The 144,179-nt window shown below is 44.8% G+C and overlaps 1 protein-coding gene across 2 annotated transcripts; it reads right to left on the bottom strand.

Annotated features, from left to right (window-relative positions):
• Positions 1–40,947: 40,947 nt before the first annotated feature.
• On the bottom strand, positions 40,948–121,441 carry PRDM2 (PR/SET domain 2; the record flags this gene model as incomplete). 2 transcript variants are annotated; one of them, XM_079697945.1, is made up of 6 exons in its annotated part: positions 121,361–121,441; positions 109,349–109,501; positions 103,245–103,371; positions 78,268–78,378; positions 69,315–73,689; positions 40,948–41,068 (listed from the first exon to the last, which is right to left on the bottom strand). In XM_079697945.1, the coding sequence occupies exons 1-6, from the start codon at positions 121,367–121,369 to the stop codon at positions 40,948–40,950; spliced, it is 4,896 nt and encodes a 1,631-aa protein (XP_079554071.1). In that variant the 5' UTR covers positions 121,370–121,441. The 2 variants fall into 2 exon arrangements, with proteins under 2 accessions (XP_079554071.1, XP_079554072.1); XM_079697946.1 differs by lacking the exon at positions 40,948–41,068 and having other exon boundaries at positions 69,311–73,689.
• Between the last annotated feature and the right edge of the window lie 22,738 nt (positions 121,442–144,179).

Raw genomic sequence — 144,179 nt, 5'->3', positions numbered from 1 at the left:
AGATGCCCCTGTTCCTTCTTCAATGAGTTAACTCCTTCTGGCCCCAGCTCTCAGTTCCAACATCACAGCCTCATGAAAGACATGTCTGATCCCCCCGAATCGGTCTGGTGTCTCTGTTACACAGAACCTGGTTCTTCTGTGAGGACTCAGATCTTGATCTGAGATTGGATGAACTTTGCTTTCTCCAGGGCCAACGCTAGGGTGAAGCAAATGAGGTACTCACCTCAGTGCAAAAGTTAACGTGGCACCAAAAATTCAACAGTCAAGACAAAAATGAAAAAATTTTTTAAAATCAAAGTAATGCAAAAAAAGCCACCGTGAACACAATACCAAAATCTTAAATAAAGGCAAGATCACAAGGCAAAGCTTGTTAAAGTACAGATTGCTGGATCCCATTCCCTGAGTTTCTGATTCAGGAGGTCTGAGGGAGCTGAGAATCTGCACTTCTAACAGGTTACCAGGTGATGTTGTTGCTACTGATCCAGGGAACACACTTTGAGAACCACTGATTTAGAGTCTATTCACCCTCCTTCCCACCTCCACCCTACATCAAGATACAGAAAAACAATTCCTTCTGTGCCATGAGCAGAACTGGGCAGAAAGGCAGCCACTGCATTCCAATAAAGATGTTAAAAAAAGAAAATTATCAGTAAACTTAATAAAACATGTTTTTAATTATAAAAAAAATAGACCAATATTTGACCATCTAACCCTCCTGTGGTTGGCTGAATGATGCCCCCTACAAGGACTCCACGTCCTAATTCCCAAAACCTAGAAGCACATTACCTTATATGACATAAAGGATTTTGCAGATGTGATTAAGTTAAGGATCTTGAGGGGGGAAGACTATCATGCATTATCCACGTGGGTCCCCATATAACCACAAGGGTCTTGATAGAAGAAGGCAATATGATGACAGAAGCAGAGGTTGGAGTGATGCACTTTGAACGTGGAGCAAGGGGCCACAAGCCATGGAATACTGGGGGGGCCACTAGAAGCTGAAAAATGCAAGGCAATAGATACTCCCCTAGAGCCTCCAGAAGCAATGCAGCCCTGCCGACACCTTGACTTTAGCCCAGTAAAACTATCTGGACTCTTGCCCTCCATAACTGTAAGAGAATAAATCTGTGTTGCTCTAAGTCACTAAGTTTGTGGTAATTTGTTACAGCAGCCACAGGAAACTAATACACTCCCATCATGTTATAAACAAAACACCTGGGGACACAGTGAAATACACCACTCTGAACTGGGCCACAAGGACAAGGGGGGTTTGACAACCATGGGGAGAGAGACTGGTATCCCCAGCAGATGTCAGTACTATTTTGTTTCTTTTGTTTTTTTCAAACACCCTGAGCTCTTTCTTACCTCAGGACCACTGTGTATGCTGCTGCTCTGAGCTAGAACATTCGTGTGGGGCTCTAGTTCATGGGCCTACACATCAACATCTCCAACAGCCAGAAAACGGAACAGTACAGCTCTTCCTAGGACCTGCTAATGAGAAGGGAAGCCCACGACGCCAGAGGTTAGAGCAGGACGGCTCTACTGAGATCGCTGCCAGCCATTCGGGTAAACTGCAGGTCATAATCACCAACTCAAGAGCCTTGAACAACAAGGGGACTTATCATCACATTACTAGTCACAACATAGATGTTATGTCCCCCTCCAAAAGTTCGTATGTTGAAGTCCTAACCCCTAGAACCTTAGAATGTTACCTTATTTGGAAATAGGTTCTTCAAAGAGGTAATTAACTTTAAGATGAGCTCATTAGGAGAGCCCTAATCCAATATGACTTGTGTCCTTATTAAAAAGGGAAATTGGGGGAATTCCCTGGTGGTCCAGTGGTTAGGACTCGGTGCTTTCATTGCCAAGGGCCCAGGTTCAGTCTCTGGTCAGGGAACTAAGACCCCACAAGCCACACGGCGTGGTCATTAAAAAAAAAAAAAAGGAAATTTGGATACAGATAAGCACATAGAACGCCATGTGAAAATGAAGGCAGAGTTTGACTTATAGAAGCATCATCTCAACGAGTGTGAAGGATCTCCAGCAAACCACCAGCTAGCTGGAGAGAGGCATAGAAGAGGTTCTCCCTCACAGCCCTCAGAAAGAGTCAACCCTGCTGACGCCTTAATCTTGGGTTTCTAGCCTCCAGAACTGTGAGATAATAAAATTCTGTAGTTTAAACCACCTATTTTGTGGTACTTTGCTATGGTAGCCCTAGCAGATCAATACAATAGGCTAACTCCAGGGATGGTTAACTCTGCAGTTCAACAACATCATCTGGAACCCAGGTCTCTTCCTCCATTCTGTTCCCTCAGTGAGTCAGCTTTGCCTCATGATCACAAAATGGCTGCTGCAGACATGCATGAGAAGGTCCAGGAGAAGAGGGGCTGTTTCTGTTCATGTATATCATTAAGAGAAAAGAAACCCTTTCTAGAAGCTCCCTAGGGAACTTTCCCTCACATTTCAATGGGCAGATAACATCTCATGGCTAAGATCACCAGCAACAGGAATGGTTTCCTCCACTCAAGATTTCTCCATGGAGCTGGGTAGAAGGTCATCCTTCCCTAAAGAAAGTGGGTAAAGGTTGGACACAGGGTCGACTTATCCATTGAGCAGAGTCAACACAGAGCCTAGAGCCAGCAGTACTTTTAGGGGCCCACAAAAAATATTTTACTTCTCATAATAAGCAAGATACATAATTCAACTGTCATTTATATGAATATGATTTTAATTTTTTTTTATTTTATTTTAATTTTTATGTATTTTTTGGCTGTGTTGGGTCTTTGTTGCTGCACGCAGGCTTTCTCTAGTTGTGGCGAGCGGGGGCTACTCTTTGTTGCTGTGCACGGGCTTCTCATTGCCGTGGCTTCTCTTGTTGTGGAGCACGGGCTCTAGGCAAGCGGGCTTCAGTAGTTGTGGCTCACGGGCTCTAGAACGCAGGCTCAGTAGTTGTGGTGCACAGGCTTAGTTGCTCCGCGGCATGTGGGATCTTCCCAGACCAGGGCTCAAACCCATGTCCCCTGCATTGGCAGGTGGATTCTTAACCACTGCACCACCAGGGAAGTCTTGAACGTCATTTGTTTAATATTTGTTATAGAGGGAAGGTCCCTCAAAGGCAAAAGTGCCTAGGACTCAAAAAAGTCACAATGCAGCCCTAGGTGGACACCTCTGCCAGCAAAGGAGGTGGGTGAAATGTGTTTGGGTGGGTAACTACTTGGGTTTGCTACAACTCAACACACAGACGAGAAGACTCATGACCACCAGTAATAGAAGTGCATTCTGGCATGAATATTTCAAGCAGAAGTGGGGTGAGGGGTGAGATTAGCTGGGAAGAGTCCTCTCTCATCACCCAATAATTTTTTTTTCTTTCTTTTTTCTTTTTTTTTTTTTTTTTTTTGCGGTACGCGGGCCTCTCACTGTTCTGGCCTCTCCCGTTGCGGAGCACAGGCTCCGGACACGCAGGCTCAGCGGCCATGGCTCACGGGTCCAGCCGCTCCGCGGCATGTGGGATCTTCCCGGACCGGGGCACGAACCCGTGTCCCCTGCATCGGCAGGCGGACTCTCAACCACTGCGCCACCAGGGAAGCCCTCATCACCCAATAACTGATACCCCTGCAGAGGGAACAACCACCTCCCCACCTTGTTGGTTTGCAACTTTCTCATTGTGATGGACTGAAATGTGCCGCCCCCACTATACATTGAACCCCTAACCCCCTCATGTGACTATATCTGAAGATAGGGCCTTTAAGGAGGTATTAAGGTTAAACAAGGTCATAAGGGGGGGGCCTGCTTCGACAGGACTGGTGTCCTTAGGAGAAGAGGAAGAGACACCAGGAGTGCATGTGCAGAGGACAGGCCACAAGAGGACACAGCGAGAAAGCAGCCATCTGCAAGCCGGGAGGAAAGGTCTCACCAGGAACCAACCCCGCTACCGTCCTGATCTTGGACTTCTGGCCTCCAAAACTGAGAAAATGAATTTCATCTTTTACGCTACCCAGTCTACAGTGCTCTGTTAGGGCAGCCCAGGCACTGACACGCTCATCTAGTTCAACCCTCTCATTTTAGAGGGGCAACCGTGTCTGAGAGAGCCAGGAACTTGTTGGGCTCTAGCAGAGCTCAGCCTAGAATCCTAGCCAAGCTGGGGTCTATCTGCCTCCTACACGCAGCCAAGGGACACAGTCGCCGTAGGTCGTGGGCGCCATTTAACTCATCACCGGCAGGTGTCACCTGGGCTCCTGCCCATGCTGGAGTCTGTGCTGCAGCAGGCCTTGTCTTTATCTCTGCATTTGCTTCCTCAATTAGGACTGTAAGGGAGTGGCCAGCGTTCCCCACTCCTCCCCACACCTCCCACGGTCATTAGCATGCAAGAAACAGCCTCGTAATGATGGGGGAAGGAGGGAACAAACTCATCAGCTTAATCAGAGAAATACAGTTTGCAGGCCAAGTGCTAATTCATCAAAGCACAGCCAACAGAGACATTGGCTCGGCTTTCATTAGCCCAGTGAACACAATACAGGAGCAATTGAGCAGAAGAGGCAAAGAACGATAATTCTTTCCAAGGAGCCCCTGGGTGACTGTGGCTTTTTCACATGAATAAAGAGGAGCTGATTAATCAAAGATGGTGAATAAAGGCTGCTCGCTCTCTGCCGAGACACGGCAAGAGCGAAACTGGATAGTGCCTCTGCCCCTTTCCGAGTTGGGGCTCCCTCTCCCTTCAGTATGGTATGTGACAAGAGCAGGCTTTTAACGAGGCAGCTGCTCGGCCACCTCAGCTTCATTCCTTTTCCTAAATAATTGATGCGTGTGGATCGCAGCTGCTATAAATGTCAGGCCACAATTTGCGGCGAACGCCAGAGCAAATCAGTTCAGGCAGCACATGACCAGAGGCCTCCCCGGCTGCAGGCAGAGAAGAAGAATAAAAACGCTCAAGGCTGCGGCGGCATTTTTCTTCCTATCAGCTCTCAGTGCAGGAGCCTCAAGATTTTTTTTTTTTTTTTAAGTCCTGCAGACTCCCTGGGAAGGATGGAATTATGGCCTGAGATTTTCTGTGAGGTACTGTTGACCTTGGGAAGCTGAAGGACTCCAAGAGGATGGGGAGAGCGTGGACCCTGATCTTTAAAAGCTCAAGTCCTTGGGGAAAATGACCCATCACTCCTAGGGACCAACAGGGAAGAGGCATTATTTGGTAGAGGAGGTAACGGCCCCTGCCTCTGGGCCTTTGCACCTGCAATTCCCTTAGCTTGTGATGGTTTTCTTCCTCTTGCCCTGTTGTTAACTTTACTTGTTTTTCTGGTTTCAGCTTAACTGCTTCTTCCTTCAGGAAGTCTTCCTGGGTTGGGCATTTTCCACTGTGCTCCATGGCACATAGGGACCCTGGTTTCCACTCGCCCAACAGCACTTACAATTTATTCCAATAGCAGAAACTCAGTGCCCTTTAGGAGGTCTCCTCCACCACTGCACACATCCTCTGTGGGCTGTCAATCCAGAGTCCTGTCCAATTCCAGCCAAAGTAGTGGACAGAAGACCAAAGACAAGTCAAATTCTCATGCCAAGACAACCTGATATTGATCAAGGTAAGGAAAATGGTGAGAACCAATCTGTCCCAAAGGCATCGACTCTGGAAAAGACTGTCTCTAGTTCCTGCTTTTTAGATCCCTGGAGCTGCCGCCCATTCCTGTCCTTTCCAAGCCTGGCTGTTCAGCTTCTTTTTCCAGCCTGTGAACCATCCCATAGCTGCCCAGTGCACTGTCTTTGGCTGAGGGTGGCCAGAGTTGGCTTCTGTTGCTTACAACCAAAAGCCCTGAGGTCCTCTAACATCCCATCCATCCCTCTGTAGCGACTACCTGAGAACAACAGCTGTCACTCGTCCTCATACCCTCAGAGACTAACACAGGATCTGGTACCTGGCAACTGCTCACCAGTTTGCATGGAAACTCCTTGTGCTAATCACTGAGTAATGCTGCTCTGATCGGCTGTGCCAAGAGCTGTCAATCTGACATGCAACACGCACTGATGAATCTGCTTAGGGATGCACGCGCTGGGAGACAAACGTGACAGAGCAGAAATACATCCGGATTCAAGGCACATGGATGTGAATTTGGATGCCAACTCCAGAATTTGTTAGGTATGACTCAAGGGCACAGAGTTCACCTCTTTGTCTTTGCATCCACAGCACTGTACCTGGCACCTGGGCAGGTGTTCAGGAAATAAGAAGTAGTGATGCGAGTATGTCACTACTAAGTCAGTCTCACCTTCAGCATCATTAGAGGAAGATAATGTCATATCCCCCTCTAGACTCTTGAGGCTTCAACACTAGGTTAAACATGTAACATGGTCAGTGGTCAGTGTGTATCAATTCCCTCTCCACTCAGAGTGTGTGTCCAACCTTCAGAGTGTGTGTCCAACCTTCTATGTTTTCCCTAAGGTGTAACCATGCTGTGCAAGGAGAACCGTAGTTTAACCCTGCTGTCCCCACTCCCTCCAGCCAAGTTATCTTGTCTAGAGTCTGTAGGGGAGAAGAAACTTCTTCCCTCCACCCTCCAAGGTTCTCCAGATGGGGCCCTGCAAATTAGACTGACAAGAGACAGATTAACAAGAGGAAAACAAATAAAAATTTATTGACATACACAGCACAGGTACACATGGGAGAAAGCCAGTGATGAGGAACTCAAAGGGGTGGTTAGAACTTGGGGCTTCTATAGCATCTTAACAGTGGACAATACACTTGTCAAGAAGTGACAAGATAAAGGAAACAGGATTTGAGGTGGCAAACTGTGGGGACATAAATATATAGGAGAAAAAATGGAGGATAACGGTTGTTTTAGTAAGGTTTCCTAGGTAGATTCCTCTGGCGCCATCTCTGGACCAAAAAGAGTCAAGAGTTGTCCCAAGTGATTAAGAATTGTACAAAGGAGAGGGCAGAGGATTTTTCTTATGTCTACTTCTTCTCAACTGCTCATTTGAAGGCTGGATGAGTGGCTCATCTTAAGGTTGGATACTCTGAACCCTTCGCATCATACACAGAAGCTATGACCTGGGGTTCCAGGCTCCAATGACAGCTGTCCAGAACATGGACAGTCCTGAATGGGTCGCCAGGACCCATGGGAGAGCAAGTACAGTGTGACTGCAAAGAACATTCCAGAACAAGGCAGATATGCCTTGTAAATATATGCATATATTTAATTCAAATGATCTGGATTTGTATCTAGCTGCCCTTTTGATCTGCTCTCTGAAAACTGTCATCTCCTCCCACCTCCCAGAAGAGCTTAGGAAGTCGTGTTTATCTGGGAGAGTAAACACTACTCTTCATCTAGATCAAGCGTCAGCAACGTTTTGTTTTTGTTTTTTTTGCAAAGTCCCAGATAGTAAATATTTTAGACTCTGCATGCCACACAGCCTCTGTCACAGCTACTCATCTCTGACATTGTAGAGTGAAAGCTACAATGGTTGTGACTATGCTCCAATAAAACTTTTCTTTTATAGGCACTGGAATTTAAATTTCATATAACTGTCAGTTGTCACAAAGTATTCTTCCTCTGATTTTTTTTCAACAATTTAAAAACGTAAAAACTATTCCTAGTTCAGGAGCTGTGGGCTGTATTTGCCCTGCAAGCCAGCATTTGCTGTCCTCATCTAAATGGAGGCTTAATTGCTCATCTTTGGCATAGGATGGCCATCATTAGCTGCTCACACCCCTTCCCATCTATAGCACCCTCAGGAGCCTGCACCACAGGAAGGAACTTGCAGGGAAAGCAGAGAGGAAGGCTATCCAGAATAAGGGGAACAGTGGCCGTGGTGAAAAGCTGTGGAATTAGACCCAGGACAGAAGTCAATTACTCCTGCTTGCTAATTTGTCAAGCCCTGGGCAATTCAGTTACATTGTCTAAGCCTTAGCTTTCTCTTACATTAAATGGATATATCGCACCTCATGAGATGGTGAGTGTTATGTGAAATAACCTAGTCAAAGCATTTAACACAGCCTGGCACCCAGCAAGAGCTTCATGGAGGCTGGTCCCCCACAGGGAAGGAACGGGACATTCCCATTTTTTCCAAAGCCAATTAGCCTGAAGAACGTCCACACATGTACAGAATGTATGCACAGAACATACGTACAGACCGAACAAGTTTGCTGAGCCCTGATAAAGGAGAATTGTGTTTGATCTCCTGGGTAAGAATGACTTCCTAAGCTATTCTAGAAGGTGGGAGGAAACAGGCCAGCTTTCAGAGGGCAGATCAACAGGGCAGCTAGACTGTACTTGGTGTGTGTGTGTGTGGGGGAAGCCTGTTCACCTTCTACTTCAGCAGCAGAAACTCAGCCACGTTTTCCCCTGATGCCCCTTTTCTGTTCACTCTGCTAACAAGTAAGGCTTAGCTCTGCCTCTAAATTACAAACAATCCCCTTCAAGTTGCCCTTGTTGAGGGTCTTGATCTGCAACCTGCAACCCAGCCCTCTCTGCCACACAGAGCAGCGGGCCTCCAGCCTTTAGGAATAAATTCACCTGAGAGCCGGGAACAATATGGTTGGTTCATCCAGATTATCCTTAAAATGACTATCAGCTTTCAAGAACTCCAGCAGCTACCTACGATGGGCAAGATCCCACTTATAGATACGTTGTGGGAAGTTTCAGAATCACCCATGAAAAGAAAGAGAGTAGAAGGCAATGGAGGCCCCAATCCCCCCTCTTCCAGGAAGGACCAGCTGCCCCTGCAGTTGCTGGTGGTACTTCAGGCCCTGCAGGGGCTGCAGAGAGGCCCAAGGTCACATCCTTCCAGGGATGACCACCTCCCATGACTGGTGACAGGCATATGAGAGCCTGGCCATTCTGGCCCAGTGTGGGTCGCTCTGATGGCCCATTTCAGCTCCCCCGTGCAGGGAAGGAAAATGATTCTTTTTACCATCTACCCATCTTAGTTCATTGGCTGGGGCCCTGACAATTAGACTGACAGCATTCAGATTAACAAGAGAGAAACAAACAGAAGTTTAACCATGTATTGATATTTTGCCTCTATCAATACATGGGAGCACTTATACATACAACATCTTAAAGGAACAGTACCTGTTTAGGGAAATGAGAAGACGAGGGAAAGGACTTTGAGTGTCTACGGCAGCAAACTGTGAAGTTTTAAGGCTTGCTGTGTAGATTCCTCTGGGGACGTCTCCAGGCTGATAGAAGCTTAGAGTTGTCCCCCGGTGACTAACTTTTGTCCTTCCCAGCGGAGAGGGCAAGCAGGGACAGCTTTACAAAGTTACATCCTGTCTTAGCAAATAGGGGAGGGCAGAGGGCTTTTCTTATGCCTGCTTCTTCTGGATTGTCTTCAGCTCACAAGAATCAGTATGCTCAAGTGGCACATTCTGCTGCCCTTTGCAAGCAACCCGTGGGGTCAGCAGAGCCTGTGGGGCATGACCTCTCCCTCTGCCCAGGCCTCCATGCCACAGAGGCGGACCCCAGAGCACACCCTAACAAACTCCCGGAGTGAGTACTCTGGCTCTGAGTCTGCTTCCCAGAGAACCCAGGCGGCGACAGCAGAGCAGTCAGCTCCAGGGTCAAACTCCTTGGCCAGACCCAAGGGCCAGGCCACTCGTGTGAAACTCTTTCCAAGCCTTAACCTCTTACCTGGAAAATAGTCTGTGCCTTTTAATGGGGTATGCATAAAATAGACATGCAAGGTACTTAGTACACCTTCTGGATTCACCCCTGAAAGATGAGAAGTCTCATAGACATGCTAGGAGCCAAGCAGGACAAAACCTAAAACAGCTAAGGGGATCAGAATATGGCACCCCAAATACGTTGCTTTTGTGCAAGGATTGTTTTGAGGTGAAGACAACTGAGAAACATCAGACTGAAAATACAGTTCCCTAGCCTCCCCCTATTTGCCTAAGCAGGGCTTAAATTTCCCTTTGTAAAGGAGTTCCCCTCCCGCTTCTCGTACCAGGAAGGGCTGAACCACTTCTTTTTTTTTTTTTAATTTTTTTTTTTTTTTTTAGGTAAGAAGTAGATTTACTTAGAGAGATACACATTCCATAGACAGAATGCAGTCATCTCAAAAGGCACTTTTAACAATCTTTTTTTTGTTTTGTTTTGTTTTGTTTTTGTTTTTGTTTTTGCGGTACGCAGGCCTCTCACTGTTGTGGCCTCTCCCATTGCGGAGCACAGGCTCCGGACGCGCAGGCTCAGCGGCCATGGCTCACGGGCCCAGCTGCTCCACGGCATGTGGGATCTTCCCGGACCGGGGCACGAACCTGTGTCCCCTGCATCGGCAGGCGGACTCTCAACCACTGCGCCACCAGGGAAGCCCCACAATCTTTTTTTTTTTTTTTTTTTGGCCACACGGCATCCAGGATCTTGGTTCCCTGACCAGGGATCAAACCCGTGCCCCCTGCAGTGGAAGCACGAAGCTCGGAATCTTAATCACTGGATGGCCAGGGAAGTCCCTCAAAAGGCACCTTTTGAGACAGAACCACTCCTAATCACCAGAGAGGACTCTAGACTCTTATCAGCCCAGAGATGGCACCAGAGGAATATGCATAACAATTAGTAAAATAACACTTACCTTCCATTAGTTTCCCGCATCTATTTACCTTCCAACAATTTACTACCCTTTTCCTTTGTCTCGTCACTTTTCCGTTGAATGTATCGTTTTTTGTTAAAATGATATATAAGCCTCCAGTTCTCAACATCTCTTTGGGGTTTTCACTGCCATATGCATGTGAAATAAACCTTTATCTCCTGTTAATCTGTCTTTTATCACCTTAATCTGCAGGGCCCCAGGTACAGAACCTAAGAGGGTAGAGGAAACTGTTTTTTCCTCTCCAACAACAGCATGGAAAAATAGGCCACATGGGCCCATAGCAACAAGGCACATGTCGGCTTGCTCATTCTTTTCTACAGTTTGAGGTCTGCTTCTGATCGGTCACAGGACAGTGTATATAAAAAGGAAGAAACCTGTCATGACACACAAAGGAGGCTAGATTACACATTTATTTTCCCCAGTGCCTTGCACAAGGCCAGGCACATAGTGGACACTCAAAATCCAATGGATGAATAATAAACTGAGGGGAGGGGAGGGAGGGGAGGGGAGGGCCAAGATCAATGCATGCCAATACTTGAGGCTTCACTCTTTGCCGGCCATTTTTCACAATACATGGGTTACAGCTGGGAACAAGATGAACTAGGCCCTCACGGAGCTCATAGTCTAATAGGGTATATATGGATTAAACAGGCAATCACGGAAGTGTTAGGGGAACCACCGACCAAAACCGCCTGGCCTGGCCAGGCACGATAGTAACCACTCGCGTGACTTATCTTACAGCAGCAGGTCCTGGTAACGAACGTGGAACTAATAAGCTACCACCAACCAGAAGACTTCAGGAAAGGTCAAAGGAGAGAGGAGACACCAGTCCATATGTCCTATCAACCTCTCAGAATCCTCCTCCCTGGAGTCCATTTTTTTTTTTTTTTTTTTTTTTTTGCGGTACGCGGGCCTCTCACTGTTGTGGCCTCTCCCGTTGAGGAGCACAGGCTCCGGACGCACAGGCTCAGCGGCCATGGCTCACGGGCCCAGCCGCTCCGCGGCATGTGGGATCTTCCCGGACCGGGGCACGAACCCGTGTCCCCTGCATCGGCAGGCGGACTCTCAACCACTGCGCCACCAGGGAAGCCCTGGAATCCATCTTGGCTAAGTGATGCACACGCCACCAGGAAGGACCCTGAGTCAGAGTGACTGGCCAGAGACAACCCAGAAACTAACCGCATTACCATAAAACCCGAGACTGCGAGCCACGTGGCAGAGCAGTTCCCCTGGGGCCCCTGACCCTGCTGCTCTCCACCCGGGTGCCCCTTCCCCGTAAAGTCTCTTGCTTTGTCAGCACGTGTGTCTCCTCAGACAATTCATTTCTGAGTGCTAGACAGGAGCCCACTCTCGGACCCTGGAAGGGGACCCCTTCCTGCAACAAAAGCATAATAGCAAGGGACAAGTGCCATACAGAAAAATAAAGGGTATGTTGAGATCAGTACAGGGGGACCCGATTTAGACTAAGGGGTCAGAGAAATGCTTAAGTCAAGAAAGCAACATATAAGCAAACACCTAACTGATGGGTAGATTAGCCAGTAACGGCGTTGGGGTGGAGAGGGCAGTGAGGGGGAAGAACGGCAGGGCATGTGCTAAGGAAAGGGCACGGCAAGCATGTTCTAGGAGAGGAAAGCCCATCACTGTGGCTGGAGCACGAGATGATGCTGGGATGGAGGCATCGGCCAGGCCACATAGAGGCTCATGGTCCACGTGCTTTGGGGTTTCCTCTTACGCACAATGGGCAGGCATGGGAAGGGCATAGGCCAGGAAGTGTTCTGACTTAAGTTTCAAAGAGATGCCCTGTCTGCAGAAGAGACACTGGGCCACAGCAGGGCAAAAGGGGAAGCAGCAAGAGCCGTTTGTAGTCATTCAGAGGACGGTAGCTTAGACCACGGCAACTGGGAAGGAGAGAGAAAGGCAGGCATGGGTAGGATGCCTTCTACATAGAGATGACATATGACTCACTACCACACACCGGGCACTGTGCAAAGCAGCTGTTACTAAATGCCTGTCATTTCTGTGCCTCCTTTTTCAAGACATCTTCACTTATACGCTTAGCTTGGAATTACAAGGATGAGGTGTTTCCTTCTTTTTAAAGTAGTAGTTTAAACATGACAGATTAAACATGCACTTATATCAGTTCCTTCCCAAACTCTAATAGAATTATAAAGTAATTTATTTATTTATTTTTTATTTTTTTTAAGGAATTTTGCCTTTTTTTTTAAATTTTATTTATTTATTTATGGCTGTGTTGGCTCTTCGTTTCTGTGCAAGGGCTTTCTCTAGTTGCGGCAAGCGGGGGCCACTCCTCATCGTGGTGCGCGGGCCTCTGACTATCACGGCCCCTCCCGTTGCGGAGCACAGGCTCCAGACGAGCAGGCTCAGTAACTGTGGCTCACAGGGCTAGCTGCTCCGCGGCAATGTGGGATCTTCCCAGACCAGGGCTCGAACCCGTGTCCCCTGCATTGGCAGACAGATTCTCAACCACTGCGCCACCAGGGAAGCCCTAAAGTAATTTATTTTTAATGTAGAAACCCACAGGGGCAGAGGAGGGACATGATAGAAGATGAAAATGTCAAGATACTTTACAAGCAGGAAGAGGGATGTCCAATGGTAACTAACTGCCTTGAGGCAGGGCAGGCTGACAATGGAGCGCCTGCAGTGCAGGTAGCAGACGGGAGTGGAAGGCTACAGTCCATGCCACGGAAATCCAGAGAGCCTCAGGTACTGGAGGTACAAGGCGTCTCTGAAGGTAGGGCTGGAAAACAGGAAGGTGGGTTGAAAGTCAGTAGACTTAGATCGCCCCCAATTCCTTCCTGTTATGTGGCAGAAAGTGGCAAGTACATTCCAGGGAGCAGCTGAACCAGAAAGTCCCTGGATTCCTGAGAGCCAATCACAGCTAAAGGCAAGAACAAGCGCTGTAATGAAAACAGGGAGATTAAGAGAAAATCTGAACATGACATTTCTCTACTCAGCTCTCAATGCTGGAGCCAGTCTTTGATCACCCTGACACACCCTCTTCCTGGGATTCTCCTTCGGAAACTAATCATCACAAAGGAAAAACCTATAGACGAAAACACTGAAGAGTCCTGGCTGAACCCCCTCCAAAACCCATGTGAAAGACCAACCGGTAGACAGGCGTCGCCCATGCACGCAGAGCTTCCAGCCAGCTATAAAGCATCACCCAAGACAGCTCAGAACCAGCTGATGCCTGAGGGAAGCATCTAGTCCCCAACCATAGTGGGTTATGGAGCGAAAGGCCTGGGTTCTAATCCCAGCCCTGCCCCTTGCCAGCTGTGAAACTTAGACAAATGACTTTAGGTCACTTCACAATAGCTACCTTCTGGGTGAAGGATGAAATAAGAAAACACTTGTACAACTATTTAGAACAATGCCTAATGTGAAAGAACTACATAATGTCTAAATAAACTCCAGACAGCAGTTCTGCAGAAACAGTGCATTATGCATGACTGCAAAAAAAATGTGAATTAGAAATAACTTTGGACCCATGAAATGATGGGGTACTTAGGCAAAGGAATAGAAAAACTGTATAGGGCTTCCCTGGTGGCGCAGTGGTTGAGAGTCCGCCTGCCGATGCAGGGGACACGGGTTCGTGCCCCGGTCCGGGAAGATCCCACATGCCGCGGAGCGGCTGGGCCCGTGAGCCATGGCCGCTGAGCCTGCGCGTCGGGAGCCTGTGCTCCGCAGCGGGAGAGGCCACAACAGTGAGAGGCCCGCGTACCACAAAAAATAAAGAAAAAGTGTATAGCTCTTAAAAATTTAAAATGACTAAAGGAAAAAAAAAACAAATAGAAGGTACTTCCCTGGTGGTTCAGTGGTAAATAATCCGCCTTCCAATGCAGGGGATGCAGGTTCGATCCCTGGTCGGGAAACTAAGATCCCACGTTCTGAGGGGCAACCAAGCCCCCATGCCACAACTACTGAGCTCGTACGCTTCGATGGAGAGAGCCCAAGTGCCGCAAACTACAGAGCCCATGCGCCCTGGAGCTTGAGAGCCACAACTAGAGAAGAGAAAACCCTCACGCCACAACTAGAGAGAAGCCCACATGCCGCACTGAAAGATCCCGTGAGCCGCAACTAAGACCCAACACAGCCAAAAAAAATAGAAGAGCAGCAGTACTAACAAAGTCTCACAAATTATAAAACAAAAGAATCAAGATCAAAATTTTTATAAAAAGAAAACCAGACGTTCAATGCAGGTGCTAAACATCAAAACAACAGAAGTTCTTGAAAGAGAAAAGAAATATATTTTTTAATTAATTAATTTATTTTTTTATACAGAAAGTTCTTATTAGTTATCTATTTTATACATATTAGTGAATATATGTCAGTCCCAATCTCCCAATTCATCACAGCACCACCCTCACCCCACTTTCCCCCCTTGGTGTCCATAGGTTTGTTCTCTACATCTGTGTCTCTATTTCCGCCCTGCAAACTGGTTCATCTGTACCATTTTTCTAGGTTCCACATATATGCGTTAATATACAATATTTGTTTTTCTCTTTCTGACTTACTTCACTCTGTATAACAGTCTCTAGATCCATCCACGTCTCTACAAATGACCCAATTTCGTTCCTTTTAAGGGCTGAGTAATATTCCACTGTATATATGTGCCACATCTTCTTTATCCATTCGTCTGTCGATGGGCATTTAGGTTGCTTCCATGTCCTGGCTATTGTAAATAGTGCTGCAATGAACATTGGGGTGCATGTGTCTTTTTGAGTTATGGCTTTCTCTGGGTATATGCCCAGTAGTGGGATTGCGGGGTCATATGGTACTTCTTTTTTTAGTTTTTTAAGGAACCACCATACTGTTCTCCATAGTGGCTGTATCAATTTACATTCCTACCAACAGTGCAAGAGGGTTCCCTTTTCTCCACATCCTCTCCAGCATTTGTTGTTTGTAGATTTTCTGATGAAACCCATTCTAACTGGTGTGAGGTGATACCTCATTGTAGTTTTGATTTGCATTTCTCTAATAATTAGTGATGTTGAGCAGCTTTTCTTGTGCTTCTTGGCCATCTGTACGTCTTCTTTGGAGAAAAGTCTATTTAGGTCTTCTGCCCATTTTTGGATTGGGTTGTTTGTTTTTTTAACATTGAGTTGCATGAGCCGTTTATATATTTTGGAGATTAATCCTTTGTCCATTGATTCCTTTGCAAGTATTTTCTCCCATTCTGAGGCTTGTCTTTTCGGCTTGTTTATGGTTTCCTTGGCTGTGCAAAAGCTTTTAAGTTTCATTAGGTCCCATTTGTTTATTTTGGTATTTATTTCCATTACTCTAGGAAGTGGATCAAAAAATATCTTGCTGTGATTTATGTCAAAGAGTGTTCTTCCTATGTTTACCTCTAAGAATTTTAGAGTGTCTGGTCTTACATTTAGGTCTCTAATCCATTTTGAGTTTATTTTTGTGTATGGCGTTAGGGAGTGTTCTAATTTCATTCTTTTACATGTAGCTGTCCAGTTTTCCCAGCACCACTTATTGAAGAGACTGTCTTTTCTCCATTGTATATCCTTGCCTCCTTTGTCATAGATTAGTTGACCATAGGTGTGTGGGTTTACCTCTGGGCTTTCTATCCTGTTCCATTGATCTATCTTTCTGTTTTTGTGCCAGTACCATACTGTCTTGATTACTGTAGCTTTGTAGTATAGTCTGAAGTCAGGGAGTCTGATTTCTCCCGCTCTGTTTTTTTCCCTCGAGACTGCTTTGCCTATTCGGGGTCTTTTGTATCTCCATACAAATTTTAAGATTTTTTGTTCTAGTTCTGTAAAAAATGCCATTGGTAGTTTGATAGGGATTGCACTGAATCTGTAGATTGCTTTGGGTAGTATAGTCATTTTCACAATATTGATTCTTCCAATCCAAGAACATGGTATATCTCTCCATCTGTTGGTATCAGCTTTAATTTCTTTCATCAATGTCTTACAGTTTTCTGAATACAGGTATTTTGTCTCCCTAGGTAGGTTTATTCCTAGATATTTTATTCTTTTTGTTGCAGTGGTAAATGGGAGTGTTTTCTTAATTTCTCTTTCACATTTTCATCATCAGTGTATAGGAATGCAAGAGATTTCTGTGCATTAGTTTTGTATCCTGCAACTTTACCAAATTCATTGATTAGCTCTAGTAGTTTTCTGGTGGCATCTTTAGGATTCTCTATATATAGTATCTTGTCATCTGCAAACAGTGACAGTTTTACTTCTTTTCCAATTTGTATTCCTGGTATTTCTTTTTCTTCTCTGATTGCCATGACTAGGACTTCCAAAACTATGTTGTTTGTTTGTTTATTTTGCGGTATGCGGGCCTCTCACTGCCGTGGCCTCTCCCGTCACGGAGCACAGGCTCTGGATGTGCAGGCTCAGCGGCAATGGCTCATGGGACAAGCCACTCCATGGCACGTGGGATCCTCCTGGACCAGGGCATGAACCCGCACCCCCTGCATCGGCAGGTGGACTCCCAAACACTGCACCACCAGGGAAGCCCCAACTATGTTGAATAACAGTAGTGAGAGTGGACATCCTTGTCTTGTTTCTGATCTTACAGGAAATACTTTCAGTTTTTCACCATTGAGAATGATGTTTGCTGTGGGTTTTTCATATATGGCCTTTAATATGTTGAGGTAGGTTCCCTCTATGCCCACTTTCTGGAGAGTTTTTATCATAAATGGGTGTTGAATTTTGTCAAAAGTTTTTCTGCATCCTTTGAGATGATCATATGGTTTTTATTCTTCAACTTGTTAATATAGTGTATCACATTGATTGATTTGCATATATTGAAGAATCCTTGCATCCCTGGGATGAATCCTTGCATCCCTGGGATAAATCCCACTGGATCATGGTGTGTGATCCTTTTAATGTGTTGTTGGATTCTGTTCGCTAGTATTTTGTTAAGAATTTTTGCATCTATATTCATCAGTGATATTGGTCTGTAATTTTCTTTTTTTGTAGTATCTTTGTCTGGTTTTGGTATCAGGGTGATGGTGGTCTCATAGAAGGAGTTTGGGAGTGTTCCTTCCTCTGCAAATTTTTGGAAGAGTTTGAGAAGGATGGATGTTAGCTCTTCTCTAAATGTTTGATAGAATTCACCTGTGAAGCCATCTGGTCCTGGACTTTTGTTTGTTGGAAGATTTTTAATCACAGTTTCAATTTCATTACTTGTGATTGGTCTGTTCATATTTTCTATATCTTCCTGGTTCAGTCTTGGAAGATTATACCTCTCTAAGAATTTGTCCATTTCTTCCAGGTTGTCCATTTTATTGGCACAGAGTTGCTTGTAGTAGCCTCTTAGGATGCTTTGTATTTCGGCAGTGTCTGTTGTAACTTCTCCCTCTTCATTTCTGATTTTATTGATTTGAGTCCTCTCCCTCTTTTTCTTGATGAGTCTGGCTAATGGTTTATCAATTTTGTTTGTTTATCTTCTCAAAGAACCAGCTTTTAGTTTTATTGATCTTTGCTATTGTTTTTTTTTTGTTTGTTTGTTTCTATTTCATTTATTTCTGCTCTGATCTTTATGATTTCTTTCCTTCTGCTAACTTTGGGTTTTGTTTGTTCTTCTTTCTCTAGTTCCTTTAGGTGTAAGGTTACATTGTTTACTTGAGATTTTTCTTGTTTTTTGAGGTAGGCTTGTATAGCTATAAACTTCCCTCTTAGAACTGCTTTTGCTGCATCCCATAGGTTTGGAGTGTCGTGTTTTCATTGTCATTTGTCTCTAGGTATTTTTGATTTCCTCTTTAATTTCTTCAGTGAACTCTTGGTTATTTAGTAACGTATTGTTTAGCCTCCATGTATTTGTGTTTTTTATGTTTTTTTTCCCTGTAATTGATTTCTAATCTCATAGCATTGTGGTCAGAAAAGGTCCTTGATATGATTTCAATTTTCTTAAATTTACTGAGGCTTTATTTGTGACCCAAGATGTGATCTATCCTGGAGAATGATCCGTGTGCACTTGAGAAGAAAGTGTAATCTGCTGATTTTGGATGCAATGTCCTATAAATATCAATTAAATCTATCTGGTCTATTGTGTCATTTAAAGCTTGTATTTCCTTATTTATTTTCTGTTTGGATGATCTGTCCATTGGTGTAAGTGAGTGTTAAAGTCCCCCACTATTATTTTGTTACTGTCGATTTCCTCTTTTAGAGCTGTTAGCAGTTGCCTTATGTATTGAGGTGCTCCTATGTTGGGTGCATACATATTTATAATTGTGATACCTTCTTGGATTGATCCCTTGATTGTTATGTAGTGTTCTTCCTTGTCTCTTGTAACATTCTTTATTTTAAAGTCTATTTTATCTGATATGAGTATTGCTACTCCAGCTTTCTTTTGATTTCCATTTGCATGGAATATCTTTCCATCCCCTCACTTTCAGTCTGTATGTGTCCCTAGGTCTGAAGTGGGTCTCTTGTAGACAGCATATATATGGGTCTTCTTTTTGTATCCATTCAGTGAGCCTGTGTCCTTTGGTTGGAGCATTTAATTCATTCACGTTTAAGGTAATTATCGATATGTATGTTCCTATGACCATTTTAAGAATTGTTTTCGGTTTGTTTTTGTAGGTCCTCTTCTTCTCTTGTGTTTCCCACTTAGAGAAGTTCCTTTAGCATTTGTTGTAGAGCTGGTTTGGTGGTGCTGAATTCTCTTAGCTTTTGCTTGTCTGTAAAGCTTTTGGTTTCTCCATCGAATCTGAATGAGATCCTTGCTGGGTAGAGTAATCTTGGTTAAGTATATCATGCCACTCCCTTCTTATCATGCCATAAGTATATCATGCCACTCCCTTCTTATCATGCCATAAGTATATCAGGCCACTCCCTTCTGGCTTGTAGCGTTTCTGCTGAGAAATCAGCTGTTAATCTTACGGGAAATCCCTTGTATGTTATTTGTCATTTTTCCCTTGCTGCTTTCAATAATTGTTCTTTGTCTTTAATTTTTGCCAATTTGATTACTATGTGTCTCAGCATGTTTCTCCTTGGATTTATCCTGTATGGGACTCTCTACGCTTCCTGGACTTGGGTGGCTATTTCTTTTCTCATGTTAGGGAAGTTTTCAACTATAATGTCTTCAAATATTTTCTCGGGTCATTTCTCTCTTCCTTCTCCTTCTGGGACCCCTATAATGTGAATGTTGTTGCGTTTAATGTTGCCCCAGAGGTCTCTTAGGCTGTCTTCGTTTCTTTTCATTCTTTTTTCTTTATTCTGTTCCATGGCAGTGAATTCCACCATTCTGTCTTCCAGGTCACTTATCCGTACTTCTGCCTCAGTTATTCTGCTATTGATTCCTTCTAGTGTAGTTTTCATCTCAGTTATTGTATTGTTCATCTCTGTTTATTTGTTCTTTAATTCTTCTAGGTCTTTGTTAAACATTTCTTGCATCTCCTCGATCTTTGCCTCCATTCTTTTTCCGAGGTCCTGGATCATCTTCACTATCATTATTCTGAATTCTTTTTCTGGAAGGTTGCCTACCTCTACTTCATTTAGTTGTTTTTCTGGGGTTTTACCTTGTTCCTTCATCTGGTACAAAGCCCTCTGCCTTTTCATCTTATCTATCTTTCTGTGAATGTGGTTTTTGTTCCACAGGCTGTAGGATTCTAGTTCTTCTTGCTTCTGCTGTCTGCCCTCTGGTGGATGAGGCTATCTAAGAAGCTTGTGCAAGTCTCCTGATTGGAGGGACTGGTGGTGCTGCTGGTGACAGCTGACTGCTGCTCTGGTGGGCAGAGCTCAGCAAAACTTTAATCCACTTGTTTGCTGATGGGTGGGGCTGGGTTCCCTCCCTGTTGGTTGTTTGGCCTGAGGCGACCCAACACGTGCCTACCTGGGCTCTTTGGTGGGGCTAATGGCGGACTCTGGGAGGGCTCAAGCCAAGGAGTACTTCCCAGAACTTCTGCTGCCAGTGTCCTTGTTCCCACGGTGAGCCACAGCCACCCCCACCTCTGCAGGAGACCCTCCAACACCAGCAGGTAGATCTGATTCAGTCTCCTGTGGGGTCACTGCTCCTTCCCCTGGGTCCCAATGTGCACACTACTTTGTGTGTGCCCTCCAAGTGTGGAGTTTGTTTTCCCCAGTCCTGTCGAGGTCCTACAATCAAATCCTGCTAGCCTTCAAAGTCTGATTCTCTAGGAATTTTTCCTCCTGTTGCTGGACCCCCAGGTTGGGAAGCCTGACGTGGGGCTCAGAACCTTCACTCCAGTGGGTGGACTTCTGTGGTATAAGTGTTCTCCAGTCTGTGAGTCACCCACCCAGCAATTATGGGATTTGATTTTATTGTGATTGCGCCCCACCTAGCATCTCATTGTGGCTTCTCTTTGTCTTTGGATTTGGGGTATCTTTTTTGGTGAGTTCCAGTGTCTTCCTGTCGATGATTGTTCAGCAGGTAGTTGTGATTCTGGTGTTCTCGCAAGAGGGAGTGAGAGCATGTCCTTCTACTCTGCCATCTTGAACCAATCCCAAGAAATATTTATTTTTATAATTTAAAAAATAATAGGAAAGTTTCAAGCTCCCAACAGAGTCCCCACCAAGTATAACAGAGAAAAAAAGGGAGCCAGGCCTATTAGCACTGTGAAGTTTCTGAATATTAGGAATAAAGATCTGATAACCTTCTGAAAATAAAAAACAGATATAAAAATCAGAATAGCATCAAGCAACATGATACATGATCAAGCATCAGGTACATGAAAAGGTGCTCAAATCACTAATCATCAGGGAAATGAAAATCGAAACCACAAGGAGATATCACCTCACTCCTGTTAGAATGACTATTACCAAAAAGACAAGAGACAACAAATGCTGGCAAAGATGTGGAGAAAGGGGAACCCTTGTGCATTATTGGGAATATAAATTGGTGCAGACGCTATGGAAAATAGTATGGAGGTTCCTCTATAAATTAAAAACAGAACTACCATATGATCCAGCAATTCCACTTCTGGGCATATATCCAAAGGAAATAAAGTTACTATCTTGAAAAGATATCTGCACTCCCAAGTTCATTGCAGCATTATTCACATTAGCCAAAACATGGAAACAACCTAGGTATCCACTGGAGGATGAATAAAGAAAATGTGGTATATGTACACAATTAAATGTATTAGATACACAAATGCAATATATTTAGCCATAAAAAAGAAGGAAACTCTGTCATTTGTGACAACATGGACGGACCCTGAAGACATTATGCTAAGTGAAACAAGTCAGACAAAGACAGACAAATACTGTATGATGTCACTTATATGTAGAATCTGAAAAGCCAAACTCATAGATACAGAGAACAGATTGATGGTGCCAAAGGTGGGGGGGTGATGGGTGAGCAAAATGGGTGAAGATGGTCAAAAGGTACAAACCTCCAGTTATAAGATAAATAAGTTCTGAGGATGTAATGTACAGCATGGTGACTACAGCTGATAATATTGTATCATATTTGAAAGCTGCTGAGAAAGTAAATCCTAAAAATTCTCATCACAAGAAAAACATTTTTATCATTATATGAGGTGATAATATTAACTGATTGTGGTAATCATTTTGCAATATATATATTTGCCATATATATGTACACACACACATACATATATGTGTGTGTGTATATATATAAAATCATATACATAGGGAATTCCCTGATGGTCCAGTGGTTAGGACTCAGTGCTTTCACTGCTGGGGCCTGGGTTCAATCCCTGATTGAGGAACTAAGATCCTGCAAGCTATGCAGCACAGCCAGAAATAAATAAATAAATAAATAAATATAACACACATATAATCATCATGTTGTACACCTAAAACTAATACAATGTTGCATGTCAATAAAACTGGAAAAAAATAAACCTCAACACATGTAAAAGAACTGAAATCATATGGAGTGTATTCTCTGACCAAATGGATTCAAACTAGAAATCAGTAACAGGAGATAACAGGAGAATTGCAAGGACCTGGAAACTAAGCAACATATTTCTAAATAACTCATGGGTCAAGGAGGAAGTCTCAAGAGAAATCAAAAATACATTGAACTGAATGAAAATGAAAATACCACACAGCAAAATTTCTGGGGCACAGCTATCACTGAGAGGGAAATGTATAGCACTAAATGCAAACATTAGAAAAGAGGAAAAGTCTCAAATCAGTAATCTAAGGTCCCAGCTGAAGAAACTAGGAAAAGAAAAGCAAAATAAGCCAAGAGCAAAAGCAGAGGGAAGGAGATACCACAGACCAGAAATCCATGAAACTGAAAAGAGAAAAATGATACAGAAAACCGATGCAATGAAGAGCTGGTTCTTTGAAAAGATTGATAAACTTCCAGCAAGACAGACAAAGAAAAAATAAAAACAATGTCAGGAATGAGATGGGGGATCAAAACGATAACAAGGGACCAGGAACAACTGTAAACCATAAGCTTGACAACTTTAAGAAATCATTTCATCTAAAAACACAAATGATAACAAATCACCCAATATGAAATAGATAATTTGAATAACCCTGTAACTATTAAGGAAATTGAATTCATAATGCAAAAACTCCTGAATAAATAAATCTCCAGGTCCAGATGGTTTCACTTGAGAATTATACCAAGTATTTAAAGAAGAATGAATACCAACATTATACAAGGAGTAAAAAGTATACAGATAAGAAGAAATAAAATGGTCTGTATCTGCAGATGACATGACTGTCTATAAAGGAAATCCCAAGGAATCTACCAAAAACTCTTAGAACTAATAGTGAGTTTATCAATCACAAGATACAAGATCTACACACAAATCAATTATATTTCTTATACTTGCAAGGAACACATGAACATTAAAGTTAAAATACACAATACCATATACAATCATTCCAAACAAATATTTAGGTAAAATCTAACAATTCATGTACACTGCTTTTATGCTGAAAATTACAAACACAGATGCAATCATTCAAAGAATATCTAAATAAATGGAGAGACATACGTTCATGATTGGAAGATTTGACACAGTAAAAATGTCAATCCTCCCCAGACTGATATACAGGTTTAACACAATTCCTATTAAAGTTCCAGCAAGATTTTTTGGTAGATATAGACAAGATCATTCTCAAATTCAAAAATTATATGAAAAGGCAAAGAAACTATAACAGATAAACAATTTGGGGGAAAAAAATAAAGCTGGAGGAATTAGTCTACCTGATTTCAGGACTTACTGTATAGTTACAGTTAATCAAAACTGTAACTTTGCCATAGGAAGGCAGGAAAAAACACATAGATCAATGGAACAGGATGGAGAATCCAGGAATAGGTGCACTCTCACAAATATACCCAACTGATTCTTGGTAAGATGCAAAAGTCATTCAATGGAGGAAATCATAGCCTTTTTAACAAAGGTTCTGAGGTAAGTGGATATTCAAAGGAGGGGGAGGGGAAGACCCTTGGCCTAAGTCTCACACATTATATAAAAATTAATTCAAAATGGATCACCAGTTTAAGTGTAAAACATGAAACTATGAAACTTTTAGTAAAGAAAATATAATAATGTTTTAATATAGTCCATAATAATGTAACATCTTTGGTGACAGACGGTAACTAGGCTTATGGTGGTGACCAATTTGTAACGTACAGAAATATTGAATCACCATGTCGTGTGCCAGAAAATAACATAGAGGTGTAGGTCAACTATACTTCAAAAACAAACAAACAGGGCTTCCCTGGTGGCGCAGTGGTTGAGAGTCCGCCTGCCGATGCAGGGGACACGGGTTCGTGCCCCGGTCCAGGAGGATCCCACATGCCGCGGAGCAGCTGGGCCCGTGAGCCACGGCCGCTGAGCCTGCACATCCGGAGCCTGTGCTCTGCAACGGGAGAGGCCACAACAGTGAGAGGCCCGTGTAACGCAAAAAAAAAAAAAAAAAACCTCATAGAAAAAGAGATCAGATTTGTGGTTACCAGCGGCAGGGGGTGAGGAGAGGAGGAATTGGGTGAAGGTGGTCCAAAGGTACAGAGTTTCAGTTATTAGATAAAAAGTAGTAGGGATGTCATGTACAACATGATTAATATAATGAACATGGCTGTATGTTATGTATGAAAGTTGTTAAGAGAGTAAATCCAAAGAGTTCTCATCACAAGAAAAATTTTTTCCTCTCTCTTTAATTTTGCATCTATATGAGATGACAGATGTTTGCTAAACTTGTGATGATCCCTTCATAATGTATGTAAGTCAAATCATTATGCTGTACACCTTAAACTTATACAGTGTTGTATTTTAATTTATCTCAATAAAACTGGAAGAAAAAATAAAAATTAAGAAAAAGAAAACATAGGAGAAATTCTTGGGGAACTAGGGCAAAGAGTTGTTAGATCTGACACGAAAGGCATGATTCATCAAAGGATAAATTGGTAAACTGGACTTCATCAAAATTAGAAACTTTTGCTTTGTGAAAACCCCTCTTAAAGGGACAAAAAGGGGCTTCCCTGGTGGTGCAGTGGTTAAGAATCCGCCTGCCAATGTAGGGGACACGGGTTCGAGCCCTGGTCCAGGAAGATCCCACATGTTGCGGAGCAACTAAGCCTGTGCGCCACAACTACTGAGGCTGTGCCCTAGAGCCCATGAGCCACAACTACTGAAGCCCGCGCGCCTAGAGCCTGTGCTCCGCAACAAGAGAAGCCACCGCAATGAGAAGCCTGCGCACTGCAACCAAGAGTAGCCCCGGCTCTCCCCAACTAGAGAAAAGCCCGCACGTAGCAACGAAGATCCAATGCAGCCAAAAATAAATAAATTAAATAAATAAATAAAAGGACAAAAAGACAAGCTTCAGACTAGAAGAAAATATCTGCAAATACAAATTCCAATTCTAGAATTGAATTCAAATTCTAGGACTACAGTCTAGAGTATATAAAGAACCCTCAAAACTCAATAGCAAAAACCAAACAATCCAATTAGAACCCGGGCAAAAGACACGAGCAGACATTTCACCAAAGAGGCTATACAGATGATAAATAAGCACATGAAAAGATCTGCTTCAAAAGCCATCAGGGAAATACAGATTAAAATCACAATGTCTAAAATAAATAGTGACAACACCAAATACTGTCAAGGATGCAGGGAAAGTGGATCACCCATACACTGGACAATGTAAGATAGTCCAGCCACTTTGGAAAAGTTTGGCAATTTCTTCAAAACAAAAGTAAGCCTACAACTCTACAGTCGCACTCCTAAGAATTTATCCCAGAGAACTGAAAACCACAGTCACATAAGTATCTGTACACAAGAGTTTCTAACAGCATTATTCATCATAGCCCAAAACTAGAAACAACGCAGATGCCTTTCAGTGTATGAATGGTTCAACAAACAGTGATATATCCATACCATGGAACCCTACTCAGCAACAAAAAGGAGCAAAGTATTGAAACACCCAACAACCTGGATGAATCTCCAGAGAATTAGGCTGAGTGAAAAAAGCCAAGCCCAAGTGGGTACATACTGTATGACTCCATTTATAGAACATTCTTGAAATGACAAAGATAGAGATGGAGAACAGACTAGTGGTCATCAGGAGTTAAAGAGGAGGCACAGGGAGGGAGGGAGGTTGCAGTAGACAGAAAAGGGCCACGAGAGGGCTCTCTGTAGTGATAGAAATGCTCTGTATCTTGACGGTATCAGCGTCAGTCTTCGGGCTGTGTAACTATTATATACCATAATTACCCTTGGCGGAAATTGGACAAGGGATACCCGGGATCTTTGTATTATTTTCCTACAACTACACATGAATCTACAATTAACCTCAAAATAAAAAAGTTTAACTAAAAGAAGTTTAACTAAAAGTTTAACTCCAAAATACAAGGAAGTCATCATTATGAAAGTCAGCAGTTACTTTTGGAGGGAAAGGGGGCAGCTGGGGTTGGGACTGGGTGACTGGCAAAGCTCCATTCCTGTCCTGGATGGTAGTTAGGAGGCAATCTATATAATTCACCAAGCTATACATAGGTTTTGTGTGATTTTTATTTTTGTTTTTGCATCTGTGTTTTGTTTTACGGTAAGTTTAAAAAAATAATAAAAGATAACAGCTGCTCTGTCTGCCTCGTAACTGATCCAGGAGTTAGCAAATTTGGAAGCAGTCGCTAGCCAATCCACAATCGACATGCAACGGGAACAAGAAATAAGCACTTATCAGCCACTAAGGGTTTGTTTGTTACCACAGCATAAACAGCCTTGACTGATGCATCTTGTGGGAGAGTGCACAAGTAAAAGCTGCCTGGACTCCAGGACTTAGAAATGGGTTACAGTAAACCTGGCAAGGAACAAGCGATGCACCCTTGGGGAGAGCTGGAAGGGGCTGTTTGATGAGGTTAATAGAGCAAAGCCTCAGATCAGTGTCCTGCATAGGCCCTGAGGCCCACACCTACTCTAGACTCAACTGTCTCTTCCGTGGACTACAATCATGTCTACTGTACAGAGGAAACTGAGACACAGAGAGGTTTAATAAGTTTTCAAGGTCACACAGCAGGTTGGTGGCACAGCCGGTTAGCTAACATTTGTTTACATAAAAATCTGAAGGATTAGGTACTAAAAAAGTCCATTGGTGACTGGGGATTTCTTGGGATTTTTCTCAAGTTATTATCATGTACATTTTCTAGTTAAAAAATTAAAAATTCAGGACTTCCCTGGCAGTCCAGTGGTTAAGACTCTGCACCTCCACTGTAGGGGGCATGGGTTTGACCCCTGGTTGGGGAACTAAGATCCTGCGTGCTGCTTGGTGCGGCCAAAAAAATAAAATAAAAATAAAAATTCACTGTTTAAGGAAACACACAAGCATTGACGCCATGCCTCAGTGCCGAGGTAGCACTCGCAGATTAAGCATTCACTAGCAGCTGGGCACAACCCAGGCCTAAGGAGTCCCAGAGGCATGGATGGCCCACAGTACAGGCTGCCCTTTCCTGGGCCCCAGCATGAGCATTTGCGAGCTGCACGCCCCTGCCTTCCCTCTCTCTGCACCCTAGCCCTGCCAGCAGCACCTGAGAGCAGCACTTAGGTAAGATGGAGCTGATGTGGACCACGCAACAGCTGGTTTGGAAGGGCTCACCCAGCCTTGTCTGTGGACGGGCGGGGGGCCCACAGCTGTAGGAGCCCTTCCTTGCCCAAGAATGAGGGCGTTTGGCAACATCCTGCCAGCCGAGGCCCAAACGGCCCCACTCGCTTGCCCCTCTGTCAAGGATTCTTTTGCATCAGATGGCAAGAAAGGTAAGGTGGCTTTAAAACACAAAAACAAAAAGAACCGTACACATCAAGCAAAGGTCACAGCCACAACCCCACGATGTAGGCAGGCGTCAAGAGCCACTTAAACACTCTACAGTCCTCAGGGCCCCACTTGACATTTGGTGACCTTCGCATCCAAGGCTCGAGCTGTAATTAAGAGCGGGGGCTGGGCTGAGGGCCACGGCTGGCTGACGAGTGTGCAGTGACCAGCTGGAACCCCTGGCAAGATGTCCCAGAAGAGAAGGGCATCGCGGAGGGCCTTAGCCCGATGAAGAGGCTTGCCAGTTTTAGCAAATGTAAATAGAGGACGCTCAGTTCTACATGTTCATTTCAAATCAACAACAAAAAAATTTTTAGTATAAGTATGCCCCTTACTATAGTTGGGACCCAGTTATACTTTAAAAAGTCACTCCTTATTTATCTGAAATTCGAACTTAACCGGGCACGCTGGATCTTATCTGGCAACCCTACCTCTGAAGCAGTGACATTGAAAAGAAAACACCCCCTCATTTCCCCCTCTGGCCACAGAAGCAGGCCATGGTTGAGAATCGGGCAGAATGTTCCACCCAGCTTGGAGGCTGCAAACCAGCATTTTCACACACCTGCATTAGATTCCCAGCTCATCAAGGGCTCTTCTTGATGAGGACACCTTACCCCAGGGATACCTCTCAACGGATCCCACAAGTGAATCCCAAAGCCCCTTCTGGGTGTTGGACACCGTGGCCAACAAGAAGATAGACAGATAGGGTTCCTCTGCTCCCGTGGGGCTGACATTCTAGGGAAGCTGAGAAACTAGACCATCTCAGGTAGTAGAAAACAGTCAACAAAACCAGGTGACTGAGTAGTCGGGAAAGGAAGCTAAGGAGACAACATTTAGGCTGAGAGCCAAGTGGCTATTGGAGGGAAAATCATTGCAGGCAGAAGGATTTGTACATGCAAAGGCCCTGTGGCAGAAGAGAGCAGAAAGACAATTGCTATGGCTAGAATAGAGAGGGCAGGGAGGGAGACAGTGGTCTGCAGGGGGAGCCTGGGGCCAGAGGGGTTTCTGAACCAGAAAAGGGAGTTGGTACACAAAAAAATCCTTGGAGGGTTTTTAGAGTGACATGATGGGATTCAGAGATGTACACACAGGATCACAGGCTGCCAGGACGGGGCTAGGAGGAGACAGGTAAGGCGTTTAGGGTACGAAATTTAAGGAGACCCTCATTCTTAGATTTGTGCAAGTGCTGACCCTCAGTGCCCACCAGCACCCTTCCCCCAGACCCTGCAGGGACCCAAGGAGGCACATGACCGGGAGTGACCGTCCCCTGCTTCACTCTACAGCAAACCTGCCCATTATCTGACCAGCAGCTGGAGTAGGGGGCAGATGAGGAAGAGAAGAGACAAACTTACTTTGCGCTCCATCCATCTGGGACAGGCTGCAGGGTCCGTTTCCCACCTGGCTGGGCGCGTCCTGCCCCACCCCCACCAGCGGGGGTTAAATCGGGGCAGACAGGGGCCAGGGCGCCTGCTGGGGCACCGGTCACCGGGAGCTGGGGGTCAGCGTCTCAGCTGCGCCGTGGGGAGGCAAAGCTGCTGGGGTAGTCTGAAGCTCCTAGACCCCCGGCCTAATGGACCTCCGCCCCCCAGGACCCAGCGGGTGAGAGGGAGCTGGACATCCCACCCAGACCACTGCTTCTCTGGCTTCACCTCACACAAAGTAGGGTGCCAAGCTTCCCTGTTGGAGCAGGGAGCCCAAGAACCTGCCTTCCACACCCTCGACCGAGCAGCTCTGGAGCCTCGGGGCTCCTTTTGACCTTCGTCAGCGGTAAAGAGGAGCACCTGGCTCCCCCCAGCCGGGGCCTTGGAGCCGCGGCGCGAGGAGGGCCCCCTCTGCTGGCGGCTGTCAGCATCGCAGCCTCGGGGGCGCTCGGGATCCCCCTCGCCGGCTCCCACCTCTCCGGCGCGCGCAGATCTTGGGTTTGGTGGGCAGTGACACCGCAGCCTGGTTCCTGGTTCCTGGCCTGCTCGGTCCGCGGCGGGCTGACTCCAGGCCCCGCCAGAGTCTCCACCGCCGTCCCCGCGGGGCTCGGTCTAACCCTCCCTGGGAATTCGAGACAGTTCTCATTCCTCGTGCGGCTGCCACAGGCGGCCGCGGGATTCCGTTTCCTGATCCCCGTCCCCAGCACCGCTCTGCTCTTGTTTCTCACCGGACACAGGTGGCCTGCCAGTTCCAACAGGATCTTCGAAGCTCCTGGAAGGAGTCCATTTCTGGAGCGGGCCTCCCCTCTCCCAGCAGTGACCAAGGGCCAGGCGCAGCCTGATGCTCAAAGAAATCACCAGAGATGCTGCTTAATGCGAACTCGAGACCCCAGGGCCGCCCCCTGACTCGGGGGTCTGGCTGAGGCTGGGGATGCTTATTTTCAGTCCCTGCCGTGACCTTCGTTCTCAGCATCTGCGGCATTAAACCTGGTGGGACATGCAGAACTTGTTGCCAGTGCAGGAGGTCCAGACCACCCCCTCCAGACCCCCCCTCCTCCGGGGATTCTGATTCAGCGGATGGATGTGAGGGTGGAGGCAGGGTCTCTTGTTTAACCATCAGCCAGGTGATCGCGGAGATGAGTATGTTAATTTACCTTAAGGAGACACAGTGGTAGCTGATTTATACCCATTAGGACACAGGAAGGCGAGTACAGTGATCGTACCCTCTTACAACAAACGAGGAACCAAGCTGAGTTCAGTGACCAGCCCAAGGCCACATGGCCGGTACAGAACAGAGCTGAGATTTAACCCAGGCCTGGGGACCTCTGAGCCTGTGCTTCTAAACCCATACTTCCTATGACCACGCATTGGGGGTGGAGCGAAAGTCCAACAGCTCATTGCTGTGTTCTCGGGGCTGGGGACTGACCTCTCTAGTGCCTTTGCACCTGCAGGTGGCTCAAAGTGCTGGGAGAACAGTAGGGCAGCGGTGGAAGGAGCACCGAAGGGCTGGGGTGGGAGACTGGGAAAGAGTGAACATTGAACCTGAAAGGCCTGCGTCCAGTTCCTGACCCACATCTGCCAGCTGTGTGACCCTGGACAAATAGCTTAACGTGTCTGAGCCTCCGTTTCTTCATCTGTGAACTGGCTAGCGAGGTACCATGTGGTTGGGCTGCTGTGACAGGAGAGGGATAGTGCAGGGCATGTGTGGCATGTGGCATGTGGCAGTGCTCAGTAAACGGTGCCTGTGGGTGACAGCCCTGCGCTTGGATTCGGAGGCTGGCTCAGGTCCCAGCTGACATTGAACAGGTGTGACCTGGGTAAGTTGCCTGCTCTCAGAGCTCCACCTGGTAGAAGAGACAGTAGACCTGCCCAGTCTACCTCAAGGCTTATTAGAAGAACGAGATGGAATTATGTGTGTGAGGGTATCTGATGGAGCTGAAAAGTAGTCCATTAATGGACACTGTTATTTTAATTCCAGGCTACTTGCAATAACTAAGAAACCTTCATGAATCTTTCTAAAGCCCAGTGTGGAGATCAGGTGAGGAGAACTGTCAGGGTCTGCAACAGGCCTCCTCCTCCAGGAAGTCCTCCCTAATGCCCCAGGTTGGTGAGGGATCCCACCTCTAGGCCGTCAAATCACCCAAGGCTGAACTCTGTACCAGCCCCTTTCATTTCCCGAAACAGCCTCCTTTCTTCTCTACTTTCCCGCCCCTCCCCCACTACCACTCCCTCCATAGCCAGGCCTGTGGGAAATTCATCTCTGCAGGCCCAGACCAGGGGTCAGCCAAGGTGGAAGAGCCTGATGTTTGGATTTCACCTCACTGGGAGGCTCCACAATGTTTGCTTTCTAGGTAAGTTTCCTCCAGAGAGTGGAAAGTCCTGTGTGAGGGTTACTTTGTGTCAACTTGAGCAACCATGGCAAGCCTGGATTAAACACTGTTTCTGGGTGTCTGTGAGGGTGTTTCCGGGTGAGATTAGCATTAAGTAGGTCACCCTCCGCAGTGTAAGTGGGTTTACGCAATCCATTGAGGGCCTGAACAGGACAAAAAGCAGAGGAAGGAGGACTTCACCCTTTTGTCCTGACCCTGCTTGAACTGGGATATCTCATCCCCTGCCCTTGGACTGGGATTCACACCATCAGCTTCCCCTGGTTCTCGGGCTTTTGGACTCAGAATAAATAACACCACCAGCTTTCCTGGGTCTCCCGATTGCAGATGGCAGATCATGGGACTTCTCAGCCTCCCTAACCTTGTGAGCCAATTCCTATAATTAATTAATATATCTATATCTATATATCTCCTGTTTCTCTAGAGAATTCTAATATGACATCTTATCACGTTTTTAGAGAAAGTGTTTAAGTGAAAAGGCAAAACTTTGTGCTCTTCCTCCTATCCCTCTGAAATATTTGGATATGGGCAAAGACCACTTGGGGACCTCCTACCGTCTACCCACCCCAAACCCAAGAAAATGCTTCTCTCTCACCTTCCATCATAATTCACCTGCCCTCATCCTATCCTCTCAAGGGCCTTTATCTAACTCTGCTAGGATGTGTGATCAGAAGGACGATTAGCTCTTCAAAAGAATTCATTTGTACTCACACCCACGAAGAGGGCAAAAATTAAATAGACAATGCCAAGTGCTGGGGAGAATGTGGAGAAATTGGAATCCTCGGATACTGCTGGTGGGAATGTAAAATAGTGCAGCCACTTTGGAAAATTTTGGCAGCTCCTCAAAATGTTAAATATAGATTTACCATGTGACCCACCAATGCCCTCCCAGCAATATACTAAAAAAAAAAAAAAGTATATCCACACAAAAACTTTGACAGGAACGTTCATGGCAGCATTCTTTTTAATATCCAAAAAGTGGAAAAAACCCAAAAATCCATCAACTGAAGAATGAATAAAATGTGGCATATCCAAAACAATGGGATATTTGGCCGTAAAAAAGAATGAAGTCCCGATACATGCCACAACTTGGATGAACCTTGAAAACATTATGCAAAGTGAAAGAAGCTAGTCACAAAAGACCACATTTTGTATGGTTCTATTTATATGAAATATCCAGAATAGGTCAGTCTGCAGGGAGAGAAAGCAGATTTGTGGTTGCCAAGGGCTAAGGGTTTGGGCAGAAATAAGAAGTGGCTGCTAATGGGTTTGGGGTTTCTTTTGGGGCTGATTGAAAATGTTCTAAACTTGACTGCTGCGGTGATGGTTGCACAACTCTGTGAATATACTAAAGACCAATGATTTGTACACCTAAATGGGTAAATTGTACGGTATGTGAATTCCATCTCCAATGAAGCTGTTTAAAGCAAGGAATATGTTTGCAATCACAGGAGGCCTTTCTAGTCTCAGCCAAATGGCTTAACTCACGGGCTGGCGGGTGAGGGAGGGGATGTGAAGGCAGGGTAAGCTTGCTCACCAGGTGGGGTATTTCCACAGGGGGCTTCCTGGGAACCTTAGGTTTCCCTCATCGCTGGAATGGAGCCTTCAAGGACCCCCAGCCCTCAGACACAGAAGTCACCAAAACACAAGACACGAAACACAGGAACCAAAATGATCACTCCCACGCCTGTTCCTCGCAATCGCGCTTCACACTTTTATTGTTAATTTTCTTTACATGTCCTCTTCTGCAATCCAAACCCACGCTCGGAGACCTTCACTGACCAGGAAACACAGCTTTTTTTAAAAAAAAAAAACCACCCCCCCATTTTCATGATTAGAACATTCATGACAGTTTTCCTGACAGTCTGAGTGCTGGAGGCTGACCAGCACGTTCACACGTGCAAAACCTGAGTGTTCCCCAGGCCTCACAACGTTTTCCAGAATTCGCCAGTGGCTGAAGGTGACTTTCCAAGCTTGGGGTTCGTGGACCTCCCTCGCTGCTGAAAGGAAAAACACCCTCAAGAACTGAGAGGCTGGGGTACGGTTCACGAGTGTCAACATTGAGGGGACAAAAAATCGTCCTGTTAGGATAAGGAACAGCCACAGATTTTCATGCTTGTGAGGGTTAATTTTAGGAGTGGGCCAAAGGATTCCAGTTTGTGAGAATTTAAAACAAACCACGGTTTGTAGCTGGGTGGGAAATAGGAAAACTGTGACGTAGGGCAACCATCAGCGTTTTTCTGCCCACGTGAGGCTCTCGTGAGACCTTCCTCCTGGACCGTTATCAAATCACACACTGCAGCCAGTCGACCGATTCATTAAATAACACAAGTTATAAAACTTTAAAAATGGGGCATTTACAGTCAGGGACATAAATACATGCTTTTTAAAAGTGTCTACGTACATATTTACAGAGTTGCAAGATCAACCATAGTAGCCCTGAAAAAAAGTCCTTTTTTTTTTTTTTTTTGCATGACCACTCGTGAGTACTCTGAAGAGTTCCCTCCTTCCGCTTTGGGTTTGACGTATCACCATCCAAACTGGGGCTGAGAAGACAGCGCCAAAGTGGTCTCAGACATCCTTGTCTGAGAGTCTGCCCCAAAGGCACAAAACCCAAGACCCTCACTGAACTGGGTCCAAACTCCTAGCTCAGCTCACCCGTTTCCCCGAGACATGGACTGTTCCATCAGAGATGGAGCCAGCTGCATCGTTCCCTGGCAGGCGATGGATGGCCTCCGGAAATCTCTTTTCTTCCCCCCTAGGCTTTTTAATCCTCCAGCTTATTTTTCATTTCCCAATTTCTGTTTGTTTGTTTCCCTTTTCAGCCAATTTGAGAAGCTCAGACCCTAAAGGCGTTGATGGTCCCACCAAGGGAGGCAAAGAAGCACACACGGCAGAGCTCCCCACACCTCCCTCACAGCATCCTGTCTCCTGCCTCTCCCACGGGAGGAGCCGATCTATAAACGGAGGTGAGGACTTTCTCCTGGACGCACAGGGCCTGACTGATGAGAATGACAAATCTGGAAACGACTCAAGAGCCAGTGGCTCAGATTGCTCAGGCAAAGAAGGAAGTCTTCCAAGTGCAAGGGCCAAGGGGGATGATCAGCAAGGCTCCGAAGTGTCTACACACTACGGATTCCCAGAGACGCTGGGGGCCAGGGAGGGCAGGGGCGGGGCTGCCTGGAAGGGGAACTTGGCCTCTTCCTGAAGGCCTTCCCCGGACGGGGCTGGAGCTGACCCCTGGGCCAGACCCAAGTCCCCGCTGTGGCAAAAGACAACTGGAGAAGCAAAAAGCAGGATCAAGGAGCTCTTGGAAAATTGCATAGTAGGAGGGGACCCAACCCAACAGGAAGGCTGAGCTGCAGAACACGGGCCGGGGGCTGCGCCCAGGTGTCATCCACGGCGTGCAATCAGCTGCCTTCCTGCCTCCCTGGGGATCGGGACCCTCATTTGAAGACCACAGGCGCACGCACACACGCACGCACACACACACACACGCACGCACTCTCTCTCTCTTGCAGGCTCATGGATCTGGAATAGGTCGGTACTCCCTGGAGGCCAGAAGGCCAGTCCCTTTGGCTTCACTGATTCCAGGTCACTTCAGGTGCTGAGGAGAAAAAGAAAAGAAAAATAATAATGACGGCTACATATTCAGGGCCTACCCTGGGCTCTTCAACATGATCTCTCTACGTAATTTTTCTAGTTAAGCTATTTTTGGAAGCATACCACACGTATGGAAGAGTACGGCTTGAGGAACTGTTAGTGAACACACCTGTGTAACCAACACCCAGATGGAGAAACAATTCAACCAATTGTCAGCCCCACCCAGGCCCCCTTCTAGGATACCCACCAACCCTCACCGCGCCCCCCCCTGCCAGGATAGCCATTCTGCCAACCTCTATCACCATAGATTGATTTTACCCATTTTCTGACTTAAATAAATGGAGTCAATCAATACATATCCTTTTGTGTCTGGCTTCTCCTGCATAATGCGTTTGTGAGATGCACCCATTTCGAGCACGTGGTTGTAGTTCTTTCCGTTTCTCTGTTATAGGATTCTAGTGCAGGGTCAGGCCACTCTCATCTGCCTAGTCCCCTGCCTGTGCACAATTGGGTAGTTTCTAGTTTGGGGCCATCATGAGTAATGCCGCTAGAATGTTCTTATGTATGTCTAGAAGACGCATACAGTGCCCACGTGTATGTATTTATGCCGAGTGGAAACTCTAGGCAGTAGGGTGTGCATATATAACATATGAACATGTGGTGCACACGTGTGTGCATTTCTGCTGAGTGTATCCCTAGCACTGTAACTGTTGGGCCCTGGGGAATGCATAGGTGCAGCTTCAGTAGATACTGCCAGACAGTTTTCCAAAGTAATTACACTACCAATTCATTTCATGCTAATACTCAAAATGACCCTTGTGGCAGGTGGTACAGATCCCCATTTCAAATGGAAGAGACAGAGACCCAGAGAGGAGAAGGAACTTGTACAAGGTCAGGCTGATGACCAGCAGTAGAAGTGGGACTTGAACCCAGGTCAAGCCCCCTCCAGAGCCTTGTGTGCTCTCTGTTATGAGGGAGCGGCTTAGCTCACATGCTTCCTCCAAGGAAACCCTAGTCACAGTAGCTGGCACACAGCCAGGCACATGAGTGACTGTTTAATGACATTTGCTGCCCTGGGTTGAATATGAGCTTGGAATTGCGCTGGGCCAAGTTCAGGGGCTCAGTTCTCTCACCCAGTGGACCTGGTCTTCATTACTATTACTACTACCACTAACATCTGCTATGACTATTCCTATTACTACTACTATCTACTATTATTATTACTACAACTACTACTAATAGAATAATTCAGTGAGAAGAAGAAGAATAGCAGAGCTGATCTATGGAAGAGTTATTCAATACTACATACCAGGTACTTTCCTAAGTGCTTCTCATGTACGGTAAGTCCCCTACATACAAACGAGTTCTGTTCCAAGAGTGAGTTCATAAGTCCAATTTGTTCCTAATCCGACAAAGTTAGCCTAGGTACCCAATTAACACAATCGGCTATATAGTACTGGACTGTAATGGGTTGATAATACTTTTCACACAAATAATACATAAAAAACAAACACACACAAAAAATAAAACATTTTTAATCTCACAGTACAGTACCTTGAAAAGCACAGTAGTACAGTACAACAGCTGGCATTACAGGGGCTGGCATCGAGTGAACAGGCAAGAGTTACTGACTGGAGGAGGGAGAGGAGGTGGGAGATGGTAGAGCTGAAGGATCATCAGCAACAGGGGAACTACTGCACTCTATACAGTCTGCACAGTCAAGTTCACAAAAGCACAGCCACTTGTAGAGGATGCACGCACGTGACAACGTACGCCAGACACGTGAACTAACTTACGTGATTGGACATGCGAACGCACGTTCCCATCTTTAAAAGTTCGAAATCTGAAGGTTCACATGTAGGGGACTTACTGTACTGACCTACGCAATCTTGACATTATTCCCGTGAGAGAGGTACAGTCACCCCTCACTATCCACAGGGGGATTGGTTTCAGGACCCCCATGGATACCAAAATCCGCAGATGCTCAAGTCCTTTATATAATGTGGTATAGTATGGCATTATTATTAACCCACTTTATAGACGGACGAATTGAAACACAGAGAAGTGAAGTACCTGCCAGGATTACTGGAGCCGGGATTCAACTCTAGAAAGTGTGCTCTTAACCACTACACTATGTCAGTTCCAACCCTCAAGACCTCTTTTTCTTTTTTCTTTTCTTTTTTTTTTTTTTTGCAGTACGTGGGCCTCTCACTGTTGTGGCATCTCCCATTGCGGAGCACAGGCTCCGGACGCGCAGGCTCAGCGGCCATGGCTCACGGGCCCAGCCGCTCTGCGGCATGTGGGATCTTCCCAGACCGGGGCACGAACCCATGTCCTCTGCATCGGCAGGCGGACTCTCAACCACTGCACCACCAGGGAAGCCCCCCCAAGACCTCTTGATGGGGCTGGAAAGAGCTGCTTGCAGCGGAGCAGGGTGCCTTTGAGAGAGGGAGCCTCGTGCCCAGTGGAGGCCTGCATGTGCCCCGCCCATCTGAGCAGGAACAGCAGCAGGAGAAGAACATAGAGACAGGGGCCAGTGTGGAGCGCTCTGCATTCCCCTGGTTTGGTGTGGCTAGTATATGTGAGTCCCCTGTGGGTCATGGGGTGAGATCCAAAAAAGAAGCCATCTTGCCAGCCCCCCACCCGAGAGGCAGCCCTCCAGGAAGGAGACCCCAGCAGCAGGCACTGTGGCTGGACCACTGGGACTGGAGCTGAGGGGAGGTTGGCAGAGGCTGAGCCAGAGGGGCGCTCTCCTATCTCAGAGACCCTCCACACACCCCACTCCTGGGACCCTGTGGGAGGGCCAGCACCGGGAAGTCTGCCCCAAGGCCGGCCAGTCTTAGCCAAAGGAGCAGTGACAGCCAAGAGGAGGATCATGGCAGCGGCCAGACAAGTGAGAGGTGTCAGTCCCTGCCCTGGACCTCCCCTCCTAGACCCTAGGGCAGAAGTCCAGCTGGCCCCTTAGGATGGGAAAGAGACAGAGGCAAAATGGGATGTGCGATGGGAGTTTCAGGCTGGACTAGGCAACGTGGCACTTTGTTATACCTAAAAGTGAACAGAGAGCTCTGGGCTTTGCCTGAGACGTCATGAGAGCACAGAAAAAGGAGGCAGTGGAAGGCAGGTGCTGGAGAAAAGCCAAGCTCCTCTGTGTTGGTCCCTCCCTTGGGTCAGACTGTCCAGTAAGCTGGCCACAAAGCCTCTACCCCGGCAAGGGCAGCAGGATGAACGGCAGTCCTGGGTGCTTTGAGGATGTCATCCTTTCCTCAGAACAAACCCCAGAGCATGTACAGTGGGCACAGACCACTTAAAATCTATCATCCATCTGGGCGTCAAAAAGCTGACCCCAGGGCTGTCACTTGCCCCTCTGTGTCTCAGTTTCCTTCTCTGTAAAGTGAGGGTATCCGCCTACACATCCCTTCCGGTGCTAAAATCCTTTGCCGTGGCATCTCAAAACATCATTTTGGAACTGTGTTAAACAGTGCTGTGGACTGAATTGTGTTCCCCACCACAATTGTACTCTAACCCCCAAAATGATAGTGTTTGGAGATGGGGCCTTTGGGAACTCATTGGGCTTAAATGAGGTCATGCAGGTGGGGCCCTCATGATGGGATTAGTGCCCTTATAGAAAAGACACCAGAGCCTCCTCCCTTTGCCATGTGAGGACACAGCTAGAAGGCAGCATCTGCAAGCCAGAAAGAGAGCTCTCACCAGAACCCCACAATGCTGGCACCCCGATCTTGGCCTTCCAGCCTCCAGAACCATAAGAAGTAAATGTCTGTTGCTTAAACCCCCCACTCTGTGGTATTTTACTATGACAGCCCAAGCAGACTAAGACAAATAGTATAAGGTGTTTAAAAAAAAAAAGAAAAAAGTCATTTTTTGAAATAATAAGTAGCACATACTTATTATACATACAAATTTAAAAATTAGGGAAAAAGTTAAATAAGATTTTTAAGGAGCAATTTTCAGTCACTTTGAAAGTAAACTGTTGAGTTCTGAACATTCACTGTTGGTGAGTGAACAGAAACTGTGAGCTGCAGATACAAATGAAATTGGGCCTCTATTCATCTGAGCACCCAGCTTGGGAAGCTGCACACATTTGAAAACTAAGGGAAAAGAATTCATTTAGGGTTGAGCGTGGGCCCCAGGGGAGGGCCTGAATCTGCAAGGCATGCTTACGGCTAAGACTGTAGTGGCCGACAGAAACACCCCGGTCTGGGCAGGAATCAGTCCAGCTGCACCCGCCTCTCCCTCAGGCTGCAAAGAACACCTGCTCTGAGTTGGAAGCCACACCCTGCCAGCCCATCAGCATGAAAGTCCACGCAGCTGCCAAAAGGATGATCCCAGGACACACACGGGACCCAGAGTGGGGAACTGCACATCCTGGTTCTGCCTGCCACTCTCCAGAAGACTCTAGCCAAGCCTCCTCTCCGGGGCCCAATTCTTCCAGCTGTAAAGTGGGAGGGGGGATGGTCTCCTGAGCCATCCAGTCCTGAGCACTGCAGCATCCATGGCAACATTGCTCCACTGCACTCCGGACTTGGGCTTACCTCCCCTCTCAGGAGCTGGTGCCCAGGAGGTGGGCTCAGTGCCAGCTGCACAGCACAAACTCTCTAGGGAAAGTGGGTTTTATTTCCAACTTCCCTCCTGAACGAACCCCCAGAGAAATAAGGCCAATCCCAGAAACTCCACCTGCTGTGGAAGAGAGGAGTGAACGAGCCATCAAGGAGAGGAGAGGCGGGAGGGAGGAAGGCACAGCACAAAAGACCCCAGAGCTTCGGAATTCAGCCCATCTTGCCTTAAACAGCTGCGTTCTCATTCCAAGTGACCTTGGCCGTGTTAAGCGGGCATCCATCCCCGAATTTGAGTGTGTTCCAGAGCCACGGGGCCACCTGCTAATGCAGATTCTCAGGCCCTGCTCACCAGCATGCTCGTTTAGTGAATTGGAGTGGGATCCTGGGGTCTGTATTTTTAACCGGTGCCCCAATCATGCTTGAGATGCTGGTCTCGGGGACACAATGAAAAAAGACATGCCATGTAACCAGCAGGGAAACCCAAGCCTGCTCAAGGTCACTGGCAAAGCCCGGCCCCCCAAGAGGAAAAGTCTAGCATCCATGAATGAATTCAGGTTTCACCATCAGAAAATCTGGAAGGAGACTTCTAGTTCAACATAAATCTAAGTTTTTATACTTTAGGAATTAGTATTACTTCCACTTTCAAATACACTGTGGGAACAGGGACTCCATAACCTTTTCTGGTCTTGGAGCTGCTGAAGGTCTCAATTAAGTGCTGAGTATTATTATCATTACTATTATTACAATAACGATCGCTAATACTTAGACTTACCTGGTGCTTATCTGTGCCAAGCACTGTTCTAAGTGCTTTCATACATTTGACCCTTGTAATTCTCACAGTCCTATGAAGTAGATATTACTGTCATCTCCATTTTATTGATGGGAAAACTGAGACTCACAGAGACAGAGTAACTTGCTGAGGTCCCCCAGCCCGTAAGAGGCAGAGGTGGGATTTGAACCAGATGGTCCAGGGTCTACACTCTCAGCCACTATATACCCTCCCTGCAGGAAGGCCCCCCGCCCCACCTAGCATACCCCCTTCTCTCCTGCCCAGCCCCCCCCCAAATCCAAGCCCTGCCCCTCGGCCCCCAGAGCCACCACAGGCTGCTCCACCCTCCGCGTACCTGTCAAGGAGCAGGCGAAGCATCTACTCTTTGAAGAGGGATCCCTGGAACTGGGCTGCAGCTGTGGCCTTGACATTCCTACACTGCCTGGTGATGTACGGGGCAGCTGGCGGAGGACATCGAGATGCCAGGCGGAGACTGTAGCTGTGCAGGGAGAGGAATAACACACAGCATCACCAGGAGCCCAGCCCGGTGGGTGCCCAGACAGCACCTGGGAGGTCTCGTGCTGGCACCGCCTCTCCAGGCACCTTGAAGACAATGGGACTCGAGCTTTAACAGCTTTAACAACGTGAGTGAGCGCCACCATGCTCCGCCCACCCCCGTCCCTCCACTCGGAGGCGACAGGCTGGCAGAAGCGTCCACAAGCGGGGTTCTGAGACACGGCACCAGGCAGGCCTGCCCTCAGGACCCCCACTGGATGGGCAGGCGAGCCAGGAATGGACACTGCTGTGCAGAGGGCAGCTTCACCATTTCCCCGCCTGCCTCCTCGGGCACTATGCTCCCCGCAAAAGCATCTGGGGAGGTTCTGGTATCAAGTTACCACCATCGCCTACAGAAGGAAGAGGAAGTAGGTCTGGGTCCCCTCCAGGCTGGAACTCTGCACCTGGTGCCTGTTCCGGCCTCACTGTGTGGAGAACTTTTGTGTCAGGGATCTCAGAGCGGGTATAAACCTGGATCCCTTGACCTGGTATGGTCCTATGTGCTACTACAGCCCATTAAACTGGATTTCTTTTTCAGGAAAGCATTAAATTTTTTTTAAAGATAGACAACCCAGACCATTATTCCTCCTCTTCCTGCATCCAGCTAAGGCGTACTCACCTTCCAGATCCTAGCTGGAATATCACCTCCTCCAGGAAGACTTCCTTCTCTAACTCCTGGATGAGGTGACCCTCCTGTGGGCTCCCACGGCCCCCCACGCTTGCCCATCACAGCCCTTGTTATATTGAATCACAATCACAGAATCGTGCATCTGCCTCCCTCAGGAGCTGTGAGATCTCAAGGTCAGGGCCCTTGTCTTGTTCGCTGCTGCATCCTCGGCTTAGCATCACAAACATAAATATTTGTTGAATAAGAACAACACATGGGGTGTCCAGAACTGTGCTAAATATTTTACGTATATCAACTATCTTCCTCTTCCTACAAGATGGGTTCTCTGCTAGCCCTAATTTACAGATGGGGAAACAGAGGCACAGAGTGGTCAAGTAACTTGTCCCGGGTCCCAAGTCTGCCTCTCCAGGCAGAAGAATGGAAGTGAGTGGGCGGGAAAGCAGGAAGGGCGACCCCTCTGGGAACCTCGCCTGCTCCAGGGAGGGAGAAAGAGCTGGGAACGGGGTCCGTCTCAAAGCTGAAACATCAGGGTTTCAATTAGTGGTTCTCAACCAGGGCATGGATTTGGCAATATCTGGAGACATGTGGGGTCGTCACATCGGAGGGGAGGGATGCTGCTACCCGGCATCTGGTGGACAGGGCCAGGGATGCTACTAAACATCTTAAAATGCACAGGATGCCCCCATGACGATTGATCCACTCAGATGTGAACAGTGCCACAGCTGACAAGGTAGCTCTCACACATACCTACAAGAACAGACGAATGTATACACAGAAAAACAAAGAAGGTGCCAGAGGGAAGATTTCTGTTCTCTCCACAGATGAGATCCCCTCTGAGGTCCTGGCTCTCAGCCATGGCTCAGGACTGCCCCTGCTTGAATTCCTCCCCAACTCTGCGATCAGTCCTGAGAGAGATTCAAGGCAGAAAACTGAGACCCAAGGCTCGGCGGCAAGCTTGTGCCCCGGAGGGACCAGAAGACCCATGAGGTGGCCTGCGGGGGGGCACCTCAGGGTGAGCACGACGACGACCCCTCGGCCAGCCCAGCCAATGCTGGGAGGGGACAGTCAGCTGCCAGGCTGCCTGGAAACACGGACGACCTGCACACCTTGTCCGGCTGAGGCATAAGGGACAGTCCTGGCACGTGGCAGGTCCCCCTACACTGTCCCCTCTCTGGGGCAACATCTCCAGCAGGATGTAGCAGCTTTGGGGACGAACGGGCTGGCATCCTCAATTTCTATTTCATTCCTCTCACCATCATCACACATCTATTAAACATTCAAAAACCTAATCAATCAAACAAAGACAACACCGTGGACCTCCCAGTCCTCTCCAGCTGCCAGGCATCTCTGCTCCCGTCTGCTCCGCTCCACCCTCCGGCTCCTGTGGCCGCACAGCCATCTCTACTCGGGAGCAGGCTTTCTCCCCAGTCTTCGTCGTCCACCTGGGTAGAGCGCTAATGGTCAGGGGCAAGGCCCCCGAAGACAGGTGCCTCTCGCCACCCCTCACACACTGCCAGGCCCCATGGGGGACAACACAACAGCCGCTGTGATTCCCAAGTGCTCTGTCTGCTGTTATCTCCGGCGTCTACCAGCAGTCCAGGAGGTAGGAGGAACAAGTGCTTTTATACCCATTTCACAGATGAGGAAACTGGGGCTCGGTAGGAGGAACAAGTGCTTTTATACCCATTTCACAGATGAGGAAACTGGGGCTCGGACAGATGGAGACTCTCCTGGGCGAGCAGAGCCCAGGTCTTTCAGCTCTACGGGCCACAGTTTTGGAGGAGACCCCAAGTCACCACCTGGGTGTTTCCTTTAGGGACTGGGGTGGTGATGCCCAGCAGGACAGTCTCCTTCCTGATTGTGAAAGCCTTTCTCTGGTCGGAGGACTTTGAGAGCCCAGCAGCTGTCTGAGGCTGAGAGGTGAGGTGCTAAGCAACCAGATATTCCGATCCTCAGCACAGTTACGCTTAACCCACGAGCACCTTGTGATTCTTTGTTCCCACTCACTGGCTGTGTGACCTTGGCAAGCCATGGACCCTCTCTGAGCTACAGTTTCACCACCCACAAAACGGGGAGAGCAATTTTATTTCATAGGGTTATTATGACGAGCAAGGCCAACATCAGCTCGCATGGTGTTTTGATTGTGGCTGCTGTGGGGACGGGCAGTAGTCATAACCCCCGAGGAGGCAGCACAGCCGTCGGAGACCTGAGCAGGAGTTCCCATCCTCATACTCACTGGCTGTGTGACCCCGGGAAGGTCCTTCCTGTCCCCTGGCCTCCAAACCCCAGCCTCCTCATCTGTAAAATGGAGACAATCCCTGCAGCCTGCTGATGCAGAGTGGGGCTAGGAAGAGCCCCGGGGGACCAGGATACAAGGGCCCTTGGCCTTCTGAGAAGAGTTCAGCACAAGGGGCATATTTCTGGAGGTGTGAGGGCGGGGGCCACCAGCGCAGGGGACCCACTGGGGTCCTGCCGGCTCCGTCCGCCTTCCTCCCTCTCTTCTGCCGCCCGGTCTGGTCTCCTGCAAAGCCCCCTCCCCACCCCACCCCCGCTGGCTCCCCTCCCATCTGTTCCCCTTCCCTAAGGTACAGCGGGATGTGACATGTCCTTGCTGAAACTCAACCCCAGGCTCCTGGTGGGGACCGAGCTCTTCCACACACAGCCCGGCCCCGCCGACCTCCCAGCCCTCTCGCTCTTTCAGCTCCTGTCTCCCCAGCTCCGCAGGGCTTCCTTCGGCACATGCATGTGGAGCCCTCCTCTCCGTGGCCTCACTAGTGGCCACAGCTACTCACTAGGGTCCGCTGGGGAGGCCCGGGCTGCTGCCAGACCTGTGACGTCAGAACCTCTGGGGTGGCGTCGGGCATCAGCATCTTTAAGCTCCACAGCGGTTCCAACGTGGGACCAGGGCTGGGGACCAGGGCTCTGCAGATGCTCCCGGGCCCCGCCCCACTGACCTCAGCACATACACCCGCCCCCTCCATGGGCAGTTCCACGTCATCTATGTGATTGCACGGTGCATGTAAGGCCAAGGAACCGAGCTGGGTCTGCCCGTCACAGCAGCCTGAACACCTAATTTTGAAGGCGTGGACAGCAAACCCCCAAAATGTAATGAATGAAGAGGTGAGTGACCCTAGATTCCAGACATCCCCGCTGCACAGGCTTCTCAGTCACGGAAATCTGCGCCCATTCAGGGCAGGGGCCAGAACACGGGCTGAGTGGGGCCCCTCGAGCAGCCTTCCTCACAGCCCGGTAAAATGGATAACACTCATGATCCTGAATCCAAGGCACTGAGAAAGGGCTGCACAGTCACTTCTTCACTGTCAGAAACCCTCCATAGTCTGAAGGCACTGAAAGGCAGGGTTGTTCCATTCCTGACCCTTGAGGGTGTCATTTATGTTTCCTCCGGTCCATTCCTGCAGACCCTGCCCTGAAGCCTCCCCACCATAGTCACACCATCCCCTCCTCCAAGTTCTTGCTCAAGGGCCTCCTTCTCAGCAAGCCTCCCTCCCAGCTGCCCTATTTGAAACTGCAAACACCCTGCCCTGAAACTCCAGCCTCTAGTCCATTTTTCTGTCTTTCTTGTATTTACTGCATCAACACACTCCGTGTCTACCTGGCTGTTTGTTTTCTGGCTCCACTGGAGGTGTTTTGCCCCTGACGTCCCCCGCACCTAGACCCGTGGCTGGCACACAGTAGGGAGCCTTTCATTATTTGCTGGATGGATGGTGTGTCCACTACCTGCCAGGTGCTTTGCCAAGGAAGCTTTGGTGAATGACACTCACAGAGGTCGTTACCTTTCACAGTCTGCGTGTGACTCAGTGATGCCTAGAGGGAAAAACTCTCATTTTCAGATGCCAGTGCGAGGCTGAGACTGGGGCCTCTGGGCTCCCAGGCCAGCCACATTCTCGCTCAGCCCCCAATGGTTTCTGGTAAAGGAGGCATCTGATACACTGAACTACACACAACAAACAAAACTGAAGAAGCAGGAGGGAAGGCCAGGGTCGGGGAGAAGATGGGGAAAGGTGATGTGGGGAGGGTCCCAGCGTGGGGCCCGAGCAGAGAGAGTGATGCAAGGACCTGGCGAGGATCTAACGGGGTTGGTTTGTCTGCGAGGGGTGTCTGCATGAGCTAATGAGTCACAGGGGAAGGAGGTCAGCACCTCAACTGGAGCTCGCCCTCACTGGGCTCTGGGGAGCTGGGGACAAGGTGGTGTCACGGATCAGGGCCCACACGTGGCCTCTCATCTCGGGGTCGTCCCGGGGGCAGGGGATGCTGGGGCCAGGGAGATGAAGTAGTGACAACAAAAACTAAGGAGTGCCTAATAAAAATGAGCAAAGGCTGCCGATCACTGAATAGATCATTTAATGCCACGAAAAGGCAATTCACAGAGAAATCCAAAGCTGAGGAATATGCAAAGATGCCTGGCCGCCCTACGACTGTCCAAGAAGAGCAGTTAACACAAGAGGCCGCTTTCACAGGGCAGACGGGGGACAGGTGCCGTGTGGGTGTTACCCGCAGGTGAGGGAACGTGAGCGGGATGAAGACACCCCCGGTTCCCTGACACTTGGGCAGGCCGCGCCCACCTGCCCCCACCTCCTGAGAGCATCTTCTCACTTGCCTGGAATGTCAGGGACGTAAGAGAGGGCAGAGGGGAGGGTCTCATCCTCCTGGGCAGCAAGGTGACATGACCCGATGCGGCCGCTGCGTTGGGCACAGATTGCAGGATAGCAAAGAACGGAAATGGGGAGACCAGTTCGTCAAGCAAGAGGTGATGGAGGCGGAGGATGTAGAGAAGTGAGAAGTGGAATCAGGACACGTTTTGGAACTGGGGGTCAGGGTTGGGGCAAAGCTAAGCAGTCTAGATGGAGTCCAGGGTGGGATAGTTTGTTTGACCAAGGAGGGGAAGATGGCAGGAGAAGACGTCGTGGGGAGAACTGTTTTGAAAAGAGTACATTTGAAATGTTCATTACACACCCAAGGGAGAAATCAAGAGGGCGGGTTAAATGAAACTGATGAATTTGGGACGGGTCAGCATTTAGGGAGGCTGGACAGGCTCACCCAAGGGAGGGGAGACAGGGGCAGGTCCAGGGACTGAGGATGGGATGCAGAGGGGCAGGGGGTGACGTGAGAGTGGTGTCCACGGTGACACATATTTCAAGGAAGACGGAGAACTGACAGTGTCTGACGCTGCCGACGCGTTCAGGAAGACAGAGAGAACCAGCCATGGTATTTAGCTGCCTAGAGGCTGCTGGTAACCTTAGTAACAGCAGCTTCCAGGACATGGTGGAGACAAATGCCTGAGAGAAGTGAGTTCAAGAGAGATGGGGAGGAGAGGAACTGCAGCAGGGGCTCAGAGAACCCCACCGAGGAGTTTTTAGGTCAAGGGGAGGGGCTGCCAGCTCCGGGATACACTCTCCAGGGCGTGCACTCCAGGGCTCCAGGGTGCCTCCCCACCGTGCTCCCTGCCAGGCTGCCTGGGCGTTCTGAGCCGAGACCCTGCCTGCCTCCCCGCTTTCCACCTCTTCCCCTGCATGAGTCAGGAGGGGCCTCGGGGGATGCAACCCCCAGAGCTGGTTAGGCCACACGGCCGCCGTGGCGTCTTACATAACTCTCCACAAATTCTGAGAGCAAATCGTTTGAAGTTGGTGCCTGATGGTCAGCACTTTTGCAGGAGGCAAGAGAGAGGCAAAGGGTGTGCGAGCCGACGTCAGTTTCATTTAACAAGCTGAGATGGTCCTGATGCTCCCTGGAGGTGGGTGAAGCCCCAGGTGGGAGCTCGCGGGAGCCACCTCCTGCTTCCTGGCACCTGCCACTGCCAGGAACGCTCCGCATCCAAGCAGTCTCCACCTTCTGCTCCGGGAGGCCCCTTGCACTCAAATGGGACTCCCAGGCTGGGAGTCGGGGGTGGGAGTAGTGACACAGCCCTGGGATGCAGGAGCCCGAACTTCAGCCCTTGAATCACCGATAACGTGCTGTGTGGCCTCTGGAAAATGCCACCACCTCTCTGAGCCAGGGTAGTCTTGCTTGCAAAATGAGGATGTCAAACAAGGGAAAAAAGGTAATAGCATCATTTACATACGTGCCTGCTATACACCAGGAGTTACTGCAGGGGCTTCACTCCCGGAAGCGGGACAGTGATGACCTGCATCTCACAGAGGAGGAGATGGAGGCCCAGAGAGGCGAGGAGGCCCATGTCCACACTCTATCGGCCAACAGGATGCGGCCAAGATCTGAATCCAAGACCACCTGACACCAAAGCCTGGGCCCCCTCCCAGACACAGTCCCTGTAGTGATGGGGATCAAAAAGCTCTTTTCAATATTCCAGAAAGCCTAGTGGGGTGAGCGTGTGCCCACAGAACAGTCACACAAGCCACCCACGAAGCCAGGAAGCAGTTCTGGGTGGAACCACATCAGCTCAGAGGAGCCCTGGCAGGGGGTCTCAAACCCTAATGCTCACTGGAATCGCCTCGAGACATGAAAACAATCCCTGTGGCTGCTCCACTCCTCAGCCCTACAGGTTCTGATTTAGCTGGTCTGGAGTCCAGGCACTGGGAATTTTAAAAGCCAACTTTGAGAGCCACTGGTCTGGATCCATCTTCTCAAAGTGTGGTCCGCGGACCAGCATCGGCAGTCCCTGGGGGCTTGTTAGCAATACAGCTACTCAGCCCCCACCTGACCTCCTGAGTCAGAGTCTGCATTTTAACAAGATCCCTGGAGAGGCACCTGTGCACTGAAATTGGGGAAGCGTGGGGCTGGGAGAAACCTGCAGCAGAGTCAGGTGCAGGCAGCGTGCTAGGTGGCGGCCTGGTTCTGAAGTCTGGGGCAGGACCCCGTCCGTGCCTAGTGAAGTTTTATAGGGAAAGCCTTGGCAATGTGTGGGCTGAGGGGAGGGCAATGAAAGTGATCCTTGAGGGAGGGGCAGAGGTTCGAAATCACTGGCCTGGGCAGTCGCTGTGGCCCCTCAGCTAACGCATGAAGGGTCGGCATCGCGGGCCCTGGTAGCTTAGGTGGTTTTTCCATTTAATGTTCGCTTAACCACGTGAGATGGCTTATTGTGCCCTCTTATGGCTGAGGGGACAGTTGCACAGGGAGGTGAAGTAACTCCTTTTAGGTCACAGAGAGGCGTGAATAGAAAGGAAAGAGGGAAAGGAAGAAAGGAAGGCAGGATGCACAGGGATCTGACCCCAGAGCTGAAGTCTGCTCCGCAGGGAGTTTCCTTCCCTCTCATCAGCCCTGAGGGAGGCTCCTGGTTGGCCTCCGTGCATCCAAAAGACCAATCACATACCTTCCTCCTGGGGCTTTTACGCCAGGTTCTTAGGTCTTCATGAGTCCCCCAAACCTGTTTGGCTTGAACTCCAAACACCAAGCATGTGACAGCTCGTGACACAAGCCGGTCAACAGGAAGGCTGGCCTGGCCCGCGATGACCTTGGCCAAAGGAAGTTTCCCAGCAGGGAGATCCCAGCCGGGGCTGCTTCCAGCCCTGTCAGGACAAGCGAGGGGCAGGGGACCCCAGAGGCCGAGCAAGCAGCCCCTCACTCTCAGACGAGGACAACGAACCAGAGCGAGGTGGTCACCTGCTCAAGGTCACACAGCAAGTTGTTCTTGGGAAGGAGTGGGGGGGGACATGCCTGGTCGCACTGCTTTCTGGGGGACACTGATGGTGGAGAGGAAGTGCAGTGAGGGGCCCCCATGGAATTGGGTAAAAGCAACCCTGGGAGGCAGGTGCCCTTCTCAGCATGGCCCAGGTGAAGGCACTTCCAGCTGTCCCTGCCTCCACCTGCCTGCCTCTCACTGGGGACTCGACCCTGGAGAGCACAGGGTGACTCTATTCACTTCTCACCCACCTGCCCACCTGCCACCAGGCCTGGCACCAGCAGGTGCTCAGAGAAGGTTCCCTGAACAATAAGTGGCAAACCAGGAGCCGGGCTCCCAGTGCAGCCCAAGCCCCACTGTGCCCGGCTGTGTCTCTCCAAGACCAAATCATCCAAGGCAGCAGCTTCCCGGAAGGTTACTCTCACCACCAAGGCCCCACTCAAACCAGGGTCCCCAACAGACCCTCCCCGTTCCACTTGGTGCAGTGGGTCACGTCTGGAGGACGTCACACCTGCAGGAGAAGTCACAGCCTGTGAGGTACAAACTGGGGGTGAGGAGTCCTGGCTGGAGGGAGGGGTGACCCCCTCGGGCAGACCCAGCTCCGCCCCTGGCTGTGTCTCTTACTCTCACTGCTCTTCTCCCTGGGAACCACTTGGTTCTAGCCCAGATGCTGGCCCTTCTCTTTCCCTCCAACTGAGCCGAAACGGTCTGCTTTCTTCAAAAGGAAACTTCTAAGAACAGGGGGGAAGCCCAAAAGAAAACAGAAACAAATACAAGCGTGACAAGACCGATGGATGCATAGAAAACAGATTCCAACTTGGGACAGAAAGGGACTGATGGATCTCGCACGAAGTCCAGACGGGAAACTCTTTTAAATGACAAAATTCTATAAGGACACTAAGATTTAATTATTACAAACACTCCATCTTTTAAAGTTGCCTTAGGCCAAAGACGTTAAGCTCCAGGGACAAACCCTTGCACGGTTTGGAGCTGCTGGGACTGAGAGTCTCAGAAGCCCTAGGAGGCATCTGCCCTGATCACAGGATTTCTAGAACTTGATGTCTGGTGCCCCTCTAAGGATGCCAGCGAGAAGAGGTGGCTGCCTTGGTGGAAAGCCTTGTGGGAGCTCAGGGGGCTCTTTGCTACCCAAGGCGTCTAGACCAGTCTATCCTGGGAGGCCTGGGCGTGCCTGGCTGGCAGGGCATCCCAAACGCAGGGCTGGCACAGCTACATGAAAGACACACTTGCTATGTGCCTGAACCAGATGTGAGTCAGCGGGTGACAAGGCTGACCAAAGGGCAGGGGCGCCGTGGGCTGTGGGCCTGGAGGCCTCGTCCTCGAGGGTGCAGGGGGGTGGATACAGAGGCTGCCCCTGCCCCTTCTCCCCACCCCTGCCCCGAGATCCCCAAAGCCCTCACCCTGAATCCCAGCTGACCTCAAACAGGTGGTCAGGTGGTCATGGCTGGGACAGTTCACCCTTTTTTTTTTTTACAGAGCGGGAGACAGAGGCAGCCTGTAGATGCTAAATGACTTGGACCCGGGTCGCCTGATTCCACCCTGGGCTGCTCGGGCCTCACCAGGATCCTGCAGTCCTTTAGGTTTGGAAACCGCTCACTTGCAGAGGCCTCTCAAACAGGTTCCCTCCCTGCGGGGGGACAGACACCACCGCCCAGCCAGACACTCCTGGGGAACCCACTGGCTCACAGCCAGGCGGTGGCAGACGTGGAATGAAACCCTTCCTCATTTTCCTTCCTTGTTACCAACACTTCCCAAGCCAGGTTTGGTGGAAGGTTTGCCCAGATGTTGCATGGGTCGTCCTCACTACCGTGCACATCACAGCAGCTAGCGTTTCCGTGCTGACTACATGTGGAGCACGGTGCCCACCGCCTGACACGGAATAAAAAATGGAGTCCCCACAAGACCTCTATGAGATGGGTACTGCTGCAGTTGACACGTGAGCAACAAAGGCACAGAGAGGTTCAGCGGCTTGCGCAACAACACACAGCTGGCAAGCAGCAGAAGGAGGATGGAAGCCAGAGCCATTGATTTACTCCAGAGCACGGGCTCATGCAGTGAGACATGTCTCTGCAGGATTTCTGAGAGTTTCATGTGCCCACAGGCGGTGTAAATTCCCAAGAAGAGGACACAGGCTGTCATTTACCCCATTTATCTGATAACTGTGTACTGACCAACTGCTCTGTGCCAGGTACCGTGGGGCACAGTGGAGTGCCGAGCAGACGTGACCTCTGAAGGCACAATGACAATTCCGCAAGGGGATGGCGTGGGCTCTGCTGAGCCTCAGGGGGTGCCCGTTAAGCACCCAGAAGTTTTTGTTTTTTTAATTTAGTCTTTTTGGACAGAAAAGTTCTAAGATCAGCCGTATGAAGCAATGTGTCCTGAATCTGATTTAGCATTCTCTTTGGGAGCCAGATTTCCAACTCTGCACACGTACATGTGGCGTCATGTGCCGACAGGGAGAGGGGTCCTCCGGCCTATTAAGGTGAGTCAGCCTTCTGGTCCACGTGCTAAACAAGACCGGGCATTCCCGTGATTATCAGTACTGATCCATCAAGCACCTGTTATACACCCGACCCCCTGCTAGGCACTGGGGATAGAGCAGTAAAGCAAACAGATCTGGTCTCTAGAACATTGGGGCGTGTGTTCTAGAAGGGGAAGGTAGTTACTTGCGTAATACATAAATAAATACAAAATTACAAAGTGTGATTAGCAGGAAGGAAGAAAAACAGGCTACCAGAGCTCAGAACAAGGGACTTGACCGCAGAAACACGGTGTAAACAGTGTGTGTGTGTGTGTGTGTGTGTGTGTGTTCGTGTTCTGTGGAACACATGGAACACATTTTGGGATTGGCTTCACTTTACCATGTTGTCCTTTGCTTTACTTCATTTGGGGGTGGGAGGGACGAGAAGGAAAAGAAAGCACAGAACGTGTAACTTACTTTAACCCCAGAAAGAAAAGAGACAGGATTTCTAGAAGGGGTCATTTCTGTCTCTGAAGGCCACTCCTCGGGGATGGAGAGGGCATTGTTACCACCTACCCTCACCCACAAATCTCTCCCGCCCTCTTTGTTGTGCCTGAGTCTCAAGGCAAGTTATACACAAGGGGATTTGGGGAGTTTGTAAATGGGAACAGGACTGGGGTAAGAGTTCATCAAGTCTTCCTCAGGCCTTTTTCTGAATCGTGAACAACAGATCTGGTTACATGGGGTCTCTTACTTGTTACAGGAAGCTGGTCTGAGAGTTTGTGAACAGCTGAGGACCAGCCTTGCATTTTCATGGGGTCTCCTTGGCTTGCTGCAGATGGTTTTTCAGGTGGAAACAGCCCACCACCTGGAGGAGTGGAAGCAAAGTCGGGGATGATTGTGGTGTGTCTACCTGGATAAGTCAAAGGGGCCATTTCCAGCAGTGCTGCAGGCCCCAGAACATTCTATGATGGTGAAGAGGAAAGCTACTTAGAAGTGCAAAACACAGAGTGCCTACTCAAGTCCAGGGGAGGAGCCTTCAGCCCACGAAGGTCCCCTCCATCCGATGTCACAGCTGAGCCATTCACACCTCAGCCCAGGACACTGCCAAGGCTCTTCTGAATCTCTCCAGCCTCTCACACTAGAGCTCCCCCAGCCTCAGTTCTTGGGCTCCTTCTCTTTAGCTGTACCCACTCCCTTAGGGAGGCCACCTCATGGTTTTCAGTGTTATGTGCACCCTGAGGACTCCCACGTTTACATTTCCACCTGGGTCCCTTCCACTGAAACTTAAACCTGTGTATTCAACTGCCCTCCCCACGAGTGTCTAATGGCAGCTCAAATTTCACACACCCCCAAACTGAGTTTCCAGCACACACGCACCCCACAAACTGGCTCCATCACCTCATCACTGAATGGCAACTCCATCCACCTGGGTGAGGAGGCAGAAACATGTCACCATCCTTGATTTCTCTCTTTCATCCAATCCTCAGCAAATCTTGCGGCTCTATCCTCAAAAGACACCCAGAATTCCACTGCTACTCACCAACCCCACTGCTACACTCCAGTCCAACTACCATCATTTCTCACCTGGGTTACTGTGTTCACCTCCTAGTCTGTATTTCTATTCTTGGGCCCGTTCAGCCTACTCTTAACACATCAGCCAGAGTGAGTCTTTTAAAAGGCCAAGTCATACCATATTATTCCGCCCCTCAAAACCCTGCAATGAATCGCACTCACTCAGGATAAAAGCAAAGTCTTCCCAAGGGCTGCAAGAGCCAATATAAATTGGCCCCTTGTTACCTCCCCGACCTCATCTCCTAGTCCTCTCCCCGGCCTGGCTCCCCTGAGCACACCACGGATGCGTCCACCTCAGGACCTTTGCACTTGACATTCCCTCTAAGTGTTTTCATCCCCTGTGTCCACAGGGTTGCTTTCCCCTCTCCCTCCCCCACCACCCCCATCTCTCTCTCTCTCTCTATATATATAGTCCCTTTACAGTCAGGCTACATTTACATGGTAGCCCCCATTTTCACGTTCGTAGTCTCTACTCCTCCTTCCCCGTGTTACTTCTCTCCACAGCGTTCACCATCTGACATTCTAGAGTTACTTGCTTGTTCACTGTCAGTCTCCCCCCACTAGGACGTGAGTCCCATGAGGGTGGGGAATTGTGTCGGTTTTGCTCACTGCTACATCCTCCCGGTACAGTGCCTGGCACGTGACAGCAGGCGCTGGTCCCACGTTGAGTGTATGGATGAATAAATGAATGGAGGAAGGGTCAAGATCTACAGTCCTTCTTGACTACATCACACCCAGAAGGCATCATCTAGTTATTGTTTCCCACTTATTGTTTCAAGTGGGGCAAGAACTTAAGACATTTTTAAGAGCGATGTAAGTGCAAAATGTTTCTATGTCTTTAGGTGAATTTTTCATTGTTTCTCACCCTCACCTAACTGGACAGCAGTTTTTAAGCAAATTACTATGAGCCTTTCTACGCATTCAACTTGTTTTTCATAAACAACTCTGCTCACATTTCATCCGTTTGGATATTTAATTAACTCATACACGTACAATAATAAATACTGGCATATTTGTTATTATGTTTATTATAAACATGGTTACGCTAATAGTGTTATTAAACATTATTAAACAGGTCTGGGAACAAATACAACTGACTTTTGGCTGCATTTAACTTTACTGCAGGGCACCAAAGGGCACGGGTATTCCCTGTGTCACTGGGGGAGTGAGGGACATCCATGAACACGGCAGGTTGGTTAAACGAAAATCAACTGAACCTCGACTGTATTTCATTTTATCCACAGTTGGTATTCTAACAACAGTTCAGAAAGATTTCTGGTACCACCCCACCCTCCCAGGCCCTGTCCTCTGCAAAATGCTCTCACGCCAATTACTCCTTAGGCCATGGTGAACACGCGGACTTGATGGTTGGGTGAATGTGTAAATGGGAGACCTCTGTGTTTCCTTCGTCTAATGCTTGCATGCGGCCCTTTGACTCCGTCGGCTGGATCCCATTACGCAGCAGCTCTGACTCCTGGGCGTGATGGAGAAAACCGCCCAGGTGAGTGAGATGCGCCATGAGTCCAGTTTGGGCAACAGCCTTGTTCGGCACAGCCCAGTCAAGTGCGTGTGGCATCGTGAAATCGATCAGCGTTTAAGGCTCTAAGAGGGAGGCGTTCCTCATTCTGAGCAAAAATAAGAAAACACGGAAGGGAAGCCATCCACGGCCATGTATTTGGGAGGCTCTACGAGAGAGGACTCCTTAGTAGATGTTAGGAAGTAAAGCTGGAGACAGAGGGAGGATGACTCTATTTTCAGAGCCAAAAACTGGGGGAAAGGATTTAAAAATGTGAAGGAGTATTTGGATTGTCCTACCTCACGAAGTTCAGGATGCTCGGTTATAATCGCAGACAGGCTGTGTGTGCACCGGTGTAGACCGGGGCGGGGGGCGGGAGGTGCGGAGATATAATTTCACCAATACCTTTGGTTAACGAGCTGTAACGCACAATTCCCTTCTGGTCTCTGTCGGTTTATTGATGGGCTTTCACTACACATTCTTAACCTTGAGGACCGTGCCCCCAGGCAGCAACCCTTTAAGACCAGTTGTAATTCACTATCCACCAAATAACTGAGTGTTTTCTTTCAACCTGATTTTAATTGATCATTTACTTATCCAAGTGATGCTCTCTATTCAGCTGCTAACAGTTAATTGCTCCCCAAATACACATTTTAAGCCCTAAAGTCATAAGGTGGGGTCAGATCAGAGGTCACTGAAGTGGAGTGGTGGCTTTGGCTCCATCATTCCTGGAGGTTTCTTCCTTTCTTTTTATTCCACAGATACTAAGTACCTACTGTGTGCTGGGTGCTGCAGTAGGTGCCAGGGTAGAGTGAACGTACACCAACAGGGCACTGTGCGATAACCAGGCTTGTCCTGGTGAATGACCTAAGGTCCTATATTCCCCTCAAAAAGATACACAAAGAGCAACAATGGACAAGGCAGGGAATCCTCAAGTCCACCTTGGCTCTGGCACTCAGAAGTGACCCAAACTCTTGAGCGACCCTGGCTCATCTGTCACAGCGTGTTTATATACAAGCGAAGTGTATTGAGAATTGAAAAATGTTATGAATATATGAAAGAGATTGTTAATAAGCAAAGGAAAACAATTTAAAATGAAGACCGGAAGCAAATAAAAATGATGGTATGTGGTGACGCCATGTCATTTTTCTCCCCCCTTTATAAGAACCATAAGGGAACTCTGAAGTCTGGGTAAGACACACTGGAGAAGCTAATAAAAAATGAAGATTTCAAAGACCCACTCCCAGAGGTGATGGTTTAGTAGGTCTGAAATTCTTAAGAAGGCTCCCAGGTGGTTTTTTGATGCAGGTGGTCCACTAACATCCTGGTGAGAGGATCCAAACTAGGGTCCCTTCACACACCTGGGAACACAGACAGGAAATGTACTTCCTCAGCCTGAAATTAACAATACCTACTAGACCAGCAAACTACTCTCCCCTCTAAGCACCTGTCCAACATGATTCAGGACATCACCTTAATACAACACCTGCTGCTGCCTGGCACCAATGGGCTCTATCTGTAATTTTTTAGTTTTAAGGACATAAAAACGTATCGGAGTCTACATGTCAATTATAGTATCTGACACCAGTTTATTTAGGTGCATCAAAAGCGTTGGCTCCGGCATGAAGACAAAGTTGACATAGACTTCTTCTCACCAGACTCACTCGTAAAATTCATTCAAAGGAGCCTAAACGTGAATGAAGAAGATAGAAGGATAAAACACCTATAAGCTATGCATTGGCTGTAAGAGAAATTCTAAAAAACTTCTGGAGGGACATGTGAATGAAAGAGGAAAATCCAATCCACGAACAGGTCCCGCAGCCTGGGAGGCAAGTACTGGAATGGAACCAACCTCCAGGCGTATCCTTACAGATTTAACCACTATTGAGCACCTAGCACCAAATAAAATATTTGTCCCAAATACAGATTACAGGACAGAGGTATCGGGGAAAGCGAGGCAGACTATTCTGTTTCAGAATTAAGGTGCTCCCCCGGGCAACAAACCTTTGCTGAGGAAGTAACTGTGTGCATCATCACCCAAACTTTCCTTTTATTCTCTCCACATGTAGAACATTTGCTTTGGGAGCTTAAAAGCGAGCAGTCTATACATGTGTGTCACACTGAACTCGCCCCTCTCTGCAGTGCACTTTGCTTACAAGGGAGGTCCCTGGGTGCTCTCAGGCCCTAGCGTTTCTTTACTTATGTATCACTTCAATAGGACCCCTCCCTGGCTTCCTAGCTCACAGACAATTATCAGAAGCCTATCAGAAGGCTGCCAGGGAGTACAGACAGTATCCATAAATAATAGATGGAAAAGGAGATGGTGAGAAGTACATCCTTCTCCAAAAATACTTAAGCCACATCTCAAGCTTCTGGATCCTGTATGTCTGAACTCCGACGGTGTCACTTTGCCACAACGAAGTATGAATTGACGATCACCTTGAGCCTTCCAGGAAAGGTGAAATTATGTCCCGTGTACTTTTTAAAAGCCACGGAAGTAGCAGATACGTTAGACCTCAGACAGCAAACGCCTGTGCAACAGAGCCATTGCCCTTCCTGCGTCCAAGGCGGACACCGGGCACTCGGCCCGGCCTGTATCCCCGAAGGGGACCCCGTCTGAGAATCCAGCTCACAGAACCCTCAGGCAGCTGCTCCCCTTGCACACATGGAAACCGACTTGCCAACCATGGCTTGGAAAGACTGCTATGAAAACAGAAAAAAAAAAAAAGAACAAAAAAGTTCACACCAGGGAACAAGGTTTAATGCTCTGGATGAGTCAGTTCCTGGATCTGCTCCCTCCTAACAAAGCTGGTACGTGAGCACACTGGCCTGGCTGAAACCATTCCGTGTGGTCCCCCAAGAACTTACAAATTGGACTCGACCAGGAAGGACCAAGACCTGTGTTCACCTCCAGCATACATTTTGATTCCTTCGGACTAGCTGGGGCTTCCCCGGGCAACTACGTACTAACAGGCCACCTCTCCCCGCTTCTTACAGGTGGTGAACCAGGCGTGAACTCACTCCCAGATCTGTGGGTGAGGGGCAGTAGAGACTCCCAATTCAGAAATGGAGCCAGACTGCTGGACTCATTTCTGGGCTCCCCTTTTACTAGCTATGACCTCAAGCAAATTCTTTAACTTCTGTGCTGCACTTTCCCCATCTGTAAAATGGGAGAACATAAGTATTTTATTTCATAGGGCTGTTGCAATGATTAAATGGGGCAGTATGCGTAAAGCCCTGAAAACAGTGGCTAGTAAGAGTTTTAAAACATCCGTGACCATTCTTATATTATTTCAATGAACCAGGGTCCCTTGTTTAAGTGGTCATGGTTTCATAGAGCTAAGGAAGTATCTTCTTCTGAACCTAGCTTTAAAAATTTATATTTTGACTTTGAAATTCAAAACCAAGAGGAATAAAGTTATATGGAAAGACGGCAGAATAAGAATTAATCATCTCTTTTTCTTGTTGTGATTTGAAAAATGATTTCCTGTTTTACGGCTCATTCTCACCTGATGGGAGAAAGGGAGCGCTATGGTCGGCATATGAACAGCACAGGCCTAGCTGAAATACAGCAAAGGGCCCTGGGGTCACTGGCAGTAGAACCAGGACTTGGGGATGCTCGAGCTCCTCCTCTCTGGGCGGAGGCAAGAGATGATGAAGGAAGGTTCCGGCTGCTGTGATCTGTGTGAACACGAAATCTCATACGTGGCAAAAGTCAGCTCTGAGCAGCAGACGTAACTCAATCAGATTCACACTGAGACTCAAGGGGACGCCTCTCAATAGTAACAGCAGCACATACTAGGACAGGCATATCTGCAGTCTTCACAACCGTCCTTCCTGGTCAGATAGATTGTTATTGTCATTTACAGAAAGGAAAGCCGTGGCTCAGAAAGGTTAAGTAACTTGCCCCACATTACAAAGCTAGTAAGTGGTAAAGCCAGGATTCAAATATTTTATTCAGCAAGTCATTTATTGAGCGGCTACTACGTGGCAGGCACCGTGGGAGATGCTGGAAATGCAGCAGGGAACAAAACGAAGTTCCTGCCCAGGGAGAACTTTCATTCTAGGAGGGGGGACATTTAATAAACCTCCCTAACAAGTCGAGAACAGAACGTACGGATGCGTGGAGTCCCTCCAAGAACAGGAGAGCAGAGTGAGGAGATGCAGAGGCACCAACGTCAGCCCTTCAGATCGGATGGTCGGGACAGACAGGCGCTCAGCGGCTCCGGGTGGAGGGCCAATCAGTGCCTGAAGTCACAGCAAAACCCTGAGGGGCTCCCAGGAGGCCAGGCACCCTCAGGTGCCCCAGGCTCATTCACTTTGCCTGGGCCCAGACAGAGGGCTAAGACCATCCTGGAAGCCTTTGGGACTGTTTCTAAAATTCTGAAAAGAGCTCTATTCTCCCCAAAGACAGTAACCACCATTCTCTGAAACTAACATAAACTGAGGTTTGTCATTTTCCATGAAGGAATCTTTTTTTTTTCCTCTGGGCCTCTGAACACATGAGCAGTTTCTTCTGCAGCCTCTTCCAGAAGTTCCTCAGCAATCATCACCGTCCATGCTCTGGCTCTTTCCACCGGGGACGGTTACCACACCCTGTCGGTTTCCTCAGCAGGGCCTCCCCGGCACTATCGCTGTGAAACTCGAGCCCCAGTCACTAGACAGTGGTCACTGATCGTCACCACCACCACCGCCGCCACAGTCATCAGCTCCTGAGTCCTCACTGGGAACACACGAGACCTCCTCTAGCCTGACCGCTCACATAACCAGAAGCCTGGGGCTCAGCCAGCAGCGTGCCCCACCTCAGTGACAAACGGAACCCAGGGAATTAAAACTCAGCTGGCAGGCTTCCCTGGTGGCGCAGTGGTTGAGAGTCCGCCTGCCAATGCAGGGGACACGGGTTCGTGCCCCGGTCCGGGAAGATCCCACGTGCTGCGGAGCGGCTGGGCCCATGAGCCATGGCTGCTGGGCCTGCGCGGCCAGAGCCTGTGCTCCGCAACGGGAGAAGCCACAACAGTGAGAGGCCCGCGTACCGCCAAAAAAGAAAAAACAAAAAACAAAAAAAAAACTCAGGTGGCTACGAGTTCAAGGCCTGTGTTTATTCCCAGTATGCTACCCAACCTCTCTACGGCAGAACCCCGTTGTGGGTGATGACATCAGCACTGATCACTTGGGGGACACAGTAACTACGTCAAACCCAAGGGCACGGTGAATTAGGCTGTTTCACATGGCAGCAAAGAGCATGGGTCTGGAGTCAGATGGCAGGGTTTGGGGTCCCTATTTACAGCTGTGGGACATAATGCAGGTGCCGTGGCCTCTCTCAGACTCGGTCAATTTGTCTGTACATAGGGACAACTGCTCTCCCTCAAGTGGTGGGAGAGCTTCCGAAGAGTTAGTGCCCGGCGGGTAGGAACAGCCAGGAGCACCCTCAGCTCCTCCGTGGTGGCCAGCTACATATACCCCGAGGTCCTCTGAACACCCTCGTACACAGGACAGAGTCCATCAGGCCTACAGACCAACACCTTCATGATCCAGACTGATCATTAAAGATGTTTTCTGAATGGCTGACCGACTGAATCACTACAGGAGAATGTGCCTGAATTCACAGGTCCAATAATAGCTTGGAAATAGAAGCCATCTGAAAATGTGCCTAAACTCGAGCTGGGGTTGGCAAGGATTGGATGTGATTATAAAAAGCAAGTGAGAAGAGAATGTTACTGCAAGGAAAATTAAATCCATATGAGTTTTAAATAACTTCATTCCAATAGAGAGTATTAAAATGTTGTATTTTTGGCAAGTATTAAATACTAAAACAAATGCAATTTTAAATTGAAATTCTACTTTAACTTAAAAAATTAAAACTGCCACAATTGTATCCTAAGGCCTAAATCCCCTTCTATTATTAACTTACCTGTGAAACAAATTGTAGGTCTTTAAAAAAATGTTTTCTACTTAAAATCTATATCCAGATTTCATGCTAAGACTCAGCAGTTATCCAAGCAGAACTCCGTATTATGCAGTAGGCTCCTATCTAAACACTGATATGGAAATGTTCTCAGCTTAAATACGTTCTGATTCAGGACATAAACCGATCCTTTAAAATCTGCCTGTAGCTTTCTGTCATGACTGAAGTAACACCCCACTGAGTAACTCGGGGAGCGCCTATCAAGGAATTTTCAAAACTGTCCGTTGTCTGGCTTCCTGCTGTGGATTATAAGCTGGACACGGGAAGGCACACTTGGGCACAAACTTCTTCCATTAAAGGCTTATGTTCTCTGAACCACCCACCTGAATTTCAGCTCGCTTTCTATAAGAGACAGTGGAAAAGGAATCCAGCTGGTCCAAGTGAGGCAGAAAACAGAAGCTCATACAAATCCTATCACCCCAATGGTTCGGCAAGTTTACTCTAATAAGTGTATCCAAGCCCCTTTTAATGGCTCACGACTGAATGTAACTTTTGCAACGGCTAATAATTTAACGCAGCATCACGATGGTTTTTCCAATTCTTATTCTTCATCCAGAAAGTAAATAAAACCTACACGCACCCTCCGGGCTCTAATCCTATACTTTAAAAGTAACAACTTTTGGCAGAAACTTAACCTTCCATTCTGCACACAATGGACTATGTGCTCAGGTGGCAGGGCAGGCCCTGACAGACTTTGGTTTTGGCCCAACAGGTCAAGGTTCTTAAGTCGCATCTGAGGACCTGGTGACCAACACTTCCAGAATCAAAGCATATTATTATCATGTGCTTGATTTCTATGAAACCGAGTTTTGTTGACTAATCAGACTGATCTACTAAGCCAGCTGAACCTGAAAGGTCTATGATGGAGGTAGAAGCATGTCCCACAGTTAGAAGAGTGAACTAGATGTGAATGTTCCCAGCCCAGGCAGCTCCATACTAATCAACAGTCCTGCTGCACCAGGAAGGAGCCTTACCGAGAAGGGATGATTCTACTTGTTCATCAATGCCGGGAAAGCCCTCACTAGAGAAGATATCAAGGCCTGTATCCTACATCGAGAGGAAATGAAGCTTTCAAAAAAGAAACTACAAAAATGATCGATAGGATGGTACAGCTTGGAGGCAGTTCAAATCCCAGCCTTCCACTCGAGAACTGTGTGACCTCTGAACAAAACTCATTTCCCCCGGGGTCTGTTTCCCCATCTGTAAATGATACCAGCCTCAGGGGGTTGTCGTCAAGTTTGAAAAACGCTTTGTACAGTACCTCGCACACAGAAAGCACCCGATGGCTATGTCAGGTTCACCCCAGAGCTTAACAGATCGTTTCAACACCTCTCGGAGAGGAACAGCACGAGGGAGGGCAGTGGGAGAACCGAAGGGCCCGGTGTGGCCTGGGCCGGGTGGAGCGGGGATCCAGGCGGGCCCTTGGCCGGTACCAAACAGGACTCCAGGCATCTGACTGAAGGGATCGGCCAATGAGCAGCTCCACGTTTTCCCTACATCACACCCACGCAAACCTCAAGTTCTGTTCCTCTCAACTTTTTTTTTTTTGATATTTTAGTCTGCAAAGAATTTCAGTGGTAATATGGATGTCATCCTTCCCACCAATCTGGATCTTTTTCTTTCTTTTAATGCTACAGCAGGGTGACTGTAAATGTCGAGGCACTTGAGGCTCAAATGAGAACACTCAAGTACTTCAGCAATTAAGAGCTACACACATTCGTTAGGATTTATCCCACATTCAATTCTGAAGTTCTTCAGTGTGCAATGAAATTACCTGGGGTGGGCGTGGGGATACTTTAGGTGTCCAAAAAAATGACAGAAATGGCAAACCGTTTTCCTTAACCATCGGCCTGGTTTTTGGACTACTTTAAACGTGGCCTTTATATCCGAGTTACCCTTTTCCTCACCCACCTGTAAAGGATATAAGCCAATCGATTCAAAATGAGGCCTGATATCAAATCAAAATCGACAGAAATAAAATATCGAATGCATTTAGATATAATTTTAGAAGAGTCGCTTTAACGTAAGCATTAAAAGTCAGCAGTTATCTAGATATCTGCCCTCAAATATTAAGGTAGAAGCATCTTCTTGACCACCCAGACTTGGGAGAACTGTGACAAAGTGAGGGAGGTTTTGGATATGAAGTGTTTAAAAAAAAAAAAAAAAGGCACCACGCAAATATAAGCTTCACAAAGCCTGGGATTTTGGTCCACTGAGGTAACCTAATTACCTCAGTAGGTGCTCGATAAATTAATGTGATTTTGTGAAACATTTTGCTAGAAAGTACCTGTAACATCCAAATTAAAATAGCCAGCCTAGGGACACTGACAGATCTTTCAAAATATTAGCTGCAGGGACACAAGGCTTTAGTTATCAGCTTTTTAAATTTTTCAAAATGTTTAACTCTGTGAAGCGTAAAGCAACCAAACTGGGGCAGCTCATTCTTGTCGAGAGGGAGCTGACCACCTGCTTGGGGACTCCTCAACTGAGCATGTGGGTGCTGCCACATCCAGGCCCTGCTGTAAGAACGGGTGACACAACAGACCTCACCCTGCTCTTTCAGACCCGAGGAAATGTCAGCGTCCACAGCCTGGGAAGAAGGCTTCCGGCTAGAAGGAAAACTCGGGACCACCTTGTCCACTCCCCACTTTGGGCAGACCAGGAACTAACAACGTTGAGGCAAAATACCTGCCCGAGGCTAAGCCACCGAGGCAGGGACGGAGGAGGAGCTTGTTAGAGCCCTGGAGGGACAGGTGTCCCTGTTCCCAGAGCAGCGCCCTTTCCAGCTCGCAGCGTCTGGCTCCTCGCCGGGTGCTGTGCGTGCTCAGCGCTCAGTTTCTAGAACGTTGACACAGCTAACGCTGAAAGCCGCTCCGTACCTCCGCCTCTTCCTCCCATACACCTGCCCACAACCCTTCTGGGGTTTCCTAAGGTAGGAATCCGTAAGCCACAAGTGCGAACATCTCACAGAGGGAGGCTGACGGCACCTTCAGCTTCACCACCGTTCCCTGAGCAGGAAGGACACAGGCGGAGGAAAAAAAGGAGGACAAGTGTTCCCATGTAGGACTTTATGAAACTGCTTGTTTCAGCCATTTTTAATCTTTAAAAACACAAACAAACAAACAAACAGCAATTCCATTATCAACCTAATACAAACGTTACAACTTCTTTGTTTCATTCTTCGGGGGATCCATAAATATAAAAACCTCCAGACTAGAGCGAACTGTTCGCAAGCACAGAGGAAACTGACACCCCATACAGGAAATTATTTCACTCTTACCAAAGAAAGTTCTCCACACACTTCTTAGCACCACCGTCCAATGGCACGTCTACTCTCTAGGTGGTATGGAAATGATGTGAATTCACAAATATTCAATCAATGCCAAACAGAAACAAGTGGGAAGAGGTCGGCCGTGGGGCTCGACAACTGCACTTTAGAGATGCAGCCTGTGAGCACCCCGCCCACGTGCACCTTCATTTTCCCCCTTAACTGCTCCCAATGATGTACAAAATACAGTCCTTCCACAGCTTTTAGAAAGTTTTTTATTGGTTACAATGATATAAAATGCATCATTTGAATTCCCCCGTCAGTAAGTGCTTGCTAGCAACAGCATAAGAAAACTTTCTGTACATCTGACAAGCTCAAATGATTTATGTCATGCTGGAAGGGGAAAAATAGCAACCACCACTCTTAACTTGTCTGTCTATAATTAACCTCTCTCTCTCTCTCTCTCTCTCAAGGCTACGTTGGTTAAAATCAACGGACAACCCCTTTTGAATGTCAATTTGTAAATTTTAATGTTTTCATTAGAATAGTCTTTTATATCACTCTCCAACAAGAAACAATAAAATTACTAACAGCGAACTTCAATACAAGAACACTCTCCAGATTAACAACTCAAACAAAATGTAAAATGTAAATCACATATAGTACAATTGAAGCGTCCAAAACAATTTAAATAATTTTAAATATTTTATTTTTAAACTGCTACAAATGCTTTATACAATATTTCAACATAAAGTCCCCATAACAGAAATGTAACAAAATGGGAATGATAGTGAAAGGGTTAAAGTGGCACAAATTCACCAAACAAGTATTAACTACAAATTTTAAGAGGTAGATTACTTTTAAAGTTGAGAACAACAACAACAAAAAAAACAACACGAATAAAACTTAGCCATTTTCCACCAACTCCGTCATTCATTAGAGGGAAGGCATATAATAATGCATGGAGAAATGATACTTGTATACTCAGAAATAGGCCAATTCGTTGGGTTTTTTAAATCTCTATTAGAGACCGATGCGTAAAACCTGATAAGTGAATTCATTTACACTTAGGTGTAGACATACATCTATACAGGCCTGTGATGTATCCTGGGCACTGATATATTGCTACCGTCTCCGATAATACAACAGTTATAAATTAGTGCCAGATAATAATCTGAGAGGATAATGTCCATTTGGATATATAAACATGACACTGGAAGAGGCATAAAAAAGAGTCCATATCCAATCTGGTTTCCTCTCCATTATGCTGGCAATCGGCTTGTGATAAAAAACAACAAACAAACAACAACAGCAACAAAAAAAAAACAGGCTGAGAAAGAAGCTAAATGCCTCTGAAAGGCATCAAGAGCTGGTGTGACCAAAACATTATAAAACGAGTGCATGAGAATCCGTCATCCCTGAAATCTACAACAAACTACTGATAAAACAGAGAACTTGCTTTGCAAGATTAGGTTCAACTCATTCCCTTCTCTGCTCTGTGCCAAAAGCCAGGGCCACGCTCAGGTCTGAGTTACCAGTCCCGTGACGAGGAGCCAGGTCAGCTAGCCCGTGCTATAGCGCCCTCCTCTGTGCATCTCAATCACCTGTGAGCCCAGCACGTGTGTTGGGCGCCAGCGAAGAAGCAGATGCCTGACTCTAACTCTAACCAGGGCAACAAGAAGCCCGCTGGCAAATCAGCTGTGTGTTAGGGTTTCTGAGTCAGCTTCAACTGGTCTTGCAAGCTTGGTAGATTTCGTATCCTTTGCCGTAGTGCTTATCCTAAGTTGAGCATGCATTATCTTTATTTAGTCAATTAAGGTTTGTTTTGTTTGGGGGGCTTTTCTACTGGAAGTTCCTAGAAAATAAGAAAACTGAAGATAAATGACAACATAACACAACCTTATATGAACTGACCACGCTAAAGAAAAGGTGGGAAGACCACGGGACAAATGTTAAGACAGCAACAGGATGACTCAGAAGGTGTGTGGGAACGTGGGTGTCCCACGCAAAAGAGACACGCTGGGAGGGACACAGACAGTCTCCTTGGAGTGATGTGGCGGAGATGGTATGGGAGAAATCAGCACCATTTTGTTTTTTTAGCCTATTTCACGGTAAATGGAAAAGCTTGGTCTGGAATTTCGTTCTGCTTCTCCATCACTTATTTACGTGTCCTTAACTGGCTGCAATGGGAACACAGTATTAAACAACAACAACGAGAAAAGCTGCTCTAAAAGCAGCACTGAAGAATGTAAAAAATGCCTTGGGATTTACAAAGATCAAAGATGGGTAAGAAGGAAGGGAGTAGAAAATGTACCTCTTTCCTTATCTTTCTGTCTTACACTCCGTGGAAATGAGCCCTCGGCACCAGCTCTAAATGCAGTCCCACCGACAAGCCACAGGTGGGCTCCAACCCGACCCGCGGAGGGTGAGCCCGACAACAGCGTTCGCTGGATTAAGAGCTGTAACAGGAGAATCTAGTCGGTGGTATGTCTCTGCGGCTTTGTCCTAAGAAAAGGATTTGGAGCACACGCCTTTTTCACACCGGGATTGGCACAATGGCTTGTGCTACAGGAAATGACCAAATGGCAAATTCTGCTGAGCTCTCGGTGTAGAATGGAAAACATGTCGTTCTCTCGGCTGACTGCAAGTGTACACTTGAAAATCTGTGGAATCCTAAACTGGCATTTGAATGTAAAACGTCTGAGTGCTGAGGACCAGCCCTTAATCACAGTTCTGATGAAACTCACAGGAAAAGGGTGTGCTGCCAGGTCCGGGGTAAGTCCTCGAACATGCAGTGGGGCAAGGACAGCGAAATCACTGAAAACCAGAGTGAGAGTGGGTATTTCCCAACCTGTGCTATGAAATCACCCCTGAATAAAGTTTACAAATAGAAATAGACTGAAAAGGGAAGAAGACTAGTTAAAACAACTCCTTGCCAGTGTAGTACAACAAACGTGGAAAAGGACGAAGCCTCCACTAAGAGCCCTGGGCTGACACCGATGGACCATCACATCCCCAGGCCTGCGCCCAGGATCCCGGCTTTATACCAAATTCACTACAAGGTACTAAGGCGACCACAGCTCTCTGAAGAATCGCCCACTCTTCTGCCCGGATGATCAAAATATGATGCCCCCTGAATGCTCATTTTGTAATTCCCAAAAATACTTCCCAAGTTTATGGTCATGGAAGCTGCTGCTACCATCTACAGTCAGAATGATACCCGTGTCTTCTTAACTGATTGTTCCTTGTTTCCTGTGAGGCCAAATTTCATTCCAGCAATGTTAACTTTTAAACAAAGCAAAACAATTAAAACTAACTGGAGCAAAGAATAGAGACACAATTTTATTAGGCACTTCAGTCCTTTGCAGTCTTAAGGGTTCTTCAAAAGCCCTGGGTGAACTTTACTCAGAGAGTTTTCCTTTATAGCACGTTAATTTTTTCTTATCAACTTTACCCTTGAACTGTATAAATGAGATCCAGTACAAAATAAGTGATTCTTTCAGATACTATCGGAAACAAAGGAGAGTACACATATACATTCTAAAGCATCAACCACCTGGGAAACGTTTCTTAGTACAGTCCATGAAAATGACGGCATGTTCTGGGTTCTTGAACCTTGAAAAGGACAGTCCAAGAACGTCCTGTTGTTGTGGAACTTCCTGAACACAGACTGAGTACAAGGAGGTACACAGTGAAGCTGCTACAGGCAGGAACTCTGGACAGCTGATAAACAGGTGTTTACTTTCACCAGGACTAACTAAGCTCCAAGACGCCGTATACATGTTATGTCAGTAAGGTCTACCGTCACTGGTTATTTAGTATTTTTATGAAGTAGCTTTAAAAAAACCTCATCCTTTATTCCTACAGTCAATCATTCCAATCAACCCTTGGCTAATGATCCTTCTCTCTATCTTCAGCCGTGACTTATGGCGCACCAGCACCAAGAACCCTGCCTCATCGAACGTGCAGTGATAACAGCATCTCTGAGCCCTTGTGACCTTTCCAAACGGCAGTCACCTCCCAGTTAACTGTGATTCTGTTTGCTTAAAACACCAATGAATTTTGAGACACTGGAAGTTATAGCCATGAGCCTAGAGTCCTGCAGCTCACTCTGAAAGGACAGGATTTTAAAATACTGTGCAGAAATTCTAGCTGATGATGAATAATTTCACCTGAGATGAACCTGTAGGCATTATTCAGGAAACCACAGGAATACCAAGAGTGCGCTCCACTCGCGTTTGAACTAACTCAGAAAGTCTGAGAAGTCGATGGAACAAACGTAACTCCTGCCCTATGTTTTCACCGGTCGCTAAGAACCGTTCTCAATATAGGAAGAACACAGGATAAACAGTGGGACCACCTCAGAGCTGAGCTAAGATGGGCTCTGGCATCACGCCGGGGAAACAAAGGCACTGACAAGCGGGGTGACCCGCCCTTCGTCCCCAGCCGCACCTGAAAAAACCACGCTCTGGCCCCTCGGCAGGCACTCTCTCCTCCTCCCGCCCGTGGGAATCTGGCTGTTGACCACCCTATGCCTGAGAACAGGAGCGAGTGGCAGGACACGTGGCATTTTAAAAGGAACAGGGTGCTGTGTTTTGATTTATTTTAACCAAGAGGCAAGTTTTCAAAATTAAAACACAATAAAAGCAAGCATGATTAGTAAAAAGCAGTCTCAGCTGCTAGAACTGCACTTAGGTCACAGAAATATTAAACCAGATTGTAATGTGGTTTTAATGAACTCCGTGATCCATCTTAACATAAGAAGTAAGCTATGATCAGGAAATAATACCAGTGACACTGGAACACCACCCAAGATATAAAGGAAGTTGGAGAGAATTTCACCTTTTCATAGTAGGGTGCTTTGGGGAGCTTTTCATGGCTTCAAATCCAATTCATAACTGGCCCTATTAACGAAACTGTACCACTTTGTGAGTCCTACGCCTGAAGTAAAAGCTGTATGTATCCGTCTCTACAAGAGCCAAAGCACTGACCCTCCTGCACACCGGCCTACATCTTAAGCAACAGCTATTTCCTTTAAATGCTTATGTCAAAATCGTGCAGGAAAAAGGAAGAGAAGCCATTGGGCAAGGACAGTGTTTTCTTCCAACTGTCCTCCCCCCTCGCTCTGGAGCTCTGAATTCCTCCGGCCCTGGAGCCTCGCTTACCTGAAGTCCTTCAGCTCCTGCTTGCCGCTGCTGTCCTCCCTCCTGTTCTCACTCGGGTCGGCAGCAGCTGCCAGCTGCAGGCTTCGGGTGATTGGCCCCCCACTCCGTTCTCTAGATTTTACACTGAACCTGTCTGTCCGCTTCTTACTGGCCAAGGCCGATCTGCTCTGTAAGACAGCTCTGCTTTTCTGTGCCCTCACGTGCAGGCTCCGAGACGTCTTGCCCGAGAGCTGAGCTGCAGGATTCTTGGCCGCAGCTCTGGGCTTCTTGCTCTCGTTGTGAGTCATTTTGGCCATTCGGATCGGGCTTAAGTTCCTTAAGGAGGAGCTCGGTTTTTTGGACTTAACCGAAGCCGCAAATTTAACATTCTGCTTGGGCCTGAAGGACGAGGAGGGCGGTGGGACCTGTGCAGGGCCCGAGCTGCGAGCTCTGGTCTTGCCCAGAGGCGCCTGCATGCTCTGCATTTTGATCTCTGTGTCCGCTGTCCGTCTGCGGTGGCTGCTGCTGTTGTTTCTGTCACAACTTGCAGGTGATGGGTGTCCTCCTTTCTTGGATGAATGGGAAGCTTTTCTTTTGGAAGGAGAAAGAGGTTTCTTGGGACAGCTGAAGGCGGCGTGCTTGTTCAGGCTCCCGATGTACGTGAACTCTCTGTTGCAGTACGGGCAGATGTGCGCGGACGGCTCAGGCGCGTTTTTTAGGTCGGCTTTCTGCTTTGCAGATTTGTTTTTCTGAAGGATGGCTTTCTGGACAAGCTGGTTTTTTTTCTTCAACGCATTTAACTTGAGCTTATTCGAGGACATTTTGCTGAGCTCAACACTAAAGTTCAGTCTTTTGGGCTGTCCCATTCGTCGGAAGGCGTTCTTCCCAGAGTTGTCCAAAACCACCACACCGTTTTTGGGCTGCACAGTCTGCTTCAGCGGGACTGGATTTTTCTTCGGGGTATACCTCTTCTTGTCGCTGGCGGAGGCACATGCCAGGATGTGTTTGTGCAGCTCAGGCATGTTGTCCACACCTTTCCCACACTTGGTGCAGCGAATGGCGGTGGTGAACGTCTGTGGGATGTTGTGTGTAGTGAAATTTGTGGCCGTCACACCAATGCCCAGGGGGTTGCGGTGATGGTACTGAAACGGAGGTGGTTTAAAGCTTGGGTAATGTTGATTGAGACCCAACCGAACGTCTGGATCTTTCGTCTTTATCCCAGAAGCCATTATCTTTATGGTCGTGTAAAGCTCTTCTGAGGAATCGTTCAGCTCTTCTTCTTTAGACGTTTCTAAAGGATCTTCTGGCAAACTCTGCATATGCTCTACGTGGGCCTTGCTGGGATCCGTAAAGTTCTGGGGCCTCAGGGTGCCGCTTTCAAACTCATGGTGTGTGCACACCTTATCGGGGTGGAGATCTCGCTGGTGCTGCTGCAGATTGCACAAAAACGCAAATTCTTTTTTACAAACCGAACACACAAAGATATTCCCCACTCCATGAAGCAAAAAGCGATGTTCTGACAAATCAGTTTTAGCCTTAAAGAGCTGCACACAAAATTCACATTTGAAGGGCCATTCCTCAGCATGAATGGATAAATGTTTGGTTAGATCTTTAATGGAAAGAAAAGGTGATTCACAGACGTTGCAGACAAAATTTTTGTTGAATGTCTCCTGAACGATATCCCGCGCAGTGGCCGACTGGGATTCTTCCCTCGCTCTCAGACCTTCGTTCTCTAATTCCTCCTGTTTAAAAGATATCATGGGGAGAGAGGCTTCCAGATTATCCCCCGAGGAAACCACAGACGATACCGCCGAGAGAGGAGGCGGCGAAGGAGAAGACGAGGAGGATGAAGAAGAGAATGAAGGCGAAGAAGAGGAGGAGGAAGATGAAGAGAGCGTCGGAGGCCCCGGTGAAGCAGCAGACGTGAGGGGCTCCACGGAAGGAATGGGAGATGGCGAGGGAGACACCGTCGGGGAAAGAATTGGAAGTGGGGACTGTGCGGTGGCATTCGAGAGTGGGGAGGGACACGGATGAGGGGATGCCCCGGAAGAGGGGGCCGGAAGAGGTACAGTAGGAAGCAGCGGAGGGGGTGGGGTGGCAACGGTTAACACAGGAGGACAGGGCTGGGGGGAAGAGGGATTGGTTGGGGTCAAGAGGGGAGGCAGCTGCCCGGAAGAAAGGGAAGATGTCTGCAGGGCAGGTGACGAAGGAGGAGACTCGCCAGGAGGAGCCGGTAAGCTAGAGTCGGGACCAAGGTCAGGGTCCGGCTGGGGATCTAGGGGTTTACAAGGACTGGGGCTCCTGGTCACATCTGGAGCATTTTCTACAGGTAAGTCGACGCCATTGTATTCATTGAGAAGGACCTTCTGTAGCATGCAGGTGGTTGGCTTCTTTTTCTTTACAGCACTGCAGGCTGGCTGCACCAAATGATTTTCTTTGAATTCCTTGCCTTCAGAGTCACTACTAGGCTTTTTATGCACACTGAGATCTAACACAGATTCCCACTGGACCGGAGCCTTGCCTGTACCCTCGGCCTTCTGTTTTACACCACTGGACAAATCCAGTGGCTGTTGGTTGCATACGTTGCTAAAAGTAGAACTAGCTGCCCACTCTTTAGATACTTTATATTCATCAAAGCCTGGAGGGCTCCCAGTTTCTCTCTCATCTCTCCCAGACAAACTCCATGCTGGTGAGTTGCTATGACTTTCTAATTTGGGCTTTTTGGAACTCAGAACTGCCTCAGTCCACATGGCTTTCCCATCGCCCGGCTTCCCAAAGTCTCGAAGGGCAGGACTGTGCTGTGGGGAGCTGGGGGGAGAGCTGGTCCGCCTCTTAAACCTGCTCGAGGTCACAGGGAGCATCGACGCAGGCGTGGACACACAGACAGGACCTAATTTAGGTATTTCAGTGGCTGAAATCCCTGCGGGAGGAGTTAGTTTATCCTGGGTCTGAAGAAGTTGTTTGAGCTTTGATGACAAATACACATTTTTCTCTTTGTGGAACGAAACGGCCTCTGTGGTTGATATGCTGAGAGGCAGGCTCAGGGAACACGAAGGTGCTACGGGATCAGACTCGGCCTCGGCTTTAATTCTGGGCAACACAGGGGGACTGGCAGTCCTCCGTCTCTTGGACTCACTGTTTGTGCTGCTGGAAGGCTCTTTAGGAAGATCATCCGTTACAGGGACCTGTGTGGTCTTTATATTTTGAGTTATTTCCACTGTAACTGGGGTGAGCAGACAGTTGATGCCGTACACGTCTGCCGAACCGGATTCCATCTCAATGACATCACAGTTACTGGTGCTGCAGCTGGTCTGAATTTTACCATCAATATAGTAATTCAAATTTTCAGAGATATTGCTAGAAATATCCATGATGTACACGTCGTCTGCCTCCCCTTCCTCCTCTGGCTCGGTGCTGGGTACGTAGACGCTCTGGGCAGGCGGGGCCTGCTCTGCCGGGGGCCGCTGCTCTTCGAGGAGACCCCCTTTCCGCCGCACCCCCTTAGGGATCAGGTGCCGCTCGTGGACCCTGCGCTGATGCCGCCTCATGTTAGTGTGGGTTCCGAAAACCTTTTTACAGTATTGGCACGGATGAAGCTCTTTAACTTCTCCGTTCTCTTCTACAACAGAAGAATTGACTGTGTCTGGGGAAGCCTTCTCTGAATTCAAGGCCAGCGAGTCTTGCCCGAGACTGGGAGGCTGCGCGTCATCCTTCGCAGGGGCGCCGTCCCCGGGCGCCTTGCCATCGGCTGGGGCCTCCGGCGGCCGGAGCGTCAGGCTGGGCTTGCGCTTCAGCCCCGCCTCGTGGCGCCGCTCGTGCCGCCGCCGGTTGATCTGCGTGCCGAACGCCTTCCCGCAGTACTTGCACTTGAAGGCGTGGTTTACCGTGGATATGTGGATGTGCATGTGCCGCTCCAGCCCTTGTTTGGTTGTGAACTTCCTCTCGCAATGCTGACACGGAAACAGAAACGTCTCAAACACGTCACCGTTGGCCTCTTCTTTAGCTTTGGGAATTCTGAGAGCAGGTGCTACGTCCGGAGAGTCTTCAAGAGCGCCCGTCGGAACAGTCTGTGGCTCTTCTAATAAATCCTCCGGCCTCTCGTCACACCGCATCTCCGGCTCTCCCACGGCGCTCTCGCCTGGCACGCCAGCCGCCTCCTCCTCCTCCTCCTCCTCCTCGTCCAGCTCCCCCTCCTCCCCCTCCTCCTCCTCTTCCTCCTCGGCGTCGTTCGCCTCGCTACGCGCCGCGTCCAGCTCTGCGGCCGGTCCCGCCTGGGGGTCCTGGGCAGGGGGCGGGAGGGCGGGCTCCGGAGGCACATCCTGACTAACCGCCTCCTGAAGGACGGCCGTCTGCTCGGGGGCGGACGCGGAAGGCTTCTCGTCTTCGTCTCTGGGGCCTGGAAAGCACAGGGAGGCAGAAGCACGGAAGTCAGGGCACACACCAGCCACTTGTGATCAGTTTCCATTATTCACGTTATTTCCCTTATCCCCTAAATGTGTAAGGGAGGTCGTAACAACACACAGCTCTACTTTCTCGGTTATAAAGCTCTACTGCGTAAAATGCCATTTCATTCATTCAGCAAATGTTTAGAGAGCACCTGCTCTGTACCAGGCAGCTCCGTGGGCAGTGAGGATACAACGTGAACAACAAACGCCTGAAGGAGCTTAGGTCCTTCTGTGCTTTGTCGTCGCATATACATAGAAACACATTTTTGTTTACAGAAACTGTAGTGCTTAAAACTGCGTTGGAGTAGTTGATACTGAAATTCAAGACACTATGGTCATGAATTCCAATTTTTCATGATTCCAAACGGAAACCAGAAAATTGCTAAACATAGTACCAGGTTAGATTCTTAGTGGTCTGTCTTGAACGCAATGATTCTCTCCCTCCTTCCTGACTAAACTATATATTGAGAGCTAGAACATTTTCCAAGATCATGCGATCATAATTTTTCATGTAAAAGGAACTTCGGAGCTCACTTCCTCCAAGGCTGATTAAATTATGGAGGACTCAGGGGTACCTCAGAGAAAGAAAAGAGAAACCTGAAGTCACTTCTGAGTCTCTATGCCCAGGAGGAATCCAGCCCAGCCCAACCCGAGGTTAATGGTGCACAGGTGGACTCGCTAGCAAGGTGACAGGTGAGCAGAGACCTAAAGAAAATGAGTCATGCGAGTATCTGGGGGACGGAAGCCCTCTGGACAGAGGAAACAGTAAATGCATAAGCTCTGAGTCAAGAGCATTTTAGATGTGGTCAAGGAATGGCCAGGAAGTCGTAGAGGCCGTAGGGCGAGTGGGAGGGCGGTCCATACGGGGGGAGAAAGGAGAGCAGGAGATGAGATCAGCTCATGCAGAGACTGGTAGGCCGTTGGCCTTTACTCTGAGTAAAACAGGGAGCTACCGGAAAGTTCTAACAGAGAAATATGTGATCGACTGAAATACAAGAGAATCACTCCAGCTGCTACGAGGAAGACAGAAAACTGTCGGTGGACAAGGGTGGAGGCAACCCTACTATATGCTCCAGGAGAAGAGACGAGAGTGGCTTGGGGAGGTGGCAGGAAGTGGTCAGACTGTGGATTATTTTGCAGATGAAGCTGACAAGATGTGCCTGTTGACTGACTACGGTGGGTGGTGGTGGAGGAGGAAGGGTCAAGGAGGATTCCACAGCAACTGCCGTTATCCTGCTCACTAAACTGTATTAGACGGAGAGAAAAGCAAGTCTGGTCTGTGTGCATTTGTGTGTGTTGGGGGGAAACTAGAGTTTACTCTGGATGTGCTGAAGTTTGAGGTACCTTATAAATATCCAAGTAAAGATATTAAGTAGTTATATATGACTCACGGTCCAAAAGAGGCTAAGCCTAGAAATGGCTAAGTCCTCAGACCAGAAATGACACTTGGAGCACGGGTCTGGACGAGCTCACTTGGAGAGCAAATGCATACAGAAGAGGGGGGATGGCTGTGTCCCCAGATGACTCCAGTACCCAGGTTTCAGAGGAATTGCCAGGGAGGTATCTGGAGAGCCCAGAGAGTGGCAGCCCTTAAACTAAGGAGGGAGTGACCAGCTGTGTCCAGAACAGCTAATGGGCTGGGTAAGATGGGAATGAGAACTGAACATTCCATTTGCTACGGTGGAGGTGTGGTGATGGTGACAGCAACAGTTTTGGTGGAGTAGTGGGGGCAAAGGCCTCAAGGAGCTCAGAAGAGAAGAGAAGGAAGGAGAGACAGGGAGACTATAAGCAACTCTCTCAAGTTTAGCTGTAAAAGAAAGCAGAAAAATGGGGGTAGCGGCTAGAAGGAAACACAGGGACAGCAAGGGCCTCTGAGACAGGAGCTGTTATAGAGCGTTTAATGCTGACGGGGATGGCCCACGATGCTGCTTTCTCTACAGGACCACCTAACTCTCTGCTGAACTACACCCCTTTTACTGCAGATACCTGAAGAGTTAAGAATGGGTCTGTAGAAGCAGCAGAGCTACTCTGACTTCTCCTGGTTCTATTAACTGGCTCTCCCCCTATGCACTGGACAAGTATTTACTATACATCAGAACTAGGTGAATAAGGCCACCAAGATCCTTATCCTTACAGAGCTCCACTTTAACAGGAGCGAGGCAAGCAGGCAACACTACTACAATGAATTAATGGTCAAGCTTATGGAAGTACATGGTTAACAAGGTACAGGACGGAAGCACACGGGAGGAACATCCAGCGGCTTGGTTAATTGATCAGGGGAGGCTTCTCAGAGAAGGTACTAAGCAGGCAGAACCTGAAGGACAAGGATAGAAGAGGAAAACCAAGCAGGAGCAATCAAAACATGCCGCACACTGTAAATTAGTGTGGACTTAGCTGGAGGCAATGGGGAGCCATTAAGATATTTTAAAGCAGAAGAGTGCCATTTGGGAGATTTGGCTGCAGGGTGTATTAAGGGGTTGGGAAGAGGCAGAAAACCAATACTGATGCAGTGGCATTAGAAGGGAGAGGTTGGCTACCTACACGGAGAGATGGAAACAGAAAGAAGCAGAAGAGGCAGGAAAAAAAAGCGGTCAGATCATGGAGATACGCTGCCAGAGTCCTGTAAACAAACTTGGTGACTGCCTGGATACAGGGGACAAGGAAGGGTTTTAAAAGCCAACCTTTTCAAACTCTGCACATGCAGGTATTAATATAAGCTCAACGATTCCGTCCTAGTCCTCCTGCTGTTTCCTAGGAAGATCGGTCTTCCTTTTCCCCCATCTACCACTACCATCCACTAGCAATTAAGGTTTCTGCCTCTAAATGGACACCAGCCTTCCTTCCTCCAGACTTATTTCTTAAATTGCATGAGTTTTCCACAAACTGGGAAACCAGTCATTTGATGGTAGTAATGTATTTCAAATTAGGGGCCAACTCCCTTTCCAAATACATTTTCAACAAAGACCCAGCACATTGCTAAAAAAAAATCAAGATGAGACAACAGAAATGAAAATAACATCTCTAAGGCTCAAAAATTTCTTTATACAGTTCATTTTTAGCCAAAATCCATGGCTTCTTTGAATGGAAATATTTTTTCTCTGATTGGTAAACAATCCCAGATTTAAAACTGCCCAAAGTAATATGAACCAAAATGTGCACGGCTCTATGAACCGAAGTGTGGCCACACTCGAGGTCTGGTGAGTTTTAAACATAAAGGATGGTTTGGGAAACACAAGGAAGAGTCTGAACTGTCTGCTCAGTATAGAGACTACTTTCTGAGGACCAAACAGAACATGCAGGAGAAGCTGACATCCACAACGTACAGAACCAATCAAATACTGACCAGCTGCACCACAAGCAGGCAAAATATTAAGTATCTTTTTTTCACAGGACCTGATGTTATATCAGGAGAAAATAACTGCCCTGAGTTATTGAATGGGAGAGGGGACTGTTGGACTGGTTTTTAATTCTGCCGCTAATAGTAGTAAGGTTCTTTAGTATTTTTGTTATTGTTCAAACAAATGTCTTAGCACACCTGCTATCAGCAGGCAGCACTTTTTCTTATAGGGCTCTGGGAAATCAATCTGTCTATTCTTGCTTCGTTAAGATGCCACAGAAAATTACAGTCCTTTACGAATGTCAAACAGTGCTAATAAAATGATTATAAAAGGCATCCACAATATTTTGTTGGTTTTTTTTTTTTTTTTTTTCTGCAAATGTTTTTTGAAAGAGCCACAGCCTGTATTTTGAAATCTGCCTGTTTGGGTCACTACGAACTCTTGAGCAAGCCCGGTCTGTTGCATGAATTTGCCACATAACAAATTAACACACACACCACCCCCCTCACTTCTACTGGCAAGAGTCTCGATATGGTGTCTTGACGGCACCAGGCACAGGGCAATCTGCCTTCCCAAGTAACATTCAATCCCCGTCTCTGAGAATTCTTACATCATGGAGGGCCTAGAATATTAATTCTCAGAAGGGGCTCTAAAGAAGAAAATTTTGTGCGGAGAGACATGAAGAGATAAAGTAGGAATTTAAATTCTAAGAAAAAAAACAGAAACTTTTCATTCTATATACTTTTCATTCTGATATATAAAATCAAAGGTGCTTGATATGTTTTAGTGAGTTTTTAATTGAAGTAAAAAACATAAAGAAAAGTATAGCAAGGTGAGATGTCAACAGATGAATACACTGATGTGCTCATCCCAACCCAGCGATGGACTGGTACTGGCACCCCAGAAGCCCCCTCCTGTCCCTGCCAGTAAATACAATCACACAGTATGTTTCATTTTATTTTAACCAGGGAATAACTTCATCTTTAACAAGAAAGGTCTTCAATGATTTTTTGAAGGGGAGGTAAGACGTGTAAGGCTCAACTTGCCACATTAAATTCAGGCGACCTTTTTGCTGTTTAACCCTTTATGGTTCTTGGATGATTCTCAGAAGGGCATTCCAAGGAGATACAAAGTCAAAGTAACTGGTGGCAATGTATACCCGAATCATACAGGTCCAATACCCAAGCTTACCTTCCACAGAATCTCTCATATTTGCAGAGGTGGAATCTGGCTCACTTGTCTTCAGCTGTATGTCTTCAGTTTTGTTTGCTTTGTTTTTATTTTCTTGGGATTTTTTCTTCCCTGAAACACAATATTTATTTATTTGTTTTGTTCGTTCAGCCACTCATTATTATCCTGAATTCTTGGGGACAATTACTAATTCAAACACAGCGAACTGTATATTTCTAGGCAATTATCACCTCAGATTCCTGAAGAAAGATGATGAATATGAATACTTTTAAGTTATGTCAAAGACAAGAAACCCATAAATCCTACATTTTTGAGAATCTCAAGTAACAGTTCCCCTCCTAGCTATAACAGCTATCAAATTAATATGTAAAATACTCCAAAAAAGTTAACAACACTGATGTAACAGGAAAATTAGATAAGAGCACTAATTTCAAGGCCACACAAATAATAGGAACTGGCAGAAGTCTAGATATTTGTAAGAAGCACATTAGAGAAAAATAACATGTTATAACTTGGGCCCTTTTAGTTAAGACATTATCCAGACTTGTCAAAGTAAAACAACAGAAGCAGAGATGTTACTGAATGGCAAGGGATACTCCCATGCACTACAGCTCAAATATCAAATGCAGAGTAATTCTGGATAATTCACTGTCAGCCCGCATGGCACTCTGAGGGTCCCAGGTCCAGCACAATTCAGCATTTCATTAACAACCCGCAGGATGAAGTCAGGAAACACTAACTTGCGTTCCAAGTGACAACGCAGTTCAGAAGATAAGATTGAAATGCAACACATATCTGATGAGCTGGAACAATGAACTAAAAAGTCACCGAAATATTCAACATGGAAAAACAATTCTCTGTGCAAGTACTAATACTGAAGGTTTGGAAGCTCAGTCTCTTTGGGATTTAGTCAGAATCTGTGACCTTGTTCCACTTCTTCCGTTCTACGCTTCTTACTCCTGGTGGCTGTTGGTTTTCGGTTTCAGATTCAGAGTAAGTCCCGTTCCATCTCCCCAAACCTTCCTTCTCTTTCTGCAATGCTCTCCCCAGCCAGGCCCCAAACAGCTCTCAGAGCTGTCCTTTCTCTTTCAAAACAAGCCTCCTGACACCTTTATCTCTGGTCTAGTAAAACGACAAACTAGAAACCACTCGGAGCTTCTGGAAAACGGTATTCTCCTTAACAGAGAATCACTAGAGAGGAGAATAATTAACTAAAATACAGACAACAGATGAAAATGAGGTCAGAGACACAAAATACCACCACTGCAAAGATCAGGATTAAAAACAGAAACATCAATTACAATACAAAGCAAATATTAACCCTAAAAAAATCCCCAGATTTTGATAAATATTTGAGATGCAGACAAGAAAAATAAAGTATAGAATACTTAATAATCAGCCATTTAATTTGTTAGTCTTAAAAAACAAATTCTAAAATACCATTTTAAATCCCTAATTCTTCAGCCTGTAAAAAAAAAAAAAAAAAAAAAGCTGTTTTTTGCAATTATATAAAACCTTCACTCAAATTCCTGATAACAACACACCAATCCGTTCACTTCTAAAGGCAGCTGAAGTGGAACCCAGGACACAAGCATATACTTCACTGGAACCACACTCTGGTGGAAACAGAAGCTGAGAGTCTGCCTGGAGATGGCCCATTCAAGTCCCCAGGTGGAAGGGTTATAAACCAATCCCCTCTGCAAGGGGCAAGGACATGAATACACCTTTTCAAATTGTAAGAAGTAACCTCCTCTCTCAAGTCTTTCTCCCTTTGTCAACTTAATAGCACTTAGCCTAAATCTGATGATGACAAAGGCTCTTGAAAAATACAGCTGTGTTTTAAGGGAATTTGGATTCAACCAGTTTTCTAATCCTCATTATGACATATGCCCTTCCTTGTCTGTGATGCCTGGCCCATAGCAGACTACTGGTAGCAAACAACGCAAATATAAGGGATTACCTGGCTATTAACATAATTGCCGTAGTAAGTGCAGTTCATGTCTGATGAGGTTCACAGAAAGGGCTCCTAGCGCCCACAGACACCTGATTCAAAAGTTATATTCAGATAGTTTTTCCCCTGGATCAAAACCCCCCAATTTTTATATCAGTACCACCTCATGTACCCCAAACAGGGCAAAAGAATGTGACCCTTTTCTTTTTTTTTGACTAACCTCTTACTTTCTACTTTGTACAGGTATGAACTTTCGAAATAAGTAAAACTGAAGGCGTAAGCCCTACCTCTTACACATAAACCTTACATACTTTTTTTTTTAAGTCACACTGTAAAATATAATAGAAAAACAGATGTCAATTTGTGGTAATACAATCCCTTGCAAAAGCAATTCAAAAAATTTCCTGAAGCCTATCAAGTGCTATATGAACCTAGTAGCAGGTTGTACAAAAAAAGTAAACTGGCCTATATGTATAAATAGACTATTAAATAAGTAAAATTTCTACATTTACATAAAGCAAAGCACAACTTTAACAGTACCATTCATTGATACGTACTAAGAATGAAATCATGTAACTAAAAGGTAAAAGTGCTATTTTTAGTTTTATTCCCTACATAAAAGAATATTAGGACACCCAGCTGATACTGCATGTCAAATGTCTTATCTTTGGACTCTCCAAACCTAATCAGTGAGAAGCTGCACCATCCTCAGATCTCCCCACCCCCGTGCCACCCTTGGTATCCTCTTTAAAAAGCAGGACCAGGAAAGCCTGATCTGCCCTGGGAAGAGACGCCACTTGAGGGACATGTGCATTCTCCTCAGAGGACAAACAAGAGTACCCACCACAGGCTGCTACAAGCGTCCCGACCACAGCACGCCTGACATTTGGGGAGATCACTCCCTGCTGTGGGGCTGTCCGAAGCATCAGAGGACACTCAGAAGCATCACTGACCTCTACCCACTAGATGCCAAGAGCATGCCCCTCCTTCTATCTGTGACAAGCAAGTCTCCAGACATGGCCTAAGTCTCACCCGAAAGGAGGGAGGGGTTGTCTCTCTACATTAAGAACCACTGGGCTAAACCAATATGGGGCTCCACAGTCTACATATTTATAAACACTTTTTAAGTATTCGAGTAACACTAATAAACCAATTCTAAAAACTAAGAAATGGAACAATTAGACTTAGTTTACGATGAAAATGAGTCTATCGTGAATCTAATCATCACTCATTCATGGAATTGAGATTATCTGATACATAAAGTGATTTTCTCAATCTTTATCAGAATCATCTAATACCTGAGTTACTTCCCATTAGGACCGTAGACTAGAGATAAAGGGGCTACTGAAATCAACTGTCCGACCTGCTATTTTTTCTGAGAGAAACTGAAGACCAGGGTCCCAAGAGGACTGATCAATCTATGACAGAAGCCTGAACCCGGGTATCCTGACTCACACTTAGGTATGCCTAGTGTCACTCATAAAGCCAAACATTGTAATAACACCTGGTGGCACCTGCTATATTTCCTTAAATCAATACATTTCCCACCCCCCCACCCCGATACTTGGTTTTTGTTCTATATGCAATCAAATTAAAAGAAAACAGAAACAAAAACAACTCATAACCAAAAACAACCTGTAAGGACTTTTACAAAGGGAGGGAGATGTGTTAGTTCCTGTCTGTGAGGCAGGAGGTGCCTGGAGAACTGGTCCGGCAGAGCCGCTGGGAGCCTGGTAAGTACACGTGTGCACTTACCCTCAGGTTCCTGAAGGGTCCTACATAGAGGCTCTGCCAGCTGCGTGCTCCAGTTGGTCTAAACAAGAAAGATACAGGAATGAAACACAAGGAAAGTGGAATGCAGACAATGACAAAGAACATAATGAAGGACAGGACAAAACTTCATGTATATAAGGAAAAGAAATACACACATAAAGATGAAGAAAACTGAATGAAACAGAAGGAAAACAGCAGTTATCCACTGCATCAAGGTTCTCCCCCCACCACCCTCCCCCAAATAATAATCTTTGGTTCTTAGTTGGGGATCGGATGTGGTATACTTACTTTCAGGCCTATCGCATGCCCGTGTTGTAAAACTGATGCCCTTACCACTTAAGTGCCGTTCCGCTAGACGGCCCCAAAGTCCCAATCCACGCCTCTCATTTTACAGACACCCAAGGACCACAGATATGAAGCCATCTGCCGGAGGTCACACAACTAAAGCATCTCTAGAGGAGTCAGAATTAAAACCCCACGACGACGATACCAAAGGTGCTCCACTACATTTCGTTCTCAAGAACAATAATGCAGACTATAAACATTCTTTACAAAGCACTTTATATCCATCATTTCACTCGTTTTCAACGGCAAATGAAAGAAAAGTGATACAAAGACTTTCACTACATTTAAAGAAAAGGAATGATCAAATTGGAATGGAGATTTTTTTCCTGTTCCATTTTATCTTAGGCCAGAAGCAAGTTATCAGTCAACAGCACGGAACCCCAATCTGAGCAAATATGGTAAATAATATCAATAAAATCTGATTTTCTGGGCTTCCCTGGTGGCGCAGTGGTTGACAGTCCGCCTGCCAATGCAGGGAACACGGGTTCATGCCCCGGTCCAGGAGGATCCCACATGCCGCAGAGCGGCTGGGCCCATGAGCCATGGCCGCAGGGCCTGCGCGTCCGGATCCTGTGCTCCGCAACGGGAGAGGCCACAAAAGTGAGAGGCCCACGTACCGAAAAAAATAAAATAAAAAATTTTTTTGATTTTCTAGAGAAATAGCTACCATATAGAGAAATCAGACAGCCACAATGACTACATTTTAAAGACAACATGTGGCATTATGCTGCTGGTGCCTGCAATGCAAGGTGCAAAACCAAAATTGCCTAAAACATCACATGAATAATTTAAGTTCTGGACTATTTTCTACTCTTCTGATGAGCTAGACAGACACCAGGAAATTCTAAAGAATAATGTTTCAGTTAAAAATGTTCAGGCATCAGAGAGAATGCAAAATTCTAGAAGGCCTGCTCAAGTTACATTAAAAATTCATCACAACAGTGAAGGCTCATGCATTTGGTGATTGAAATGAATTAAATTTAGAACCATATGTAACTCTACGTGCACTGCCTGCCTCCTCACTGGGGAGCTACCCAACTCTGAAGCTTAAAATCAGAATTCAGTATCAGTGCACAGAAGCAGGTCCAGCCCATCTTTGTCTGGGGAGCTTACCGTCTTACTCAGATGCACAGATGATTCCAAACCAGGCAAGACCCACAATCACACCATGAAAGGTCATCAAGGAAACAGGCTGACCTGAACAGGGACCAACCCTGACCCCCCAGAGGGTGGGTGTGCCTGCTGCCTCCAGTTCCTCTCTCACTCAGCCCTGCATCCCTGCAACGGAACTTTCATCCTCTCTACGCTCCCGGAACTCCACTCGGACGGTTACCTCTGATCTTGTAATCACAAAACCCCTAATTGCTTTATCTGCCCCCAAGTCTCTCTTTGGCATTTGACAGTCTGATCAGTTTGATGGGCTTAACATCTTAAAATCCCTCTCCCAAGCCTTATGACATTACCATCTAGACTGTCCTCCTTCTGTGACCATTCTATGGCAAAAACCTTTCTCTTCTTTCTATCTTGAAATGAGAGGCTCCCACATAGGAAATCTGAAGACTGGAAGCATGCTCTCACACACGGTTGAAGAAAGGCTTCAACAAAGTATTCAGCTAAGCAGAGGATACAGATCTTAGAGATGAGAACGGACATGGAATAATGGAATTAATGGGCTGTATTAAAAGGTAAGAGAGAGAAGAACCCTAAGATTTGGAGTAGAAAGAGCCTTGAAGATGGTTTAACCAAACTTCACCAACACACTTCTCTGAGCTTGCTCTCATTTACAAGAACTGCCTAAAATCTCACAGCAAGTTTGTAGTAAAACTGGGACTTTTATTCCCATCCAACTCACCATTCTATCCACCGTGTTCTAACAGCCTTGTTAGTGACACTTTGTGGGTTCCAATTTCACCCTTGAAAAGAATTAACAGTGCCATATGCATTTCAGGCAAGTTTGAGAAATTCATCATGAACATACAAAGTCATTGTGCATCTTTTTCAATTTCTGAAAGGCAAGGGAGTGGTTTTCATGACAGCAGGCCCAAAACAAGATGAAAAGCTTAACTGGGGAAAAAGCATAAAGTTCATGTTAAATGACTTCTTTATAGGATTAAAAAAAAAACCCACAAACAAACAAGATCTCTAGCAGATCAGGTAGTAAGGAAGGGGAACCAACGGACAAGAGCAAAACCGTTAGCTGAAAGAATGGCCAAACTGATGCTGTGTGAGCTCCTTGAGGGTGGTCAGAGTTAGACCTCAGCAGTGTTTCACATCTGGCAGTGGTTTAACATTCTGCAGTGGGTGTGATGAGTAGAGAGAAAAGAAGCTGGAAACGGATATACAAAACTAGGTTTTCCACAAAGAACTACAGGTCATTTCAATAATCTTCATGTTTTTTTTGTTTTTTTTTGGGGGGGGGGCGGGGCTGTGCCACGCGGCACGTGGGATCTCAGTTCCCCGACCAGGGATCGAACCTGTGCCCCCTGCAGTGGAAGCGCAGAGTCTGAACCACTGCATCACCAGGGGAGTCCTTTCATGTATTCTTTAAAAAAAAAAGAAAAAGATACTGAGTTTACTACCCTGGAAGTCATCAGAAGGAAACCTGTGGCAGCAGGCCCAATGTGAGAAACTGCAACCAGAAAGGCTTCCCTGTGTAAAGGTCGACAATGTCACCACACACGCAAGAACGTGTTTATCAGATGATCAGAAGTGGCCGTTAAACTGGCCAAGGTGAGACCAGTGGGTAAACAAACCACTTGTGGCCTTAGCCCCATCAGCCCACTGTGTTTGAAAGAGAGAAATTTTAAGGCAGTAAGATGCTGCAACAGTTGGTTTTTACGAAAGTGATATGCTATACATTTTCTACAGATTTCTTTCACACAGAAAATAACCTTGAAATGTACCTGGTAGTAAAAAATTCTGTTATGCTGCTTGGGCAAAATTTCAAATCTTTTTCTGTAGTTAAACTCCTCACCAAGAGCTGTCTGCAATCCTGGAGGCAAATTATAAAAATAAAACCTCTCTGGTTTTAAGTTGCTCATGGTATTAAAACAGGACTCTAGGCTTTGCTTCAACAGAAACAATGGAACAAAGTTCTGGATTTTTCAGCGCTACAGATCACAGTATAAATTCCTGGAATGCTTGCAGCCCGAGCGAGGGATGGGGGGGCGGGGAGGGAGCGGGGCACAGTCTTTGCTGCTGTGGAGGCTCTGGCTCCCCACCTCTTCCAAATGTCAGGCTGATGGAAGAACAGCGAAGATCACATCTGAAGGGAGCTTTTAATTTCTTTTTTAAAAAAAGGCTTTTCGCGGCTTTGACTGGATAATTCCAAACACTAGAAATGGTTCCCCAAATAAACTTCAGTAAATTCAAATTAAGAAAGCTTTAAATTTCCTTACACTCTTGGGAACCTCAAAAAGTCTTGTGGCATAAACAAAATGTTACAGACCTCTGAAACTGAAACAAGCTGCTAGCCTGTTCTGTTTTACAATCATTTTAATTTCTCAAGTTCTTCTCATGGATTTTCAGTAGCCTTTATTTTACAGGAAAAAAAAATGTATCTAAAGTCTGAAAACCTTACATATAAAAAGTGAATTGGCAACTGCAAAGTAAAGAACTTAATTCAAAGTTCAGGTGTCAGTCCCCTGTGGCCAAACAAACCAGGCCTGGGAGCTGTGCAGGGAGGTGGTGTGTTACAAGTGCCTGCAACCCTAAAACACAGGGGACAGCCACACCCTCGAGAATTGGTCAGTCTCAGCAAAAGGAAAGTCTATTTTCTCCTCCCAAAGCCCATGATAAGTTTTACAATGCTATATCCTGATGAATTAATTACAAAACTTAGTTTAAAAAAACTTTCAGGAAGTAAAATCTAGATATAAGTCTGAGTCAACACAATTGCAACACGTAAAATTTATCCTTTACATTTGTACACAGAAATGCCCACAGGAACAATGGTCAAGCCATATCACCAGTTAATAAAATCAGGCTAAAATTTATCCACAGATGTAAACCAAAAGGATCTGCATTAAGATGTTGGCAGGTGGCTCCTGGTGACAAGATTATTGATGAGGGTATGATACCTGTTTCTCCATCTGTTTGTATTTTCTAATTTTTCTAGATGAACATTTGGTTACATGCTGCAAAAAATAAACGATTTTTTAAAAAAGAAGTACCTACAAAAGCCTACAAATTAACAAAATACCTACAAATTAACAAAAAATTAATGAGACGAGAAAACTTTTCTTTTGGCTGAGATTAACGTATGCAATTTTACATCAGTACAATTTGGAAAAGGCCTCAACTTTCCACTTTGCCTGCACAGCAAAAAGTATTGAAGTGTTTCTCTTTTCCATCTCCTACCTGTACATCGCAGCATAGTGTCCAGAATGCACTCTCCCCAGGAACACCAAATCCACAACAGAGATACAGTGACATTTGGGATTTAAAATACATTTGACCCTTGACAGCACAGGGGGGTTCAGGACACTGACCCGCTACGAAGTTGAAAATTTATGTATAACTTGTAGTCAGCCCCCCATATATGCGGTTCCTCCCTAGCTGGGTTTCTGCATCCTCGGATTCAACCAACCTCAGATCACTGAGTACTGTACTATTCATTATTGAAAAAACTCCGCATATAAGTGGAACCCTGTAGTTCAAACCCGTGTTGTTCAGGGTCAACTGTATTCATAACAGGCATCATTAAATAGCCCTAACTGCTTAAGCATTCACATTACCACTGTGAGCGTTCTAGTATATATCCTTCGATTCTCTTTGCCACGCACCACATTACTTCAAACAAAAAATTGATTTGTCTCCTCCTTTTGAAAAGCTACACACCCCCTATTCTTTTTCTTGTTTCAATGTACTTGGTTATCATATCCATAATTATTTAAGTCAAAAACCTAATTTAAACAATCACCCTGAGTACCTCCCAGGTATAAGCTGAGGGTCAATGTCTTGGCAGTCAACTATGATAACCATGAGAGTCTTGTTCACTAGCTTTTATTTTGCGTCTCCTAAAATGTAAAAATTTGGCAATGGCATTTGAATATGACACATTTTGGTAGAGGTTTAAGCAATTCATTTACAAACACAAAAGAATTTATAGCTACTACGCTACCAAATCACTGGGATCTACCATGAAATGAGACGATTTATTCCAGTATAATTTTTAAGACTCTTCATCACTATTGCTAAATGAACTCATTCCCTTCTGTTCAAGACCTCAACTGTCCTCCAACCCCTCTCACGCCTGCAGATGTGCCTCTATCAGAGCGTACGAAATGACACATCTCTGCTCCCATCGGAAAAGAGGTTGCTCTCCAGGGCTTAGGCATGTACCCGGGGTAGCACAAATTCACCCCTCTGACAAACTCAAAACTGCCGAGGTTGTCTTTCAGATTCAAGAAGCAGGGAAGGAACTAAAATGTATTCTCCTCACAAAGCAATTATTTTTAAAATCACAAGTTACATATAAATTCAATTCCAGATTTTTTCTCTTACAGACCTCCACCTAAAAACAAAATCCTACTAGCCTACTTAACAACTCATCTCATCCTCACATGTATTAGCCTTTATCAGACTACTATTAAAATTTACCCCAAGCTCATTATTCTTGCTAGATAAAAAAAATTTTTCCGCTACATAGTGAAGTTTCTGGAGTAACAGTGAAGTAGAAGTATTTTGATCATTTTCTTGGGTGCTTGTTACCTACAAGGCACTTTGTTAAGAGCTATAAGGGAACACACATATATTACTACAAAGATATCTGCCCCAAAGATATTTAAAATGGAAGTTATTTGTCTAACTTTGTGAAAAGCAATCCCCTTTGCAAAAAAGGCCCTACTAATGTCAACAAGAAGCAAATCTTGAGTGGAAAAAATGTTCCAGAAAATGTGTATTTCATTAAAAATAGAAAGAAGGGAATGCAGGAGGGAGGAAGCTGGCAGGAAGGATGGGGATGGCAGAGAGAGAGGGAGGAAGGGGGGAGGGGGGAGAGAGACAGCACTGGGGGCGGGGTGATGTAAATAACCGTCCAGCCAGGTACAGTGAGGAGGCTCAGGGAATCGCTAGTAACCAAGCTACAAGCTACAGCCCGCCCTTGGTAGGAACACAGCCACGGGGCTCCAGCTCTGCTAACAGGCTCCAGCACTGAGATCACAGCCTTTTAGAAACACTAAATCTTACTCGGTGCCACTCTCCAAGGATTATCCCACAGGGTCCCGAGTTGACGCTGCTTCTCTCTTTTGCCAGCGTAGAGGTGAAATAACGCCCTCAGGCAACAAAGAAGTCCAGGAGGAAGAGCTCACAAAAGGATGAGGATTTGAAACACAGCTGCCTCCTAGGCCAGTGTCCACGCTGGGAAAAGGGGTCTCACTCTCAATCCAGTCACGCATTTCACCTGCCCCCAAAGGTTCCTGTGTCACCAAGGTCACACATCTTCCCTGCAAAGAGCTGACCCCAACTAAAGTGAGACTCGGACTGGGCTCTCCCCCGCTCCCTCCCTGGTGTTGGGGGGGCATTCGGAATAAAATAGGTCCCCAAACGACAAGAGCCCACAAAACGGAAATTCACAGAACTGAAATTATATTGCGCAGCCATGGGCCAAGACACGATTAAGGAGAAGTAATCTTGGTTCAGAGCAGAGGGGAACTAACTATGATGCATACGGGTGATAACTACCTGACACTGTCCTAGGGAAGGGAACCCAAGATAATGTGCACAAGGAACTAACTTCGCACAGTGGCTGACACAGACTCAGTAAATGGAATCAATTGTACGGATTATGCACAGTAGATTCTACTAAACAAATTACAGAAATCCCACGCCTACAAGTCTAAATTGTCAGCATATGTTCCTTCTTATGAAGACAATACCATTCTGCTTCCCTAACAAATCCGAATTCATCCATTTCTTTTACTCATTTGTTCTACATCGATTCACAGGATCCCACCCAGATATCACGACAGAAACGTACAAGTCCAGTGAGGACAGACGTTTAATTGAGATGAGAGAGAATTACGTCAAACACTCACTAACATCTCCATTCACATATATAAATGCTCCAACAGCAGAAGTTGCGAGTATACGTCAATTTTTAAAGTCTGTAACCCACTGATTTTATTGCTTCTAAAGAACACTCTGTTCTTAATTTTTTAAATTAAGCACACTAGTTCACTTTACTGGTTCCTAATCTTTTCGGGAAGGAATCTTAGACGTCTTTGAAAATCAGATAGCACCTAAGGCTCCTCTCCCCTCAAAGTCACGAAGAGCCGTAAACACAACACCTGGGGCTCAAGGATACCTGTGTTGCTATGAAGTCAAGTGGTGAGTGCATGTAAATATGCATCTTGACAGGAGCGCTCCTGTGTGACCCTGAAAAAGAACCCCAACTCCCCAGACTGCTCAATAAAAGTGCTGCACGGATAATCAGGACATTTAATAAGTATAATACATAATAAATAAAACTGACATTGTCAACTTAAATAGTAACTTCTCCTAAGAGAACAGCTCTTTCACACTTTAGTTTTTCCCTGAATTCATATCAAGATGTAAAATGACAAGATTTCCTAATCTGTCATAAACAGCACTGAAACGGCTCCCACACAGCTACCTTCAAGGATGTCTGATAATTTACTATCTAAGAAAGTGTATCCAAAATTCATCCAAAACCTCACCTGCATAAAATTTCGTTGTAACAGGAAAGTCGCGAGTGATTTGGATCACATAAAGGTAAGGCAGAGAAACAGGAAGACGGTAAGCCCTTCATTTGGGCAGCAAGCAAATAGTGAAACGTTTACTTTTGCCTATTTAATAAATCAAATTCCAAGAGCTGTCTAATCCACCAACCTGTGTGATCACAGGTGTCCTAGTTGGGGTAACGAGTGAAAGAAGACAGCTTTTAAGATAGAAGCAGATCTCCAGCAACTGAGGAATTCTCTAGTGTCCCAATGTGTATCTAGTTACAGATCCAAAGAGGCTCTTTACTCTTACCTAATTTGTAATCTATACTTAATTCATTCCATGTTGCCAAAGCAAAATATATGGATTTTTTAAAGAAGATACTGAAACTGTTCGTTTCTTTGTTTTTTTTTTTTAATCCAGAAGTGCCACGATAGGCCCAAGAATAGGCAGTTACCACGGAGCTAATTTTGCCGGTGGCCACCAATTCCAATGAAGTGGACCGAGGTCGTTGTGCCACACATGCTCCTGTGAGCCTCGCACTTAATGCTCAAGGCAACCCTACACTGTAGGTGTTACCCTCATTTTACAGACAGGTAAACTGAAGATCAAAATGTGTAGAGTAATCCACCCAAAGTCACATGCTGGTAACTGGTGGAGCTAGGATTTGGATCTGGCCTTGGAACTCCAAGGCTATGTTCCAGCATGCCACAATGAAATCCACACACTGTACATCTCCCGGCACTCAAAGGTTTAGCTGGGTCAGCAGTTTTTCCCTTCTCTCTTCCCCTCAACATACACACATCAGGCTCGTTTAAACAAGGTATCATTGGCAAAGTACTGATCCAGTTGTATTTAATACAGAAGCAACAGTGAAGCCTGAGCAACATACTTAATGTGCTTTAACATAGAAAGAAGTTGGAGGGGAACATAACAGTCATTTACTATGAAAACAAAGTTTACCAATTCCATGTACTTTCTGACAACTGCCCATGAGATTCAGAAGACCCCACCTCTCTACAACTGAAAGGGGTCAGAAATAGTGTTAGTTAAGGGTCACTTTTTCTTGAGTCAATACTTTCCACGCTCTGATTCAACCATGAATTTAATTTGCTTTAGCAAACAGACAGTAATTTTCCAGCCAATTCCTGAATTTATAATTTCGATGGAATCAAAACCACAAATAGACGTTATTAAGCTCAACACTCAAATGTGACCTTGCTGTCGAATACTCCTATGATCACACCTAGCAAGGAAGAGATACTTCCTGAATAATATATTTGGCAACTAATAAAACTCCTAAAAGGAAGCAAATCTGCAATCTTAAACCCCTCGTTCAAAAATCCAACCAAGATTGAGACTACTGGTAATTATTCCTTTTTATCTGTTTGGAGGACAGAGAGAGGGGAAACTGTAATTTCAACTCCAGTGTTAATCCTACAAAAATTACAATACGTATGTGTAAACAGACAAAGATCAAAACTGCAACTAACGAGCACTGTGCTGCCGGCAGCATAAATCTGGTCGAAATGAACATGGGTTTCCACTGATGCCAACACTAACATCTTCACAGCGAAGGGACCAAGGCAGGAGGTGGAGCGCAGTGACCTACCATTCCTCACAGGGACCCGAGACTTTCTGCTTTACTTCACAGGAAAACAGGTTCTGAAAACCTCATAGGTTAAAAACAAAAATACAGCGAACAGAACTAGAAAGGCATATTCTATACCTCAAACTGGCAAGAGATGGAAAATTGAACCTAAGAAACCAAACGGTAGAAAAATAACAGAAGCCACAGAAATTTCAGTGTTGCCCATTCGAAACTGTCCCTCAACTTCAAACACCACACATAATTCTGTTTGGGGGTTCTAAACACGGGTGAACAAACCAGTTTGCCCTCATTTTTGTGGCATGTGGTGGCTCAGGAAACCTACAAAAGACTGCACCAAGAGGTAGGATTATAAGTACAAGAGGAAAAGATTGTTTATCACTGCAGCTTTAATAGAAATAAGGGGGAAGAGGAATTTTAGCCTAAGTATTATTTCCTGATTTTCTTTTTAACCAAAGCAAAGATAATCCTCTGCAGGGCTTCCCTGGTGGCTCAGTGGTTGGGAGTCCGCCTGCCGATGCAGGGGACACGGGTTCGTGCCCCAGTCCGGGAAGATCCCACATGCCGCGGAGCGGCTGGGCCCGTGAGCCATGACTGCTGAGCCTGCGCGTCCGGAGCCTGTGCTCCGCAACGGGAGAGGCCACAACAGTGAGAGGCCCGCGTACCACAAAAACAAAACAAACAAACAAACAAAAAGATAATCCTCTGCAGCTCTACATAACAGGTAACATACAGCTCTTTCATTAAAGGTGAGATTAGGTTTTGGTCATTCAGATACTGATTAAAGTAATAAGAACATATAAAATTTAAAGTTCTGAAAGTATCAAAATAGCAAGGATGTCAGACGTCCTTATCATAATCTTATCTTAGAAACTGGTATTTTTGTATACACACACATACAATATCATTATTTTATCATTAAAATAAATCTCTTACCTCTGAAGCTGTTCAAATATTCTTTGTAATATTAAAGTATATTAAATTTACTATATAACAATTAAAATAACTACACCATCATATAATGAAAACTTCTATCAAAAAGTATTTTTAAATTTCAGAGTCATGACCACAAAAATGAGAAGAGGAAATAAATAGCTACAATAAGTGCTTCAGAATACTGAGGATTTTCTAGTCTCTTACCCATAATCCCTCAGGATTTTTTCTCAATATACGTGCCAAGTTTTAACCTTTTAAACAAAGTTACTTCCCCTTAATTTTTAGAGAAAATTTAAACAGAACAGAAAGAAAAATGCTTAAGAAATTTGAAAAATGAAAGCACAGATTACTAAGCAGCAGTTCCGTCCAGCCTACAGTGTGAGTAAGGGTGTTAAGGACTTACTAAACCTTTAAGGAACAACTGAATAAAGAACTCTCAGTACAAGTTTCAGGTGGAAAAAGCCATATTACATTTTGTTACAAATCCAAGAAGTTTTAAGTTTTATACATGCACACATATTCTAAAGACTCTATTGTGGGGTAAACAATCACCCCTGCCCCGCATGAGGAGAATTCAGGAGTGCACACGAACAGGTCAGGGCAACTCCCTTCTCATTCTTCTTTCCTTTCTTGCTTTTCCTCCAGAATGAGTCAAGTTGCTAGAATAGGAACAGCTTTATCAGCAAACAAAACCTCTTAAGAAGCTACTGCTTCAAACACTTCATGAATTCTTAAAGGAAAAGGTAAAAAATAAAAACCCATGCCCCCATAAACATTTTGACAAAACAAACAAGATCCCTATCTTTTGTTGGTGTCACATCGTGAGAGTGAAGGAAACTAATAAGCATGATTTAACTCAATTATACCACAAACAAATCAGAATTACACTTAAAATCAGTTTCTAGACTTAATTTTTAGAGTGTATGTTAATTAAAACATGTTCATGATCTATAACATTCAGCTTAAGAAAACTTTTAAAGTTATATTTTATTCAGTGGAAGAGTCAGTCATTCTCAACAAAAGAACACTAGTTCAGAGGAGGACACTAAACATCAGTGGCTTCTTGAAATCATCAATAAAACAAAATGAAAGAACTCCACAATCCTAGACACAATCCCTCTGCCATCCACACTGCCGAGGGCATTAGGCCAAGGCAATGTCTCACTCGGTTCCTGTGGTTTCCAAACGGATTTCAAAAATAATACACAACTTAAGAGAAATGAAATATTTATAAGAAGCTCAAACCAACAAATATGTCATTAAAAAAACCCAAAACACTTAATAGACGAGCTGGAAAGGGATAAAAATCTAACATGGGGCTCCCCTGGTGGCGCAGTGGTTGAGAGTCCACCTGCCAATGCAGGGGACGCGGGTTCGTGCCCCAGTCTGGGAAGATCCCACATGCCGCGGAGCGGCTGGGCCCGTGAGCCATGGCCGCTGAGCCTGCGCGTCCGGAGCCTGTGCTCCGCAACGGGAGAGGCCAAAACACTGAGAGGCCCACGTACAGCAAAAAAAAAAAAAAAAAAAAATCTAATCTGTTATTTTTTTTAAAAACTGTTTGAGGTGCTCAAAGGAATACAATAAATCTGTTTAATCCATAAACCCCAAAGCAAAAATAACTCAAGGCATTAGTTTTCACCATAACTTAGCTTTCCAATACCAAAGATTTCACTTAATCACACTGCCTTATTATTTAGGATTAAAATGGGCAATTCTAAAGTGAGGAGTGAAAATTCATCTTGGCTAATTAGCAAAGCCTTAGAAAACACTGCTACTTATTCAGTAAGTGTCCTGCTTAGAAACATTACAAACAAAAACTAGATTTAGGCAAGGTGGAGCCAAACAATTTAGTAGCTGGGCGAACCTGGGCAAACCATGGAACCCCTCAAACATCAGTGTCCTCATCTACAAAGGAGGAGAATGATTCCCTACTTTGCAGGGCTATTGGGAGGATTAGCAATGATGTACCTGGAGCACCAAGCACAGTACTAGGCACAAGACAGACGTGGTAAAGAAAGGAGTAACTGCTGTCACTGTCACCATCAACAGAAAGCAGTTCATCACTTGACGACATGTGCATGTAAGTGTCAAATCATGAGATGTGTCCCTATCAAAATGCACTGTAATGAATGAATTCAGCCAAGAGCTCTTGTAATGTCTGACACTGGTTTAATCTGAGCAGTAATAAAGAAAAACGGTTGCTTTCAACATTTATCTTCTTCACTTTGAGAAACAATAGTAATGTTTTCAAATAACTCCTGCTTCTCCAAGTCATTCAACTTCCTAAACTATGTCGACCAAGTTATTAACATTAATAAAAGCAACTGTCCTTGGAAGCATGCAGAATATGAGCAGATAACGTGAATGCCAACAGGAGCACCATGTGAGTCTGTCTGAAGCTGCAACTCCCAGTTCCCCACACAACCTTTAACGGTTAAGAAATGGCTATTAATTTTTAACCAGCTTGAGGGTATCCTTGGGGTATTTATCCAATTCCTCAGTTCTTTAGAGGCAACTTCAAGTGTAAAAATATATACACTCTCCTCTCTGTAATTCTACTGTGAACATGGAAGTTCATGTATTGGGTTGGCCAAAAAGTTCCTTCGGTTTTTGAGTAAAAATAAAAGACACATTTTTCATTTTCACCAAGAACTTTATTGAGCAACGTATTCACTGTTCTGTTCCACCACCCTCTGCCATTTTCCAGGAAACTTCATAATTCCATCTTCCCAAAACGTTTTATCTTTTTGAGCAAAAAACTGTTCCAGGTGCCTTTTACAGTCTTCTAGGGAATTGAAAATTTTTTCCATTAAGAGAATTTTGTGTTTTTGTTTTTTTTTTTTCTTTTTTTCGGTACGCGGGCCCTCTCACTGTTGCGGCCTCTCCCGTTGCGGAGCACAGGCTCCGGACATGCAGGCTCAGTGGCCATGGCTCACGGGCCTAGCTGCTCCGCGGCATGTGGGATCTTCCCAGACCGGGGCACGAACCCGTGTCCCCTGCGTCGGCAGGCGGACTCTCAACCACTGCGCCACCAGGGAAGCCCCCGTTAAGAGAATTTTGTAAAGACCAAAATAAATGCAAATCCGAAGGTGCAATGTCTGGTGAATATGACAGAGAAATCAGAACTTCCCACCCAAGCTTTTTTGTCTGGTCATCAGAGAAACATGCATTGCATTATCCTGATGGGAGATTATGCATTTTCTGTTGACAAATTCTGGATGCTTTTTGTCAAGTGCTGCTTTCAGTTGGTCTAATTGGGAGCAGTACTTGCCAGAATTACCCGTTTGGTTTTCCGGAAGGAGCTCATAATAGAGGACTCCCTTCCAATCCCACCATATATACAACCTTCTTTGGATGAAGACCGGCCTTTTGGTGCGGTTGGTGGTGGTGCATTTCACTTGCCCCACAATCTCTTCCGTTCCACATTATTGTACAGTATCCACTTTTCACCGCCAGTCAGTTTGTTTTAAAAATGCAACGTTTTCGTTATGTTTTAGTAGGGAATCACATGCAGAAATACAATCAAGAAGGTTTTTTCACTTAACTTATGTGGAACCCAAACATCAAAGTGATTAACATAACCAAGCTGGTGCCAATGATTTTCAGCGCTTGATTTGGATATTTTCAGTATGTCGGCTATTTCTCACGCGGTATAACATTGATTCTTCTCAATTAATGTTTCGATTTGATCGCTATCAACTGCAACTTGTCTAGTGACCGTGGAGCATCGTCCAGCGAGAAATCTCCAGCACAAAACTTCGCAAACCACTTTTGATCAGTCACAGCACCTTCTCCATACACTGCATGAATCTTTTTTTTTTTTTTTTTGCATTTAGGCTGCTTTTTTACCTTTCTTGAAATAATAAAGCATAATATGCCGAAAATGTTGCCGCTTTTCTTCCATCTTCAATATTAAAATGGCTACACAAAAATTCACCAATTTTGGGTTTCCCTGGTGGCACAGTGGTTGAGAGTCCGCCTGCCGATGCAGGGGACGCGGGTTCGTGCCCCGGTCCGGGAAGATCCCACATGCCGTGGAGCGGCTGGGCCCGTGAGCCATGGCCGCTGAGCCTGCGCGTCCGGAGCCTGTGCTTCGCAAAGGCAGAGGCCACAACAGTGAGAGGCCCGCGTACAGCAAAAAAAAAAAAAAAAAAAAAAAAAAAAAAAAAAATTCACCAATTTTGATAAGATTCTTTTTAAAATGCATGCTGATATGACAGCTGTCACAACGCAATCTAACAAAACTGTTTCAATTGAAGTTAAAGACAACTAAGCGCTTACTAGAGCCATCTTACGGCAAAAACCCAACGAACTTTTTGGCCAACCCAATACTGTAACAGCTCTGTAAACAGAAATGTAAAACTGCCTAAGAAAAGGAAATACACGATAAGTTTTAAAAACAATAATGAATTCATAATGTAGAAAAAGAACCCAGTATTCTTATCTAGGCAAAGCACAGCAAAATTTTTTTTTACTTTCAAATTACAACTGGATTTTTAAAAATCAACAATTTTGAACTCCCTACATTCAAGGTCCTTTTACCTTTTAGAAAGCTTAATCATAATTAATCCTTTTTTTCTGTATGAGGCAAGTCTCACCTTCCAGTTTCCATATGGACAGGAGAACCAGGCTAACAACCTTAGAGCACAGCATATTTCCTAACACACTCCATTATGGTATATATTAAGAATTTTGCAAATTCATCCACTAAAATACAGTTGAAACTCTGCAAAATGCTTTGAAAAACTGTAGTTAATCCATAAATTTCCCTATGAACAAGGTTATGCACAGCATGAATCAAAGGCACAAAAATATCAACCAACTTATTTACCTAAATTTAGAGCAATTCAGTAGCAGCAGAAGTAGAATTAGAAATTCAAAAACTTCCTAGATTCTTACTGTTGAAAAAACATTAAAGCTGCACTAAGCTTTTAAAAATAGAGCACAAAAACAGCAGGATCAACCAGGCAGGCAACCGTCAGAGACAGGTCACCCAATGTTCAGCAAAGGCATCACTCAGCTATAGAGGCAGCGAGAGCTCCACTGGGGACCGGCTAGGACACTGCTCACGTGGGCCCAAGGCGACAAGCTCACAAGCCATGTAACATCTAATGCTGGGGCCCTATCTCCACAGGATCGTAGCCACTTGCGACTGCCCCAGGCCCTGCTCCAACACTTGCCAACAAGAACTAGGGATGAGCGCCCTGTAAGTGGGCACAGGACCTGCCCACCAGGCACCCAGAAAGCTCAGGGCCCATCTGCAATCATCCTCAGGCACCACGGCTAGGCCTCTGTCATTCAGCCAGGCCTCCACGCTTCAGCTTTGGCCAAGGAACCTCGAAAAGAGCTGTCGGCTACTGGGGAAGGTCAAGACATCAAACTCCACTGAAGCCCACCTGTTCGCTTTTATTAAATGTATTCTCTAATTTTAACTTTAAATGGAACCAGTGCTATCGCTTCTGCTGTTGTCCACCACAGGCAGAAGCAGACAGAAAGCAGAGTATTCTGAAGAAGAAAAGGCATGGAAAACCTCGGCTCAAGCTCTGACTCTTGACACTCATTGGCAGACAGAGCTTGGACAAGTTATCCACCCTTGCTACGTGTCCATTTCCTCATCTGGAACTGGTACAAACCACGCAGAAGTAGAGGCTAAATGGGAATACCCACGGGAGCGCTCAGTACCGCTCAGCACTACTCAGGGCTCACTGCTCCGTCTGCCTGCAGCACCGCACAGCCCATGAGGCTCCACATCTCCATCAGAGCCTCTTGCTGCATCTCTGTTTCTACTTGTTGTCCAGCAATGTCCTGTGACCTCTCATGTCCCCGTGAGTTTCTTTCCCCAAATCTTTCTTTCTTCCCCCTCCTCAATGTTCTTCACAGGAGTCCTCCCCACTGTGCTCTGCTTTTCGACCACAAAGTAGCATCACCTCCTCTCCCAGAGGGCTCCTGCCAACCCCTTCCCTATTCTAGAGCCTGTACACACATCAACTACACCACCTAGTGAACCTGACCCACACTGAGCTGCAATAAAACAGACGATAAACTCCTCCCTGGATGTTTCACTCATCTCTCTAATCTCCCCTACCAATCCTCCACTAAGTGCGGTGCTGGTGGAAAGGGGCCAGTATGTCCATTTGCACAACTGAGTTTCATACAAAAAGACTCATGTGGGTGTCTAGGTGGCTCTCCCTATACACCACCCCAGCAATAAATAACCAACACTGCTAAAAGAACGCCCAATCCGGTCCTTCTTCCTGGAACTCTCAGCCCCGAGAACTTGACAGGGCCCACCCCTGCGCCAGTCAAGTCACAGCCTCTGAAAGGCTATCCCTGGCTACACGTCCACGGTCACACCATACGTAACCACCTGCAACACACACACACATTATTAACATTATAAGATTTGTCTTGTTCATCTGTTGGTTGGTTGTCCCCTCATTCTCCAGAATGTAAATTCCATGAAAGCAGGAACCTGGGTTATGTTAGTTCTCTGCTGTAGCTTCAGCACCTAACAAAGTGTCTGACACAGAATATACTTGTTGAATAACAAGGCTGGGGGATGGGGGGATATCTCCAGGTTTCTTATGTGAACAATTTTAATTATGGAAACATGAAATATTTCCTGTTTAAACTGGTTATAATCTAACTGCTCTGTGGTGACTAAAAGTCACTTAGATAAACACTAAAAACTAGTTGATCTCAGGGACTATTTACAGCTTTTAGAAAAGATTATGTGAACCTGCTAAGTGATCTCACAGCACTGTGCTCTTTATAGTTCGTTACTGTTTCTGTTACCAACTTTGTTTTCTTAACTGTCTGGCTATTAGCTATAAAACTACTTGCTGCTACAAATAACTCTTCTAATTTCCTCCTTCTAACTTGCTATCAACAGGAAAGTCAACAGGTTAGAAGTAGGCCTAAAGTAAGAGAGAAGCAGCCTACAGTGAGGCCCTGCCATGGGAAGGGAGAGGGAGGACCCACTGCTTCCTCAGAGCTAATACAAGCGCTCCATAAATACTGACTGATTAAATGACTCACAAGCTCAGTAGTTCCTCTGCAAGAATCACGTAAGTAACTAACCGTCAGCCACATTCTGTCAGCGGCACTCACAGGTACCACGGACCCACATGCTGCACAGAGATGTTCCTTGTGATTCTCTCTCCTGCTCTTGACAGCAACCCAGTGAGGCTGGGTATAGCACAAGGACCATTCCATGTTACGACACCTACTTTTAAAGCTATGGAAACTGCACCCCCATTAAAAGTGACGTGATTTGCCCAGCCATACACCTGGTAAAAGCCCAAGAGTCCCATGTTTTTCATTCCTTCCGCTAAGCCCATGTGCATCAAGACATTGCTGCTTCTTTAGAGTAAAAAGAACTCTGGGTAAGGTTCTTATGTAGCCAGAAGAGAGCAAGGCAACAGCATTCTATTATAGTCCATATTTTAAAAGAACATTTGCCAACAGTCATTTACTGCTCACAAGCAAATTCAATCCCTCATTTCTCAGTAGCAGACAAGGAACAGAAATCAAGACGATAAATACTTCCAAATTTGGCCTTTCTATGTTCAGATCACAATCTTCCCATGGATTAAATACGAATATTTCAGTGAGATATTGAAAACCCAACACTGAAAACCCTCCCTTCCTTTCTACCTGAAAAGTTTAATCTGTCCCACCCAAGGAACTTCTCATGCTCAATCTCATTACAGGGGCTGCTCAGACATGTAAGAAGTTAGGCTGAATTACAAAGGTGAGAAGCCAGAATTCTAGTTCAAAATGCCTAACATACGAACACCTTTGGCCACTGGCAAAACCGCATGCTCCCTGGTCAGAGACAATATGAACTGTGTTCTCACAGCACTGTGTTCTCTTCCTTCATTGCATGAGTCTTTGTTTGCCAATCGACAAGTTATTTATTGAGGGCCTGTTCCATGCCAACCATCTAGGCCCTGATCAGTAACTTACTGATTTAATGTTTGTCTCCCCCACTAGACTACAGGCGCCAGGAGAAAAGTTACTGCCGCTTTTTTGCTCACCATTGTCCTGTACGACCTAGCAGAGCACCTGGCACATGGCAGGGGCTTAACAAACATTAGTTCAATGAATGACTGAGAGACAGACAGAGGCAGAGAGATAGAGACACAGAGGGAGAGAGAAGAGGAGGGGTCACACTTTGTATGCAAAGGAATCAGGGCTTTCCACTGCCCAGAACACGCCGCATGATCCACCAGCGATCTGATGAATTCTGAAAGGCACCACATGCAATGCACAGCTGTAGGCACAGCAGCTGTCATGCAAAGGATCAGAGGCCCAGAACCATGAAGAATTCAGCCCTTTGTTTCTCTCTGCCTGCCTCCTAACCAAAATGAAGTTAGGTCCACTGTCAATCTACCTGTCAGCTGCACGTCTTCAACATCTGGCTTTCAGAAACACTAAATTAATATTGCTACTGAATGAAATTTATGTTGATTTATTCTCTGACATCACTGCCTGAAAAGATATTTAAATGTCTGAGGTCACACATAAGACCTAAACAGAACCAAGTTAGCATAAAAAGTTCTCCATTTCAGGTCTTTGTAAGCTATAAATTAGCTTTCACAGAGTATTTAATTTAAAAACAAAAAAGGTCTATTTAAACTTTAGATCATAAAGAGCAAACACAGCTCCTTACCAATAAGCTATTCAAAACAGATTGTTAAGTTCTGAGAGGGAGCCTCACGTAAGTACTTTAACTAAAACTTAAGATTCAGTCGGTTATACACAGCTCGGAGTAGTTATAAATAACAGGATAATAAGAAATATAAACTACTTAACTCAATGCAAAACCCCAGCAATATGGGCAGGTATAAAAACGAAGATGTGTAAGTTCATGTACCACTAATAAAACTTATTTTCAGTTTTTTCCTCCACATTCAAATTAAAAAAAATTAAGGAATAAATAAAAATCTATGAAATGTTCTAAACATGCACACCAAAGTACGCTTAACAGAGAAAGCATTAGGATGAAGTTGCTATTAACCTATTAACCTATGACTATATTTAAATATATGAGTTATGCTTAGTAACAGAGTAAAGATCCGCTGCCCTCCAAACTCCAGCCCCTGCAAATCACAGCTTACATAGAAAGGCTGGTGACATTAGTTATACACAAAGTGAACACTAAATAAAGGAACAATTTAAATTATGTGAAGAGTTTGCAAACAATTATGCGTTAAGCCTAACGGCAACAAAAATCTCAAACCTCAAAACAGTAAACAACAACAAAAGCAAACAAACAAAAAACACCTGGCAATTTTCTAGACCCTGATCATCTGATTCATGATCAAAGCATTTAATGACCTAAAACTGACGAAATCGAGTTAGATAAACAGCGAACATGTATTCAGTAAAAGGCCTAACAAACTCCCTTGGATGGATTATTGATTATACCGTAAAATACAAAGAATATGTAATGGAAAAATCAGAATAGACTTTTTTAACTTCTTGCCTACATTTTTAAATGTTACTTTTACATTTTTCCAAAATCAAGTTTACATTATGATTTTATTTACAGTATGACTTCCACAATTCACTTTGCAGTGTTCTAAGTAAAGGCTGGACTCAAGTTCAGATGGCTACAAACATTTATTTAAGACTTAAGGCGGGCAAAAAAAAGAAAAAAGCAGATTTATATTAGTAAGAAACTACCATACCCCTCGCCTTGGCATATAGTCAAACAGGGCTCTACGAAAGATTCACTAATTAATATTAAAATTCTTCATTAAAAGAAAACAAAACAAAACAAACAACGTGGAGAACGCCAGCTGGAAATATGATATATCCAACCAAACTATTTTCCTCCCAGAAATTATCCCCTGCCTTCTGTAAGTGTGACTACACTTTACCTTTTGTTTGAAAACATTATAAAACAAAATAAAACTGCTGGAGTTGAGTCAAAAGTAACAGCACACCGTTCAACTTCCATTTTGTTAATGGCCTAATTTTAAAAAGATCTGCGCTGAAACCTTCGCCAGCCGCGAGTGTTGCAATCGTGTGCAGCGCAGTCTTGCGTGGCGTGGAGTGGCCCAGGGCCCGGCCCGGGGAGGAGTGGGGCGGCCGGATGGCAGGGCCCGACCTGGGCGGAGCGGCAGTGTACGGCCCGGCCGGCTCTCCCTGCCCCGGGAGGCCAGTGCATCGGCCGCAGCGCGTCCGGCCCTCCCGCACAGTCCGGGCGGATGGACACGAAGCCGCCGAATCTGCGGACCTGGAAATGTCACTCTCGGAACACATTTTATGACGCATTGCTGGCGAACAGCACAAAAAGCTAAGAATATACCGGGCGTGTAGTGTACGGCTCTGGAGAGACCGACCGCCGCTCCCACCCGCAAGTCCAGAGACCTGCGCTGTGGGCAAGGGAAGTGACAACTGGCCTCGGGCCCCCCGCGGTGCGCGTCCGCTCACTTTTCCGCGCCCGGCTCCTCCACCCCAAGTTAGAAAAGAGCTCGAGCGCGGCGTCCGGCGCCGTGATTCAGCAACGCCGGGGGGGGAGGGGGGAACTGCACGCGGGGGGGGAGGGTGCGCGGGGGAGGGTTGGCACCGGGTCCGGAAAAGGTCACTGAGAGCTGCGGGTGCTGCCCGAGCCCGGATTCGGCCCGGGCCGGGCAGCCGCGGGGAGCAGGGGCGGCGGCGGGCTCCTACCTTTCCTGCTTTTCGGGGAGCTCCTCTTGCTCCGGGCGCTGGCTCGCTCTTCCTCAATCGCAGCTGCTATCTCGGGGTTGTCTTCCCCATTGTACCAGACCAGGAGCTCCTCGCCCGGCGCGATTGGCTGCGGGGAGAGAAGAGACAGGCGCCGGGCCAATCAGAGCGACGGTTGTTGGCGGGGCGGGGCGGGGCAGGCGGGCGGCGCTCCCAGCCGGGCCGCCCGAGGCCAGCCCGGCAGGAAGAGCTCCTCCGCCTCGGCGGCCGCGGGCCGGGCGACGCGGGAAGGGACCCTCTGCTGGAGGGAGGACCTCACTTCCCGGCCGCCTCCTCCCCGGAGTGCGTCCGGTGGATGTCGGGATCTGATAGGATCGCTTTAAACTTAAAACTGCCATATGTTCCGGAATCTTACTGTTGGAAGCCTCACAACTATCCACGCAGAAGGAAAAATAAGCCACGGAACCTCAATGTCCACGAAACCTAAGCTGATGAGAAAATTAAAGCATAATTTAAAACACCCTGGCAGTTTGGAAGACGTGATGAAAGCTAATTATCAGCGCAGGTTTCAGAGTCCAAGAGCAAGTTAAGCATGATAAGACCTACATGCCAGTGCACATTTATAATGCACCGCTAATTATATCACGGAAATGCTAAAAGAAGAGGCGGTGCTGAGGACGCGAGCGTCCTGGCAGTGTATTGTCTCTGCTCTGCTGCCAACCTGCTCCGGTCCTTGGAGAATTCACTGCCTTGCCCTCTGTACTACACCTCGAGTCTACAGGACAACTTTTAAATTTAGAAAGAAATGCCTAAAAATACCTCACGTGTCATGCTCCTAAAACATGAATTCTTAACAGTCATGTACCCCACCACCATGCTGATTATACCTAGAGGACAAGATCGTGAAGAAAAAATATACTGAGTGGAAAGATTACACTCCTAAGTAACATTGAAGGAAATGGCTTATTGGTTTCTCTCACAATGACTCATCTGTTCAAAAAGTTCCAAGAGTATGAACACAAGTAAAATTCCACCTAAAACCCAGTGAATAAAATAAAAATCCATGAGTCCATACTGATATGAATGAATGAAGAAATGAATGAATGAATGGACAAGTAAATAAATAAGAAGGAGAGCCCTTCCTATAGTAGATCCCAACTAATTAATGAAAAAGAAATAACGGAATTAGAAAATCACAACTGGACAATCATCACAGATTAATAACTGATTTAGGCAAGAATCACCAATGGATGCTAAAACTAGTAGATTAAAGTTTGAGGAATAACAAAATATTTGCATGGTCTCAAAATATCTCCCCATAAAACATCTATTAATGACAAAGAGAAAAACAGTACCTTTATAATAAGACCAGTCAACATCATATGCCTCCTGATATGATGCACAGAAAATACAGCATCACTTCTGGAGATGAAGTGAAGCATCACTTCTGCTGAAAATGCATAAATGCAATTGAATCATGATGAAACTTAAGAGAAGGCCAAACTGTGGGACATTCTACAAAAATTACTGATCAGTTCTCTCAAAACTGAAATGTTATAAAAGACAAAGACTGAGGTGCTATACAAACTAAGGAGACCGATGAGACATCACAACTGAATGCAATGGAGTTTTCTTTGCCTAAAAGGACATGATTGGAACTGACAGAATTTGAATAAAGTGTATAGATTAGCTTATAAAACACTGTGCCAGTGTGAGCTTCTTGATTTTGATCGCTGCACTATAGTTATGGAAAAGGATACCCTTGTTTTAGGGGCAGGAAGAATTCCATCTAAGATGTCCATTTAGAAACAACCTAGTTCTTCACTTCAACATACCTTCTAGTCTAGATAAAGTCTTTGAAAGTAAATATTATTTTGTTTCATTCTCTGCAGAACTCAATGTTTATATAGTCCAAATTTTTAAATATTCTAAATTCTTTAAGATAAAAGAACAAGCCACTGTTTCCTTTGTTCCTCCAAGGATGGCTAAAACCTGCCATTTTTTAATCTTTAAACCAATGTATTATTTCCCTTCTTGAATCAGTTACACCTAAAAAAAAAAAAAAAAAACTTAATCTAACGTATAAAATCTTAATGAGTTAAAATAGCCATTACAGATGCCTTTTGGCACTCTTATGAGCTAACCTGTTTTTGTTGAAGGAATGAGCTTCTTTATTTAAGTAAATTATTTCTAGCTCCAAATGTATATATAGTATGCTTCTTCTCTATGTTTTTGTTACAAGTCACATATTTATGAAATGGTGGTATCATATAATACTTGAAATGATTAGGGTTTGCAGAGATATGTAAAGTCTTAAATAAAACAAAAGTAAAAAAAGAACATGCAAAGGAGTGAGGGAAAGTATATTCCCCATTTCTTCCGAAACCAAACAGCATAACCAGCACACTGGCTAGAAGAACCTACTGGACACCTTCGAGATTCCTCCCCGACTCAGCCTAAGCGTCTACGTTCATTCCACTCTAACCTTGTGCAGAGGACTAACTGTACTAGCAACAGGGTGAAGTTAAATATCAGCACAAACTCTCTACTTAGGAGGGTACAATTTTGTTGTTGCAAAAACCACAAAACACCCCAGTATCTGTTTTTACCTCAAATCTAATATACAATTTCTAAATGGTTGTTAATGAACTAAATAGCTATAGCTAGATTAGGAGCAACCTGATTTGTTAGCTACTGAACAACCTTCAAAATTGTTAGCAACTGAGATGATCATTACATTATTGAGCTATGTACTTCCCAACTTTCTATTAAAACAGTTACACAAATAACAGGGCTTTATGAAGAGGAAAATAATACATCTTTTAAAATCAACGACTGCTTCTGTACTGTAGTTTTTTCTTCTGCACTGCTTAGCGCATTTAAGATTTTGTTAAGTCAAATTTCAGAAGAAAAGAAAATGTATGTCCTTAAACACAGGAAATATAAACCCACATTAAAAGAAATAAAGTCAAAAGTCCAAACAACCTTTTTTTAAATATATTTTGATATTTAACAAAAAACAACAGGAAGACTTTAAACTCTTCCCTTTGGGCTCTGACAGGCTTATAGAATGAAGCACTCTCTCTTCTCTAAATATCAGTAAATATAAACTTGAAATTTTACCAGACCAATTAGGTACAGGCAAGGGTTGCCATAAATATTCCTGACACTAGGTCAAATTAAGAGAAATACTCCAGAATTATGAGAACGCACAAAGCATTCCACGCTTACCCACCTACCATCTATCCCCCAGCATGATCTTTTAAAAGTCACGGGTCAGACAGCTTCAATTCTCAAATGGGTGAACTGAAGACTAAAACTCATACGTTTCCCTACAGGCCAGTAGGCCCCCTGATCTAGCCCCTGCCCACCTCACCAGCCTCATTCACCACCTCTCCTTGCTCTAGCCAAACCAGCCTTTGTTCTATTCCTTTAAAAACAAACAAACAAACAAAAAACCCCCCAAAATCTAGCTTATTCCCACTTCAATACCTTTGCTTCTACCAGCGCCCCTCTTCCTGAACTGCTCTTCCAGCAGAGATCTTCGAGTGGCTGGCTCCTTCCCATGCCAGTGGGGGAAGGGAAGAGGTGTCCCCATGTCTTGTCTTCCCTGACCTACCACAGCTAAAGCAGCCCTCCCCCTACCTGGACAATCTAACACATTTTATTGTCTTCAGTGCACTTATCACTATCTGAAATTATTTTGTTTACTTATTCACTTGTTTATTACCTGCCACCTCCCCCATAAACTGGAAGCTCCATGAGACCAGAGACCTTGTCTGTTCTGTTCACTACTATAGGAGAATACCTGGTACATAGCAGACACTCAGTTTTTGCTTAACTAATAAATAGATGAATGAATGGAGAGCAAGCTAACAATTAACCTTCAGGAATTTAAAACAGTTTTTAATCATATTACAAACAAAACCATGTGATTACCTAGATTATAGGTGAGAAGGTGATACAGAACATCACATGTAATTTATTTACAAAACCTAACCCACAGAAAGCTTAACCTAGAAGAATATAATCACAAGTAAGGAATCTGAAAGGCCATACGTACTTGAGCAAACATCAAAGGTCAGTATTGGGGGAGGTCTGCAAAGATCAGAGCTATGTTACCTCCAACAAAGAAAGGTAAAAATAATAGTAGTAGTACTTTGAGTACTTAGGTTAGACTAGAAACTCTTCACAGAATCTTACACATATTGGTTTGTTTAATTTTCACAACTGTATTATTAATTTTTACTATTACTTCCATTTTTACAGATGAGAAAACTAAGACAGAGGGTGTAACTTCTCATGGTCACACATCTCGAAGCCAAAATTTGCTCACAAGGCAGTCTGCTCCAGAGTCCCCAGCCCTAACCATGACACTACACTGCGTTGCCAAAAATAACAGCTATCATTTATGTAGCACTTACTAGGTGCTAGAAATCTACCCACAATCACCCATGATAACCATATGAGGTCAACCCTATAATTACCTGTATCTTACAAATAAGGAAACTGAGGCACAGGAAAGTGACTTGCCTAAAGTTACGCAGCTAGTAAAATCACAATGACCTGCCTTGGGTCACACAGCAAGCCAGGATTTAATCCAGGAGTCTGGCTCCAGAGTTCACTCCCAAACACTATTTCTCTCTTGCTTCTCAACGGTTCTCGGCTTTGCTATCAGAGATGAACACATCTTAACTTGAGGTCTGATGAAAGAACTGCCAAGTGCCCCAGTATCTCCCTGGGCTTCCTCTGCCCTGGAACCTCATTCCTACTCCCTCAGGTGTCTCATATGCCTCCCCTCGCTGGTACTTCATCTCCACCAGAATTCTGCCTCACTGATTCAACCAGATGTAACTCTCACTTTAAATTAATTTGAGAACAGAATGAATTCTTGAATCAAATTTTGAATCCAATTTCAAACTCCAGTGTAACAAAGTTGTACAGTAATGCCTGCCAGAAAATCATGCTATTACAATCCAGCAGAAAGAAGGTTATAGAGGTTTTAAATGAGGAAGTACCACAAAAGAAAATATTTCCTACAGGAATTGAAAGCAAGGACGTGGGTTTATATGAGGTAAAGGGCAATCCAACTGCCTAAAGATGACAGGGAAAAATACAAAGGAAAGTTAAACAGCTATAAGCTAAGTTAACTTCCAAAAGTCCTAGTGCTACACACAGACAAAACTCAGCATGCTACAAAGCTGACCAACATCTTAAATGTTTGTTCATCAAGAGTTTTCACCTACATGGAGATAATTTTTTTCATGGACTGTCCCCCAGTCTATGACATTTTTAATGGAAGTAAGTGAATAAGGAAAAATCTGCCTTACAGCAACTTTAGCAAACATACCTATTCCAAAAAGCAAAAAGGAACAATCATCTATCTTTAGAGCCTCAAGACTCTGCCTTAGAGAACACTTCCCTGCAGGATGAGTGCAGATTTGCCTTCCAGAACATGAAAACGAGGGAGACAGATGTGGGCTTGCTTGTTGCAGATGTAACAACGCTTACTACTTCGACCTTCCCTGAATGTACTCGGTGACCTCTGACCTCACCACAATCCAAAAAATGATTTTCCTCTTCTTTACATTACTTGTTGATTTTCCTCAACAATTAATGTCTCCAAATAAAAATCTGGCAGAAGTAAGAAACATGTTCTGTGTAATTTCCATTCTGAATAAAATTTAGGGAAAAGAAAAGCTAATCCAAAGCTACACTATACTGAAGACTAAGAATGTGTTTTCAGTTAACACAGAACCGCCAGAGCTATCGAGAGTTTCTTACAGTTAGATAAGTTGGGCAGTCAGACAGTTCCCAATGCATCTGTATCTTAAGAGGAGGGAAGTAGCTGCCACATGCTTAACTCATCAGTATCTATAAAGATGCCGTATGTAATTACTTAACACGATCTTCCTGCTTTAGTGCCCTTCCTCACACGAAGCAGTGGCAACTGTATATTTAAAACACAGACCTTTCACTGTGTCGAAGAACCACTTTCAAATAGAACCCTTTCAAGGTCTGCAAAGTCACTCCCCACGGTCACGACTGAGGACAGCGTTTGCAGAAACGCATGCAGAGTACCGGCCGGCTAATTCTAACACTCTTACCTTTAAAGTTTTATAGTAAATGGCCCTGTTGATTTCCAGTGGAAATAAATTTTGCTCTTCTCCTGAGCAAGCCCAATTCACATAGCGCAGCCAGTTCCCCTTCTCTGGATCGGTGGCATCAATGCACATCCACCCCAAATTTGGGTAATACACCTTGGGAGGGGGAAAAACACATTTTGTTAAAATATCGTTTAAAGGTTTCCATTTTCAACTTCTAAGACAGTTCTTGCTCATTATACGCAAATACTCTATAAAGCATTTCACGGAAACACAATAAATAAGCAACAGAAAAAAGGAAAATAAAGATGGAAACTGAGATCCAAAATTGTATAATCCTCACTAGTTATTTTTCTAGTTGGGTGTAATTTTTTTCTCCTAAACTTCAAGTGCTGTAAGGAAATGTGCTTGATGATCTCCAAATGCTTCGCAAACACGAACACAAAGACGAGTGACAGCTCTGCCCTCTCCAGGGTAACAGAGAAGAGTGAGCCCGCAGCGGTGCTCCACAGCACCCGCATGCCCTGAGCTTTCTGGGCTGTTCTGCAAGTCGAGTGTGGAGGCCCAGTCCTGCTGGGGTTCACAGCTCAGCGGGTGCCTTTACTGCAGGGCTGACAGAAACTTCAGTAAGTGAACAGGCAGTGTGAACCTCCACGTGGGTGACAGGGTATGATGCTTTTGCAAACTCCGCTGACCTTAAAACCTTCTCTATCCAGAGCAGGAAATATCGGTGTCCTTCCGAAACAAGACCAAAAACCCGACCCCTCTTTGAGGAGTCAGATCAACTCTACTCTTGCAAGAAGCTTCCCCTGATCATCCTCTCTCAGTCAGTTCCTCCTCCCAGATGCTTCCAGCATTCATTCCTTCATCTTAAAGACAATCTACTGAGCAGCTATTTTTAACTTTCTTTGTATATACATACATAGATTTATCTAGGTTTTACTTCCCCAAAATTAAACTGTAAAACACTTGATTAGGCACTGAAATAGAACTGCAGAATCAACTGGTGACAGTCCTGTCAAAAACATAGCAAAAGGAATGAGTCTTTTACTTTCGCTTTTGGAAGAAAGGAGAGAATCTTGATGCTTCTGTTTCTTCCCTACACATACACAGCCAAGACTCCCACCACTCATTTCTTCTTTTCTCTCCTACCCACATTAAACACTGTTGTTTGCTGCAGCTTTCCTGCAGGAACAAAGCCCCCACTCTCAGCTCCTCTGGGCATGCCTGTGTCTCCCAGCCTGTGACTGCCAGGGCAGTGCCCACCTTCCTAGCCACGAACCACACTTTCTTCCTGCTGAGTTAGATATCTGACATAATGCTACATGCTTTCTGTATTATCTCATTTAACCTTATGCATCAGGTTCATTATTATCCCTTTTTTGTAACGTGGAAATTAAGGATCAAAGATTAAATGCCTTTCCCAAAGTCACTCACTTAATCAGTAGTAAAGATGGGCTTAATCCCAGCTCTGCTTGACCTCTACTTAACAGTGCCTTCCTTGACCACCCTAGCTAAAGCTGCGAATCCTTCGCTGCCCATCAGCACCTCCAGTCATCTCCCCGATTTATTTTTCTTCATGGTACTTGTGCTCTTTTAAAGTGTGGGATCATCTACTTACTTACTTATTTCGTGACTATCTCCCCACACCAGAGCACTGGCTCCGTGAGAAGACATTTCAGTCTTTTCATTCACTGCAGTAACTCCAAAACCCTGACCAGCGCCTGGCAGAGAGTAGGCTCTCAATAAATAACTATGAAATTAATGAAATGATATACGAACGTATAACTGTCATCCTTTAATGAGCACCTACTATGTGACAGGTGCCATGCTAGAAAGTGCTTTGCGGTTACTCTATTTAGTCACCACGAAGTGTCAATATTTTCACTATCCCGTTAAGTACCCACAGTGAGTTTATTCAAAAACTGGTTGTTTACTAAAATACCTATCTGCACCATTCTAAAAAGAGGTTATTCATGTCACACTTGACTCCTTTTCAAACTCACTGTCACACTCACCCTCAGCTTGTACACATGCAAGCACGCGCAGACACGCTCCTCTCCCTTTAAAACAAAGCGAAAGTGCAGCCCCACATGGTATATTAGGAAGAGACAGAATCACAGTACAAAATTTAAACTTTCCACACCAAAATAACTTAAGCTACTTTACATTAAAATGTTTAAGAGATATTTTTGCCCTGTTTGCCAGCATGATAAAATAAGGAAAATGGAGTAGTCAGTTGGTCTTTTAACAGTGTCAGTCCATATTAGTTACTTTTTATTAACTTAGGAATAAAAAGTCTTGTTTGGATTTATCACCATAGATAGCAGAGTCCCACTCACTCCCCACGCATATACTGACACAGCTACAGACAAACGCAGAGATGGTGCTGGAAAATCCCACACAGTTAAAGGCAGCTGGAGAGAGGCATCAAGTCTACAGGCCAACTGGAGAACAATAATAAGGCTGTGCTGAAATTTCCTGGCTCCCAGGTCAATAAAGACCTTTGCAAAGAGCAAGGTGTTCCACTTGAGTGAAGTATTTATGTACAGCTCGTTTTGTTACAAAAGAGACTAAGGCATCTACTAAGTCATGCTTAAACTAAAATACTTAGTTTTATATAAAAAGATGAACAATTCAATTTTTTTACAATGTGCAAACAATTAATTCACAAAGGGATACCCATGGCCAAAACCTCGCAGAAAAAAAATCAAATTTACCTAATGATCAAAAATAACTCCAAATTAAGTAATGTTTTTACCTGTCAAACTGGTAAAAATTGTTTTTTAAAGTGAAAAAAAAAAAAAAAACAGGATTAGAAAGCAGACATTCCCCCAAAATGCTAACCAGAGAATAAATTGGTTTAATTTTTTCTGGAGGGAATTAAGAAATATTGACCAAAGAACTTTAAGATGTACACACACTTTAACCAGCATATACACTTGTAGGAATTTATTCTCATGAGATGACTGGGCAATCATATCATGATGTATGTACGACGATGTCCACAGCAGCGTGGTTTACCACAGACTGTTTCTAATTCATTGCTAAATGGAGACCACCACAGATTAGCTCAGTATGACAATCCAGGCATATAGTGGAATACTAAGCAGACCTTAAAAAATACTGTTGTATGAATGACTGACTCACGTGGAAACCTGTATTTTCTGTTATCTTTGTACTCCTTAAGAATTTTTTCAGTAAATACACATTATCTCTATAATTAGGAGAAAACAAAGATAACCAGAAGTTGTGGAAATATACTTATCAGTACAAAAGTCATAATACACTGATGATTGAACAAAGCCATTTATATGAAGTATGGCTTAGATGATACCATTTTTGTTTTAAACATATTAATATATGAAGAGAAAAATAACCTGAAACTTAAATACGTGACTATGTTAATAATGGTTTTCTCGGAGAAGTGGGATTATTCATAATTTTTATTTTCTTCTGCCCATCTGAATTTTCTACCTTTCCTCCAGTGATTTAGTATAATCTCTAAGTAAAAAAAGGGAAGTGGGTGGGGAGAATGAATGAAAACCCAAGTCTGAAGGAAGGCAGCCAAGATCTGCTGAATGCTAGGCTCACAGCCCCCATCCTCTTCCCATCATCATCATCATCACACATACAAAGTTCTTTAAAAATATGTAGCTTTCTCACTTTTATTGAGAGTCAAACCTTGTAATTAGGAACTGGGATGAAAGCGTGTTTTCATACAATTCCTACCTCAGTTGGTCAAACTTTGGTTTCCAGTCAGAATTAACTTCAGTGACTGACACAAAGGACCTATCTTTTAAAATGTGACAGAATTTTGCTTAATGTAAGTACAAATTACTAGACGGCACACGTACCGTAACACCACAAGGCTCGGGTAGTGGAAAGACAGGGAGAATCGGAATCCCTTCCTTTCGGGCAGAGACAATGCAAAGGCAGGTAAAACTCCCAGCCCAGCTCAAACTCAACAATGATGCATAACAAGTCTATTTCCAAATCTTGATAATGACTAAGAAATACTCAGCTGACTTGATCCCAAGGAGAAATCCTTCCATATAATCAATAATTTTTCCTCTATAAACAGTCCCTTTTAACAAAGGAAGGGTACCTGATTATGTACTATTATAAAATAATTTTTACAAGGTAACTTTCAAATGGAAATTCCCTGTTTGGAGAGAAAGAATTGAAGGAAGGGAAGCCCCTCTACGCCAAGCACTGGGCTAGATGCTCCACGTGTTATTTTATTTAACCTTTACAAGAACCCTATGACATAGTATTAAGTCCCTTTTATACATGAGGACGCTAGGGAAAGACGATTAGCTTGACTAGAGCTCTGAAGTCACTGAGAGTCAGAGCCAGGATTCGAACCTGCTTCCCACATTTACTGCTTCATTTCTCTCTTTCCAACCCCCTCCTCCCATCCTTAACCTCCCCTGGGGTCATCCGGGCCTAACCTCCTTCCCCCCCCCCGCCAACCCCGCTACCACTAAACAAAGACTAGGTCTTAACTCACTGTCAAACGGAATGTAATTTTCACACCACCCAATTTCAATTCAATTTAATCCAATCACTTCAAAAGCCCTAAAAATAATCTAAATTCACATTTTAGCACACACTCCAATTTAAAAGCACATTCAAAATGATATGCTCCTGACAGACAGAGAAAGGTCTGTACAGAACCAAACTGTTAAACACAGTTATTATTACCTCATGGGTTGGGGGTGAGGGTTTTAACGGATCGTTTACTTGTTATAATATACATGTATTAAATTCAAATTTGCAAATTTAAAAATAACGCTCATTCAATGAACATGAATGTATCATCATTCCAATCCTCAACTGTTTGCCTGAGGTCCTTACCCACTCTCAACGTGCAGTAACCAACCTTCTTTAACAGAAATCACTCCCAGGAATTAAGGCAGAGCAGTGAAGACACCTCCTCACGCTGAGCTAAGTCTTTTACTCATCCAAACCAGTCCCGCCACAGCTAGAGTCTTCAGAAATAAAGCCTTCCGTTGGCAGTTCTCTGGACTTGCCCCTCCACCTGTATGTAGCCTAGAGCTCTAACACACTGTTGATGGACACAGAACCTCCCCTGGAGGTCCAAGCTCCATTCCAGTGGCTCTGGTTTGTCATACTGTCTGAGGTCCCTTCTCATCTCTTTTCTCTGGGGATCTAGCTTGTTGAATTTCCAACATTATGATCATTTTCCACCTTCCCTGTCTGTCCCTGGAAGACAGACAACATCTAATTATATTTCCATGTGTTTAGACTGACAAAAGGAGTAAAGGGGAGACAGGAGGTTCACATCTCCAACCTGTATGGCATTTACCTCCAATGCATTTCCGTAAGTAAATAATAACTCAGTGTGCATTCAGAAGTCAATTCCAGGACTTCCCCCCACACAGTCCTCTAACTTCTTGGTTCAAATTATAGCCCATACTCTAACATTAGAAGAGAATGAAATTCTAAGCAAAAAATAAAGATCAGTAATCTTTAAATATGCAACCATTTTTTTTAAAAAGTGTCTTTATCCTCTACATGATCATTCCAGAGTTTCTCTTTGATGTTCAGGTTCAACTAATATTTACTTATTAGCCAGTCATCCATATCAAGTACTTTCATATACATGATCTCATTTGTAGCCAAACAAATCTATGAGGAGCTTGTTATCCTCATTTAAAAGTAAGGATAAAGGAAAAAAAAAAAAAAGGATAACCTTTTGGAATAAGAGCATTTCAAGGAAAACATTTAATAAAAATTATGTCTTTATAAGATATAAAGAATTGTATTAACACTGCTACCTAGAAAACACTACACCTTCTTGGTCTGTTCACATTCCATTTGTTTTTGAGTTCCAGAATTAGACACCCAGAGGGCTTGTTAAGGACCATAAGACACCACCCTACAGAAGTAACTTTCCAAGAGCTATAGACAAAAATGGATCTTTGGTATCAACCACTTCACTCTTCAGATTGCTTTAGAAAACCAGGGCTTCTTTTAAGAGCTATTCAAAGGCATCACTGTATCTGAAATATTCTGAAGATTTTAGAATAAGGGAAATAAAAAATCTAATAGGTGGTAGCACATTTTACTACAATAAGCCAACCTATAGGTGATTCTAAAATACAAATTTAAAAACTAAACAGCTGGGCCTCTCAAACCTGCAAAGCCCAGTCCCAGAGCCATCATTACCAAACCCCACACTGCCTGACCCTTGACCCTCATTTGACACTACTCTGAGTAAGTTTCATACCTACGACCACACAAATATTTCTGGAAACCCGCACAACAGATGCTCAATAAATGTTGACAGGTTCAAAGTAGGCCCCCCATCAACCTCCACAGGATGAATGAAATAACTCATTCTTAAATGAGAAATTCTAACTCTGGATGACGGATGTTTAAAAATTCCATATAACCCTAGAAATCACAAAAAAAATTTTGTGTATATATGTGCATTTGTATATTTTCTGGGGAGATTTTCAAAAGGGTCCACAACACAAAAAAGAGTAATAATCTCTAGGCTCTGTTGGTGGGAAGAGCACTGAATAGGCAACCCAGAAACCTGGGCTCTAGACCTAACTCCAAAACCGACAGTTTCAGACATTAAGCAGGTCATCTGCACTCATCTCAGATTTCTCATCTGTGGAAAGATTTAGGGTGTTTCTAGTATTCTTTTATTCCACAAACAAAAATCCCCATGGGGTATTGTCAGTAGTCTATACAATACCACAAATGTTATATGGCAAGCTCAGTGCTCCAGAATTGAGGACAGTGCCCAGCACATGGTAAGAGCTTATTAACAAAGAGGGGTTAAATAAGTAAATAAATAAACTCTCAAAGAGAATTTTTTTCTTGCACCATACCAAGCTGCCAATCTAAGTACAAGTTAACTCATTCAAAAAGGTTGCTTAATTCTCTGCACTTCAACGTCCTCACCCTCCTGAAGTTCCTGAGAGAAATATGATTGGTATAGCAGTTTCTATGACAATGAAATCTATGGCTAGCCCACTTTTAAGTACCAAGTTCCAAATCTTTGCACTCCTATTAACCACACAGCTTCACAGTAAACCTAAGACCCCAGACATCACCACACTCACTCCCACTGCTTCTCTTTTTCACACACAGAGACCAGGGCTCAGCAAACTTTCTGTAAAGGGCCAGAAAATATTTTCAGTTTTACAAGCCATATGGTCTCTGTCACAACTGCTCAACTTGGCCACTGTAGGGCAAAAGCAGCCACAGGTAATATGTAAACAAATGAATGTTCTGTGTTCCAACAAAACTTTATTAATGAACTGAAGTTTAAATTTCATATAATTTTCATATGTCACAAAACATTTGATCTTTGTTTAAAATTACTTAAAATTACTTAAAAGCGTAAAGTCCATTCTTAGCTCTCGGACTGTAAAAAAACAGGTGGCAGGTTGGATTTCCCTAGTGATCCAGGTCTTTTACTAGCATACTAGGCATGGTTGAGAGGCTGGAAAGGAGCATTAAGAGCTGAGTGGTACTTTCTGAAAAAAGGTTCTGTAGAATCAGCTGGTTGACTTCTCTGGTCTCATATCTTCTTGCCTCCATTTTTTAATTAGAAATAATTTGAAATTAGAAGAATTGAGATAGTAAAGATCATGAAATGTACTTGTTAATATCTGATCATAACAGTGCTGAATGATAAAAAGTTTGTTTTCACTTCTGAAAAAAATTACATTAAAGTCTTCTCATTATAGAGAAATAAATTCTCTATCAATTTCAGTTGAAATGCAATTCTACTTCTTCCCTCCATCCACCTGACTCAAAATTTGTTGCCTAAATGAATAACATGCAAATGCAAGCAGTGAACTATCAGTTTTCATCTATTAAGAATGGGGGGAAGAAACTATTAAAAACATTAACAGTACTGGTTTTAAAGAGTTAGGAAGGGACTTCCCCAGGAGTCCAGTGGTTAGGACTCCACGCTTCCACTGAAGGGGGCACAGGTTCAATCCCTGGTCGGGGAACTAAAATCCCACATGCCGTCTGGCACGGCCAAAAAACAAAAACAAAAAAACTAGGAAGGAATATTTACTCTTGGTAGCTATGTAAATTAGTACAATCCTTTTGGAGGCCTGTTAGGAAAATTTACCAAAAATTAAAATGTACATAACTTTTGATTTAACTATTATACTTCTAGGAATTTATCTTAAGAAGATAACCAGACGAGTGAACAAAAATGTATATACAGTGAGTTTCATACTTTGAAGAATTGTTTTTATTTTTAATTTTATTGAAATATAGTTGATTTACAATGTTGTATTTTCTGCTGTACAGCAAAGTGATTCAGTTATACATATCTATGTATTCTTTTTCATATTCTTTTCTCTTATGGTTTATCACAGTATATTGAATATAGTTCCCTGTGCTTTACAGTAGGACCTTGTTGTTTATCCATTCTATACTAGCATCTGCTAATCCCAAACTCCCAATCCTTCCCTCCCGAAGAATTGTTAATATCATGAAAAGATTAAAACTACTTAAATGTCCACTGGTTAAACGGTGGAAGGATACAATGGAATTCTAGGTACTATATAAGAAATAATGATGTAGATAAGCATTTGACATGGACACATCCATAACATATTAAGAGAAAAAAGCACATTACAAAATTGCATACATATACTGCTTGATCTCAACTGTATGAAATGTCTATATATGGTGTTTGTATACATACCAGTGTGTGTGAGAGAAAAAAAAACAGAGAGGACAGAGAAGCAGAACTAAAAGAATGCACACCATGATGTTCACTGGTGATTTTTACTGTCTTGTTTATAGTTTTCTGTATTGTTTATATTATTTTACAGTTGAGCATGTATTACCTTTATAATTTAAAAAGGACTTATTAGAAGGTACAACACCAAAAGTGGACCATAATATAAACCACGGACTCTGGGTGATAATGGTGTGTCAACTGCAACAAATGTCCCACTCTGGTAGAAATGTGCATAGTGAGGAAGTTGTGTCTGTAGGGCTCATGGGGGAGATTTCAAAACTCTTTGTACTTTCTGCTCAATTTTCCTATGAACCTTAAACTCTCTAAAAAGTAAAGACTGGGCTTCCCTGGTGGCGCAGTGGTTGAGAGTCCGCCTGCCGATGCAGGGGACGCGGGTTCGTGCCCCGGTCCGGGAAGATCCCACATGCCGCGGAGCGGCTGGGCCCGTGAGCCATGGCCGCTGAGCCTGCGCGTCCGGAGCCTGTGCTCCGCAACGGGAGAGGCCACAACAGTGAGAGGCCCGCGTACCGCAAAAAAAAATAAATAAAGGCTAATTTTTTTAAAAAAAGACTTATTAAAACATGCAAACAATTCAAAAGTTCTGTTCATCAGAAGCAAGTTTAGCCCCATGGAAGTGTACGTGAAGGGCTTTTACCAGAAGTGGCTTTAAAATACTGCACATTGCTCAGGGTGTGTGTGCGCGTTTTTGTTTTTTTGTGTTTTTGTGTTTTTTTCAGGGGGAGGGGAGTTGAGAGCAGTATTACGTGAAGTCCAGCCTTCAGCCTGCCAGCAATTCCCCACCAGGAACTGACCAAAGACTGCTCTCCTCTTTCCAGAACCTGACTGTTTTGTGCATTCACCCTGAGGATACTCTACTGTTTCTCTCGTTATTTTTGATTTAATAGAATGCTTTCAGTGAAAACTTAGAGGACTTAAGACTGTGTTAGATAATAAGGGGCTCAAGAAAAGCAATTTAACACTTTCTTTCAGATTAGCTTTAAAATGGAGTTTTAGCTGAGGCAAAAGACCAGGCTGCAAAAAGATAAACTGGCCTTAAGGGGCTTTAATGGGAAGAACAAATGCCAAGATGAGATTTTAATGATAAGCAGTTTCTGTTACATTAATTGGGGGCATTCTGTTGCAACTCTGAAGATAAGACCAAGGTTGGAATAAGTTAATGGGGAAACACTAAATTTTACCTGGATTTTTATTTTCTTCTTTATAAGAAATATGTACATTATAATTTACGCTTCCTATACTTTGCCAAATACATACCTCCACATGTGTATGTCATATATATCTACTTTTATTTTAACATAGCAAAAGGCTTAAAGGTTTCTGCATGGAATATATACCTCAGAGTTGAAACTATCTGAATGACAGCCAGATTTTTTTTTTTTTAATTGCGGGGAGGAAAAGCCAGCCTTGATAAGAACTAAATGTTTAAACCTGACTAACAAGAATTGGCAATGTCATAAGGATTACCAAACTGTGGCAGTACATAAGTAGAAGCATCTTAAATTAACAGTGGGATGCTAACAAGTTTATAGGAAAAATCGAATCTCTAATACATCATGGCTCCAAATTATAATTTTCACCAAGCTACTATGAATTCATACTCTGTATGAATTTCAATACAAATGAAGCTTAATTTACAAAAGGCACTGTTAATAATTTATACAATATGCCCAACAATATCAAATTGTTATGCCGAGTACAACAGGTACCATAAACTTAGGTTTACTATTAATGACATTTGTTCAACCTTAGATACACACAGAACTAGAGTAAGCATTTCCTGGTTCCCTGACATATCCTAACTAGGATTAACGCTAACCTGGTAGAGCATATTTGTTGGTTTCACTTGGGAAACTTCTAAGATTAAAAACGCTGTTTATTTGGGAATATAATTTTGTGGTCAAGACAATTTTAAGCGTTCAGGCATTATCTTGAGTAATTTTTTTTTTTTGGCTGGGCAGTTTCTCTACAAATACGGCACTCTTTTCACTCAAAAGTTGTGAAATAACACAAAGTAATCACTCCCTTGATAAATGGTCATTTCCTAAGTCCCCTTGGGTTAACTGTCACTAGTTTTATTATAAGGGATTCAAAGAAACTCTCAAAACTAGAGAAATTACTCAGAATTTTCAAGGCAAGGAACACTGTTCATAGCACTGAGAAAAATAGCAACATACCTCCAACGGACAAATGCCACAGAACTTCTTGATGGAAAGTGTCCAGACATTTCCTAGGCGTATTTTATTTTTAGACTTTTATATGTTTACATATGAAACAGATGTGATTCAATCTAAGACAATCTGAAAGAAATGCTTTTCCTTACCATCAAAAAATTTCACTTGCTTTAAAAAGGAGTCACACCATTGAGTTCTACAAGAACATGAGGAGCTTCCCGAGGGCACCTGATCTGAATTAAATTCAACAGAAATGCTGAATTCACAGGCAACTCTCCAGGAAACAACAAGATATTTTATCTTTACAGCTTTCTTAATGAGATTATTTTTTATTCTCCCCACTTTTAAATTGAGGGTTTTAGGGCCCAGAGGTTAAGTGCCCTGCCCAAAGTTACAAAGGCGGGATGTGAACCCAGGCAAGCCAATGAAACATTTTTAACCCCCGCACTGCCAGGCAGGAGACGTGGGTTCTGGTTCTGCACTGACAACACTCTCAACACGTGGACCCCACAAGGAGGAGTTGCTCCCTCTGCTCTGGATGGCTTCCCTGAGTACGGAGTGTGCGAACGCTCCCTCTTCTAGGACTGTTGTGAGAACGTGAAATGAACAGAATGAAAGCCTTTCTAAAAGTCCAAAGCACTATATAAATATACCGTGTGCTAAATATGTCCAACTCTGAATGTTCCAGCAACACAGAGATTAGTTTCTAAAATACGGAGAAGACCCTAACAATGCTGTATTTGTGGCCACCTTCGAGTGTCTTTTACGGTATCTGTCTGCAAGCCTGTAAAGTGGCAGACCAAAGTCCTGGCTGCAAAGTCCTGAACAAGGCAAATAAAGAGTCAATTTGACATTTATTGTTGAGGACAGCCAAGCACTTTCAAAATACAAATGTAAAATCAGTCTGTATCTAAGGAACCACATTTTCTCTCTAACAAAAATATTCTTGATTTTAAAGGACATATTAAGATGATTATTTTAATTTCAGAATGTCAAATCCTAAGAGAATAGAATGATATCTTTAAAAATGTACAGAACTCTGTTAAACAAAGGACCAGAATTATTTCTTACCTCCCACATGTATACATTATTCTTAACCTGAGATCTTTTTTTCTTATCACCAACAAATGGCCCAAACTTTTTGCCTTTTAAAATTGGCTTAGTGGCCCAGACACCTAGAAAATAAAACCAATATTTTCATAATGTACTGTGGTTATTTTAAAGACTAAAGCATTAAAAGCAATTCAGTTTCACAAAATACTTAAAAGGCTAGATAGCCTAAAAGCAAGACAATGTTAAATTAATCCAGATCACGCAAAATCAAATTAAATCAAGTATTCAATGGGGATATTTATTTTTCTTCTTTATATTCTTCCGTATTTTCCTAATAGCCTGCAAAGAACCTATACTGTTTTACAAGTAGGAGAGATTATTTTATATTTGCCTGTTTTTAATTTTTACATGTAAAACTACCCAGACAGCATAATCACAAACACTTGGAGAAGAGCAAAATCACAACAATTAAAAGAGAAAAAAATATTGGAATGTAGTAAAACTACAAATAAATTTTAAGTTCTTCTTTCTACTTTTCTACAGATTTCAAGTTGTCTCCAATGAACATAAGTTGCTTTTATAAAGGGCTAGAAATAGAAACATAGTTTCGAATAAATATTTTTGAAGTTTGTTTGCTCAAAGTGGAAAACGCTCTCCTCTCTCTGTTTCCTGAAAACTTGAACAACTCACTTTTCAGATTTTCAAGCAACTCAGATTTATGCTGCTTTGTGGTATTCTCAGGGGTACTTCTATTTTCTCCACACTGACCATAAGGCAAACAAACAAGATGCAGAAGCAGTGGATAAAATGGCAGGAGATGCCCTGGAGTCAAGGGAACCAGCGCCAGGGTGACTCTTATTGTGAACAGGTTCCGTCACCTTCTGGCCTCAGGTACCTCACCTACAGATGGAGGCTGTGGTCTCAGCCAGTCCTGCCCAGCTACAATGAACTAATTCCACTGCCTGTAAGTCTGCTACGAATCCCATTTGTTACCCCAGCTAATAATTAATTAATGGAGATATAAAATCAACTACTTTCATGAATAATACAATATAAATGCTCAAATTACTCAATGAATAATTTTCAATGAGAATTAGGAAAAGGATTTATTAGAAATTTATTCACACACATATACACATAAACTGGAATATCAGAAGTACATTTTTAAAAACAGAAAACAGGACAGAAACATGATACATTCCAAGATTGTACTTTGACTAATTTTTATAACTTATTTCCTTAGACTTCTGTCTAAAGATGAGGACACAAAAACAAGACTAAATACAAAAAAGCTTGGCTGTATTCAACAAGAAATTCCAGCCAGAAGCACTGGAATACACTCATGTCATCATCCACTAAAATATCTACTGAGCGTCAGGTACTGGAGACATAAGCTAAATAAGAAATGAAGGCACTCACAATCAGTGAAAGGGACAGATGTGAAAACAAATACAAAATAATGAAATAAATATAATAGCATAATCACACTCAAATCACAGTGAAATCAGAAGAGGGAGCAATACATTCTATGGGAAGGAGAGCCCCGGGGTGACACGGAGGAAGGGGGCTGCTCAAGCTGAATCACAAATGATGGTGGATGGGTGAAGGTGTGCTTCTGGTTTAATTTTATAATCTACGTCCACCCTGGATTCTTAACTGGAAAACATAATCTTCTGAGTCAGAGTATAGATGCGTTGCTTTTAGAGTGAGCTCCCTACCTGAGAAGCCCCAGAGGAAGCCTCGCCACAGCCTGCCCTCCCTTCCCTCTCCTTCTCTGACCCCAGTGCTCACCAACCCGAGTCTTGTCAACAGCAGATGGGAAAAGCCTCACTTCCTCTGGAAGGCCTCGAAGCACATGCTCAGGTACCTCGGCCAGGGTCTCGGCGGCTGCCACAGGCTCAGCGTTCTGCAGGTTAAGAAGCAGAAGGATAACAGCAAAAGGAAGAAAACCCAGCTCCATTTTGATTTTTTTCTGCCCCAATAAGCAAAAATGTAACTGAAACCCGAAGCTGGAGAGCCAGACTAAGATGATGATGTCAAGCGTTTCAGGAGAGGCTTTGATGCTTGTCTGTGAGTCTCCAAAGGAAACCACTGTAACCTTCAAGCACGTCTGTGTTCATCTATTTTGTTCCCGCCACCTGTGGCCATTTTAAAACCATGTAAACCTCTGGCACCATATTGTTTTAAACTCCCACAGAATCTGGCAGCAAAATACAGCTCAAGCTTACTTTTAAGTCACAGGCCACCATCAGCATTTAAGGACATTAAAAAAATAAAAACCAGCACTCCCGACTTCAATGAACACTGTTGGCACATGCTGTAAAGGCCATGCCAGCCAATCGGACCCCCATGCCATCCATGCTTTCATCCCTCCAGCAACAACCCCTTGACAGGCTTGAGGATTCCCAACAAGAACACTGCAATTTATTCTGGGCCCTCCATGGAAGTGAGACCTTTCCAGGAAACAGTACTATACGACTGTATACCAAGTAACTAAATAGCAAAGTCCCCACAATATCATAAAGTCTCTAAGAAATAGAGAATTTAGAAATTACTAAGTATATGCCAAAATTCTTAAGAAATAAGATTACTATTAGATATATGTAGGTACGGTAACGGAAAGGGGAGATTTGAGCCAACTCATAGAACATGACTGTTAGTCTAAAAATAACTTTCAAATTAAAGGAAAAGTGAGTGGCTATTAACCGGCACCACATATATCCTGAAGAACTGATGTGCAGGTCGTGACCCCGCCAAGAATGATGGGTTTTGTAGTCTGAATGTTTTTTATTTCACTGCAAAGGGAAACGTTTCTCAAGGACTTTCAAAGAAACCAACATAGGCAAAAAGCAAACTCCAAGCTAAAAAGATTACTTTTCCCAGAACAATGAAGATCTTGTAGTTTTTAAGAATGTTTTGTTCCAAGAAAAGAATATCATCCAAATTTTTGTACTCCTAGCATTTCAATTTTTAAAAAAAACATATCAATAGGCTGCTTCGAGAGAAGTAAATCCCAGGGCAACAAGCATGTCATTATGAAGGTCTACTGTGCTATTTTGAGTTGAAATGTGCAGAAGTGGGCATCGAGGGACTAGGGTTCATTCCCTGCACAGGGCGAAGGTGACGGTGCATACACTCCAGAAGCACAAATACTTCCACCCTGCCTGATTTACGCCTTGGTCCTGACAGTAACACCAAGCACAAGTTCAATGTCTTCCCAGACGTGGGAATGTCAGAACAGGACCCAGAAAATGGTCTTATGGTATTTTTCATTAGCTAAAGTGTGAATAAATTTAGCACACAAATTTCTCACTTCTAAATACAGTGCCCTCATTTAAAAAGTTTTTCATGTATAAACTGGAATTTTGGAAACGTGAATAAATTTTTCCAAAGAGGGAAAAGGTATGAAATTGGTAGTTGCTATCCTAGGCTACATAATAATTATTTTTTAACTTGGATAAATTACACAATATTAACAAGTACTAGCCACAGTGATGAGTCCTATTAGCACATGGCCAGTTAGCACAGTCAGTGGGAATTTTCTTCCCCTTTCTCAGATGGGACCCAGGAGAAGAGTTTAAAGGATCTGACACCACTTAACCTCCCCAGAAGCTCTGAGAAGACAGTGCGTCAGCCAACTCAAACTGATACTTCCAGGCAGTATTACAGTACTATTAATGACTTAATGTGTACCGGGAACTTCCTCAGGCCTCAGTGCAAGGCACTGTGCTGACCATCTTGTGGGCAAGCTTACTCCAAACAGCCCAAGAAGCAGGCACTGTCAGTGCCCCCTCCCAGCTCCCCTCCCCCTCACCACACACACGGATGAGGAGGCTGAGGCTTAGGGAAGTGGTCCAAGCTGCTCAAGGACAGGGTTTGAGACTCCGTCTGTCTATCCCCAGAGCCCGAGCCCATAACTACTGTGGTATTCGCAGTTAAAATTCTGCTGGATCGGGTATGAGGCCCTAATATAAAACATGGTGACTATGGTTGACAGCATGTATTATAGAACTGAAACTTGCTAAGACAGTAGAACTTAAATGTTCTCACCGAAAAAAAGAAAAGAAAAAGATAAATATGCAAGATGATGGGCATGTGAATTAACTAGATGGTAGGAATTCTTTCACAATGTATAAGTATGTCAAACCACCATGACGTACACACACTTTAGACATCTTACAATTTTGTCAATTATACCTCAATAAAGCAAAGATTTCAAAAAAAGAAAAGATTCTGCTGGAATATAATCTGAGAACCTCTGCCCTAAAACCTCCAAACCTCCCCAGAAATGTCAACAGGAGATGGCGCCTAAGGTAGGATTGGTCATTCCCACAGGAAATGTGTAACTTGAGGATAAGTTGAAGATCATGGATATTAAAATTTATGAGACACCTGTGAATATAAAGGACCTCAGCAGAGGTGCCACAGGAAAAAGAAATAAGGAAAGTTCCCATACACGTTTACTTGCTTTCAGCAAAACCATTATTTTTAATTTGGGTTCCTTTAGTTAGTAGAGGAAAGCTTTTTTTCCTGTTTATTTCCGTACCCTTGACACTACAAAGGGACTCAACTAAAACCGGAGGACCTCAGTCCAGACACTGGCCAGCTCCAGGGCCTTCCTCTCACCGCTCCGGCTCTTGCAATCTTCACTGCAGTGGCTGTGGCTGTAAACTGCACGGAACATCTTTAGGAAATCAGAAGTAGAAGAAGGTAGGATGGCTTGCCTAAACAGAACCACCCTCTCCCCCCACTTCCTTATTTTTCCTTCATAGCTCTTACCACAATTTTAAATAATTACTTGTATAATTATGTGTTTAATGCACCTCCCCCGTCAGACTGCAGGGAAGACAGATTGTGTCCATCTTACTCGATGTTGCATTCCCAGTGCTCAGCAACAGACTTGAAATGTTTGTTGTCACTTAAGTACTTGAACAAATAAATGATTCTTGCAAGTTAACTTAAACCTTTTTTAGAAAAAAGAAGGCTAGGAAAAAAATTAAATAGCAGAGTCATCTATCTGAAAGCATTTTCTCTATGAGTGCCTGGATTTCTTGAATTTGAGGTAGGTATTTCTGGGTCAATGTAAGGATCCTTTTTTAGAAAATGTGCTATGCTCTCAATTCCAAGCAACCAGTTTACAAGTAAACCTTTGGAACAAAAGAACATTTAAAAGAAAATTTCTCTTCCCAACACACTCATAAACTGGGATCTCTTTCATATACATACACACACACACACACGCACACACACACACAATCTCTTTTATATATATATATATATATATATACACACACATCTAATACTATATATATATATATATATATATATATATGTAGTATTAGATAGGTAGATGGATAGATACATAGATAGATAGATAGATAGTATTAGAGGTAACAGCATACTCTAAACAGGGTCACCTTGGTGCCTACACTAAAGAATAACAATCCTGGGAATACTTCTTAGGTTGATTTTGTCTAAAAGAAACTGTAACGTCTAGTTAAAAGATTTCTTGAGTCCCTTCTGTGGGCCAGGCAACGTTTTAAGCATCACATATGCCTTAACAAATATATATATATTACTCTAGTGAAGAAGACAGACAAAATCAAAGATATACAGTGCTTGGTACTTATTGATGCTCTGAAGAGAAATCAAGCACAAGAGTGGGACACAGTGATGGGAGAAGGGGCAGGGTGCTATGTTAGACAGAGGGCTTAAGGAAGACCTCTCCAGAAGTAGGAAGGGAATCTTGTGACAATATGCAGGAAAAACAGGTCAGGAAAGGACCTCGCTGAGTTAGGAATAAGTGTGGTGTGTTCAGAGAACAGACAGGCAAAGAGACCAATGTGTCCACAGCAGAGCAGGGAAGAGAAGAGCGGCCAGCGCTGTCTGTGTGTGTGTTGGGTGGGGGGGGCGCGGGGTGATGCCATCGGAGACCTATGAACCACACAGAATGAGAGGGGTGGAAGGTAAGCGGCCGGAGGCCAGGCTGCACACTCCAGGAAGGAACCTTGGCTGCTCCTCTTTCCAGAGGGGCCAACGGCCTCCCAGCACCCCATCCCTGCTGTCCCAGAATAAAGGCACATTCCCATTTCAAGGGTTTCTGACACTGACCACTGTGATAAGCATGGGGGAAGCTACGAGGACTTCTCTACTTTCCTGTTATGTAATAGAAAACGTAAGAACCCTAACTCCCTGCTTAATGAAACAAGTATCAGTGAACTGATCTGGATTGGTATGTATTAAATGTAACGTATTAAATTTAACACAGTAAGTTTAAGTTAGTAAGTTAGTTATTAACTGTTAATTGACCTCCTGAATTCCATGCCTCCAACTTCCTACCTCAAAGTTAAAGAAAGTCAATATCCCCTCTCTCCCCCAGCTAATGGCCACAAGTTGTCCATCATTCAATCACTAACAAACACTTCCCAAGTGCCTGCTCTGGGCTGGCATGTGCTGGTGGTGAAGATACTACGGTTAATACAGCTGACCCAGGCCCCCTTCTCAAGAGGCTCACCGGCAGAGGAACTCTGATTCTGCTTCCGAACACAAGAAACCTTACAGGTATTTGGAATCTCCAGTTTTGACCTTGCTGTGGAGCCTCTGGAAGGTCCTTCTACGCTTTCCCGCAATACTCTTCCTCTGGCCGAGGATGACCTTCCCATGCTGGATGACGGGGCGCTCAGGGAACATGGCTCTCACTCCTTCCTCTGGGCCAAGCTCTGTGCTGACAGGCACTTTCTGCACATCACCTCACCGAATGCTCACCGTAATCAGAGCTAACGCCGACGGAGCATTCAGGATGCTAATCAGACACTGTTCCAAGCTCTTTCTACAGCACCTCGTTTAATCTTTACACTGTCATGCTGGTTGTGGGTTCTTTTATAACCCCATTTTACAGATGAAACTGAAACCTGCCTATACTCACAGCTAGTAAGTGGCAGAGGTAGGATTCAGACCCAGACAGTCACGCTTCAGGAGCAGGAATCCCAAACATCAAGCCTTAGAGTAGCCCTGTCAAGTAACTTCCCCAAATTACATAAAGTAGTGGAGCCAAGGTAAATTCCAGACAGGAGTCCACATTTTAACTACTAAACCAGTGGGGTCTCGCACTGTAATCCGGTGGTGCCTGGGAAGTCCCTTTCGAGGGTCCACAAGGCCAGAGCCATTTTTATAACACTAATAAGACGTTATCTGCCTTTTTCACTCTCAGATGTGTACAGGGGAGTTTTCTGGAGGCTCTGACATGTGATGATGTCATCATTCCACTGGCTAATGGAATGTGTGATTGTTTAATCATGTGTTTTAAATTTTCTGAGTCATGAATAAGGCCTGTAGTCTGACTAACATCACTGTACCAAGCTGATTCCGTGGTATTGATATTGTACTAGAGTTAAGACGTTTCCATCGGGGAAGGTGAGTGCAGAGGACCGTAAGGACTCTACTACTTTTGCAATTTCCTGTGTATCTATAATTATTTCCCCCCCGCCAAAGTTTTAAAATTTGTTTCAATTTCATGGTAAATATCCAAATACATAATCCACGTAAACAAAAAGCCTGAGAATGGCTGGACTGAGGAAGACCACCCCTGACCTTCCGGTACCTCCCATCTCAGGACTGAGAGGCAGACAACAGGAGACTGTGGTGATGCGAGGAGCGAGGGGAGAGGCTGGATCCACATATCTGTGCCCCCCCGCCTCCCCCCATGCCAAGCTTCCTGAGCACAACTGGAGGGGGTGCTCCCCTATAGGCACAAGGGTTTGTTTGGTTTTTTTTAAGGTTTCATTGCTAATCCCCAAAGGAGAACAAGTAAAACAGACTAGAACAAACTGAGTTAAGTGGCTTCAAAACATTAAAGACAACAACTTGTCGTCGATGCCCGTTAGGGCTCCTGCAAGGATGCACAAGGAGAACAGAGTTCCTACCCTTTGCTTTAAGCCCCAGATGGTGGGACTGTGACCCCATCAAGGCCTGAGGACTCCTAAGGGAGCCAGTGTGTGTCGGTGCTCCAGGCCCCTGCCTTACCCAGAGGAAGCCTGTCTCCACTGTCCTACCGAGCAAGGGTCCCCATCAGGCCTCCCTCCCACGCTCTGGCCTCTCACTGCACGCTGCACTCTGACGCACTGACGGGCTGGCCTGTTCGACGGCCTCTCCACCAGAGGCAAAGCCGAGGTCCCAGACACACAGGGCAGGTCTGTTTCACTCGCCCTGCCCCCGGAGCCCGGCACAGGATGCATAGCTCAGAGCGGTGGTTGCTGTGAACAGTCAAATAAACAAGTGTCTGGCAGTCAATGCCAAGAGGTCCAGGTGCAGAGACGGCTGTAAGTGGACACGGCTCGACTGGTAACGGAGTCCAGGGGAGTGGATGAGACTGGAGAGCAGAGAGCAAGAGAAGAGTGAGGACGAGCCCTGAGGACACCACTACCTACGAGTGAAAGCAGCAGAGGAGGCCTAGGAGAAGGCAGCCCAGAGGCAGTGAGGTACCAGAAAGGCCACGAAAAGGTTCAAGGAAGGGAGAGAGGTCAACAGTCAAACGCTGCTGGTGAGGCTTCAAAATCTGCTGGATCGGATCCCTTCCCTCCAGTGCCCACCACCGCCATCCTTTAAAGATGAAATAGCACAGCAATCCCCACCCATCCAACAAATGTCCAGTCTCTGTCCCACGTGCCACCACAGCGCTACCCTAGGAAGCTAGGAAAGCAACAAGGAGGACATGGGGTCCTGCCCACCTGCGGCCCACAGCCTAGCGTGGGAGACCGGCGGGGTGTTCCCATGGGGACCACTGAAAGAAAGGGTGTGATAAACAGAGATAAGGAGGGGACTCTGCTTTAGTTAGGGTAGCTGGGGGTGGAGCAAGTGCATCTCAGAGAATGACACAGAGAATGACACAGAGACTTGGACTTGAAAGATGAGAATGAGCCATGTGTGAAGGACTGAGCATTCCAAAGAAACATCCTGAGGAGACCAAAGGGCTTGGCAAGTCCAGGAACAAAAAGAGGCCACTGTGGCCAGGTCAGAGTGAGCCAGGGAGAAAGCAGAGGCAGCTGCCACCAGATCCTGCAGAACCTTCACGACCAAGGTACGGAGACCAGATGGCCTTTGGAGAGCAGTGGGGCGCTGCAGGGTTTGGGGCAGGGGAGTGACAAGATGTGACAAAGTCTTCTGGCTTCTAGTCTATTCCATATTCAACTTCTCCAAACCCTCTGCCTTCTCTATTAATCAACCTATAAAGCATCTGGTTCAAAACTCTTTTAAAAACATTCTAAATAAAGTCCTGTAGTTCCTCTACTGGTTTTAGAAACTTTCACAGTTCAAGAGAAGCCAAGAAAATGAGGCACCTGAGAGCTTTCTCACCCTGACATACCCGTGCCCCTTGTCCAGAAGGTTCTGATGCAGGGTGGGAATGGAGTGGGGGCTGAGCAGGAAAAAGAGCTTTCTGTTGCCTCCCAGTGAGTCTGTTACTGGCAAGACTGAGTTGCAACTTCTCAAACCACCTTCATCCAAAGCAGCAAACTGTGGATCTACAGCCTTTCAAGCCAGGTAGTTTGTTTGGTATACCCACAGATTAAAAATACATATATATATTCTATTGGAAGAAAACTCCCCATTTTACTCTTCAAAGTTCCTTCCTGGCCCCTACAGGCACAACCCTCTGGCTCTTCCTGCCCTCACCAGCCTAGGTCCTCTTACTCCTCTGGGGCTCTCACAGCCTACAGTGACCCAGACCACTGGTCCTTCTGACCCTCAGTTCCTCTGACCAGTCAATATCCTCTACATCCTGCCGGGTCAAGTTCACATCCCAGCTCCTCCATGAAGACATTCCAAACAATGCAGGATTGTCCACTTTTCTGGCTTCCTGTATGGTCAGCTTTATGCTCTCTATATATAGTACTTCAAGGCACGTGGAGAACGATTCCCCGAGGAGAGACAGACTGTTGGTGACACGATCAATTAGGAGGTTTAGTAAACAAGGAATGTCTCGGTCTGTACTCAAGCAGTAACAGTGATTAGAAGGTATTTTACAGGGCAGAATCGAGAGACTCGGTTACTGGATGAAGATGATAATAACAACACTTACAGTGTTCCCTATATGCCGGGCACTAGCCTTAGTGCTTTACATTTATTACTCATGTTCTCTTGCCCACAATCGCATGGAATGGGCACTGCTATTATCCCTATTTAACAGGTGAGAAACAAATACCGAGAAGACAAGTGACTTGCCCAAGTTTACACAGCTGGAGGGGAATGTCAGTCACAAGACACCAAAGGTGAGGCAGAGGTAAACAAGCCTCTAACCTTCTCTACCGAAGCATTAATATCAGAACAACAAAAAAGGTAAGACTTCTGCCACAGTTCCTTCCACGGTTATGTAAGGAAATGCTATTCAAGTTGCTAATTTCTTTTTTCAAATTTCAGAAATCTAATATTTTCATTCGGAAAGACAATGTCCTGGATTTTATAAAAATTGCTAATTTACCTAGTAAAATACATGATTCAAAATGAGATTTAAGGGCCATCATTATTCAATGCATTAGTTTCCCTAAACTATACACTCACTAGTTGAGATTTAGGTAATAACAACAGATTGGAATCACCTTAATTGGAAGGCTTTTTTAAAAATGTCTTTAGTGTCAAATTTGTATTTATAGTTACCGACAAAAAATATAATTCTATATTAATAATATGCTACAACAGCAAAAGTGGTTTTGATTTTTTACACCATATATATTTTTAGGATAGAAAAAAAAGCAGGGGAGATACCTAAAACGAAAGATAGTAGCCATCCCACAGTTTCACCAAATCTTTAGAAATATGATTATGAACAGATTTATTTAGATGGTCAGATGGTCTCCCATAAAATATTTCCTGTAAAAGGAATAAACTACTAATATGCACAACAAATGGATGACTCTCAAAAACATACGCTGACCAAAAGGAGATAAACACAAAGGAGCACATACTATATGATTCCATTTACCTGAAATTCTAGAATGGGAAAAACCAAACCATAGGGACAGAGAGCAGATCAGTGGTTGCCTGGGGTCGGGGGTCGGGGCTCGGGGGAGGACTAACTGCAGAACAGCAAGAAGGAACTTTTGAGGGTGATGGAAATGTCCTATATCTTGACAGTGATGGTAGTTACATGAGTGGAGACATTTGTCAAAACTCAACACTTCGAATGAGTGTATTTCATTACACATAAATTATACCTCAAAGTTGATTTTTAAAGTAAAATAAGTAAATGAATCCTATACTCTCCTCTTTAAATCATGCTAAAATGAGCCTTTAATGCTCTGAGAAAATAAAGAACAAAAATACCAATGCCATGGAAAAAAAAATTTTTCAAGATTTTTCTTTAACCCAAGTCAAGCATTCCTTTGCTCAAAAACCTCCAAAGGTGTCCCATCTCCCTGAGCAAAGTCCACTCTGGTCCTCACAGTGACCACAGGTCTGACCCAACACCTCTCTGACCCCATCCGCTCTGCTCCAGGCACGTGTGTTCTGGAACCAGCCTGCTCCCCTTCCTCCCTGCACCCCTCTCTTCACACTCTCAAATAAACAGTCACTGTGTTTAATATGTATCAGAACACTGGCACTGGCTGCTATTACATAAGGCTGCATGTACTATCTTACACAGGCAACACATACTAATGTCTTTTTTTTTTTAAGATGCTAAATAGAGTCCCTCTTTTTTTTTAATTATTTTATTTCATTTATTTTTGGCTGCGCTGGGTCTTTGTTGCTGCGCGTGGGCTTCCTCTAGTTGTGGCGAGCAGGGGCTACTCTTTATTGCAGTGTGCAGGCTTCTCACTACAGTGGCTTCTCTTGTTGCGGAGCACAGGCTCTAGGTGCGCGGGCTTCAGTAATTATGGCACGTGGGCTCAACAGTTGTGACTCGCGGGCTCTAGAGCACAGGCTCAGTAGCTGTGGCACAAGGGCTTAGACGCTCCACGGCATGTGGGATCTTCCTGGACCAGGGCTTGAACCCGTGTCCCCTGCACTGGCAGGCGGATTCTTAACCACTGCACCACCAGGGAAGTCCCTAATGTCTTTATTTTTAAAAATATAAGAATAAGCAAGCTTTACTGGCATTTCATTTAAATTTATATCAGTAAATCCTTTTATACACTTCATCCAAAGACTGATCATAAATTACTACATCAGTTTTAACCTATTTAATTAAAGCACCTCGTTTCTTAAATATCGATTTGATCAAAACCAACACTGGGGAGCAACAGCAGTGGGTGACAGGAGAGATCAGATTCAACATCCCTTAATATTAAGAACACAACATTGTACATTCACACTAAGATACATATTCCTGCTACAATAGACTAATACTAATCACCATAGCAATTGCTGTCACGAGCAAAAGACATCCAAGAATCAGAGAGTATTAAAACACTCAAATTCCATGAACAATTCTTCTTTGTTTAGACTCGCAGACAATACTCTCAGTTACTATTCTGGGGGCAAACAATGGAGGAAAAATATCAAACAAGCTTCAGTTTCCTAAAATAGCATTAAATTGTATTTGGTTAAGGAATGAGTATGACTGCAATTAACAACAAGCAGATGGGGACACAGAACAAGAAAATCTTATACACCATCTCTGCAAAAGGACAGCAGTCAAATAGTTCTGAAAACACTTTCAGAAGTACCCTCGTTCAAAAAGCTGGCAGGTCTATTAAGCTTCCAACTAAAGAAACTGTCCTCGAATATGGTGTTAATAGTGAACAGACATAGTACTACATTCTTGCCCCTAACAATCCAGTCTCTGCAGCACAGGAAGAAAGATATTCTAAAAAGTGGAAATCAGATGATGTCTCTGCCCAGTGGCTTCCCATTGCATTTAGAATAAAAGATAAACTTCTTCTCACGGCCCTAAAGGCCCTATAAATCTGGCCCTCATCCCTCACACCAACTTCATCCTGTCCAGAGTCCCTGATGCTCGTCAAGCTCCAGCCCCTGGCCTGCACTCCATTCCTTGAACCAGCAAGCTCATTCTCACCTCAGAGCCTTTGCACTCACTGTTTGTTCACTCTGCCTAGAATTTCTTTCCCCAGATCTTCATATATCGGGTTCTTGGTTATGACCTGAGTCTCTGTTCTGTTATCAATCACTTCCTCAGAACAGCCTTCCCTGACCATGTAATCCAGAGAACCTCTCCACCCACCATTCTTTATCACATTACCTTATTTCACTGTCTTCACAGCACTTTTCACTATCTGAAATTATCCTGTTTGTCATCCTGCTTTTTAACTGTCTCCCTCTAAAAGTATGTGTTACAAAGCTGAGCCCTTGCCTACCTAGTTCCCTGCAGGCAGAATCCACAACACACTGGGATGCAGTCTATGCAGGATGAATGAGGGGATGAGAGAACATTCAGAACAGCTAAAGTAATGGAATATGGATCTTTCCATTATTCCGATGGCTTATCACAATTCTCAGGGTTGGATCTGCAGCATCAGTGATTAAAAGCTTCTTCTGTTATAGTAAGTAAAACTTTAAAACAAGTTTGGAACGCTAAATTGCTTTGCTACTGATTACTGGCAATACCACAGACCAGTGGTCCCCAACCGTTTTGGCACCAGGGACCAGTTTCGTGGAAGACAATTTTTTCCACGGGGGCGGTGGGGGGAGTGGTTCAGGAGGGAACGTGAGCGATGGGGAGCGGCGAGGAGCGGTGGGGAGCGATGGGGAGCGGTGGGGAGCAATGGGGAGCGGTGGGGAGCGGTGGGGAGCGATGGGGAGCGGTGGGGAGCAATGCAGAGCGGTGGGGAGCGGTGGGGAGCGGTGGGGAGAGGTGGGGAGCAATGCAGAGCGGTGGGGAGCAATGGGGAGCGGTGGGGAGCAATGGGGAGCGGTGGGGAGCAATGGGGAGCGGTGGGGAGCGATGGGGAGCGGTGGGGAGCAATGGGGAGCGGTGGGGAGCGGTGGGGAGCGATGGGGAGCGGTGGGGAGCAATGCAGAGCGGTGGGGAGCGGTGGGGAGAGGTGGGGAGAGGTGGGGAGCAATGCAGAGCGGTGGGGAGCAGTGGGGAGCTGTGGGGAGCGGTGGGGAGCGGTGAGGAGCGGTGGGGAGCGATGCGGAGTGGTGGGGAGCGATGGGGAGCGGTGGGGAGCGGTGGGGAGCGGTGGGGAGCGATGGGGAGCGGTGGGGAGCTGTGGGGAGCGGTGGGAAGCTGTGGGGAGCGGTGGGGAGCGGTGGGAAGCTGTGGGGAGCAATGCAGAGCGGTGGGGAGCAGTGGGGAGCTGTGGGGAGCGACGGGGAGCGGTGGGGAGCTGTGGGGAGCGGTGGGGAGTGGTGGGGAGCAGTGGGGAGCGATGGGGAGCGGTGGGAAGCTGTGGGGAGCAGTGGGGAGCGACGGGGAGTGGTGGGGAGCGGTGGGGAGCTGTGGGGAGCAATGCAGAGCAGTGGGGAGCAGTGGGGAGCAGTGGGGAGCTGTGGGGAGCGACGGGGACCAGTGGGGAGCGGTGGGGAGCGATGGGGAGCTGTGGGGAACGACGGGGAGCGGTGGGGAGCGGTGGGGAGCGGTGGGGAGAGACGGGGAGCGGTGGGGAGCCGCAGATGAAGCTTCGCTCACTCGCCCACCACTCACCTCCTGCCGTGTGGCCCAGTTCCGGTCTGCCGCCCAGGGGCTGGGGACCCCTGCCATAGGTGACTGATCAGTATACAGACATGCTGCAATCATAAAACTACTATACTGATAGAAAGTTTCACATATTAGTAACAATTTGAGTTATATAAAGATTCTTTAAAAGTTAGTAATCAAGACAGCAGTATTAAACCATCAGGGCTTAAACTTACACAATGTTATATGTCAATTATATCTCAATAAAGCAGGAAAAAAAAATCACTGGGGCTGTACCTAAATATTATAGTTCTCTTCTCCTCCCAAGCACCTGATGGGTTTGCACTGCTTTCCCCACTTGAGTTTTAAGTTCAATGCAACCATGGGAGTAACTCGAGCCAATTAAGCAGAAGTAGGAGAAACATGTACTGAGACAAAGCCTCCGTCACCCTTGGTTCTTAAGCAACTAAAATAGCAGATCCACACTGGATGTGCGGCAAGAACAAGAAATAAATGGTTGCTGTGTAAGACCCTGAGGTTTTGGAGCTGCCCGTCTGTAAGTGCAGCATAACACAGCTTATCCTGACCGGTACCGCAGTATAGCATGGTGACCAAGAACCCCTGGGCTTTGGAATCTGACTGGCCTGAATCAGAATCAGATTCAGATTGAATCTGAGTGAATCAGAGCTCTATCACTTACTGTTTGAGTGATCACGGGCCTCTGGCCTTAATGTCTTCATCCATAAAATAGTTATAATACCTACTCTTCATAGAGTGGTTGCAAAAGACTGAATTTAAAGAATATATATGTAATACGCATTGCGGTGCCTGGCATGTTGGTTAAGCACTCACTACGTAGCAAGTGGCATTAAACCCTAGAACATCTACTTTAAGTGACTATGAGCATATCTGCATTATGGAACTTTGCTCACCTTAGATGTTCTATAAAGTAAAGTATTCTAAACTCTTTGTCCATGAAACAGCCACTTATAAAGTTCTGGATTCTCCTAGATAAATCTAGGAGAAGATAAGAAGAATAGTGGAACAACTCAAAGTTAATAGGGATGGGCGTGGAATGACAATGAAGCAAGTAAAGGATAGCTGTGATTTGAAAGTGGAAAGAAAAGAAAATGGAGAGTGAGGGGAGGAGATACAGTGGCTGCAAAGGCTGGATTCTAAATTAGAAAAATAAGAGATAGTAAGAAAGGGTAAGTGCTGAGAACAGACAGAAAGACAATGAAGGACAAAAAGCATGTGGGTCTGGAGCTCTGTGGAGCCCAGGGCTGAGGGTGGAGGGAGAGCACGGCTAGCCACACCAGGAATGGCTTGAAACATATTGATAAGACAGCAGTTCAAACTGCTGCTTCAACAGTCAGTGTTTAAAATGCCAGGAGGCTTTGGACTCTGCTGTTTCTTCTAAAGGACTCACTTGTAAACAATATGGTATGCTCACTCCTGGGATCCTTTGGTCCCTAAAACTCAACTGTCAGGCCTGTATGAATGAAAGATTCTGTGCTATTGTCTTAGAAACTACACCAATCATAAGAGACAGATCTGACAGCTAAAATTCACCAAAGCAATGCTGATCAGTCCCTAGAGAGAAAAATCTAACCCTAAACTCACCATCAAAATTTTAATTAAAAATCAATCTGGTTCAAGTTAAAACTTTTTTAATATCTGAATTTTTGTGTAGTTGTTTTGAAGCTTTTCAAGCACTTACTGCTCAATTTCACTGGCTGAAAATAAGAATAAATACAAGAGGGAAAAACATGAAGTGTCCTGAAACAATTCTTAATTTTTAAAAATCACTGGGACAATTATCGAAAAACACTCATAGATTGTATGTCATGCTATAGTAATCAGATCTCAATATCATGGGACTAATACTCCTCAAATAATAAAAATATAACTAATGATGCTGAAAATTTTACTCATAAAAAGCAGACAATTTTTATAATCCAAATAAAAGTTTCACTACTACCAGACCATTTAAATGACACCCAATCAGAAAATGTGCTAGCCACTAGAAACATAAGAGGACACTTTCCCACTGATAGTTGGCATTTGGTATCAAAGGCAGTCCTCTGTAGATCTGATATTAAAACTTGTCAAGAGCAAAACCAAACTGTAAGAGAGCCAAAAAAAGAAATGGTTATTACTACGACTCTTTTGAATGACATGTGGACTTTCTTCAAACACAAGTCCTTTTGATATGAATGGAATATTAAAGCGAAAGTGTGAGGCGGCAAACAGGTCTAAATACATTCGAAATGAAATATTATTAGCTTAGCACAGTTAGCCACCTGAAATAAATGGCTGTTGAAGAGTGATGCAACCTAGGTGATGTCAATATTTAGATTCCACTTTGGAAGCATTCACCATCATTCCAATCCAGAATCGAGACTCCCCTAACAACAGCTCCGAGGCAGGAGGAAAGCAAGTTCCATGGGGAGACCAGGTCAGCATTAAGACTCAATCTTAAAAAAGGAAAATAAATGAACTCTACGACATATATCTGCACATAACTTTGATGGACAATGACTATGAAAAATCCATTCTGTTCTCTTTTCCCTCCCCCATCTCACCATTTCAAAAATAATTTGCCTTCAAAAGCATGTCAGTAAATCTGCAAACTTTAAAATAATAGCAACCATGTGCCCCATGTGTTTGCCAGATTCATTTTTTATGGTGCATAGTCCTCTGCATTAAAATCAACGAATTTTTGATAAAGAAAGTAATGAAAAGAAATCAAAAGAATCCATTTCAAAAACTTCACACCTCTCAACCCCAACACAGGACTGAATTTATCAAACTTGGTCTCTTAATGAAACTGGAGTTGTGAGCTCCAGTTAGACGCACCTGTAAATGGTAAAAAAGGTGTCAGAAGTTTCAGTTGATTGAGAGTACAAAATGTTTTCAAGCCTGATAGTTTCAAGCTAAACACCAAAAATTACACACTACACACTTTTAAGTTCTGTCCTTCATATTTTTAAAAAAAGGGTTTTATAAAGATTTCAAAAGAGAATGTTTCTGATATCCATACATTTCTATAACTGCAAGTGAAATGATATTAAGAGCAGAAAATAAGAATCCTACTTTAGAACATATAAAATCTACATAACTGGTTCTACTTATCAGAACACCCTTGAGGCTACAGAAATACCCATAGCAGAATTGTTTAATCTCCAGGTAATCCCACACCCTCCTGTAAGGAGAAATACATCTTACATTTCAATATCTGCTCTCTTGTTTTTATTCTAAACGGGTTTTTGTTTTGTTTTGTTTTTTTGCGGTACACGGGCCTCTCACTGTTGTGGCCTCTCCCGTTGCGGAGCACAGGCTCCGGACGCGCAGGCTCAGCGGCCATGGCTCACGGGCCCAGCCGCTCCGCGGCATGTGGGATCTTCCCGGACCGGGGCACGAACCCGTGTCCCCTGCATCGGCAGGCGGACTCTCAACCACTGCGCCACCAGGGAAGCCCTCTAAATGGGTTTTTCAAGGACAGAATGCTTAAAGTTTCCCATTCAGTTTTGGTCTCTAAAAATAACTTCCAATTTTCCCTGTGCAACCAATGGGTTATTATAAAATAAAAAGTACTAAAAATGAAAGCTTAATAAGCTTCAAAACAAAAACAAAAAAATAACACTAGAGTGTGGCAGAGAAGGTAAAAAAAGAAAGTCTGAACTAAGGTCCCTAAGAATGAGTCCTCTACTTAGGGTTCCACAGAAAAGCCAACTCACGCCAAAACAATGCACACTCCACTTCACGAACAAACACACACTATGAAAATGATGAACTAATGAATGGTATTAAGAAACAGAAAGGAAAATCTGGGAGGAATGAAGGTGTGTGTTACTATCTTTTAAAAATCAAGAACTGGTCTAACATCTAGATAATGTATTTGTATAAATTCTTATTTTTAAACTCACCTGATTCATTTTCAATTCCTGTTGTGTTCTGAAAAGATACACACAACAAAGAAACTTCCTTGATTACATGAGCCCTAAAAAGAAAAACAGACAATTGTGATATGTACCTGCCTACAAATTTACAGTGATTTAAAACTACATACAGAACTGTAGAGTTTGCTCAAAGGGCTATTCATAAAGCAACTCCATGCCAGATCAACTTCAATATATGCTGAGAACTTACTTTGCAGATTTATTATCTACAATAAAATAGATGTCTTACTATTCTTTACTGAGGCTTCATTGTACTCTACAATTGAAAGCAGACTCATTAGAATGACATCAAATTTTTGCTTTGGAACTGAATCATCCCTAAGAAGAAATAAATTAGCTTTGTTAACAGAAACACAAAGCAGTGCTGAGTAACTTATTATGCAATGTAAATGTTCTTCTTTCACTTATATCAATACTGTGTTGAATACAAACACAATTAGACCCCTATACGTTATTTTGTTTTTCAAGTTCCTGAAGTAGAAAGGTGGATTTACTAACATTTCCATGGAGAGTTCTCTTTGAGGAAAAGAATGAAAACTTTGAAGTAAAATGCAAATGTTTTAATAAAAGCTGTTTGGAAAGACCTACACTTATTCCTTTAAAATTTTCCTTCAATTTATTCATAGTATAGTAACAAGACGACAAAATCATTTCTTGGAAATGCAAATGACATACCTGTCTCTAGATAACAACCTATGAAGATGGTCCTTTCTGCAACGTTCTCTCTTAGGAGTCATTTGATGTCATTCATAATATATGAAAATCATGAGAGTAGCACTTCCACTGTAATATTCTTGTTTTCAGCATGTATACATACACATCATTAAGCATAATTCTATTTCTTCACCAATTTGCCTATATTTATGTTTTCTTCCTAGACCCACAAGACTCTGCTCACATTGTAACTTCATGTTCTAACTGCTAATAAACCAAAGAAAGTATAATTCAGGGACATTATTCGCCCGAGAATATACCTGCCACTGGGCAGAGAGCTGCCCACTATCCTAAAGAACAGTGCTTTGACATTTCACCCCATTTCCTTAATATGGATCGTTTTGGGTTCTTCTTCCTTGAGCTGTTTAACCACACTCACCTGGATCGCCTTTAACAAAGGCACTATATTTAAGCTAGGGCCTGGTCACCTGAACCAGCTTTTATTCATAACTGACACAGGACATGTATTTGATAACCTGGAATTTGTTAGAGAGCTCAGTGCTATACAAATATAAACTTTTATGAAGTAAATACTCAGTGAATACAATTTCAGAAAACTGGTGGTTAACCCATGAAGTCCATTCCTTTAAATTTTAACATTAAGCATCTTTCTCACGTATTTTTAACATGTCCTTCCTTAGTATATACATCCTTTATTGAATATAATCCATCCTTTTCTATGAGACTTGAAATCATTATAAAGTTTAAAATGTGTATTTGTCAAACAGTGATGAGATTAGTGGCCCCTGAGGCGTGCACGCACGACCCCCTCTACCAAATGCCTACTGACAGCCGTACAGTTCCACCAGGAGGACCTTGTGTGACACCTTAGGGCCCCAGAAGTGAATGAAATGGCAGGGGTTTCATCTGCCCTCTCACTAAACTTTCAGAGGTGGATTTACTAACGTTGGCCACGAAGAGTTCGCTTTGAGAAAAAAACCTGCAGTAAAATGCAAATGTTTTAATGAAAAAGATCTTTGGAAAGATGCTTTATCATTTCCTTTGGTTTGTCTTTTCCTTCTCACAAGAATCATCGGTATCATTTATGAAGCTTCTTCTAAGACCAGCAGGCACTGTGCTACTGTCAAATAAATCAGCTCTGTTAATTTTCACAAGGTTAGTCTCTCAACTAATGACAGAGACTCAAGGAAGTTAAGATAACTCCGCCACAGTATCATAATTTTGGTTTCTGCTATGGTTTCTTAACCATATTTCACCAGCTTTTTACTCTTGCCTCACCTTGCACCTACTATGCGCCAAGCTCTGCTTTTGAACAGTGAGCACACGGATCCCTGCCCTCTCAGGAAGGAGACCACAGTAAACAAATACGCAAGTAAAATGTGTAGTAAGTCAGATAATGAAAGTGCTTTAGAGAAGAACAGAGAGGCACATGGAGCGGAAGGACAGGGAGACAGGGATTACAAACGGTCTCTACCTCACTGCCTGTGAATCCATCAGTATGGTCAGAGAAGGCCTCACTGAGAAGGGACATCTGCTAAAAGCTGGAAGGAGAAGAGCTGAGAGTCAGGAAGGGATGGGGGAGGAGCACCGTAAGGGAGTAAGACTGTACACCGTAGATGAGAGGCCTAGTGCAGGAGGTGATGGTACAGGGTGGAGAGGGGAACAGGGGAGGCAGATGTAAGCACAGGCTTTGCAAGGTAAGCGCCGTTCACCAGAATAGCTATAGCTTTTCCAACCAGAGATGGAAAGCCACTGGGAGGCTTAAGGTGGCAGAAGTGACCTAGTGTGGCTTAGATGTAAAAAGAGACCGTAAGGAGGTAGGGTGGAAGCAAGCCGACCTCTTAGGAGGCTAATGCCCCAATACGGGCAAGAGATGATAGTGCCTTAGCCCAGGTAGCAGAGGAGATATGAGAAGTCACTGGATCCTGGATCTATTTTTAAAATAGAGTCCCCAGGATTTGCTGCAGATTCGATACTATGTATGGAAAAAAGAGAGGAAGTGAAGGATGACACCAGGGTTTTTATCCTAGGACATGGAAGAATGGAGCTGCCATTTTCTGAGATGCTGCCTCCTTCTTTCCATCTGCTTTTCATCTGTTTTTCCCTCTTTATTTAAAACATCTTCCCTTCCTTTTCCTCCCGTTTTGTAGTTGCTGGCTCACAGGCACAAACCAAACCACTTAGATACTATGACACCTAAAAATGAATAACTAAAATATTAAAGTACTGGAAACATCTTAGTCTTCCATTTATCTCAATGAATCTTTTTCTTAATAAAAAAGTTTCAATATAATTCAGATATTAATAATCTTCTCTCTGACTTTCTACACTGTCTGTTCCCTCTCTGTCCAAATAGGAATGCACCCATCATTTCTTTCCAGAGACTAGGGGATCTTAACACCTTTGTTTAAGGGTTCACAATGACCCTGTATGCTTAGATCCTCCTATCACTTCTAATCCTAACTGCTAAAAACCAGACCCTCTTTTTTTTTCTTTCTCCCTCTTGACTCACAACACTGTCAAATTATATATCTAAAATATTTTACAATAATCAAAAACATTGCAAATCTGACACTGACTTCTCAAATGATATTTTAAATTAGATTTATTAAACTATACTAAAAACAAGGGATGTTACAAGAAAAGAACTGAAAGTTTAGCAGTCTCTCTCAACAGAGGACCACTGCATTTTGAGCTGAAGAACTCTTGTGCAGGACTGTCCCTTCCATTAAGGCCACTCAGCACTGCCCTGCGTAATCAATGCCAGCAGTCCCTCCGAGCATTTTGACAACCAAAAATACCTACACACATCCCCAGATACCCTCCCAGTGGAGAACCTCTGAACTGTAGTAATCATGTACTAGCTACAATATAATATATTTTAGAGCAACTATAGATTCTAAACATTGTCATTGGAATAACTTCCTTAAGGTTCCTCCAGGATTGCAAAACCCCTGTGGAAGTGTGTAGCAATTCTACGTACCTTTCATATTCAGTGTTGACTTCAATAGCATTGATTTATATACCCCCTTATCTAACTCAGATATCTCAAGGTCTAAGTTTTATCAAATGTGAGAACTTGAAGTATCAATCCTATCAGTGTAGAAGCAGAGAGAAATCTTTCCCCACCTATCACCGAAACTTAATAATTCTATCAAACTTTAAAAAATGCTTAATAATTAAGTGCCTTCAGCTTTCCAATGGTAAATAATGAAAATCTTAAAATCCCTAGGACTTCTCTGACCCTGGATTCTGTCTTAGTTTCTTTTTTGGATTTCTATGCCTGACCAAATCTTCTTTAGTATGTCTACATTTCCCTTCTATTCTACCTGTTGACGTTTTTCAGATAAAGTATATTAGACAGATATACAAATTTAGAGCATGTGAATTTCTATCACCAACTATACTTTACTAACAGCATACACTCTTACAAAACTAAGAGCTTGATCTTGATTTTACAGATCCAAGGTTTTAATAATATACACGTACTTAACCTTTCAAGATACTGCTTTCAAATTCTAGGGCAAATCTTCATTACAAATATTTAGCTTAATAATATCATAAAGATGATTTGATTATACATGATCAGTATGAATACAGCAACAATAAAATAATCAGGGTCTTTATT

This window comes from Hyperoodon ampullatus, assembly GCF_949752795.1.
Source record: "Hyperoodon ampullatus genome assembly, chromosome: 2".
Lineage (NCBI taxonomy): Eukaryota > Metazoa > Chordata > Mammalia > Artiodactyla > Ziphiidae > Hyperoodon > Hyperoodon ampullatus.
The sequence above is the reverse complement of the archived record's forward strand: the minus strand, read 5'-3'. Positions and strand labels throughout refer to the sequence as shown.